The 141,082-nt window shown below is 43.0% G+C and overlaps 17 non-coding genes and 56 pseudogenes across 17 annotated transcripts; all 73 read right to left on the bottom strand.

Annotated features, from left to right (window-relative positions):
• Positions 1-44,639: 44,639 nt before the first annotated feature.
• LOC136733982 (U5 spliceosomal RNA) lies at positions 44,640-44,754 on the bottom strand. Its single transcript, XR_010810362.1, has one exon. It is a non-coding gene; the product is annotated as a U5 spliceosomal RNA (small nuclear RNA).
• Positions 44,755-50,953: 6,199 nt separating this feature from the next.
• LOC136734362 (uncharacterized) lies at positions 50,954-51,072 on the bottom strand (annotated as a pseudogene).
• Positions 51,073-51,293: 221 nt separating this feature from the next.
• Positions 51,294-51,412, bottom strand: LOC136734425 (uncharacterized; annotated as a pseudogene).
• A 209-nt stretch (positions 51,413-51,621) lies between these two features.
• On the bottom strand, positions 51,622-51,740 carry LOC136734276 (5S ribosomal RNA). Its single transcript, XR_010810482.1, has one exon. It is a non-coding gene; the product is annotated as a 5S ribosomal RNA (ribosomal RNA).
• Positions 51,741-51,958: 218 nt separating this feature from the next.
• Positions 51,959-52,077, bottom strand: LOC136733955 (uncharacterized; annotated as a pseudogene).
• Positions 52,078-52,298: 221 nt separating this feature from the next.
• On the bottom strand, positions 52,299-52,417 carry LOC136733903 (uncharacterized; annotated as a pseudogene).
• A 216-nt stretch (positions 52,418-52,633) lies between these two features.
• On the bottom strand, positions 52,634-52,752 carry LOC136734161 (5S ribosomal RNA). The gene has a single exon (XR_010810471.1). It is a non-coding gene; the product is annotated as a 5S ribosomal RNA (ribosomal RNA).
• Positions 52,753-52,973: 221 nt separating this feature from the next.
• On the bottom strand, positions 52,974-53,092 carry LOC136734236 (uncharacterized; annotated as a pseudogene).
• Positions 53,093-53,308: 216 nt separating this feature from the next.
• Positions 53,309-53,427, bottom strand: LOC136734241 (uncharacterized; annotated as a pseudogene).
• A 550-nt stretch (positions 53,428-53,977) lies between these two features.
• Positions 53,978-54,096, bottom strand: LOC136733936 (uncharacterized; annotated as a pseudogene).
• A 216-nt stretch (positions 54,097-54,312) lies between these two features.
• LOC136734041 (5S ribosomal RNA) lies at positions 54,313-54,431 on the bottom strand. Its single transcript, XR_010810420.1, has one exon. It is a non-coding gene; the product is annotated as a 5S ribosomal RNA (ribosomal RNA).
• A 216-nt stretch (positions 54,432-54,647) lies between these two features.
• On the bottom strand, positions 54,648-54,766 carry LOC136733910 (uncharacterized; annotated as a pseudogene).
• Positions 54,767-54,979: 213 nt separating this feature from the next.
• LOC136733858 (uncharacterized) lies at positions 54,980-55,099 on the bottom strand (annotated as a pseudogene).
• Positions 55,100-55,319: 220 nt separating this feature from the next.
• Positions 55,320-55,438, bottom strand: LOC136734026 (5S ribosomal RNA). The gene has a single exon (XR_010810405.1). It is a non-coding gene; the product is annotated as a 5S ribosomal RNA (ribosomal RNA).
• A 215-nt stretch (positions 55,439-55,653) lies between these two features.
• On the bottom strand, positions 55,654-55,772 carry LOC136734008 (5S ribosomal RNA). The gene has a single exon (XR_010810388.1). It is a non-coding gene; the product is annotated as a 5S ribosomal RNA (ribosomal RNA).
• Positions 55,773-55,982: 210 nt separating this feature from the next.
• LOC136733889 (uncharacterized) lies at positions 55,983-56,101 on the bottom strand (annotated as a pseudogene).
• A 210-nt stretch (positions 56,102-56,311) lies between these two features.
• LOC136734486 (uncharacterized) lies at positions 56,312-56,430 on the bottom strand (annotated as a pseudogene).
• A 216-nt stretch (positions 56,431-56,646) lies between these two features.
• LOC136734216 (uncharacterized) lies at positions 56,647-56,765 on the bottom strand (annotated as a pseudogene).
• Positions 56,766-57,322: 557 nt separating this feature from the next.
• LOC136734251 (uncharacterized) lies at positions 57,323-57,441 on the bottom strand (annotated as a pseudogene).
• Positions 57,442-57,996: 555 nt separating this feature from the next.
• Positions 57,997-58,115, bottom strand: LOC136734291 (uncharacterized; annotated as a pseudogene).
• Positions 58,116-58,330: 215 nt separating this feature from the next.
• LOC136734131 (uncharacterized) lies at positions 58,331-58,449 on the bottom strand (annotated as a pseudogene).
• A 209-nt stretch (positions 58,450-58,658) lies between these two features.
• On the bottom strand, positions 58,659-58,777 carry LOC136734092 (uncharacterized; annotated as a pseudogene).
• Positions 58,778-59,003: 226 nt separating this feature from the next.
• Positions 59,004-59,122, bottom strand: LOC136734294 (uncharacterized; annotated as a pseudogene).
• A 211-nt stretch (positions 59,123-59,333) lies between these two features.
• LOC136733962 (5S ribosomal RNA) lies at positions 59,334-59,452 on the bottom strand. Its single transcript, XR_010810343.1, has one exon. It is a non-coding gene; the product is annotated as a 5S ribosomal RNA (ribosomal RNA).
• A 210-nt stretch (positions 59,453-59,662) lies between these two features.
• On the bottom strand, positions 59,663-59,781 carry LOC136734411 (uncharacterized; annotated as a pseudogene).
• Positions 59,782-59,990: 209 nt separating this feature from the next.
• Positions 59,991-60,109, bottom strand: LOC136734068 (5S ribosomal RNA). Its single transcript, XR_010810447.1, has one exon. It is a non-coding gene; the product is annotated as a 5S ribosomal RNA (ribosomal RNA).
• Positions 60,110-60,328: 219 nt separating this feature from the next.
• Positions 60,329-60,447, bottom strand: LOC136733947 (uncharacterized; annotated as a pseudogene).
• Positions 60,448-60,660: 213 nt separating this feature from the next.
• On the bottom strand, positions 60,661-60,779 carry LOC136733880 (uncharacterized; annotated as a pseudogene).
• Positions 60,780-60,998: 219 nt separating this feature from the next.
• LOC136734395 (uncharacterized) lies at positions 60,999-61,117 on the bottom strand (annotated as a pseudogene).
• A 210-nt stretch (positions 61,118-61,327) lies between these two features.
• LOC136734325 (uncharacterized) lies at positions 61,328-61,446 on the bottom strand (annotated as a pseudogene).
• Positions 61,447-61,662: 216 nt separating this feature from the next.
• Positions 61,663-61,781, bottom strand: LOC136734005 (5S ribosomal RNA). Its single transcript, XR_010810385.1, has one exon. It is a non-coding gene; the product is annotated as a 5S ribosomal RNA (ribosomal RNA).
• A 215-nt stretch (positions 61,782-61,996) lies between these two features.
• Positions 61,997-62,115, bottom strand: LOC136734479 (uncharacterized; annotated as a pseudogene).
• Positions 62,116-62,334: 219 nt separating this feature from the next.
• LOC136733891 (uncharacterized) lies at positions 62,335-62,453 on the bottom strand (annotated as a pseudogene).
• A 216-nt stretch (positions 62,454-62,669) lies between these two features.
• On the bottom strand, positions 62,670-62,788 carry LOC136734044 (5S ribosomal RNA). Its single transcript, XR_010810423.1, has one exon. It is a non-coding gene; the product is annotated as a 5S ribosomal RNA (ribosomal RNA).
• A 215-nt stretch (positions 62,789-63,003) lies between these two features.
• Positions 63,004-63,122, bottom strand: LOC136734480 (uncharacterized; annotated as a pseudogene).
• A 219-nt stretch (positions 63,123-63,341) lies between these two features.
• Positions 63,342-63,460, bottom strand: LOC136734050 (5S ribosomal RNA). The gene has a single exon (XR_010810429.1). It is a non-coding gene; the product is annotated as a 5S ribosomal RNA (ribosomal RNA).
• A 220-nt stretch (positions 63,461-63,680) lies between these two features.
• LOC136734120 (uncharacterized) lies at positions 63,681-63,799 on the bottom strand (annotated as a pseudogene).
• A 217-nt stretch (positions 63,800-64,016) lies between these two features.
• Positions 64,017-64,135, bottom strand: LOC136734205 (uncharacterized; annotated as a pseudogene).
• Positions 64,136-64,352: 217 nt separating this feature from the next.
• LOC136734474 (uncharacterized) lies at positions 64,353-64,471 on the bottom strand (annotated as a pseudogene).
• Positions 64,472-64,694: 223 nt separating this feature from the next.
• On the bottom strand, positions 64,695-64,813 carry LOC136734397 (uncharacterized; annotated as a pseudogene).
• A 216-nt stretch (positions 64,814-65,029) lies between these two features.
• LOC136734351 (uncharacterized) lies at positions 65,030-65,148 on the bottom strand (annotated as a pseudogene).
• A 216-nt stretch (positions 65,149-65,364) lies between these two features.
• LOC136734409 (uncharacterized) lies at positions 65,365-65,483 on the bottom strand (annotated as a pseudogene).
• A 211-nt stretch (positions 65,484-65,694) lies between these two features.
• LOC136734169 (uncharacterized) lies at positions 65,695-65,813 on the bottom strand (annotated as a pseudogene).
• A 550-nt stretch (positions 65,814-66,363) lies between these two features.
• LOC136734143 (uncharacterized) lies at positions 66,364-66,482 on the bottom strand (annotated as a pseudogene).
• A 222-nt stretch (positions 66,483-66,704) lies between these two features.
• On the bottom strand, positions 66,705-66,823 carry LOC136733888 (uncharacterized; annotated as a pseudogene).
• Positions 66,824-67,038: 215 nt separating this feature from the next.
• On the bottom strand, positions 67,039-67,157 carry LOC136734389 (uncharacterized; annotated as a pseudogene).
• A 218-nt stretch (positions 67,158-67,375) lies between these two features.
• Positions 67,376-67,494, bottom strand: LOC136733931 (uncharacterized; annotated as a pseudogene).
• Positions 67,495-68,078: 584 nt separating this feature from the next.
• LOC136733925 (uncharacterized) lies at positions 68,079-68,197 on the bottom strand (annotated as a pseudogene).
• Positions 68,198-68,405: 208 nt separating this feature from the next.
• On the bottom strand, positions 68,406-68,524 carry LOC136734377 (uncharacterized; annotated as a pseudogene).
• A 539-nt stretch (positions 68,525-69,063) lies between these two features.
• LOC136734059 (5S ribosomal RNA) lies at positions 69,064-69,182 on the bottom strand. The gene has a single exon (XR_010810438.1). It is a non-coding gene; the product is annotated as a 5S ribosomal RNA (ribosomal RNA).
• A 215-nt stretch (positions 69,183-69,397) lies between these two features.
• On the bottom strand, positions 69,398-69,516 carry LOC136734265 (uncharacterized; annotated as a pseudogene).
• A 220-nt stretch (positions 69,517-69,736) lies between these two features.
• On the bottom strand, positions 69,737-69,855 carry LOC136734076 (5S ribosomal RNA). The gene has a single exon (XR_010810454.1). It is a non-coding gene; the product is annotated as a 5S ribosomal RNA (ribosomal RNA).
• A 224-nt stretch (positions 69,856-70,079) lies between these two features.
• On the bottom strand, positions 70,080-70,198 carry LOC136733963 (uncharacterized; annotated as a pseudogene).
• Positions 70,199-70,414: 216 nt separating this feature from the next.
• LOC136734145 (uncharacterized) lies at positions 70,415-70,532 on the bottom strand (annotated as a pseudogene).
• A 223-nt stretch (positions 70,533-70,755) lies between these two features.
• LOC136733873 (uncharacterized) lies at positions 70,756-70,874 on the bottom strand (annotated as a pseudogene).
• A 218-nt stretch (positions 70,875-71,092) lies between these two features.
• Positions 71,093-71,211, bottom strand: LOC136734250 (uncharacterized; annotated as a pseudogene).
• Positions 71,212-71,436: 225 nt separating this feature from the next.
• LOC136734316 (5S ribosomal RNA) lies at positions 71,437-71,555 on the bottom strand. The gene has a single exon (XR_010810486.1). It is a non-coding gene; the product is annotated as a 5S ribosomal RNA (ribosomal RNA).
• A 215-nt stretch (positions 71,556-71,770) lies between these two features.
• Positions 71,771-71,889, bottom strand: LOC136733954 (uncharacterized; annotated as a pseudogene).
• Positions 71,890-72,100: 211 nt separating this feature from the next.
• LOC136734417 (uncharacterized) lies at positions 72,101-72,219 on the bottom strand (annotated as a pseudogene).
• A 216-nt stretch (positions 72,220-72,435) lies between these two features.
• LOC136734033 (5S ribosomal RNA) lies at positions 72,436-72,554 on the bottom strand. Its single transcript, XR_010810412.1, has one exon. It is a non-coding gene; the product is annotated as a 5S ribosomal RNA (ribosomal RNA).
• Positions 72,555-72,772: 218 nt separating this feature from the next.
• On the bottom strand, positions 72,773-72,891 carry LOC136734258 (uncharacterized; annotated as a pseudogene).
• Positions 72,892-73,102: 211 nt separating this feature from the next.
• Positions 73,103-73,221, bottom strand: LOC136734130 (uncharacterized; annotated as a pseudogene).
• A 211-nt stretch (positions 73,222-73,432) lies between these two features.
• LOC136734277 (uncharacterized) lies at positions 73,433-73,551 on the bottom strand (annotated as a pseudogene).
• Positions 73,552-73,776: 225 nt separating this feature from the next.
• LOC136734132 (uncharacterized) lies at positions 73,777-73,895 on the bottom strand (annotated as a pseudogene).
• A 209-nt stretch (positions 73,896-74,104) lies between these two features.
• LOC136734043 (5S ribosomal RNA) lies at positions 74,105-74,223 on the bottom strand. The gene has a single exon (XR_010810422.1). It is a non-coding gene; the product is annotated as a 5S ribosomal RNA (ribosomal RNA).
• A 215-nt stretch (positions 74,224-74,438) lies between these two features.
• LOC136734344 (uncharacterized) lies at positions 74,439-74,557 on the bottom strand (annotated as a pseudogene).
• A 210-nt stretch (positions 74,558-74,767) lies between these two features.
• On the bottom strand, positions 74,768-74,886 carry LOC136734227 (uncharacterized; annotated as a pseudogene).
• A 207-nt stretch (positions 74,887-75,093) lies between these two features.
• LOC136734467 (uncharacterized) lies at positions 75,094-75,212 on the bottom strand (annotated as a pseudogene).
• Positions 75,213-75,422: 210 nt separating this feature from the next.
• On the bottom strand, positions 75,423-75,541 carry LOC136734105 (uncharacterized; annotated as a pseudogene).
• A 208-nt stretch (positions 75,542-75,749) lies between these two features.
• On the bottom strand, positions 75,750-75,868 carry LOC136734098 (uncharacterized; annotated as a pseudogene).
• Positions 75,869-76,077: 209 nt separating this feature from the next.
• LOC136734342 (uncharacterized) lies at positions 76,078-76,195 on the bottom strand (annotated as a pseudogene).
• A 217-nt stretch (positions 76,196-76,412) lies between these two features.
• LOC136734373 (uncharacterized) lies at positions 76,413-76,531 on the bottom strand (annotated as a pseudogene).
• A 61,877-nt stretch (positions 76,532-138,408) lies between these two features.
• LOC136733971 (U5 spliceosomal RNA) lies at positions 138,409-138,523 on the bottom strand. The gene has a single exon (XR_010810351.1). It is a non-coding gene; the product is annotated as a U5 spliceosomal RNA (small nuclear RNA).
• Between the last annotated feature and the right edge of the window lie 2,559 nt (positions 138,524-141,082).

Raw genomic sequence — 141,082 nt, forward strand, 5'->3', positions numbered from 1 at the left:
CATTTCTTTAAGTACTGTTGGAAATATCCCATCTGGCCCAGGTGATTTGTTTGATTTTAATTCTGCTAGTCCCTTTAGTACCTCCTCCTTATTTATCCTCATCTCTCTTAGGGTTTGACTGGACTGATTGTCAACCTGTGGCATGTCATCTGTTTTTTCTTTTGTAAAAACCTCTGTGAAATACTCATTTAGAATATTTGCCACATCTTGTTCGTTTTCCAAGATACCTCCATTTTTGCCCTTTATCTGTTTCACCTCCTCCTTAATTGACCGCTTGCTGTTGTAATTTTGAAAAAAGCTCATTGCATTGGTTGTAGCTCCAAGAGCTATGTTTCTTTCTATTTCCCTCTTTGCTTTCCTGATCCCTTTCTTAAGATCTCTTTGCAGCTCAACATATTCTATGTATTTTGTTTCATCACCATCCCTTTTGTATGTGCTATACAACATTTTCTTCCTCTTTATATTTTTTTGCATGCCTCTGGTTTGTATGTATGTATGTATGTATGTATGTATGTATGTATGTATGTGTGGAAGGTAAGTTAGAAATTCTTTTCTCACAACTGTTTTTCTTTCTTGTATACTTAAGAAAGATAAGGTCAAGCTAGAAGGTCAGGACAATGTCAAACAGAATGACCTATGTGCCTGTTCCCTAATACCATGTGTAGACCTATGAACTCTGTTCTATAATGATATATGTTCTGCTTAGTTAGCCTTTAAGATAACATAGTAATGACTTTCTAGCATGTATGTATGTATGTATATATATATATATATATATATATATATATATATGTATGAATGTATGTATGTCCAATTGCTTTGACAATACAAATGAATTGAGAGGGAGAGAGAGAGAGAGACAGACAGACAGACAGACTGACAAACAGAAAAACAGACACACACACAAACACACACACACACAGAGCCAGCCAGCCCGCCAGCCAGCCAGCCAGCCAGCTCAGCCATGACATCATGAGCCTCTCTCAGCTGACTGCTATGACATCACAGAGCACGTACATTCCGTTGCTTGCCGTCTGTCAACCACTCAGTCACTGCCAGCCAGACTGGCTGGCTGTCTGGATGGGGGGGCTGCTTGCTGCTGCTGCGTACCTTAGCTAGCTTATTTGCTTGACCGGCCTTCCTACTCCTCTGCCCACATGCCCACCTATGCCCGATCTGCTGTTCACCTGGATCACAGCTCCGCCCCAACAAGGCAGATCCTCCCAAAAATGGTACAAACTGATCCACGTTCCCCTCCACGGAAAACTTTAGCCCAAAATAAGGGACACATTCTGTAACAACATAATGGATGCCCACCCAACCTGTGACAAAACTGAGAAAAAAGAAAAACGCCAGTCCTCCTGGGGGAGGGACACACAGCCACCCTGGCTGCCCAATATGTCAGCGCCAACCACAGCCTGAGGGACACAGTGACACACGAGCACCGGCTGTAAATATAATGTAAATACTCGTTTGTAATGCATGTCGTTGTATTTCAAAAAAGGAATCTGGAAATAGTAAACCTATTTTCTTTATTTGTATGTATTAAAGATATTAAAGAATAAAGATTAAAGATCACATTTTATTACATTTTCTTTTTCTGTACTTGATTACATGATTCATAATTCTATTATTCATTTTCCGTGTATATGTATATATGTATGTATGTGTGTGTGTATATATATATATATATATATATATATATATATATATATATGTATATGTATGTATGTCCAATTGCTTTGACAATACAAATGAATTGAATTGAGAGGGAGAGAGAGAAATAGAGAGAGAGAGAGGAATATGAGCTCCTAAAAACATTTGTTTTTATACATAAGCAGATTTAATTTGTCATTTACAAATGAATATATAGCACTATAAACATACACAGAAGACATGGAATAGAAATTCAGAAGAAAAAGTATTCAAAAAATAATAATTTTAAGAAAAACACAAAAAGAAGAAAGCAGAGAGACAGTTCTGGAAGAAAAGTGAGAAAAGAAAAGCTGAAGACAAGAATTGGAGGTAAGACCTTTCACCTATAGAGACAAATTATTAAACAAAACAATATATATTAATAAAATAAATAAGCATGCTCAGTAGTTGACTCAGCCAATGAAAATGCAGAGCTCCGATTTGAATAGAGTGACAGTAGGAGAGAGCCCAACTGCCACTGAGACTGATACAAATCTATCGAACAGCAGTCTGACTGCAGAGCTGCCTTTTGAAATCCGATACCCTGAAGACATTCGCTCTGCACAGGCTAAGAAGGACTACAAACAAGCTGTGATGAGAGCATCTCCTGAGACCCTCATCCTAGACTACACCGGTAATGGAGAAAACAGGGTCAAGAACAATCTACTGTTCTACAGCGCCTTTCACAAAACCCTGTGCCAGACATACCCCAATAACAACAAGAGGGGCATTAGCAGAGGCAGGCAGATCTCAGTGCTGGTAGAGAAAGACACAGACAGTGTGATGCTCACTTTTAATGTATACCACAACGGGACCATCATGGTGCAGGGCAGCGAGAGTAGCCTGGACCAATTATCTCTCGGCTTCCACACCTCAAAGCAGCAGACTGAGGTAGAGAAACGTGCCAGAGCCAGCCACCCTGCAGTCTGCCCCCAGCCACACGGAGCCAGACAGTGCCCCATCTCCCACAGACTGCCCCCCTGTCTACCCAAACTCTCCAGCAACATTAAAACACTAAAGGAATGCCTATCAGTGCTGGAGCTGGAGTTTGCGGAGTTCAGGGAGCAGACCCTGAGCACCCTGGCCCAGACCTCCTTGTGCGATCAGCTCCGGGATGAGATGCACAGACTAAAGATGCAGCACAAGGCTGAGATCCATGAGCTGAGAGCAGCAGTGAGAGACCTGGAGGAGCAGAGACAAACCCTGAGGACGGAGCTGCGCAGAGCGAGGGAGGAGCTGACCAGGACACCCCAGCACAGCCAGCTAAGGAGCCTGCAGAGCCAGCTGGAGGAGCTAAGAGAGGAGCTACACATCACTGGAGCACAGAGACGGCACTGCACTGAACCCACAACACCTCCAACCCCTGACACCTCCAACACTGATGCTCCCACTGATCCACCCACACTCCCCACCACTCCTGACACCCCCACTATCACCAGACCTGCCACTAATACACAAACCCCTGAAACGCCACTCCCCCAAAACACACCCGCTGCCCCCACCACTCCCGACGCAAACCCGGAGTGGCAGGTCAACACAGAGGTGGTCATTCTGAGCGACTCCAATGGGAAGTTCCTGGATGAGAGGCGCCTCTTCGCTGGGCGAAAAGTGAAAAAGCTTTTGTGCCCGACAGCACAGAGAGCCCTGGAGCTGCTCTCCAAGAGGAGGCTGTGCCAGGTCAAACACATCCTCATCCACACCGGCACTAACGACCTGAGTGCCCGCAGGGGCGATGCGGCCTCAGCCCTGAGACAGGTGGCAACGAAAGCCACAGAGGAATTCCCAACTGCCAAAATCACCATCTCCACACTGCTGCCCCGCACAGACGTGCCCCTGCACATCATCCAGGCCATCAACGCAGAAGTGTCCCGAAGATGTGCCCTCCTCCCCAACGTCCACCTGGCACACCACTGAGACATCCAGCCACATCACCTGTATGACCACATCCACCTCAACAAGACGGGTGTGAGGATCTTCGCAAAGGTCCTCAAGGACACAACCCTGGGCCGAAACCCCACACACCCCCACCCCATATCTTGTTCATTTTCCAAAATACTTCAATTTTTGCCCTCTATCTGTTTCACTTCATCCTTTATTGACCTCTTGCTGTTGTAGTATTGAAAAAAGCTCTTTGCATTCGTTATAGAGCTATGTTTCTTTCTATTTCCCTCTTTGCTTTCCTGATCCCTTTCTTAAGATCTATTTGCAGTTCACCATATTCTTTGTATTTTGTTTAGTCTCTATCCCTTTTGTATGCGCTATACCACATTTTCTCTCTCTTCAAATTTTTTTGCATACTTCCATTAAACCATTTTGGCCAATGCTTTTTGGTCCTCAATTTGCTAAGTTTTGGTATAAATTTCTCCTGAGCCTCAAGTAGTATATTCTTAAATATACCCATCCATTTTCAACTGAATCTGATCCAGTGTGCTCCAGTCTACCTCTTCCAAGTGTCGCCTCATACCTTCAAGGTTTGCTTTTCTAAAATTGTAGACCATTGCTTTAGACTTGGGCCTTGTTTCTAGAAAGAATGCCTCAAAGATGACCATATTGTGATCACAGTTTGCTATTGATTCTATAACTAATGTCCCTCTGACTCTATCTAACATCTCGGTTATTTGAAGGGAAATCTGTCAAGGTCACTGTTAAGGTACAACGCTTCAGTTGAAGCAGCCCTTCGGATCCCAGTGAATCGGGCAGTCAGGCCAGTCAGCGTTTCAGCTACAGGGGAGACTTTTCAGCAGGAGACGAGCGCTCGGGAAGAAAAATGCACAGACACAGAAGTAGTCCGTTCGTTTATCTTCAGTTTATTTAAAGTTTCACACAGCCTTTATACAGTCTAACAAACATCTTCAGTGATAGTTACGGGGCAGTCCCGATATGTAGTTACACACCATAATAGTACTGATTTTGCAGTGTTCCCACAAGCAGGTACACATGTCATGCCTCGTGGGAATGTTATTGTCCGAGGATGTGTGTAACCCATAATATATTTGTGTTTCGGGAAGGGGAAAATGTAGCACATACTGTACGAACAACATGTTTTGTGTCTGCCACAGCTGCTTGGATTACAAGCAGTTCTGCAAGCTATTTCAGCAGTGTGCATAAGACATAGATAATAAGTAAAGTTATGAATAACTCACAGTTCCTAACTAGTAACTTACTGGAAAGTTTCCTATATTTTCTAACAGTTATACAGTGGGTATATACAATACATAGGAGGCAATTTTATCCCAACAGTCACCGTTGACAATTGGAAACAGCTCCTCAGTGGAATATGCCAGTAATGAGGACATAAGTGTACAAACATAAAGAAAGTCCTGCTATTACAAACTGCCAGCAAATGCATGTATTGCATTACTCATCTATTCAAAATACCTAGTTTACTGCATTACTATGATTATTATTATCCAATATAGAAATATATTAACACATTAGTCTCAGTAACGTGCATTTTTCACCTTTAATTGTGTGTAATTTCCAGGAAAATAGTGTTGATACATTTTGAATAGTCAGTGAAACATATCAATTTTCAAAGACTTCATGTCCCTCTTAACAGCCCTAGCAAACAATGCATTTACAGCATATTAATAAATAAAGAATACTTTAAGGGGGATGGTGTAAAACATCCATAGGAACAGCAGAGAAACTGTAAGTTAAACATGAACCTGAGATATTTCCACAATGTTTCTGGGTTAAAAAATAGGATCACCAAATAAATAAGCAAGTAAATCTTAAAGTACAGCTATAGATAATTCATTTTTGTAAGGATATTATACATTATTGACAATGTTTTCTGTATCAGTTGTTAAAACCCCTAAAAAGAGCACATTATAAATGGTCAATGTGATATATTTCCAGCACACAATCCCCAAAGAAATGACAGGAATTTAGGACTGTGTTGTGGAAATACCATTTTAACTTGTATAAAAGGAAAGCTTTAAAGTTAATCTCTACTTTCTTTGGGTCTCAAATATTTAATTCTTAATTCCCCTAACTGGTCTTGGTTTGTATCGTTGAAATGCAATTTGATCACAGAATTTATCTATTTAACATGTCAAACAGTAGGTGGCAGAGTTTACATTACATTATTTGTCATTTAGCAGACGCTCTTATCCAGGGCGACTTACATTTGTACCCATTTATTATTATTATTATTATTATTATTATTATTATTATTATTATTATTATTATTATTATTATTATTATTATTAATATTTTTATTTCTTGGCAGACGCCCTTATCCAGGGCGACTTACAACATAACTGCAAAAATACAGTGAAGTACAATCAATCAATCAATCCATTTTTATTTGTATAGCGCCCTTCGCAGGGTAGCCACAGAGTGCTTTACAGACTGGTAAACATACAACAAACGTACAGCAAAATAAAAAACATAAATACAATAAAATCAAATATAGACCTGTAAACATTTTACATGATCTAGAATAAAGTGAGTGAACATTTAAGTAAATAAAGCATTTAGGAACGGAGGAGAGAAAAACAAGAAAACTCCTAAGGATGGCATGTAGGAGAAAATGAATCTCTGGGGGTCCACGGCCTAGGGCCTAGGCCTAATGGTTGCCTCCCCTCCAGGCAGTATACTTATTACAGCAGCAAGGAGATGAGAAAGTTCTTTATCGGTGCTGCTGGCTGTGGTCTTCCCTGTGGAGGAGGCCTCTCGCTGGCCATCGGGGGTGGAGGGTTTGGACCATCAATAGGCTTTGGGTTGCGATGGCTCATCAAACCTTGGGTGTGGATGCCCCGTTGACCCTCCATTGTGAGGTGCTTCTGGGATGGGTTGTGCCTCATCAGACGGGTAGGGAGGTGCCAGTCCCTTTAGTGCTTTAAATGTTAATAAGAGCACTTTAAAGTCTATCCTGTAGTGCACGGGCAGCCAGTGAAGAGAAGCCAATACTGGAGTGATGTGTTCATGTTTTTATGTTTTTGTTAGGATTCTTGCAGCAGCATTTTGGACTGAAGTGCACAAATAGCTCTGTTTGTGCTGCCTGACAGAATGGCATTACAGTAGTCCAATCTAGATGTAACAAATGCGTGTATCAATTTCTCAGTGTCCTGTAACGAGAGGAATTGTCTTAGTCTAGCAATGTTTCTAAGCTGGAGGAAGGAAGATCTCGACACATTCTGAATGTGTGATTCAAAAGATAGATTATGATCACAGATGACACCCAGGTTTCATGCCATCCCCTTAGGGGAGAAATTAAAGTTATCATTACTCAGTTTTGTTAGTGAATGATGAACAGTTCGATTTTTGTCTCCTAAAATTATGACTTCTGTTTTGTCAGAATTAAGCATAAGAATTTTTTTTCTCATCCATGTTTTAATCTCAGACAGACAGCAGATTCGTTTTTCTAGGTCTATGGTGTTGTTAGGATTTACTGACAGATATAATTGTGTGTCGTCTGCGTAACTGTGAAAGTTAATATTATGTCGTCGAATGATATCACCTAAAGGGAGCATGTACAATGAAAAAAGTATAGGTCCGAGGACTGAGCCCTGTGGGACTCCGTACTTAACCTCAGTTAAATTTGAGTGGTTCTCGTTAATCTGTGCATATTGGAGTCTGTTTGACAGATATGATTTAAACCATGAAAGCACATTGCGAGATAGGCCAATACGGTTTTCTAAGCGGTGTATCAAGATTTTGTGGTCGATTGTGTCAAAAGCCGCACTTAAGTCTAATAAAATAATAACACTGGTGTGCCCTACATTGGAGGACTGAAACACGTCATTCAATACTTTTAACAGGGCCGTTTCTGTACTAAGGCCGGAACGGAAGCCTGATTGAAATTCTTCATAAAGATGATTATCGGTTAAAAAAGCTTGCAGTTGGTTTTCAACTACTTTCTCTAGAACCTTAGAAAGGAAGGGAAGGTTTGAGATAGGTCGATAGTGTTTAAGTTGGTTAGGGTCGACACTGGGTTTCTTAAGAAGTGGTTTAATTACAGCTATTTTAAATGATTCAGGAACAGATCCTGAGAATAAAGAGACATTGATAATATTGTGTATTCTGTGAATAATTCATGGCAGAGATTGTTTTAGCAGTTTAGTGCGTATAGGGTCTAGTGCGCAGGTTGTTGTTTTCATTTTAGTAATTAAGGAGACCAATTCCTGGTGATTTACTACGTTAAATGAGTCCAAGGTAGGCAGGGGCTGTGAAGGACTGCATGTGTCAGCTATAGTATCTGTGTATGTTTCCTGTTCTATCTGTTTTCTAATGCTGTTAACTTTGCTATTGAAATGATCCATGAAGTCACTACAGGTGAAATTGGGGGGGATGACCTCTGAAGGCTTTACCTTCTGGTTAGTAAGTGTCGCTATTGTATTAGAAAGAAAACGCGGGTTATTCTTATGCATCTCTATTAAATTGGAGTAGTAGGCAGACCTAGCAGAGGACAGGGCCTGCTTGTATCTTATTATACTGTCATTCCATGCCATGTGAAGACCTCTAGTTTTGATTCTCTCCATTTACGCTCACATCTACGGCATTCTGTTTTAAGTGAGCGAGTGTGTTCGTCAAACCACGGTGAGTGTTTTGTTGGTTTTTATTTGTCGTGTCCTTAATGGGGCTACTAAAGCAGTGCTTAGTGTATTGTTGAAATTATTTAATAATTCATCTGCAGATCCTTCTTTTGATAAAGCTAGCATTTGGCAACAGGGTAGTGAATTTATGAATAGCAGTGGGATTTAGGCAGCGAGTTTCTATGTTCCTTTCCGTGTGTCTAATTCTACTCCTCCTACAAGGCAATCAATCATTACAAATTAAATTTAGCTAAAACAGCAATTCAAAATAATACATTTTACAATTTTCAATTTACAATTTACACAAGTACAGTAAGTGACATCCTACATCCTTGACAGTGAAAGCTAAGTGCTGTCAAGATGTAGGGTCACAGTCAAGGGCTACGGGAAAGGGAGCAAGGAGGAAAACAATCAAGAACGCGAGAAGCATAATACAACTGTGAAGTGCTATCTAGCAGGGATAGAGGACTAATATTACAAGTGCTGTCGGAAGAGATGCGTCTTGAGTAAGTGCCGGAATGAGGTCAAGGACTCTGCTGTTTTGACTTCGGTGGGCAGGTCGTTCCACCATTTAGGTGCCAGGGATGAGAAGGAGCGGTTCTGGAGGAGGCAGAGTTGGTCTATACAACTGGGTATTTTACTGGAGCAATCTAAGTGAAGTACCTTGCTCAAGGGTACAACAGCACTGCCCCACCTGGGATTTGAACCCAAAACCCACAATATGAGTCCAGAGCCCTAAGCACTACTCCACAGTGTTGCATTAATCACAGACTGTACCAAGGCTCCATGTGATTCTTTATTGCACTTATACTGTTATTATTGTTTATTTGATTTAATTTTAATTATTCACTGATTGAGTCGTGTTCTCAAATTGTTTGTTTTCATTGATTGTATTCACTGATTGATTGACTTTAATTGATATTCACTATTATTGAACAGGCAGAAGCTTTGATCCCCGATGCGGCGCACCTGTATCACTGAGCAGCGGCCGCCTTCCCTCATGGCCACTACACCTGTGGACACTCAGCTGGAGATAAAGGCTGCCCTGCCAGAACAAAGGGGCACGGCGGAGCACCAGCAGGGACAGTGACTGCGGGACGGGTTACAGAGGAGAGGATATCGGCTGTGAGGGTGCCAGCCGGTAGGCACTAACTCCTCGCAGGGTCGGAGCGGGTCCCTGCAGATCGGGAGCTGCCTGGAGAAACATTAGCCGCTGGACGCAGTGACTCGACAGCGACAAGAGGATCTAAGGGACTATTACTGGCCAGAGACATTGACTTGGCTTCTACAAGACTGTATTCCTGGACTTGCCTTCTTGGCTCTGCGGTTTCCAGCTTCTCGGCGATAGACGGCACTTTGGGGCTCCGGACCAGCAGCCGGAGGGAGAAGCACATAGCGGACGGGTGAGAGGGACGCGCTCAATATCCCTGTGAGCTTGTGATCGCAGCACTTGCCAGTGAGCGAGCGTGTCCTCCTCCTGAGACTGCTCTTTGTCCTGGATTGGGGCTGCTTGTGCGGACGAGCTGCTCGTTTGTGAGGATCTCTAGCCTGGGACGGAACCGGAGGCCGAGCCGGGTTGGGACTGTGTAATTGAGACCATTCTCTCGCCATTCTCCATCGTTTCATACATACGTTTTTTGATTGTGAATATAGGGGGTATTGTCTGGGCTTAGTTTTATTTGGGAATTTAGTATAGTTTATTATATTTTCAGCTTTTGTATAGGTTTCTGTATTTTTATTTTTGCCCAGGTGATTAAAGGCAATTTTAATTGTAAAAAAAACATTGAGAGAACGGTCAGATTTCGTGCCCTGCTAGTTGCCCCTGTTGTATTGTACATGGTGAATTTTATTTAATGGACTAGAATAAGACCTTTCTTATTTACTGGTGACGTCTGTCCTGGGACCTTACCTGCAGGGGGAAATAAGTGAGTGGGAGCGAGTCCCCACCTCGCGTAACTCAGTTGGGATGGCGTCGCGAGACTTCATGCGACCCAGTCAGAGGTGATTCTAGGGTATGTGGGGGCCCCAGGCAAAATAAATCCTGATGGTGAAGCCAGGGAGAGCATGGTGGGGTTTCCCATTTGCGACACCCCTGGACCCACTGTTCACTGCCACTCGTGACAATTTTCAGGTTTTTCTGAATGCTTAAACACTAACAGTGATTCTTGAAGTACTATCTCTGAAATAATTAACAATTTTAGGCAATGTATTTAACAAGTGAGCAATGGGTTCAATCAAATATGAGCTGTTATACTGTTGCAGGTATAATTGGGATATTTTGAGATGGAAACCGGTAAGTGCTGTAGTCTTACTGGTACAGTAATATGTACTGTACTTTCATAATGAGAAGGATCTCTCACTACAGTTTCTCAGTCGTTTATACACTGTGACCGAAAGCATGCACAGAGTGATCCGAGGTTCAAGCTAACATCCCAGAACCACTTCTGCAGGACTATGCACACCTTCACCTTGCTTCAACTCAATTGGTGAGTCCAGTTCACTCATGTTGCAAAACATTACTCGCAACTCTCAATGTGTTGGCACAATTGTCATTGAGAAAACACCTGTACCTTTTGTGCAATACATGAGTCATCAGACAAAACTCAAAGTGCTAATGTACTACAACACACTTCACGTCTGCAAACCCATCCATCCATTTTCAAAACACACAATTCCTGTGAGGGTCGCAGGGCAGCCAGAGCCGATCCCGGCAGTGATAGGGCACAAGGCAGGAATACAACCAGGACAGGATGCCAGGCCATCGCTGGGCAACATATACACAGCAATTTAACATAACCTAAACTGCATGTCTTTGGACAGTGGGAGGAAACTGCAGAGCCTGGAGAAAACCCACACGGCACATGGCAAATAATGCGATTAGACTCAGAGAAATCCAAACGTGTATAATAGAGGATAATGGGATGTTTCAGAACATAGACCATGTTTCAATATCCACTATTGATCGTTTGCTGAGAAGGCACAGGATGAGCATGAAGCAAATATATCGTGTACCATTTGAGAGGAACTCTGATCGTGTGAAAGAGATGTGCTACTTTTACATGCAAGTGAGTATGAAACTGTTTCCAGTACTATTGTGCACTTAGAAGAGACAGAGGTCCAGGAAGTGCAGTAATGCACCATGTTCTAATCACTGTTCCTACATGGTCAGAGAATACTCAAGCTTGATGCCAGCGATGACCACATTGAGTTCATCTATGTGGACGAGGTAGGATTCAAGAGGCGGTGCTGGGGAAGGAACATCATTGGCCAGCGAGCAGGTCCCTGGCCAAAGGGGTGGAAACATAACCATGTGGGCTGCTATCAGTCATTGCATTTTGTTGCTTGTTATATATAAATACATTGATAATTTTTGGGTAGGCAGGATCATCCATGCATCCATCCATTTTCAAAACCACTTAGGGTCGCAGGGAAGCTGGAGCTGATCCTAGCACGCATAGGGTGCAAGGCAGGAACACACCCAGGGCAGGATGCCAGGCCAGCACTGGGCAACACACACACACACACATACAGGGCAATTTAGTATGGCCAATTAAGATGTCGTTGGACGGTGGGAGGAAACCCACATGTACCCGGGGAAAACATGCAAACTCCATACAGACAGGCAACCCAAGCTGGGTCTTGAACCTGGGACCCCTAGAGCTGTAAGGCAACACACCACTGTGCCACGACTGGCCAGGATCAAACATTGTATAATATAAAGTTCTTTACTGTCTGTGTTGATGGATTCTTTTTGTTTTCCTACATGAATCTTCCATTTTGAGGAGAGAGTTTTATTTTTCTAAACACAGTGTATTCTTAATGCTCAGTGTGAGAAACAGATATGATGTATGTGTGTGTGATTCTGACCCAATTCTTTGATTTTGAGGGCTGTGTATATAGTTTTTAGGCCAGAATTTTCCCCTGTGTGTGTTTAGCAGATGTGACTTTTTATTATGGGCATTGTGTTAACAGTTTAGGAGTATTGTGGTATAATAGTGTGTATGCAATTGGGAAAAACTATAAAACCATTCAAATGTTTTTAGAGAACTGCAAGAAAACCAGTATCTGGTCGACTGTTCACCCCAGAGCAGGAAACGCACATTGTAAATATAAAATAACTGCATCACACTCAGAGAACTGCAGGACCACATAATGGCAGATAACACACATTCCACAACATCAACAGAGTGAGTCTCTCGGCACTCTCTCGTCTACTGAAACTTAATAGAATTGGGATGAAGCAGCTATACAGAGTTCCTTTCGAACAAAACTCAGACCGTGTAAAACAACTGAGATATGAATATCTGCACGTAAGCTATACTATCCTATCATTGGTACTGGATCTGGAAGTGCACGGTGCTACATCATATTGACTGATCCCTGTCTTTTCATACTGTGCTACATTGTTTTGTCATGGAGCTAGAAGCAGATTCAGTGCATCGTGAGCTAATATATGTGGACGAGGCAGGTTTCAATCTTGCAAAAACAAGCGGCCACGGCAGAAATATCATCGGACACCGTGCAATCATCAACATCCCAGGACAACGTGGTGGCAACGTAACAATGTGTGCGGTCCTTCACCATCATGCAATCCTTGGCCCATACAACACTGCACACATCATCATGAAATGCGTTTTTCTGGATTTTTTTGTTGTTATTCTGTCTCTCACTGTTAAAATACACCTACCATTAAAATTATAGACTGATCATTTTTTTGTCAGTGGGCAAACGTACAAAATCAGCAGGGGATCAAATACTTTTTTCCCCTCACTGTATGTTCGGGAATACACATTATTAGTATTATTTTTATTTCTTGGCAGACGCTCTTATCCAGGGCGACTTACAAAATAGAAGCGCAATACAAAGTGCAAGAATACAATTCAGTACAAGGCATCAAACATTACAAATTCAAATTTACATTATACAAGGCAATTCAAAACATAATACATTTTACAACTTCCAATTTACACAAGTAAATACAATAAGTAAAGTCATACATCCTGGAAAGTGAAAGCTAAGTGCTGTCAAGATGTTAGGTCCCAGTCAAGGGCTACGGGAAAGGGAGCAAGGGGGAAATCAATAATACAAGTATTAGTAATACAAGGCAAGAAGCATGGTAAAATGTTGTGAAGTGCTACCTTACAGGAGAGTAAAGGGACTAATATTACAACTAATATATCCTTCCGGCGCTAACTCAAGACATCTTTTCAGACAGTACTTGTAATATTAGTCCCTTTAATCCCCGTTAGATAGCACTTCATAGCATTTTGTCATGCTTCTTGGATTATTGATTGATTTTCCTCCTTGCTCCCTTTCCTGTAACCCTTGACTGTACCTTACATCTTGACAGCACTTAGCTTTACTTTCCAGGATGTATGTCCGCACTTACTGCACTTAACTGTATAAATTGGAAGTTGTAAAATGTATTATATCTTGAATTGCTTTGTTTAATGTAAATTTGAATCTGTAATGTTTGATGCCTTGTATTTAACTGTATTCTTGCACTTTGTATTGCACTTATTTTATAAGTCGCCCTGGATAAGGGCGTCTGCCAAGAAATAAAAAAAATAATAATAATATTGTGTCGGTATCGGGAGCCAGTGGCGGGAGCGGAGCAGTGGAGTAGTGTGTGCGAGGGAAAGAGATTACCAGGCGAGCCGCAGAGTTCTGGATGAGCTGGAGCGGTGGGTAGTAGTTGCAGGCAGGCCGGCCAGGAAGGAGTTGCAGTAGTCCAGGCGGGAGAGGACCAGTGACTGGACGAGCAGCTGAGTCAAGAAGTTGGTGCGGAAGGGACGGATTCGGCGTATGTTGCTCAGGAAGAATCTGCAGGTGCCTGTCAGTGTGGTGATGTGCTGGGTGTAGGAGAGCGCAGGATCAAGAATGACTCCTAGATTTTTAGCGGAAGAAGCAGGAGAAAGTGTGGTGGATTCCAAGGGGATTGAGATGGGGAGATCCGCAGAAGGTGAGGAAGAGTGGGGGAAAAAGAGGAGATCCGATTTAGAGAGGTTGAGCTTGAGGTGGTGTGACTGCATCCAGGCGGAGATAGCAGACAAACAGGAAGAGATGCGAGAAGGGATGAGAGGGTCAGAAGAGGGAAAAGACAGGAAGATCTGGGCATCATCTGCATAGAAGTGGTAGGAGAAACCATGGGATGCGATGAGGGGGCCCAGGGAGCGAGTGTAGAGAGAGAACAGGAGCGGGCCCAGGATGGAGCCTTGGGGTACGTCTATGAGGAGAGGTTGGGGGGTGGATGAGGAACCTTGCCATGTCACTTGGTAGGTCCAGTCGTTGAGGTAGGAGGAGATCCAGGTGAGAGCAGTTCCAGAGATACCGGGGTCAGCGAGGTAGGAGAGGAGGATGGAGTGATCGACAGTGTCAAATGCTGCAGAGAGATCAAGGAGGATGAGGACTGAGGAGAGGGAGGCCGCCCGAGCACACCGGGGGGAGTCAGTGACTGCCAGGAGAGCCGTCTCGGTGGTGATTCTGAGTCTGAGATGTCCAGGGGTGTCACGAAGAGTTGCGAAGGGGAACAGCCTCTAGACAAGATGAGGTCTAACTGGCAGCCTGCTCTGTGAGTGGGTGGAGACGGAGAGAGAGAAGTTAAAGGAGTAAAAGAGAGGAAGAAATCCGGCAGAGTGGGAGGGTTTGGAGAGGATGGTAGGTGAGGACAGCGAGGGGAGGGAGGAGAGAAGAAAGTCGAGTTCATCCAGGAAGGTGGTGAGTGGACCAGGAGGACAGTAGAGAACTAGAAGAAAGAGGTGAGAGGGAATTCAAAGCTGTTGGAGGCGATAGAGGAGAGAGAGGGGGGTGGCACAGAGAATAGCAGAGAAGGGGAGAGCAGGAGCCCTATTCCCCCCCCACCCAGTAAGACAGGGGGAGTGGGACAGGACAAACACAGAGGATAAGGCAGCAGGGGTGGATGAGTTCTCCGGGGAGATCCATGTCTCAGTGAGAGCGAGGAAATCCAGAGAGTGGTGGGAGGCGAAGGCGGAGATGAAGTCGGCCTTGTTGGAAGCATACTTTACACATTTGGATGCCTGTGTGTATGTGTGTTTACTACATGTATGAATAAACTTTATTGCAAACTGCTATGCCCTGTACATGAAAAAGCAAAAGCCACAAGTGTTTTTCATTTATACTATCATTCATGCTTAGTTGGCGCTTTGTGTGCCTATTCAAATAATGGTTTGTGTGTACTGTATTGCATACGCAACCTATCGTTATCTTTCAAGTCGGAAGCACTGCCCAAGGGGGAGGGGTTGCTGTATAACAAAGCCGTCGCAGGGGCGGAGGCAGCGAGCTGATAAGGGAGCCTGCCACGAGGTGCACCGCAAGGGTGCCTAGGCAACACAACTCCAGACAGTTACCTCAGGGATCCCGTAGGGCCGCACCTGAGCCGTCCAGGAGCGAGGACCATAGTCACGCTCTACCGGGAGCTGTCTGCTATCAGCATATACAAAGCGGGGCTACAGAGGTTAACTCTTATGCCCTCCACTTACAAGAACAAGGCCGGCTGCTCTACTAGTGCAGCTAGGAGCGAGGCCGTAATCTACTTGCACAATGTCTGGTGTAGGCAATCAAGCACTTGTGCGGCCTCCGCGCAATATCATGGCAGTGGACCCCTGATCCAATAGGAGCGGGTCACAGACCCAATGAGAAAAATACAATATAATACATAGCTGGCTAATCAGAAAGAGTAGCCGAGCTGAACAATATACAATATAAACATATCGCATGACAGGAAGACAGGACAGGAAAACTTCGGAGGTTTCAGGAGAAGCATGCAATCTGCCTTAATGTTTCAAAATAGCCCTATTGTAAATATAAACCAAAGATATTAAATGTTGTAATTTCCAAAACAGGGCAGTTGCCATAATATCAGGTACTGTCAAATGTTCTCTAGCCGAAAACTGTTTTTTTCAGTTTGTTACGCCATGGCGTCCAACTCGTAACACCTTTTTTCACTATGTCACCATAGAGACATTTCAAGCCAGGCAGTTTATTAGGTTTACAAATAATAATAAATAATCTAACTGCTGTTTGACGTCTCCCATGTCAGCTTCTCCTTGTACTGCTTCGAGACAGGACAGAAGATTGCTTTAGTTTCTATGTCGCCACAGTTTCAATGAAGGCACTGTTCCTCGGAAGATGTCACAGAAAATATACAGTATCCTCTTGGACTGGGGCTGGTATTGCGAGACCATGACCGTGCAGGCCCCACACCCCCATCTCCACAGCCATACTTCGTCCCAGTCAGCCTCACTGCGGAGACAAAGGAGTCAAGGAAAAACATCCTTGGCAAGAATTCATGAGCTCGGCAGGATGACGCAAAGAAGGAAATACTACAGAGTAACGAAACAATCACCAATCTAGATGTACACGTAATGTCACTTAAGGAAATATTGAAAGTTTAAAGTTTTTAAATACTGATTATCCCCCAGTCCATTATACTGTGGGTGCAAATATTATATTTCCTCATAGTTTACATTTGCTTACAATAGTATGTTTTTCCAAGGTTTTGCATGTAAACAATACATTAGCTGGTCTTCTCTTATAATATTATTATTGTTATACTGTTTAAAGTTATTGGATCCTATAGGGTATAAAGTTAAAAGTCACACATAAAAGAAAACAACAACATGCCAAAAAATGCAACGAAGTATCCCATAACCACAATATGTAATCTTTACATGCAAAAGTTAATAGAAACAAGAATATCGAAGTTGCCATGGTAAGAATACATAATGTCTCCGTATAGAATAGTATTCAAAGTTATACAGTATATCTAACCTTTAATTAGTTATTTTAAATCAAACTTATGTGTAATGATTGTAGGCTATTCATATTGCAGATATTAAACAACTAAAAACATGATCCTAAGTCAAACTCACTAACAAGCCATTCAGCGGTGGTTCTAGCCCCTTTCATCTCGGGGGGCATGGCTGGGGCCAGTTGTAATCGTAGCGGGGCCATCATCGGGGGGGTGTATTGTCCATGATGTTAGTGGTGGGGGGGGTGCTGACAGTGTTTTGTCCACGGTGCCAGTTAGGGGGGCCACAGGGGGTATGTGCCAAATTTGAGGTATGTGCCTATCCTGCGTTTTCTTTTCTTTCTTATTTCTTTTTTTTTTTACATACCAAAGTAAAGCTGTGACCTTATTTGGCAAAGTAGGGTTCAGGATTTAAATTCACAGTGGCTACCTGAACTAACAGTAATGGGGCACACAACAAGTAAACAGAGAAAATAACTACACTATTCCTACCCTCCCAAATCTTACAGGACAGGTGAGATGCCCCTACTCCAAGATACTTATACAATAGAAAAACTATGGTAATAATAATATAGCCCAAGACAAAAAATATTAATCTTTCTAGACTGTATTAAAGTTCAGCACTTCGGAAAAATAGAATTATTTTGTATTTCAATAAAACAAAAATAATTACTGGTATCCACACACCCAACCAATGTAAATGTCACGGACGGTGTTAATTAGCTCCTTAATCACCATTACTTATTATATTTATATTTCACTTCACTTTATGCAATATGGCTTGTGTATTTTGTTTGGTTCTATATTGCCATTATTTTGTGTGGTGATTATCTTTCACTTTATTGTTTAATTTGTTATTCACTTAGTATTATTTTGATTGTTTGCACGTGTGCCTTATTATTTGTGTTTCTTTGAGCCAATCACCACCGCACAACTCACCTGGGTCCACCTGCACTCTTCACACGCGTCCCCACTTAATCACCCTGCCCTGGGAGAGGAGAGGAGGGAGCGTCTGATACGAGCCGCAGAGACCTCCCACATTGGAAAGTGGACTTCAGCAGACAGGAGGGGAGGTGGCAGACCTGGGAGCAGGACCCAGATCAACACGGCGCACAGGGAGAGAATAGTGATGTCGTTCGCGAATGTGCCGGGTCCCGTCTGAGAAAGGATGTCTGTTCTTATGTTTTTATTTCTTATAAATGAATACAAGACAGAATAAAAGTATGAATGTTGTGTTGATGTGCTGCGTATGATGACATTGTCCCGGTGCTCCCGTTTGGTGCAGCACACACACCTCAACACAACATTCAGTCAGTGCGAGTGGTGCGGCCGAGCAGTGTGGCGAAAAGTTCATCTTTAATTACGGGTCAGAAAACAAGATGAGTGACAGGCACAAACGAAGTAGCATTTGGATGCATTTTGATAATATAAACAACAAAGGCAGAATGTAAAAATTGTAAAGTATCATATCAAGCAGGGTCTACTAACAACATTCACAGACACATTAGAATTATAAATCCATCAATGCAGTTGGAAGAAAACAGGCAAGCTAGCATGCCTGCTACTGAAAATGAAAATACCTGTGCGATTACTGGAACCATTGCTGCTGCAGTGCTCACAGCCACCCCTCAGGCATCAGGTACTGCGACCTATTGCAACCCATAGTTCTATAAGCCAATTTATGCCAAAGGCCATGACCCCAGCAAGACCAAACACAATTGATGAGGTATTGGCTAAAATTATTGCAAGGGAATTCCAACCATTCTCAGTCGTGGAGGACAAGGGATTTAGAAGCTACACCCATGCTCTCAATCCAATGTATGTTCTTCCAAGCAGGAAAACACTCTCCCAAACAACTATTCCAAGACTGTATGACAGACAATGTGCTTCACTGCAAGAAAGGGTTAAAAAGGCTACAGCAGTTTGCCTGACAACTGACTGCTGGACATCCAGAGCCACCACTTCCTTCATGTCTGCTACATGTCACTTCATTGAAAATTATAAAAAATGGTGTCCAATCTTCTGGACTGTTTTGAGTTTAGTGGCAGACACACTTCAGATAACTTGGCAGAGGGACTGCTAAGAGTGCAAAAAAAGGGTGGCAAGTAGAAAACAAAGTGGATTGCTGTGTTACTGACAACGCAGCTAACATCACCAAAGCTTTTTAACATCTTGAAATGGACCCACCACCCATGTCTCGTGCACACAATCAACCTGGTTGTAAGAGATGCCCTGAAGGTGATGAAGCCCACTGTGAACAAAGTGAAGGCGATGCGGGAATTCTTCCATAAGAGCACACGAGCCACAGAGAAGCTGAAGTCTTCTCAACGCCAGATGGGTATGCCTGAGCTGAGGTCCAAACAAGAAGGTGGAATTCAACATTTCATATGCTGAAACGGGTTCTGGAGTCCAAGGATGCAATCATCTCTACCTTGGCCATTATCAATGCACCTGTTGATGCTCTGAGCCAAGAAGAGTGGGAGGAAGTGCGAGAGACATGCACTGTTCAGGAACCCTTTGAGCAGTCACTGTGGAGATCAGTGCAGACAGGTACAATGGACAACTGTTTTTACATTAGTATTACATAATTGCATATTTGAGGTGCATATTAGAGGGGAATGGCAGTAATAATAGACAAGAATAAACTGAACAAAGTCCATATACCACATAATAAAACAAAGCATAATTCTGAGTTTTCTCTTTTTTTTCAGCTACGTGACAGCCTCCAAAATGCTACTCCTGTGCAAGGGTCTGCAGAGAATAACAGCCCACCACCAGACAGGAGGAACAGTAACCAAAGGGAAAGAGAGAGAGTTGGTGACTGCTCTCTGTGCATCTATGGAAAGAAAGTTCCACAGAATGGAATACAATACTGTTCTCTCAGAAACCACCATAATGGACCCAAGGTTCAAACAGCTGTCCTTCAATGACAACAGAGCTGTTGATGAGGCACCTCAAAGAGTAACAGCAGCAGCAAGATGCAGCCCCAGCAGCCAGCAGGCTACACCACTAGGAGGCCAAGAGGGAGAAGAGGGAGCAGGGGCACTAGAAGTGGAGCCACAAACGTCTGCTGTTTGGAGGTTCTTTGATGAAAGAGCAACAGGAGACACTGCAAGAAGGAATCCCACAGCAGATGCTATACTGGAAGTAAGATCCTATCTTGAAGAGCCCCTTATCCAAAGAGCCACAGACCCGCTGAGCTGGTGGGAGACCGAGGCTTCAGTCTACCCACGACTGGTCAAGGTGATGGCAGGGAGACTCTGCATCGTAGCAACATCAGTCCCTTCAGAAAGAATCTTCTCCAAAACAGGGCAGATAATAACAGAAACCGGATCAGCCCCTGTAAGCTGAGGCACTTAGACTTTCTTAATGCCAGTCTGCACTAAAGACAAGGTCACTGGTAATATATACATCTAGAACTGTTGGATGCTGCCGTTATGCGCATTGTAATTCATTTTTTATTTGTTATATGGTTCCATTTTGAGTGTGGTTTGCTTGGAATGGTTTGTGTTTTGGATAGTTCAATATAAATAAAACGTTCAATACACGTGTAATAGTGTTTGATGTTTTCACATGATTTACGTTTTTTTTTTAATACAAAACATGTAAATTATGGTATTCTGGAAATTATAAGATTAAGTATAATTACATTGAATAAGTGATGTATGTGCACACATACCAATCATAGGTCCAAACATTGCTAAATTTGCCTGAATTATAAAAGCCAGAAGTGGTACTAAATGAAGAGCCATTTGGGAGCCGAAAGAGCCGGCTCTTATTGCTGAATTGAGCCAAATGGTCTGGCTCACTGAAACCAGCCGGAATTCCCATCACTAGGACAGAAGCAGAGAGAGATGGATTCCTCTGGAGGCTACAGTGAGTGCACCTTTGGTTTCGCTGATTTCCATGGAGTGTGGAAACGTAGAGAAGTTTAAGACGCCAAGCTGCGAGTGATTTCCTGCTGTGCCCACCCCTCTCCCCTCCTTGGATTATAAGCGATCGAGGAAAGACATTGAACATTACAGTGTCTGTTTACATACTGGACCTACTAACCTGGGCGCTGTGTTGCTTGGGTATTCCTCCATGCAGTGGGCAGGGCAGCTGGAAACCGGCAAACAGGGAAACCGGCAAACAGAGAAAGCGAGAAGAGGGTTAACATTAACGTTAACGAGGCTGACCCGGCAGTCCACTGTCCAGATTCCGCCCTGCAGTGAGATGGTGCTGTGGGCACAGGTGCCAGAGTTCCCCCACATAGCGGAATACTGTGTCCTGATCGAGGCTTGGGATGAGGAGCGAGAGCGGCAGGTGGCACGGACCATCACGTGGGTATGCCAGGGTAGGGTCCCGTTGCCAGTGTTAAATCTTTTCCCCTACCCTGTAGATGTGCCCCAGCGCTGCCCACTGGCTAGACTCTCCCGTATAGACCAGCAGGACATTATCACTGAGGATGAGGCGACATTCCAGTTCCGATATCCAGACATGGTAGAAGTGGGGGTCCGTCCGGTCCAGACACAGGGGGTGACAGGGACCGTGGACTGGACAGGGGGAGCCACCGACTTGTCCAGGGAGCAGTGAGGATGGTTAGGCCCTGTTGCAAAAGTGGTGTTGCGTCTAGTAATGTAACCATTCCTTATATCCCAGGACATTAGTTTATAGACACTGTTGCACCGTTTGTAGTAGAACACTTGCATTTACTCATAAGGCAGTTCCCTAATCTCAATCCCTTACACTGGTTTATTTATGGACTTCCTTCCTAATTGATAGGGTATTACTGTTTGTGAAAGAACTATTTCCATACAGTCAAAGTTTCATGACATTAGACTTTAAACTAACTCATATCTCATTCAATTATTTATTCATTTATTCTACATCAAGTTATATCTTCAGTAACGTCCGTATTTTCCCACGTTTCATTCAATCACCATCAGAAGCTCTCTGTGCTAAAAGTGGCAGCACATTTGTCTCACACACATCAAACTCGCCTTTTCCTGCTTCCCAAGCCTTATCAACTTACTCAGACCCTCGTCAACTTACTCAAACCCTCTTCAACTTTGGTCAACATTGCTCTGCATTCTAACAGCTATTCTTTCTCCTATTCTTAATTTCTTACAAGAAATGTATTCAGGTTTTTTTATCAATATGTTTTATTTATATTTATACAGATGTCACTCCATTATTCGTTTATTGAAGTCATATATGTACCTAACAAAATATTAGCCAATAGGCCATTGATCTCAATAATGATTCCCATAATCCTAGGACACCTTCTCTTTTACTCTTCCTTTCCATTCTTCCTTTTCTCCTGTAAAGCATTTTATATTACTTGAGCTTACTTATTCTATAGTTGTAATCTTATACTTCTGCGGTATCTTACCCTTTTCCTACATCACTCATCTTAAAACCATGGTCTACTTTGACTTTCATTTCAGGTATTATATGCTAGGCACCAATAACCAAACATTTTCTGAAAGACTGTAACATGTCACCAGACTGTTTACATTCTCCTGCTTTCACAGGCTGTCAGGGCTGCACCAGGCTCTCTTCTAGCCTTTCGTTTCCTTGAATTTGACTTTTGACAGAGCTTGTCCATAACATGATGTTTAACAAACAAATTCTGGTTCTTCTTGTGGAGACACCATGACTATTTATGTATTACTATTATTATCCATCTGTTTATTCAATGTATATTTTGGATTACTTTTCTTATAATAGTCTTTCTTTCTGATTTCTGATGCTTGAGGCACTCTGTATAGAGCCAAAGATCCTCATGAATATGATAAATCTGTTGTTACATTTTTAAATATAATTCTAAAATGATTGCCAAAACATAGACATTTACCTTATATCACCTTCAAACTATACATATTCATAAACACACAAAGCACATACACATTGATATCTAAAGATAATTCAGATATCCGATCTGTGGCATGTTTTATTGACCCTGCAGTGTCTCAAACAGCCCTTATAACTTATTATTTAAGCTTATGATTATTTAGAATAAAATGTCAAATAATCCCACTCGATTATTTCATTATTTCACTATCTCAGTTTTCTTGATCCATTGTGAAAAAGTTCTGTTATTTCCTCCTCATCTGTAGAGGCTACATTAGCCCACTCCCCGGTCTGATATTCTCGTAGTAACTGTATCCAAATGTTGGGCGGACATTTAGCCTTCACGATGATGTGTACATCGTGCGGGTGAAGGAGGTGAATAACCATCTTTTCATCTAGAATATCCCAAAAAGTTGTGTTACCCTGGTTTGGTTTTAATTTTGGGAGGGACGCCCATATCATTTCTTTTTCTCCTGGGGAGAAGGGGACATGGGTTTTAGTCGTATAGACTATTGATTGACCTTCCTCTTTACTCTGTCTAGTTTTGACTTGCATGGGTGCAGCTGGGACCGTTTTCAGAGCGGTCATATCTGGATACAATGTATTATTATAACCAAAATCAGTGATTGATTTATATTCCGGATTTAATGGGGGAGGAGCGCTAGCAAAACCTCCTTTTTCATATTCCCATGCTTTGCGATCTAAATCATCCCAATCGGGCCTGTCGTCCTCGGAGTGATCTGTGTCGCGACGCGCTCCTAACACGGCAGCACATCGCGCACCTACACCTTCACCTTTTCTGACCACTTTTCTTGCCCTTCTAATTTGCCTTGTAGTTCTATTAATTCTATCGTATTTTTCACAACTTCTGCTCTCAATTCACATTACTGTTTATGATGATCTTCCATTTCTGTTATTTTCTTTTCTTGATTCTCACCAACCTGACACAATATCACAATTCCTTTCTCTGTCTTATCTGGTTGTTGTTGCTTCCACCAGTCCCGGTGCTCCTTCGAAGACCAGTCTTTCTCCCAACTTCCTTCCAACATTTTCTTCTCTACATTCTGTTTTTTTATTTCTCAAAAAACCAATAATGCTGGTGTCACTCATTGTGACGATTTATCTGAAATATTACATTATTATATATTATATATATATATATATTATAATAAAAACAAACACTCTAGTAAGGTACGGACACCCGTACATGACACTGGCTAAGGTAAGGGAACCCATAAACAACCATAAGCACCCCCGGACCTAGGACAGCCTGTAACTTGCTAACTTGCTGTTTTGTTTGCTTCTCATCGTTTCCTGCTAGTTGCATGCCAAACGAGTTCGTTCTGTCCAAAATATAAGCTTTTTTTCTTCTAATAAACTCAATACAAATACAGTGCACTAGCAACTATTTCCCTTTCAAAAGTTGTAGTCCCGTTTCAGTTAAAACAAAATGTGTGCTTCAAAGAAAGAAAATACTATTGCTGCTGACTTGTGTTTCTTTTCCCTCTTTACCTGCTCTTATCACAAAGCTTCTCAACACAATCTCAGGTGCAGGTGCACTCTGCGCTATCCTTTGCCCGAGCTTTGTCCAGGAAAACTCACTGTAGCCATCTTAGTTCAACACGGGCTCTCCTTACCTGCGAGTCACACAGGTCCAGTTCACTTTGCAAGTGAACAGTCTCTTCTCAGAAACAATAAGGAAACTTGGAAAGAAACACAATCCCAGGTCGGTGTTAAAAAAAAGTTCTTTGTTTTCATATTAAAAGAAAACATTTGTATTTTCTCTGCACACTTCACAGCTCCAATTAGCACACTCAACTAATCCCTGCCCCCCTCAGAACCGTCACTAAAGAAAGGTACTCACAGTCATTTTAAATATGACATCCTGTAGTGTTTCATTTCAAAATATGATCTTATTATCACTTGAACCAAATAAATCCTTTGACCCACTAATACCAAATTACAGTTAGGGGGGCCACAGGTGTGATTTGAAAATACGATCTTCCATGTCTTTCTGTTGTGTTTTGACCTGGGGATCTGTAATTGTCCAAGTGGCTACTGCACATGTACTTATTTAATATTAAATGTGTTATTTAATTAGGCTTGGTTCTGGTGAGCATGTACAAGACGTCAGCTTTTTAAATAACTGTGTGTATTGGATCATACACATTTTAGAAATACTCTCTCAAACTTCCCGCATTGGTACCTCACCAGGGAGGTAGAAAACAGCAATAGCATTGAAAAAGTGTGATTGTAGTTCTGCTCTTCTGCAATATATTTCTACAAGATCAAGAACGGGCTCTGAAAACACTGAGGGTACAGGACGAGGACAGCGAAGCAATGAGCAACACTTGATACAGGATAAGAGCAACGGATACTTAGAATTTATAGGTGTAGGCCCCGTAGTAAAATATTCCCATCCGTTTTCATGGTACAATACTTTGATAATGACCCCCAATAGTCTTTCAAATGCCTGAATATCTGATAAACATTTTTTTTTCTGAATTGAAAACCCTAGCTGGCTATGCATTCGTTTGGCACCATATAACATTTCGGAATCTGTGCATTCTTTACCCTTCCACAGGCGGTACACACTGGCAGCAAAACATAAATTGTTACCTTGGTTTATGTCTATTATTTTACTAAATAATATACCTTTTAAGCGCCTCCGCGCACCACCACCACCTTGCATATTTCTAATCACAGTGACCGTTATTCGCAAACTCACATGTGATAGAATTTTGTTGTGACTTTGTAGTAAATTAGCTATGCTCTCTAAGAAATCTGCAGCGTCCAGCTCCCCCACATTTCGCCTCCTCGATTAGAAAGGATTATTTAATGACCCCGAGCTCGGTCTCAGCTGTACAAAATCATTAGGACCCACATTGTGTGATATTTCATTTAGCAATCCTTGCACAGCTCCATGCACAATACGGACAGCATTCATATAAGATTGTACCAGATCCAGGTTCACAAACCTGAATTCTTCATAAAACTCCATAGCCCGAAACCTATTAATTTCTCGGTCATAGCGATGAATAATCTCCAAAAACCCCCGAGGAGGGTCCCCGCCAACGCCACCCTCAGCCATTTGTTCATCATTTTCATTATTCATCTCTAACATTGCAGCATCACCACCCCCGAACTGATTATCATTGTTATTAGCTACCGATGCTAGTTCCTTAGATACATCCTGATCTATATATTCCTGAATTTCCAAGTTTACCGGATGGCCTCCCGTCTGGAGAGTGTGCAACAGTGTCTGTGACCGTGCTAATTGTGACACATTTGTTCTAAATTTAAGCCTACGCAGCATTCTTTTCGCAGCATTAATTTTATTTCGCATTACCCCCCTAATTACACAAGCAGACTGACAGTTTTTGTGCTTCTCCTTTTTCATTGTTTGTCAATTGTTGTTTTCAGAATTGGTTGTTTTTTGTAACAACCCTTCTCGATCTTGCAGAGACTGATTGATTCACAGTGTGAATTACAGATTCATCAAACTCTCATCAGAAACGGGTCAATTCCCTATTTGTTTTAACAAATTTGTCAAAACATGTATTTTGCACTGAGCGGTGTTTAACGCCTCCACAAGCTGACTGCATATCTTGCTAAACACCAGGGCCCTACAATCACCAGGGGTCTGTATGTCAACACAGGGTGATTGATCACATTTCATCTCAGTATCCCCACTAGTGGTGGCTTTAACCGTGCTTTTACCCCGTTTACCTCTTTTTACAGTAGCGGAGCTCGGTCGGTTCACTTTCACACATTGCACCCCCACATCGGTGGTGTCGTGTGCCACCCGGTTTGTCTTACTCAGGGCTTTTCTGGGCGCTGTGTTTCCCCTTTGTGTGACTGGTGGCTGTCTCCCCCGCTGTAGAACGGACCTCCCTTTATCAGCACGATCGGATCTCTTCAGCTGATTTCCACTTGACACGCCTCTCAAGCAGGGCAATGCAGGCTGTGCCGCATTTTTAGCTATAATAAAACAAACATGTCAATTACACTTTATACAGTGACTTTTCACTACATTTCGAACAAATACAAAATATAATATTATTATTATTATTATTATTAATAACATTGGTAAAAACGGTGAATGTTACACACCTCCATTCAAAGTTTGCTCTGTGACTTGGGGTGGGTGGGGGAGTGTGTAGTTATGTGGGTTAAACAACTGTCAAATCAAAAAACAAACATTGGTCACATAAATGTACACGATATTATGTTTTAGAAGATGTAATTAATTCATAATATGTAACAACTTGTTCTATGGCATACCATGAAATCTGAATAAAACTGGCCATTAAACACATTGCTTTGGCCCACCTTCAGAACACGTGTCTCCTGCGGTTTGGAAGGCGCTGTTCGGGACGTAGGCGTTGGGGGTTGTGAGTTCCACTCTCCGTGGTCCCCTGCGGGGTGCTCGGCCCGACAGTCTCGGCTCTGTTATTCTGTGCTGTAATATCTCGGTTCTCTCTCACCTTAAATTATACAAACCATGAACTATGCATGATATACTAACACTTTTAAACCCAACTCTATTACTATAAAAAACATTCTTACCATCAATACATGATAACGCATTTACTAGCTCTTCCTCATCAAATGGACCCCAGTCAGATGCCATTATGAAGAGTGTGTCCCTTCATATATTATATTGGATGTGTAAAATTAACTGCTTGGAGCGGCTTATTTATGGGGGGGCAAAATGGTATTTCATAATTTTTCTAAGAATCACACAAAATTGTATTCCACATAACATACCAGGAAACCGCCAAAAATGTTGTTCTTATTACAGAATTCAGTTGGGGCGGTATGTTGGGGTGTCTATTTCACTCCGATAAAGTTGATCTCCAACAGACATCTGTATCTATGCGTGCTATGGTCATGGTCTCACGTTCAAAACAACGTGTACACACTGGGTGAGGTGACCATTTGGAGAGATAAATTGTTATCACATATTTGTTATGGACACGAGCCTAATGGGTACAAATGACTGTACCCACGTGGCACCCATACACGCACCCAACTCCGCCCACACTCCTCCTCCTCTGTAGAGCCACTGCCCCCCATTTACCCACGTGTCCCCACACACGCCCCCAACCCCACCCACACCCCGCCTCCTCTGTAGAGCCGCCGGCCACCATTTACAGTATAAAGAGCATGCTGGTAAACACAGAAAACATGTCACCCGTTCGGGACAGAACAGGTCTGCGGTAACTGGTGGAAACCCCCATAGCGCACTATGGCTACACCAGCTAAGAAGACACCCCCTAGCGACCACGCTGCTGATGAAGATGCGGGGGCACCTAACACAAAATTAAGATGGTCGGAAGACAGGGACCCAAAAGAGGTAACACTTTATTTTACTTTAAAAACGTGTTTAGAATATTATTATTAATTTTAAACGTATGCCGGTGTTTACATGCTGTTAGGCCGTATGTGTGTATATATAAATTTCAATGCAAAGTGAATTTAAATGCATGTTTTCTTCTTTGTATGTTTATCAAAAGAATAGTGTCAGCGCTCCTCCTCCGAGCCCCAGGGATGCTCTCCCAATGTCTGATGAAGACGAAGGTGTCAACACTGGTGATGAGTCTGAAGATGATGACAAGGACCATGAACATGGCAGGGAGGATAAAACCTCAGACACTGATGATGGAGTTGGACCATCAATGGAAAGAGAGGTAAATATAGAGGTCCTACAACTGTGTATAGTTGTGTACTTCTTTACTGACCGACACACATTACAGTTTTAAGTGTTATTTTCTTTTCTCTTCATTAGAATAGTGGAGTACCAGACACCAGTGATATGGATTCCTCTGTCAACTCTTTAAGACCCCGAACAAGATTGAACATTGCATGCTTCTGTTCTTGCCTTGCTAGAACCCACAAGAGTTTTGATTCAGACAGGGAAGTTCCGAGATATAATTGTAAAAACTATGATGATCATGTAACACTAGTGATGACACACACCATAAAGGGCATTATTGCGCTAGTGTTACAACATTGTATTGGCCGTGAATTAGTTGATAAGTGTGAGGCCTGTCTGATAGGTGACTCCAGCCAAGCACAGCATCTCTGTCTAACTTTAGATCATGAGCAAGGGAGTGTCTGGAGTAGTGTCGCTCTTATATGTAACAAAATAAGTGTCACCCACTTTCTAAATGTTGTGTTATGTGTTGCACGTGCCCTATGTGGGCTATGCATCACCAGACAGACTGAGAAAGAAGTGAAATCTCTTTTGCATAGCTTAGAAACATGCACTACGGAATTAATGTTTAGTTCCCCCCCCCCGCTGTACCGAACCCATAACGAACCGAGACTTCAAAACCGAGGTACGTACCGAACTGTCAGTTTTGTGTACCGTAACGTTACACCCCTAACAAATGCTGTTAAACGGCATATTTGAAACAATACATTTTTGGGAAACAGTCGCGGCTATCTAAGTTTATTTATTCAACGTTGCAGAACCTGAAGGGGAGGGAGTCATATCTCAAAGGAGATCTGATAACACTTTATTTTAAGGGGCCAGAAGTATGCATTAGTTAAGCACAAACACACTCGTAATTAATTTTTAACTTTACATATTAGTCATTATTTATTAAACATTTGAAGGATCCACATTCATGCAATGAATAAACATAAACCTAGTAATTAATGATTAACCGAATGCACAGTAAATGCATTTTAGCCATTATTTACAACTTAGCAAACCATATATTATTGTAGTGTTATGTTGGGTGTATTTTGATAAGAGCATTTTAGCTCTGAGCTGAAGCACTGATCTAAAGAAGACCTCTCCCCCCACCAAAAGTTATCAGAGTTCCTTAACTCATCAGCTTGGAACTGGTTTACATCAAAGTGACAGTTTTGGGGAGGATGGCACCGAGAATAGGCCAAATAGTTTGGAATCCTGCTATGAGATAGGAGAAAGGGGCCTGTAGGTAATAAAAACTCTTTGAAGTGGACGAGAGCCGAAATCCCGACATAGAGCTACGAACCCGGGCCAACCGGCATTTCCAAAAGATGGCATGGATTGACATCAGTCATAAATCAAGCCCCCCTCCAATAGGACACTGGGGGCTGAAACCGAAATCCAATCTAAAAAAATCAAGAACCAATCACCTATTGATCTGACAGACTATAAAGAACAGCGCACGGTCTCTCTCTCTTACTCTCTCTCTCACCTGAACCAGAAACTCGCAACCTGTAGCTCTGTTGCCAGAACCGGAACCAGAAACCAACCAAGTCTTTGCCGGCAACAGAAGAATTAAACTGGGAGAAGGAGATTGAGCCGTACGAAGAATTCTTTTAAAGGACTTTATTAAATAAATAACTTTACAGACCCACCTGATCAGTGGAGTTTTACAGCTGGACAATTGACTAAGTCGACTGAATACGAAAGTGTCAGTCATTTAAATAGCTATTTGAGTCTTAAGAAACTTGACCCTTGGAACAAACAGGGCCCTGCTTTCCTCAAAGACTTTGTCTTCAAGTAACTACGGTGGAACCCTGCTTACAAAGAAGATTTTGTGCACAACCTTGGAGCCTTCAAACCAATGGAAAATCTGTTTGGAAAAGACTCTACATTCGCGAAACCCCAACTTCCAGGTGTATCGACTGAGTGGAAGTTCTTGGACAAAGCCGAACCGGACTGCCTTTGTTCCAAACCACACGGACCTCGTGCCGTGTGCTGTTATCTGAGCCCGAAGCCAGAGAGGCCTCTCTGCGACGAAGTTCAGATAAGTTTAACAGTTTGGAGTTTGTGATTCATGACATTTAAGAAATCAATTAGAAATGTTAATCTGTGATTCATAACTCTAGAATGTGTAATATCATTTAGTTTTCTTAAATATAAATGTGTGTTGCATTCAACTGTTTTGTTGATAATTTTAGAAATAAAATCTGTCAACGCCGAGAAATATCTTCTCATTCCTGTTTAACTGTTTAGTCTGAAATTGACACAAGTGAATAGACATTAGATTATTGGTGGCCCTGCCTATCCTTAATCATTGAATAATAATCAGTTAAGGGAAATTGTGGTAACAAGTAATGATAGGATCTTTCTCTGTACCTAAACGTTAATGAGACTGATATATATATATATATATATAACGAGAAGTTACCTGACATAAATACTAACCTGCGTAGTTATTTAATGTCTGACTAACAATACTAATGAGAGACTCACCTTCGTCTTACTAACCGGTATTGTAGTCAATGTGTTTATAACCTTTTTTGTTTAACGATTTGTTAAACGGAATGTACGTGCTCTGTGATGTCATAGCAGTAAGCTGAGAGAGGCTCGTCATGTCATCGCTGAGCTGGCTGGCTGGCTGGCTGGCTCTCTGTGTGTGTGTGTGTGTGTGTATGTGTGTCTCTCTGTCTGTCTGTCTGTCTCTCTCTCTCTCTCTCTCCCTCTCAATTCAATTCATTTGTATTGTCAAAGCAATTGGACATGCATACATACATACATTCATATATATGGAAAATAAACAATATGTGTACATCTCTTTCGGCATTAGTGGTGCCCTCACAGATGTGCAAGTTACATGACAGACAGACAGACAGACACACACACACTTTCACACACAGACAGACAGACAGACACAGACACACACAGACACACACACACATACTTTGACAGACAGACAGACAGACAGACAGACACACGCATATTATGGGTCTTTGTTGGGTAGTGAAATGGGTAGCATCAGTCGCAGTGTGGGTAATGTCAGGGAGCCAATCATAGTCCCCGTTATTTGCATATCGTGGCGCAAAGCATTCTGGGAAAAGCAACTAAACACGTTTAGTCATGTATTTGTCCATAGTTTACACATGAGTGAAAGAGACAGTATGACGTATTGAGCACCTGGGATTCCTCATGTGTATGTGAGGGGCAGAGGAACCGGATCCCAAGTGTGCGTCCCAGGTGCTATAGGTTTCAAAGCATGCAGGGGAATAGGCACCCCACCCTGACACCTATAGAAGACTGGATAGGGAGATATAAATAGCAATGGGGAGACTCTTGTACTTGGTGTGGCTCTATCCATATAGTGGGGCCAGCAGCCACTTAGCAGGTGCAGCAATAGAAGCTCAGCCTGGGGAGACTGGATTTAGCATTTCCTCTCCATTTTGATAACTATCCATAATCATTTCTGCAAAATACTTCTATGATACCTATGTATGTTTTTTACTTGTACTATATTATACTATCAAGTATCAGTGTACACATACAATGTGACCTGTTACATTAATACAGAGGCCACGGAAGGCCAGATCACTAATAGCCACTGTCCCCTGATATTACACTTTTTTACAATCACTTTGTCACTCATTTCAGAACCTTGATGTCATTTTTCAAAACTCTAGACACCCGATGATCAAAATGCACATTTTTCAAAACTCTAACACTTTTTTACAATTGCTTGGATACAATACACATCAACCTCAGATCATTTGTTCATTGAACTAAAATGACACAACTTAACATCAAAGTATTACCATTTCAAAATGCAATTCACACATTACATCTGAGATCACTGTCTATTCATTTCATTACAAAGATCTAACTATCAATTGATACAGCTGCTCAAAATGATAAGTGACTGTTGCATTACTCTTAATGCATAATTTTATGCAAACTGACAAACAATATTCCATGTTTCGATCATGAAAGTTTCAGGATAATGAGATCCATTGACATCAATAACCGAGGAGCATGGTTACTTAGGGTTACCATAGACTTGACTGTGTCTTCTTGTTTGTGAAGGAACAGGACTGTGTTTTCCTGTCTGGGTTCCGCAGGCTTAAGTGTGTTTGTAAACTGCAGCGTAGGTTTGACCTACTATTAGAAAAAAAAAAAAAAAGGAGCGCTAATTAATTGTTCAATATCTGATACGCCGGTGATAATATAAAATAACATGTTTATAGTTTATAGAAGTTTATAGTGTTTATGGTAAATGAAGAAAAGTCATTAAGTTATATACAAGTTCTATAAATGCAAACATTGAAAAGCATGTTTGTTGTTATTCCTATATAGGATTTAGTATTATTTGTGTTTTCTTGTTTTTTGCTATGTTTTCTCCCCTGTCGTTTATTGTTATTTTGCGGGCTTGCAACAGTTCTTCTGAACCTGTACTGGTGTAGATTGGACTTCAATAGGAGGAAGTGTCACAATAAAGACATGAGCCGCGCAGGAGGACAGTCTTAGTGCCCACGCAGGTTCTTAGTTGGGGAAATCATTGACTGGACACATTTTTTGAAAATGTGCTTTCCTGAAGTACCTGGACATCATTATTGAGATCAATGAAAAGGCTTATTTTCCAAAGATTAAATACATTCATTAACTACAATAATGTAGTGAAATGTATATAAATAGTAATAATACAAATCGATCAAATATAACTTGCATTTTCTTGTAAGAAATTAGGAATAGGAGAAAGAACAGCTGTTGGGATGCAGTGCGATGTTATCCAAAATTGAAAGCGGTTGAGAAAGGAGAGTTTGTTCTGTGTGAGACAAATGTACTGCCACGAGAGACTCTGATGGTGATTGACTGGAATATGAGGGAAAATAATGAAGTTACTACAGGTATAACTAAAGGTGTAACATAACTAATTTAATGAAACATAGTCATGGCAAGTTATAAAACTGTTTGGAAATAGTCCTTTCACAAACAGAAATACCCTATCAATTAGGAAGAGGGGGGCAGGGGGCAAGGGCCGTATGTGCTCCTCTGCTCCCCCTGTTCGCCTGAGCAGACAAGCAGCCTGAGATGAGAGAGAGAGAGAGAGAGAGAGAGAGAGAGAGAGAGAGAAGTCAGAGACAAGGCAGAGACTGTAAGTACGTGTAAGGGTTCATAACTTATTACAAACAGAGCAAGAGTGTAATGAATGGTAATTTACACTGCTTGTATTAATAATGATAATAATATTGATGTTGATACAGACGAATACATCACATACTAGATGACAACCGCATAAAACTAATAATAATGAAAATAGGAATAATAGGAGTATGGAAATAATTTCAAATTATGGTTTATTGGTAAAAAATGAATTGAGAAACAAAGATTAATAACTGCCATCATTTACCCAACTACTATTAACTATGGTGTTGAAGGAGCTGCTGTAATAGTTATTGTAATGTTCTCAGGTATTTAAGTTAGATAAAAGGACAAAGATAAGCACATTGTTTTGAAACTTTGACAACTCCACACAAAAAGAGTATCTACACTAGGAAGTAAAGCTGATTCAATAAACACAGGAGATATGATGCTGCTGACGACAGCTGAGTGCTGTACTGAAATAATTTGATAAATGAGATAAATTGGAATCAAGATTATTATTATTTTGAATTGTCCCTTTACTAGAAACCTTATAGATTGTGCGAATGTCAACTAATGTGATAGAGATGCCTTTTATAAGGACGATCTCTGATGTTGTGTGAACCACACATTGTGTCTTCAGACTGATTTATTCCACATGGCAGATATGCATATTATGAATCGTGTCCTGAAGGAACCGATGTCTGACCCATATGGAGAAGATGCTGGTGTTCTTGTTGAGACACAGTAGGCCGAGGGCGCGGCTTTAAAGACAGCCTCACAGCAACTTGAACAGACCAATGCTGAGGTCCACTACGCTGAAGTGATGCTTGACTCAGTGGAGAAATAAGTTAAAATACTATAATTAAAGGTTTTCCAGATTATAGGAATCTACAATATATTGTGAAACTGCTCAGATGACGTCCGCAGTAGCACATATTCTTCTATTGATAGTTTAATTTATAATGTACTATTAGTGGAGATGTCACATTATTCAAATGAATAGAATGACAGCCATGAAGTCAGAATCAGTCCATTGCCCTTCACTTAAGATTTGTACAATGTATAATGTTTATAAATCAAAACGCAACAAATATATGTACAATACAGTTTACAAACTGAATTTGTAAAAAAGAATGTTTTGCTGACTTTTGTATTCTCTTTGAAGCAACAAAATGTATGTGTTATGTATGTCGTAACTAGGGTTTGACTTTTATGACCTGGGGCTGGATGAAATTTAATTTGAGATGCACTGTAAAAGCTCCAGGAAATTGCAACTGGCCACTGCACCTTCCATAAGAGAGCTCAAACATTTGCTAATGCATTGGTTGCCTCACAGGCACTCTTTCCCTGGTTTGCCCATGTGGCGCATGGTGTTGGCCACACGGGCAAAGGGGGGATGTGTGCATCAGTCTTTTAAATTGGTTTGCCCCAGGTTTTATAGTAACAGCTTAGCAATATTGTAGAACTTGCCACATTTGTCAAGCTCATAATCCTGCAATATGCAAATAGATTGTGTTCAAAAGCTTAAATGTTGTGGATATGAATATATACTTGTAATAATATATAGGTGTTCTAAATGGGTTGAAGCCTATCCCGTAGGAAGGCTGAAGTAGTAAAAGTAGCAAAAATACAGTTAAGGGATGTTATATGTAGATTTCGCATTCCAGGGAAATTTCCAGTGATAGGAACACTCACTTCACTGGGACAATAGTGCAGGAACTATGCAAAGCCCTGCGAGGTAAACAACATTTTCACTGCCCCATCAGGCTCAGTCAGCTGGAGCAGTGGAGAAACAAAATGGGATATTAAAGAATAAGCTGTCTAATATATGCAAACAAACAGGACTCAAACGTCCAGATCCCCTTCCTATAGTCCTAATGACAATGAAATCGTCAGCAAATTGAGAAAAACAGGTCTTTCTCCGTGTGAGATTATTATGGGATGACTTATGAGACTCTCCATCACTCCTCCATTGTCTGTAAGGGAAATGGACATCCACTTGATGGATGATGCTATGTTGTCTTTTTGTATGGGACTAACACGTGCTTTCGAAGCTGTCCATTCACAGATGAAAGCCGCCCAGACTGAACCATCCCAGCAGGTTTACCACCCCTTCCAGCAAGATGACTGTGTATATCAAAGCACACAAGAGAAAGTCCTCCCAACAGCCCAGGTGGACAGGGCCCTACCAGGTGCTCCTGACCACCCACACAGCTGTGAAGTGCCTAGGAACGACGACATGGATCCACTCCTCACACTGCAAACTTGCCAATCGAGGCGATCAGCACAACCCTGGTGGAGAACAGAGGGATAAAGGAATTGTTCTTCCACATCAGATTTGACATTACTGTATGTATGCAGGCCCTTGTAATTGCTTTTCCAATACTGCCAACTGGTTATTGATGATTGATTTCACATTGTGGTACGAGTATCGAGTGAAATGCGTGCTATCCACCTCAACAACACAGCGATAACATGGAGCCGGCAGGTGATCCAGGTCACAATAGAGGTCAAGCAGTGGGAGGAGGAAGACGTGGTGGTCAAAGGTGTAGCGTAAGGTACACTTATAAAATTCAATTAAAGAAGTGAATTTATAGTATCACCTTATCACGAATCCTGGAATCTTGTAGAACTCAATTTCTGTAATAATTGGACGCAGACACCAATTCCAAAGATATAAATTGTCAAATTTATTCAAAAACAAAGACTAAATGTAGCACTACACTAATTATACAAAAGGGAAAATTAAAATTAAAATTCAACTCTAGATCAACAAATCAAAGACAAATCACTTCCGTGACCAAATCAAAGACCATGGGATCGCATATGATAACACACAAATCATTAAACAAAAAAGGTTATAAACACATTGACTACAATACCGGTTAGTAAGACGAAGGTGAGTCTCTCATTAGTATTGTTAGTCAGACATTCAATAACTACGCAGGTTAGTATTTATGTCAGGTAACTTCTCGTTATATATATATCAGTCTCATTAACGTTTAGGTGGAGAGAAAGATCCTATCATTACTTGTTACCACAATTTCCCTTAACTGATTATTATTCAATGATTAAGGATAGGCAGGGCCACCTATAATCTGGTGTCTATTAACTTGTGTCAATTTCAGACTAAACAGTTAAACAGGAATGAGAAGATATTTCTCGGCGTTGACAGATTTTATTTCTAAAATTATCAACAAAACAGTTGAATGCAACACACATTTATATTTAAGAAAACTAAATGATATTACACATTCTAGAGTTATGAATCACAGATTAACATTTCTAATTGATTTCTCAAATGTCATGAATCACGAACTCCAAACTGTTAAACTTATGTGAACTTCGTCACAGAGAGGCCTCTCTGGCTTCGGGCTCAGATAACAGCACACGGCACGAGGTCCGTGTGGTTTGGAACAAAGGCAGTCCGGTTCGGCTTTGTCCAAGAACTTCCACTCAGTCGATGCACCTGGAAGTTGGGGTTTCGCGAATGTAGAGTCGTTTCCAAACAGATTTTCCACTGGTTTGAAGGCTCCAAGGTTGTGCACAAAATCTTCTTTGTAAGCAGGGTTCCACCGTAGTTACTTGAAGACAAAGTCTTTGAGGAAAGCAAGGCCCTGTTCGTTCCAAGGGTCAAGTTTCTTAAGAATCAAATAGCTATTTAAATGACTTTCGTATTCAGTCGACTTAGTCAATTGTCCAGCTGGATGGCTGGGCACAGGCGGGCAGCGCAGTCTGTAAAGTTCTTTATTTAATAAAGTCCTTTAAAAGAATTCTTCGTACGGCTCAATCTCCTTCTCCCAGTTTAACCCTTCTGTTGCTGGTAAAGACTTAGTTGGTTTCTGGTTCCGGTTCTGGCAACAGAGATACAAGTTGAGCTGTGGCAGCGAGTTACTGGTTTAGGTGAGAGAGAGAGAGAGATGCCGTGCGTTACCCTTTATACGCCTGTCAGATCAATAGGTGATTGGTTCTTTAGTTTGTGAGATTGGATTTCGGCTTCAGCCCCCAGTGTCCTATTGGAGGGGGGCATGATTTATGACTGATGTCAATCCATGCCATCTTTTGGAAATGCCGGTTGGCACGGGTTCGTAGCTCTGTGTCGGGATTTCGGCTCTCGTCCATTTCAAAGAGTTTTTATTTCCTACAGGCCCCCTTACCCAGACATCTCACAGCAGGGATTCCAAGCTATTTGGCCCATTCTTGGTGCCATCCTCCCAAGACTGTCACTTTGATGTAAACCAGTTCACATGCTGATGAGTTAAGGAAATCTGATAAATTTGGGGGGGAGAGGTCTTCTTTAGATCAGTGCTTCAGCTCAGAGCTAAAATGCTCTTATCAGAATACACCCAACATAACGCTACACTGGTTAATTCTGTTCTGGGAAAACCACAATCCTGCAGGTTTAATAAGTCTCTCTACACATCAGTCCCTGAGTACCTTCAACCAATGGTCATTTTGACCAATTAAGCCCAAGAATTGAGTCAATTAAGTTGTCATGGACTACCCAGTGAAGACGTGAACTCACGACTAGGTCACACTGTGAGCTCACCAGAGCAGACATTACACTGAGCTCACTGTGAGCTCACTTAGCGCTTTTCCAGCGACATGGTGCCGGTGCTGGAGCCAGAGCTGCTGCTCGGCCTGGGATCCAGCTGATCTTTTTTGAACCGGCCCGCTTTTCCACCGGTTTTGACGTCACTGGATGTGGGCGTTCCCAAGCATGGAGTAGAAGTGGAGAAACACAGCAATAGTAATCAGCACCGAGGCGACTGCGTCTTTAAACCCCATTTAACATCACAATCAAACTCATTCCGCGTCTATGGCAAATCGTAACCCTAATGTTACAAATGTTCCCTAAACACCTATTTTGCAGGATCAATAAAAAATTATTAGGATTTTTTAAACTTTTACTGACACACATAGTTAATAGCAATGTGTTATAACTTTACCGAAAATAATAATCTGTAAATCTTTAATTGTTTAGACGTTATTAAGATATAATGCATCTTTCACATAGGGAACATTTGTAACATGTTAGGAAAAACAAACAAATGATTTGAAAATATTCATAATTACAGCATACAATTTGTCAGGCTTCATAACAATGGTATTTATAACATACTCTGTAAAAATCAAGCAAATAGCATTTGTGGTTCACGAGAAAATATATATATATAATCAAAGCTATCAGACTATAGCAGCCGGTGTATGAAGACACATACGATTATACAGCATTATTTGGCAGCTTCGCAAGACCTAATTTGAAACGTTGTTGGTAAGTTACATAATTAGTGGGGACCCGCTATTTGCAGTTCTTCCCCTCCATAATTGCTAAAATAAAGTTTTACTGACATTTTATTGACCCTACCACTGCATAGGGCACATCTGTAACATGAACGCTACTGAATGGCACATACATTGAAAACTACGGAGAACTGAGACAAATCCACTTTACACTTCATAAATAATCTTAAAACGTTTCCAACCAAGGCAACACCCACTTGAAATACGTTCATTCTCATTTTTGGTAAACAAAAAGAGAGATTGTTACATATGTTCCCTATGATGCATCTACAGAGAGAGAGAGACAGACAGACACTAACTCTCTCTCTCTCTCTCTCTCTCTCTCTCTCTCTCTCTCTCAGCTGGGAGTGTGTGGGAGGGGTCTGCAGTGAGCGGGAGTGCTGCTGAGAGCTCTGTCCTTTGGCTGCGTTTTTTTGTTGCTTTACTTTTTTCAGTTTGTTTATTTTGTCTTCTGTTTTCAGTGCTTTTCTTATTGTGGGGGAACAGGGGAGGGGAGGGGAGGGGGGAGTACCGGTAGTTCTTCCCGGGTCGGGGGGTCGGACCCCCTGAATGCGTCTTTTGAAAAACTGACCCGACGCCATGGAGTCAAGATCGCTCCGGTGCAGTTCTGCCCCCTAGAGCAGTGTGTGTTAGCGGTTGGGGAGGTAGCAGGGTGTGAAAATATCAAGTCTGCTGCCATTGTTATCTTCTTAAAAACCACTGATCTGCTCAATCAGCTAGTGGCTAATGGCACAGTGTTAGACGACACTTTCACCCCGGTGTTGCCGCTCGCTGCTCCTGCCCGGAAGGTAACGCTGTCTAACGTCCCTCCGTTCATCCGCACCGGCTCGGGCAGCTGATGTCCGGCATTAAGAGGGTCCCGCTGGGCTGCAAAGCCCCGCAACTGAAACACGTCGTGTCCTTCCGAAGGCAGCTGTATATGATCCTCAATAACATCAATGAGGATCTTAATGTCTCCGAAGTTGGATCTCTCTTGCTGCCACCACCACGAAGATTGCTCTTTAGTAATGTTGGAAAGTCAAAGACAGCAACCGTCAGGGTTCTTGCATATGACGTATTCGTGCTGCACCTCTCTGCAAGGATCCAGGACAGTTTGTCAATGTAAACTCCAGTGCCTGGGAACTTTTCCACCTAAAAGACAATGGTAAATAAAAAACAAGTTTATCCCCAAACTATTCTTATATTATGTTAAGTGGAATACATTATCAGTAAGGCTGTGATTTTGTTACAGAAATGTGTTATTAAAGACCACAGTATGTCTCAATTCTAAGTTTATTAATTTACAGACATAATAAAGTCAGTGAATCTGTGACACCCATAATTCAATTACATTCTTATTATCAACTATAACTATGAATATAACTGATAATGTAGCATCATTAGATTGTTTACAACCAATATTTGTTTTCAATATATATATTTTTACCTTGTCTTTGTAATATTGTAGACCAAGAGTGTTACACCTGTTTTGGTGATTCTTTGTCAGATTCAGAACAATTTGCTGTGGGGCTGTCAGAACCACTTGATGGTGACACACTTTTGTCTTCATTGCTGATAAATGTGGCTTTTGTTACAATTTTTTTCAGATTGTCCAAAAGGTCTGGAATCTCTGGAGAAAAAAACCTTAGTATTAAATGATAATCATTTCTAGTAATATATTTAATACAAAGTGAAAACAAAACCATCAATGCCTGCAATTATACTTGAGAGACTTGCTCTATGTTATTGGCAAACTGACCTTTTTGTGGGTCATTAACATTAGCTACGAAAAAAATAAAAGAGATAAAATACAAGAATTACCAGGTCTAATGTAATGCATATAGTCATTAATGTAGGATTATTAAGTTATGTTGAAAAACTTTATTTAATAATCAGTATTATTAAACTATTAGACAGTGCACATTAAGAGTCTGTATTGTGGTTCTAGATTACTTCAGTATGATCAACTATAATACATTACTCTGGAATCTAAATTACTGAAGAATAACATTTATCAAGGTAAGGAATTATTTGCTATAAATAAAAAAACTTACCATCAATCATACGGTTTCGAAGACATTGGTTTTCATTTTTAAGTCTTGTGTTTTCCTTTTCGAGCTGCTTAACGTTTTGCTGTAGCTCAACTTCACTGGACTCTTTAAATGTCTGTAGAATATGACGGGATCTAATTCTTGAAGCTCCATCGGTTTTCTTTCTTATTTTGTGCTGTATTCAGAGAGGAAAAGAGTTTAAAATGAAAATATATATATATATATGAATATGATTAAAAAAAAACAATCCTGCAATACATTTATTTAATATTTGCAGTAATTATCTCACCGGTAACTGTGGTTCATCAAGGTCACTATCATCTGAAATTTGAAGTTTTTTGTTTGGTTTAGGTACTCTCTTCATTTTAGGACAGGGCATTTTTGTTAGGTCATTAAGTTTTCTTCTTAGTTCGCCTTCTTTTCCTAAAATAAAAATAAAATAAATAAAACCCTGCATTATGTCCACAGATATTTGGGGATTATATTTATTTGTCATAAAAATACTGTGCTTTGACCACACAAATTAAGATGAACAGCCAACACTGAATCAAAACTGAAGTTAAATTATATCTGGTTTAATTTATTTTGTGATTTGGGGGATTTTATTGTAAAGCACAACACACAATAAATCGTTCTTACAAATGCCAGTCAAGTATGACGAGTTTTTAGCGCCCTCACCACCACCTACCATGTTATAAGAGTATGTTAGACGTACAACACATTAATAACTTAAACATTCATTTCAAATATACTGTGATTGTATATATCAAATAGCATGTAAAGACTTTAATGTTTTTTTTTTTTAAATAAACATTGTTACCAGTCATAATGATCTGCGCTTCATGGACAGGCCATCCACCTTTTGGAGGTTTGTTCGTGTCTCTCCACTCTGCTCTGAAGTTTCGAGTCGTCTCTTCGTCATCATCAGCAATGCTGAATAAATCAAAATTGCGAAAGCAAGCAGTGGGAATCACGCTGTAAGAGTCTTTGTCGACCCCGCTTTCCCACTTCACCAACACGTGCATCACCGCCATACTACCTTCACCTTCTCGTCCGTTTTTTCTGCGCCTTTTTCCCCCGACAAGTCACGGCACAAAAAACAGTCCCGCTCTGCATTCTGGTACTTGGCGTTCTTAATAACACCAACAGGGTGTAATCGCATAGACCACTCGAGTATAAAGTACTACATATCCCATCTGTTACAGTTTTTTTTCTTCTTCTGAAACTGCAAGCGCACTACATAAAGTTTGGCAAATGAAGAAATTTGGATGATGAGTTTACAATCTTATAAACAGTATTTAAGTAAACCTAGATATGCAATTCCAAAAAGAACAGCATCAAGATGGAGAAACAGGATACAAAAATAATAATACAATGTTTATACTTTTTGTATTTTAATTACAGTATGTAATTATTGCCTTTTGATTTACATTTACAGAAAAAGAACGGCGGCAAATGTGGACTACCCAACAAGAAGCAACAAAGTTACTAAAATATCAGATTCTCAGGTAAGCTTCATGCAGCCATACATGTATAATTATAAAATCAATCCAAAAAATAGACCTTGTTTACCCTACAACTGATTTGAGTGTTAATTCTATTTAAGATATAAAAAAATATTTTGTTTTCTGAACTAATAATCTGTGAACATTCTATTATCTCTATAATTTTAATTAATACATTTATTTTATTATTGGTGGAACATTATATTTTTCAGCTCAGATGATTTCACGTACCATCAATTTTTCTGTTAATAAATGTGCAAAAACAAATCAGATGGATAGGCCCCTACATATGAACATTAAGTTAAAGGCCTAGAGTGAGTGTTCTTCACTTCCAGTCATGGCAGGCCACAATCCAGCTCTTTGTAACTCATCAACAACCAAAGACCTGGGAAAAGGGTTAAATGGCTTCAGTTAAGCCAATTAGGTAATTAAGAGCTCAACTGGAAAAAAAACAGCAGGCATAGGGGTACTTTAGGACCACAGTCACTGATATAACCTACAATGTTATTGTAATGAAAATCAGCAGACAGTGGGCCTCCTCCAGGACTAAGGTTGAGAAGCACTGGTCTTGAAGACCACAATAACAATCGACCTCAAGGGCTAGGGATATTCGAGGTGATGCTAAACCAGTCCTGAATGTTTAAATATAATGTTATTTTCTTGTAGTGTGCCGTTGCTGTTAATGCAACCAGTTATATTGAGCCATCAAATACAGAAGCTGACGAAAGACATCAACATGTAAATTTAGTTGTAAATTTAAAGTGTGTGTGAAAAGTATTTTGTATATGGAGATTAACCCATAGTTTCACAGATAAATTGTGGACCAGTGATATTCAGGATCTTCAAAACAAGTCCTGAATGCTCAAACTTAACACTTCTTTTTTTAGAGTGTCGTTGCTGTCAATCCAGCCAGTGATGTGGAGCCATCAGATACAGAAGCTGATGAAAAACAACATGTAAATTTCCTAAATTAATATGGTGCATCAAAATACTTATTTAGCACTTTCAACTGTTTCTTTGTGATTCCTAAAATTACTTTACAGGCTGGGGCTGGGGGAAGACACTGCGCCCGCCTGGAGAAGCCTGTACAAGCCCCCCTCAATAAGAGAGCTGGCAATCTGCAGTGGAGGGTGTTACACACCATTATTGCTGTTAATTCTTTTATTACTGTTCTTAACCCTGCTGTGTCCGACGCCTGCCCATTCTGTGCTCAGAGAGAGACCGTGTTTCACTGTTTCAGCACTTGCTCTCGGTTGTCACCCGTTTTTAGTCTTTTAACTCATCTTTTTACTGATCTTAACCTGATTTTTAACACAAAGGTTTTTATTTTAGGGGCGCGATACACCAGAAAGACCAAACATGTGGACCAGCTGGTAAACTTCTTGCTGGGCCAGGCTAAAATGGCCGTCTATAAGACTAGGAAGAACAGAGTGTGTGGGGAGGGCAGTGAGGATGCAGTGAGAGTGTTTGCCATGCTGGTCAAGTGCAGAGTCAGACTAGAGTTTAACTATTACAGGCTGATGAATGATTTGGAGAGTTTTGAACAGGTCTGGTGTATTAATGATGCCCTTTGTGAATTGTATGACGGGGAGTTGGTTTTTATTATGTAATTCATTTATAGGGTTTAGTATTTGATGGTTGTTTTGTTGTGTGTATTGGGTTGCTTTCTTTAAAAGTGTACAGATCAGTGGCGGAGTTAATGCTTGTTGGGGGGAGACAAACAAAGGGGAACACTATTTTTTATTTATTTATTTATTTTCTTTTGTATGAATTATTGCGTGTTGCAAACAGGCAATGAAGTCTGATAAAAGTCAAAAAGTCTCTCTCTCTCTCACACACACACACACAGCCAGCAAGACACACAGAGCCAGCCAGCTCAGCGATGACATCACAAACATCTCTCTCAGGTGACTCCTATGACATCACAGAGCACGTACATTCCGTTGCTTGCCGTCTGTCAACCACTCAGTCACTGCCAGCCAGACTGGCTGGCTGACTGGATGGTGGGGCTGCTTGCTGCTGCTGCGTACCTTAGCAAGCTTATTTGCTTGACCGGCCTTCCTCCTCCGCCCACATGCCCACCTATGTCCGATCTGCTGTTCACCTGGATCACAGCTCCGCCCCAACAAGGCAGAGCCTCCCAAGAATGGTACAAACTCACCCACGATCCCCTCCACGGAAAGCTATAGCAAAAGGCAAAAGCATTATACGTAATGAAGAGGAACCCGAGTCCAAGACGCATCCGACCAGCCATACATATTTGTGTGTATTAAAGATCACATTTTATTACATTTAGATTTTCTGTACTTTATTACATCTTTTTGTGATTTTTAAATGTATTGTTTCTTTTCCTTATATATGTATGTATGTATGTATGTATGTGTGTGTGTGTCTGTGTGAAAGTGTATGTGTTTGTGTGTCTCTGTGTGAAAGTGAGTGTGTGTGTGTCTGTCTCTGTGTTTGTGTGTCTGTCTCTGTGTGAAAGTGAGTGTGTGTGCGTGTGTCTGTCTGTGAAAGTGTGTGTGTGTGTGTGGGTGTGACAGTGTGTATGAGTGTCTGTCTGTCATGTAACTCGCACATCTGTGAGGGCACCATTTTTGCAGAAAGAGATGTACACATTTTGGAGCAACATATGCTGCCATCCAGACATCGTCTTTTCCAGGGACATCCCTGCATTTTTCAGCAGGATAACGCCAAACCACATTCTGCCCAGATTACAAGCGCATGGTTGCGTAGGCAGAGAGTGCGGGTGCTAGCATGGCCTGCCTGCAGTCCTGACCTGTCTCCGAATTGAGAATGTGTGGCGCACTATGAAGTGCAAATTAAGACAACGAAGGCCCTGTGCAGTTGCGCAGCTGAGGAAATGCATAATGGATGAATGGGGGGAAATCCCACTTGCTAAACTTAACCAAGTGGTGTCTTCAGTGCCCAAGTGCTTAATAAGTGTTATTAAAAGAAAAGGTGATGTTACATAGTGGTAAACAGTCGACTGTCCCAACTTTCTTGGTTTCTTTTCACTGCTAATGAGATGCTGTAGAGTGAGTTAGTTATATTGCTTTCAGGAGCTCTAATCGTATTGATGAGTTCATGCAGCATTTGTAATTGAATTTCAAAAAGAAATCCTTGCTGTCTGGCCTGTGTGTATGAGATGTACTCTGTCAATCTTTGGCTAACAACTGAAACATTGGTAGAACAAAAATGGCAACATAAAAAAGAAAAGTACATTTTAAAAGAGCACATTAAATAGGATGAATATACAGTTTTTTACAATCACTTTGTCACTAATTTCAGAACCTTGATGTCATTTTTCAAAACTCTAGACACAAAACTCAAAACGGTCATCACTTGTAACACAGGCTGTCCAATGTTCAAAACATTGCATTGTGCATTCATATCTTTAAAGAAACCTTGCACTTGCAGACTTGTTGGTTCAAATAATTCATTTATCATGAAATACCATAGTAACATTTATTTAGATCACCCACACAGAAGATACCGGTAGTTTCACTGTGTAGTTGTTCGTACAATCATTAAATATTGTAGTACAAAATATGTGATACATGTTTCATTATGGTACTACACATAAATACATCACTGTAAAAGGACTAGTAGAGAGAATACTACAGACACAGTGGAATCATTGAACAAAATCTGAAATGTATTGATGCAATACAATCAAATCACACCATAGGTTTCTTTGAAGCCATGCAACAATAATTAGCTACAAAAAAGAACAAAACTACAGTAAAATGTCAACTGCAGTGTTCCTCACCTGGCTTAGTGTAAAACAAAGGATTGATTACTGTACTTCTGAATTTCCATCAGCCCTGTGTTCAGGTTCAGGTTCTCACAACCATTTTTCACAAGAGGCATCTTGAAACTGAACATACCTGAACATACTCAGTCATCAGCTGCTTCACTCTGTCTGCATTTCTTTCAAAAGGCACACTATACTCTGTGCTACACATTGGTATGCAGTATACAGTCATTTGACAATTGAGAGTAGCCTAATGTTTAGTGCATGCTGAAGACTTGCCGCTTCTCAGTACGGACATTTCTGATGATTGAGGCCACAGTTGATCCTGAGTTGATTCTGAGGTTTGATTGAATCATTGTAGCTGCCTCAGTCATGGTCATGCCATGATTTACAACATGCTCTACAACTATTTCTCGGATTTCACTGGACACTATTTGCTGTTGCTGCCGCTGTCTGGTCCGTGGCCTTGTCCTCTACCACGTTCCCCCAACACCTCTCAAATGAGGCCCATGGCTGCCTCTCTGGTGAGGCCTAAGCCCTCCTCTATGACGAGGCCCACGACCACCTCTCAGAAGGGGTGCATGTCCCCTTCCATTCCTTTGACCACCACGTCTTCCTCCTCCCACTGCTTGACCTCTATTGTGACCTGGATGACTTGCCGGCTCCATGTTATCACTGTGTTGCTGGGGTGGATAGCACTCATTTCACTCGATACTCGTACCACAATGTGAAATCAATCATCAATAACCAGTTGGCAGTATTGGAAAAGCAATTACAAGGGCCTGCATACATACAGTAATGTCAAATCTGATGTGGAAGAACAATCATCTTCAACCAGGTTGGAGCGTTAGTTGCAATGCCTTTAATACACGCAGCGTGGAGAGGAACAGTGACTCAAGTAGATCCCAAAGTCGCTCTGCCTTCATTTTAACAGTCAGAGCTTTTATACACAAAAATCAAAGAGCTGGTTATAATCAGAAAGTCATTACTATGTTATCTTAAAAGTTAGCTAAGCAGAATTTATATCATTATAGGACAGAGTTCATAGATCAACACATGGATTAGGGAGCAGGCACTTCAATCATACTGTTTGACATTGTCTCCAAGATTCTCATCGTAAATAACAAACAGAAATCAAACTACCTTCTGGCCTGACCTTCTAGCTTGACCTTATCTTTCTTAAGTATACAAGAGAGAAAAACAGGTATTAGAGAAAAAAATTCTAACTTTCCTTCCACACTGCAAACATGGTGTGGAAAAGTGCTACATGATGATGAATGATGATGAAATATTACATCCATAGATAATGTAGTCCAACTGGTTCATGCTCCTCGTTTATTGATGTCAATGGATCTCATTATCCTGAAACTTTCATGATCGAAACATGGAATATTGTTTGTCAGTTTCCATAAAATTATGCATTAAGAGTAATGCAACAGTCACTTATCATTTTGAGCAGCTGTATCAATTGATAGTTAGATCTTTGTAATGAAATGAATAGACAGTGATCTCAGATGTAATGTGTGAATTGCATTTTGAAATGGTAATACTTTGATGTTAAGTTGTGTCATTTTAGTTCAATGAACAAATGATCTGAGGTTGATGTGTATTGTATCCAAGCAATTGTAAAAAAGTGTTAGAGTTTTGAAAAATGTGCATTTTGATCATCGGGTGTCTAGAGTTTTGAAAAATGACATCAAGGTTCTGAAATGAGTGCCAAAGTGATTGTAAAAAAGTGTAATATCAGGGGACAGTGGCTATTAGTGATCTGGCCTTCCGTGGCCTCTGTATTAATGTAACAGGTCACATTGTATGTGTACACTGATACTTGATAGTATAATATAGTACAAGTAAAAAACATACATAGGTATCATAGAAGTATTTTGCAGAAATGATTATGGATAGTTATCAAAATGGAGAGGAAATGCTAAATCCAGTCTCCCCAGGCTGAGCTTCTATTGCTGCACCTGCTAAGTGGCTGCTGGCCCCACTATATGGATAGAGCCACACCAAGTACAAGAGTCTCCCCATTGCTATTTATATCTCCCTATCCAGTCTTCTATACGTGTCAGGTATACAAGTGTGTGTGTGTGTGTGTGTGTGTGTCTGTCTGTCTGTCTGTCTGTGAAAGTGTGTGTGTGTGTGTGTGTGTGTGTGTGAAAGTGTGTGTGAGTGTCTGTCTGTCTGTCTGTCATGTAACTTGCACATCTGTGAGGGCACCACTAATGCAGAAAGAGATGTACACATATTGTTTATTTTCCATATATATGTATGTATGTATGTATGCATGTCCAATTGCTTTGACAATACAAATGAATTGAATTGAGAGGGAGAGAGAGAGAGTAAGAGAGAGAGAGAGAGAGAGACAGACAGACAGACAGACAGAGAGACACACACACACACACACACACACACACAGAGAGCCAGCCAGCCAGCTCAGCGATGACATGACGAGCCTCTCTCAGCTTACTGCTATGACATCACAGAGCACGTACATTCCGTTTAACAAATCGTTAAACAAAAAAGGTTATAAACACATTGACTACAATACCGGTTAGTAAGACGAAGGTGAGTCTCTCGTTAGTATTATTAGTCAGACATTAAATAACTACGCAGGTTAGTATTTATGTCAGGTAACTTCTCGTTATATATATATCAGTCTCATTAACGTTTAGGTGGAGAGAAAGATCCTATCATTACTTGTTACCACAATTTCCCTTAACTGATTATTATTCAATGATTAAGGATAGGCAGGGCCACCAATAATCTAATGTCTATTAACTTGTGTCAATTTCAGACTAAACAGTTAAACAGGAATGAGAAGATATTTCTCGGCGTTGACAGATTTTATTTCTAAAATTATCAACAAAACAGTTTAATGCAACTCACATTTATATTTAAGAAAACTAAATGATATTACACATTCTAGAGTTATGAATCACAGATTAACATTTCTAATTGATTTCTCAAATGTCATGAATCACAAACTCCAAACTGTTAAACTTATGTGAACTTCGTCGCAGAGAGGCCTCTCTGGCTTCGGGCTCAGATAACAGCACACGGCACGAGGTCCGTGTGGTTTGGAACAAAGGCAGTCCGGTTCGGCTTTGTCCAAGAACTTCCACTCAGTCGATGCACCTGGAAGTTGGGGTTTCGGGAATGTAGAGTCTTTTCCAAACAGATTTTCCACTGGTTTGAATGCTCCAAGGTTGTGCACAAAATCTTCTTTGTAAGCAGGGTTCCACCGTAGTTACTTGAAGACAAAGTCTTTGAGGAAAGCAGGGCCCTGTTTGTTCCAAGGGTCAAGTTTCTTAAGACTCAAATAGCTATTTAAGTGACTGACACTTTCGTATTCAGTCGACTTAGTCAATTGTCCAGCTGTAAAACTCCACTGATCAGGTGGGTCTGTGAAGTTATTTATTTAATAAAGTCCTTTAAAATAATTCTTCGCTCAATCTCCTTCTCCCAGTTTAACTCTTCTGTTGCCGGCAAAGACTTGGTTGGTTTCTGATTCCGGTTCTGGAAACAGAGCTACAGGTTGAGCTGTGGCAGCGAGTTTCTGGTTCAGGTGAGAGAGAGAGAGAGAGAAAGACTGTCCGCTGTTCCTTATAGTCTGTCAGATCAGTAGGTGATTGGTCCCTGAGTTCTTGAGATTGGATTTCGGTTTCAGCCCCCAGTGTCCTATTGGAGGGAGGCTTTATTTATGACTGATGTCAATCCATGCCATCTTTTGGAAATGCCGGTTGGCCTGGGTTCGTAGCTCTATGTCGGGATTTCGGCTCTCATCCACTTCAAAGAGTTTTTATCACCTACAGGCCCCTTTCTCCAGACATCTCATAGCAGAATTCCAAACTATTTGGCCTCTTCTCGGTGCCATCCTCCCCAAAACTGTCACTTTGATGCAAACCAGTTCCAAGCTGATGAGCTAAGGAAATCTGATAACTTTGGGGGGGGAGAGGTCTTCTTTAGATCAGTGCTTCAGCTCAGAGCCCAAATGCTCTTATCCAAATACACCCAACATAACGCTACATATGTATGTATGTATGTATATATGTGTAGAAGGAAAATTAGAAATTATTTTCTTACACCTGTTTTTCTCTCTTGTATACTTAAGAAAGATACGGTCAAGCTAGAAGGTCAGCCCAGAAGATAGTTTGATTTCTGTTTGTTATTTACGATGAGAACCTTGGAGACAATGTCAAACGGTATGACCTACGTGCCTGTTCCCTAAAACCATGTGTTGACCTATGAACTCTGTTCTATAATGATATATGTTCTGCTTAGTTAGCCTTTAAGATAACATAGTAATGACTTTCTAGCATGTATGGATGTATGTATGTATGTATATATATATATATATATATGTATGTATGTCCAATTGCTTTGACAATACAAATGAATTGAATTGAGAGGAAGAGAGAGAGAGAGAGAAAGAGAGAGAGAGAGAGAGACAGACAGACAGACAGACAGCTCAGCGATGACATCACGAGCCTCTCTCAGCTGACTGTTATGACATCACAGAGCACGTACATTCCGTTGCTTGTCGTCTGTCAACCACTCAGTCACTGCTAGCCAGACTGTCCCTAAGACAAAGTGTACAATACTTCAATTATATCTCCTCCAGACAGATAAAGAGTATTAAGAGCTACGATGAAGTTACCCAGGAGACGTAAAAAGCTTGCATCACGTGGTATTTCCTGGAGGTCACCCATCCAAGTACTAACCAGGCCCTGGCCCGTTTAGTTTCCAAGGTCTGACGAGATCGGGCACGTTCAGGACGGTGTGGCCGCAAGCCGAGATGCCTGGCTGCATGATGTCTCTTAAAGGCTGGCGGGTATTGACGGAATTTCCAGCAAAAAATAAAAAATAAAAAAATTAAAAAATGGAGGGAAAAATAGCAGTGCAGGAAAGGGTGTTGAAAGTAGCCGGGAACGTGTACAATTCTTCAATTATATCTCCTCCAGACAGAAAGAGAGTATTAAGAGCTACGATGAAGTTACCCAGGAGACGTAAGAAGCTTGCAGCACCTGGTATTTCTAGGAGATCTCCCATCCAAGTACTGACCAGGCCATGCCCCGTTTAGCTTCCGAGATCTGACGAGACGGGGTGCGTCCAGGACGGTGTAGCCGCAAGCCGAGAGCCCTGGCTGCATGATGTCTCTTAAAGGCTGACGGGTGTTGACGGAACTTCCAGCAAATAAAAAAAGAAAAATGGAGGGAAAAATATCAGTTCAGCAAAGGGTGTTGAAAGTAGCCGGGTACGTGTACATTTCTTCAATTATATCTCCTCCAGACAGAAAGAGAGTATTAAGATCTACGATGATGTTACCCAGGAGACGTATAAAGCTTGCAGCACCTGGTATTTCCAGGAGGTCACCCATCCAAGTACTGACCAGGCCCTGCCCTGTTTAGCTTCCGAGATCTGACGAGATCGGTCGCATTCAGGACGGTGTGGCCACAAGCCGAGACGCCTGGCTGCATGATGTCTCTTAAAGGTTGGCGGGTATTGACGGAACTTCCAGCAGAAAAAAAAAAAAGAAAAAGAAAAATGGAGGCAAAAATATCAGTGCAGCAAAGGGTGTTAAAAGTAGCTGGGCAAATGTACAATACTTCAATTATATCTCCTCCAGACTGAAAGAGAGTATTAAGAGCTACGATAAAGTTACCCAGCAGACGTAAAAAGCTGGCAGCACCAGTTATTTCCAGGAGGTCTCAAATTCAAGTACTGACCAGGTCCTGCCACGTTTAGCTTCCGAGATCTGACGAGATCTGGCGCGTTCAGGACGGTGTGGCCGCAAGCCGAGATTCCTGGCTGCATGATGTCTCTTAAAGGCTGGCGGGTATTGACGGAATTTCCAGCAAAAAAAAAAATATATATATATAGAAAAATGCAGGGAAAAATATCAGTGCAGGAAAGGGTGTTGAAAGTAGCCGGGTACGTGTACATTTCTTCAATTATATCTCCTCCAGACAGAAAGAGAGTATTAAGAGCTACGATGAAGTTACCCAGGAGACGTAAAAAGCTTGCAGCACCTGGTATTTCTAGGAGTTCTCACATTCAAGTACTGACCAGGCCCTGCCCCGTTTAGCTTCCGAGATCTGATGAGTTCGGGCGCGTTCAGGACAATGTGTCCTCATGCCAAGAGGCCTGGCTGCATGATGTCTCATAAAGGCTGGAGGGTATTGACGGATCTTCCAGCAAAATGAAGAAGAAAAAAGAGAACTGGAGGGAAAAATATCAGTGCAGCAAAGGGTGTTAAAAGTAGCCGGGTACGTGTACAATACTTCAATTATATCTCCTCCAGACAGAAAGAGAGTATTAAGAGCTACGATGAAATTACCCAAGTGATGTAAAAAGCTTGCAGCACCTGGTATTTCCAGGAGGTCTCCCATCTAAGTACTGACCAGGCCCTGCCCCGTTTAGCTTCCGAGATCTGACGAGATCGGGCGCATTCAGGACGGTGTGGCCACAAGCCGAGACGCCTGGCTGCATGCTGTCTCTTAAAGGCTGGCGGGTATTGACGGAATTTCCAGAAAAAAAAAAAAAAAAAAAAAATAGAAAAATGGAGGGAAAAATATCAGTGCAGGAAAGGGTGTTGAAAGTAGCCGGGTACGTGTACAATTCTTCAATTATATCTCCTCCAGACAGAAAGAGAGTATAAAGAGCTATGATGAAGTTACCCAAGTGACGAAAAAAGCTTGCAGCACCTGTTATTTCCAGGAGGTCACACATCCAAGTACTGACCAGGCCCTGCCCCGTTCAGCTTCCGAGATCTGACGAGATCGGGCGCGTTCAGGATGGTGTGGCCGCAAGCCGAGATGCCTGGCTGCATGATGTCTCTTAAAGGCTGGAGGGTATTGACGGAACTTACAGCAAAAAATAAAAGAAAAAAGAAAAATGGAGGGAAATATATCAGTGCAGCAAAGGGTGTTGAAAGTAGCCGGGTACGTGTACAATTCTTCAATTATATCTCCTCCGGACTGTAAGAGAGTATTAAGAGCTACGATGAAGTTACACAGGATACGTAAAAAGCTTGCATCACCTGGTATTTCCAGGAGGTCACCCATCCAAGTACTAACCAGGCCCTGGCCCGTTTAGTTTCCAAGGTCTGACGAGATCGGGCACGTTCAGGACAGTGTGGCCGCAAGCCAAGAGGCCTGGCTCCATGATGTCTCTAAATGGCTGGAGGGTATTGACGGACCTTCCAGCAAAAAAAAATGAAAAAAGAAAAATGGAGGGAAAAATATCAGTGCAGCAAAGGGTGTTGAAAGTAGCCGGGTACGTTTACAATACTTCAATTATATCTCCTTCAGACAGAAAGAGAGTATTAAGAGCTACGATGAAGTTACCCAAGTGACGATAAAAGCTTGCAGCACCTGGTATTTCCAGGAGGTCACCCATCCAAGTACTGACCAGGACCCTGCCCCGTTCAGCTTCCGAGATCTGACGCGTTCAGGACGGTGTGGCCGCAAGCCGAGAGACATGGCTGCATGATGTCTTTTAAAGGCTGGCGGGTATTGACGGAACTTCCAGCAAATAAAAAAAAAAAAAAAAGAAATAAGAAAAATGGAGGGAAAAATATCACTGCCGCAAAGGGTGTTGAAAGTAGCCAGGTACGTGTACAATTCTTCAATTAAATCTCCTCCAGACAGAAAGAGAGTATTAAAAGCTACGACGAAGTTCCCCAGGTGACGAAAAAAGCTTGCAGCGCCTGGAATTTCCAGAAGGTCTCACATTCAAGTAATGACCAGGCCCTGCCCAGTTTAGCTTCCGAGAGCTGACGAGATGGGGCGCGTTCAGGACGGTGTGGCCGCAAGCCAAGAGGCCTTGCTGCATGATGTCTCTTAAAGGCTGGCGGATATTGACGGAACTTCCAGAAAAAAGAAAAAAGAAAAAGAAAAATGGAGGGAAAAATATCAGTGCAGCAAAGGGTGTTAAAAGTAGCCGGGTACGTGTACAATACTTCAATTATATCTCCTCCAGACAGAAAGAGTGTATTAAGAGCTAAGATAAAGTTACCCAGCAGACGAAAAAAGCTTGCAGCACCTGGTATTTCCAGGAGGTCTCCCATCCAAGTACTGACCAGGCCCTGCCCCATTTAGCTTCCAAGATCTGACGAGATCAGGTGCGTTCAGGACGGTGTGGCCGCAAGCCAAGAGGCCTGGCTGCATGATGTCTCTTAAAGGCTGGAGGGTATTGATGGAACTTCCTGCAAAAATCAATAGAAAAAAGAAAAATGGAGGGAAAAATATCAGTGCAGCAAAGGGTGTTGAAAGTAGCCGGGTACGTGTACAATTCTTCAATTATATCTCCTCCAGACTGAAAGAGAGTATTAAGAGCTACGATGAAGTTACACAGGATACGTAAAAAGCTTGCATTACATGGTATTTCCAGGAGGTCACCCATCCAAGTACCATCCAGGCCCTGGCTCGTTTAGTTTCCAAGGTCTGACGAGATCGGGCGCGTTCAGGACGGTGTGGCCGCAAGCCAAGAGGCCTGGCTGCATAATGTCTCTAAAAGGCTGGAGGGTATTGACGGAACTTCCAGCAAAAAAAAAAGAAATAACAAAAATGGAGGGAAAAATTTCAGTGCAGCAAAGGGTGTTGAAAGTAGCCGGGTACGTGTACAATACTTCAATTATATCTCCTCCAGACATAAAGAGTATTAAGAGCTACGATGAAGTTACACAGGATACGTAAAAAGCTTGCATTACATGGTATTTCCAGGAGGTCACCCATCCAAGTACTGATCAGGACCTGCCCCGTTTAGCTTCCGAGACCTGACGAGATCGGGCGCATTCAGGATGGTGTGGCACACAAGCCAAGACGCCTGGCTGGATGATGTCTCTAAAAGGCTGGCGGGTATTGACGGAACATCCAAGAAAAAAAAAAAAAAAAAAAATAGAAAAATGGAGGGAAAAATATCAGTGCAGGAAAGGGTGTTGAATGTAGCCGGGTACGTGTACAATACTTCAATTATATCTCCTCCAGACAGAAAGCGAGTATTAAGAGCTACGATGAAGTTACCCAAGTGACGAAAAAAGCTTGCAGCACCTGGTATTTCCAGGAGGTCACCCATCCAAGTACTGACCAGGCCCTGCCCCGTTCAGCTTCCGAGATCTGACGAGATCGGGCACGTTCAGGACGGTGTGGCCGCAAGCCAAGAGGCCTGGATTTATGAAGTCTCTTAAAGGCTGGCGGGTATTGACGGAAGTTCCAGCAAAAAAAAAAGAAATAAGAAAAATGGAGGGGAAAATATCAGTGCAGCAAACGGTGTTAAATGTAGCTGGGTACGTGTACAATACTTCAATTATATCTCCTCCAGACAGAAAGCGAGTATTAAGAGCTACGATGAAGTTACCCAAGTGATGTAAAAAGCTTGCAGCACCTGGTATCTCCAGGAGGTCTCCCATCTAAGTACTGACCAGGCCCTGCCCCGTTTAGCTTCCGAGATCTGACGAGATCGGGCGCGTTCAGGATGGTGTGGCCGCAAGCCGAGATGCCTGGCTGCATGATGTCTCTTAAAGGCTGGCGGGTATTGACGGAACTGCCACCAAAAAAAAAAAAGAAAAATAGAGGGAAATATACCAGTGCAGCAAAGGGTGTTGAAAGTAGCCGGGTACGTGTACAATTCTTCAATTATATCTCCTCCAGACAGATAGAGAGTATTAAGAGCTACGATAAAGTTACCCAGGAGACGTAAAAAGCTTGCAGCACCTGGTATTTCTAGGAAGTCTCCCATCCATGTACTGACCAGGTCCTGCCCCGTTTAGCTTCCGAGATCTGACGATATCATGCGCGTTCAGGACGGTGTGGCCGCAAGCCAAGATGCCTGGCTGCATGATGTCTCTTAAAGGCTGGCGGGTATTGACGGAACAGCCAGCAAAAAAAAAAAAGAGAAATGGAGGGAAAAATATCAGTGCAGCAAAGGCTGTTGAAAGTAGCCGGGTACGTGTACAACTCTTCAATTATATCTCCTCCAGACAGAAAGAGAGAATTAAGAGCTACGATGAAGTTACCCAGGAGACGTAAAAAGTTTGCAGCACCTCGTATTTCCAGAAGGTCACCTATAAAAGTACTGACCAGGCCCTGCCCCGTTTAAATTCCGAGATCTAAAGAGATCGGGCGCGTTCAGGACGGTGTGGCCGCAAGCCAAGAGGCCTTGCTGCATGATGTCTCTTAAAGGCTGGCGGATATTGACGGAACTTCCAGAAAAATTAATAAAGAAAAAGAAAAATGGAGGGAAAAATATCAGTGCAGCAATGGGTGTTGAAAGTAGCCGGGTACGTGTACAATACTTCAATTATATCTCCTCCAGACAGTAGGAGAGTATTAAGAGCTACGATAAACTTACCCAGCAGACGTAAAAAGCTTGCAGCACCTGGTATTTCCAGGAGGTCTCCCATCCAAGTACTGACCAGGCCCTGCCCCATTCAGTTTCCGAGATCTGACGAGATCGGGCGCGTTCAGGATGGTGTGGCCGCAAGCCGAGATGCCTGGCTGCATGATGTCTCTTAAAGGCTGGCGGGTATTGACGGAACTGCCAGCAAAAAAAAAAAAAGAAAAATAGAGGGAAAAATACCAGTGCAGCAAAGGGTGTTGAAAGTAGCCGGGTACGTGTACAATTCTTCAATTATATATTCTCCAGACAGAAAGAGAGTATTAAGAGCTACAATGAAGTTCCCCAGGAGACGTAAAAAGCTGGCAGCACCTGGTATTTCCAGAAGATCTCCCATCCAAGTACTGACCAGGTCCTGCCCCATTTAGTTTCCGAGATCTTCCGAGATCGGGCGCGTTCAGGACTGTGTGTTCGCAAGCCAAGAGGCCTGGCTGCATGATGTCTCTTAATGGCTGGCGGGTATTAACGGAACTTCCAGCAAAAAAAAAGAAAAAAAGAAAAAGAAAAAGAAAAATGGAGGGAAAAATATCAGTGCAGCAAAGGGTGTTGAAAGTAGACGGGTACGTGTACAATACTTCAATTATATCTCCTCCAGACAGTAGGAGAGTATTAAGAGCTACGATAAACTTACCCAGCAGACGTAAAAAGCTTGCAGCACCTGGTATTTCCAGGAGGTCTCCCATCCAATTACTGACCAGGCCCTGCCCCATTCAGTTTCCGAGATCTGACGAGATCGGGCGCGTTCAGGATGGTGTGGCCGCAAGCCGAGATGCCTGGCTGCATGATGTCTCTTAAAGGCTGGCGGGTATTGACGGAACTGCCAGGAAAAAAAAAAAAGAAAATTAGAGGGAAAAATACCAGTGCAGCAAAGGGTGTTGAAAGTAGCCGGGTACGTGTACAATTCTTCAATTATATATTCTCCAGACAGAAAGAGAGTATTAAGAGCTACGATGAAGTTCCCCAGGAGACGTAAAAAGCTGGCAGCACCTGGTATTTCCAGAAGATCTCCCATCCAAGTACTGACCAGGTCCTGTTCCGTTTAGTTTCCGAGATCTTCCGAGATCGGGCGCGTTCAGGACTGTGTGTCCGCAAGCCGAGAGGCCTGGTTGCATGATGTCTCTTAAAGGCTGGCGGATATTGACGGAACTTCCAGCAAAAAAAAAGAAAAAATGAAAAAGAAAAAGAAAAATGGAGGGAAAAATATCAGTGCAGCAAAGGGTGTTGAAAGTAGACGGGTACGTGTACAATACTTCAATTATATCTCCTCCAGACAGATAGAGAGTATAAAGAGCAACGATAAAGTTACCCAGGAGATGTAAAAGCTTGCAGCACTAGGTATTTCCAGGAGGTCTCACAATCAAGTACTGACCAGGTCCTGCCCTGTTTAGCTTCCGAGATCTGACGAGATCGGGCGCGTTCAGGATGGTGTGGCCGCAAGCCGAGATGCCTGGCTGCATGATGTCTCTTAAAGGCTGGCGGATATTGACGGAACTTCCAGCAATAATAATAAAGAAAAAGAAAAATGGAGGGAAAAATATCAGTGCAGCAATGGGTGTTGACAGTAGCTGGGTACGTGTACAATACTTCAATTATATCTCTTCCAGACAGATAGAGAGTATTAAGAGCTACGATAAAGTTACCCAGGAGACGTAAAAGCTTGCAGCACCAGGTATTTCCAGGAGGTCTCACATTCAAGTACTGACCAGGTCCTGCCCCGTTTAGCTTCCGAGATCTGACGAGATCGGGCGCGTTCAGGATGGTGTGGCCGCAAGCCGAGACGCCTGGCTGCATGATGTCTCTTAAAGGCTGGCGGGTATTGACGGAACTGCCAGCAAAAAAAAAAAGAAAAATAGAGGGAAAAATACCAGTGCAGCAAAGGCTGTTGAAAGTAGCCGGGTACATGTACAATTCCTCAATTATAACACCTCCAGACAGATAGAGAGTATTAAGAGCTACGATGAAGTTTCCCAGGAGACGTTAAAAGCTTGCAGCACCAGGTATTTCCTGGAGGTCTCCCATCCAAGTACTGATCAGGCCCTGCCCCGTTTAGCTTCCGAGATCTGACGAGATCGGGCGCGTTCAGGACAATGTGGCCGCAAGCCAAGATGCCTGGCTGCATGATGTCTCTTAAAGGCTGACGGGTAATGACGGAACTTCCAGCAAATAAAAAAAAAATAAATAAAGAAAAAGAAAAATGGAGGGAAAAATATCAGTGCAGTAATGGGTTTTGAAAGTAGCCGGGTACGTGTACAATTCTTCAATTATATCTCCTCCAGACAGAAAGAGAGTATTAAGAGCTACGATGAAGTTACCCAGGAGACGTAAAAATCTTGCAGCACCTGGCATTTCCAGGAGGTCACCCATCCAAGTACTGACCAGGCCCTGCCCCGTTTAAATTCCAAGATCTGATGAGATCGGGGGCGTTCAGGACGGTGTTGCTGCAAGCCGAGAGGCCTGGCTGCATGATGTCTCTTAATGGTTGGCGGGTTGTGACGGAACATCCAGCAAATAAAAAAAAAGAGAAATGGTGGTAAAAATATCAGTGCAGCAAAGGGTGTTGAAAGTAGCCAGGTACGTGTACAATTCTTCAATTATATCTCCTCCAGACTGAAAGAGAGTATTAAGAGCTACGATGAAGTTACCCAGGAGACGTAAAAAGCTTGCAGCACCTGGTATTTCCAGGAGGACACCCATCCAAGTACTGACCAGGCCCTGCCCCGTTTGGCTTCCGAGATCTGACGAGATCGGGCGCGTTCAGGACGGTGTGGCCGCAAGCCAAGATGCCTGGCTGCATGATGTCTCTTAAAGGCTGGCGGGTATTGACGGAACAGCCAGCAAAAAAAAAAAAGAGAAATGGAGGGAAAAATATCAGTGCAGCAAAGGCTGTTGAAAGTAGCCGGGTACGTGTACAACTCTTCAATTATATCTCCTCCAGACAGAAAGAGAGAATTAAGAGCTACGATGAAGTTACCCAGGAGACGTAAAAAGTTTGCAGCACCTCGTATTTCCAGAAGGTCACCTATAAAAGTACTGACCAGGCCCTGCCCCGTTTAAATTCCGAGATCTGACGAGATCGGGCGCGTTCAGGACGGTGTGGCCGCAAGCCGAGAGGCCTGGCTGCATGATGTCTCTTAAAGGCTGGCGGGTATTGACGGAACTGCCAGCAAAAAAAAAAAGAAAAATAGAGGGAAAAATACCAGTGCAGCAAAGGCTGTTGAAAGTAGCCGGGTACGTGTACAATTCTTCAATTATATCTCCTCCAGACTGAAAGAGAGTATTAAGAGCTACGATGAAGTTACCCAGGAGACATAAAAAGCTTGCAGCACCTGGTATTTCTAGGAGGTCTCCCATCCAAGTACTGACCAGGTCCTGCCCCGTTTAGCCTCCGAGATCTGACGAGATCGGGCGCGTTCAGGATGGTGTGGCCGCAAGCCGAGACGCCTGGCTGCATGATGTCTCTTAAAGGCTGGCGGGTATTGATGGAACTTCCAGCAAAAAAAAAAGAAAAAAGAAAAATGGAGGGAAAAATATCAGTGCAGCAAAGGGTGTTGAAAGTAGCCGGGTACGTGTACAATTCTTCAATTATATCTCTTCCAGACAGAAAGAGAGTATTAAGAGCTACGATGAAGTTACTCAGGAGACAGACGTAAGATGCTTGCAGCACCTTTTATTTCCAGCAGGTCTCCCATGCAAGTACTGAACAGGCACTGCCCCGTTCAGCTTCCGAGGTCTGACGAGATTGGGGGTGTTCAGGGCGGTGTGGCCGCAAGCCGAGAGGCCTGGCTGCATGATGTGTCTTAATGGTTGGCGGGTATTGACGGAGCTTCCAGCAAAAAAAAAAAAAAAAGAAAAATGGAGGGAAAAATATCAGTGCAGCAATGGGTGTTGAAAGTAGCCGGGTACGTGTACAATACTTCAATTATATCTCCTCCAGACAGAAAGAGAGTATTAAGAGCTACGATAAACTTACCCAGCAGACGTAAACGCTTGCAGCACTAAGTATTTCCAGGAGGTCTCACATTCATGTACTAACCAGGTCCTGCCCCGTTTAGCTTCCGAGATCTGACGAGATCGGGCGCGTTCAGTATGGTGTGGCCGCAAGCCGAGATGCCTGGCTGCATGATGTCTCTTAAAGGATGGCGGGTATTGACGGAATTTCCAGCAAAAAAAAAAAAAAAAAAAAAAAAAAAATGGATGGAAAAATATCAGTGCAGCAAAGGGTGTTGACAGTAGCTGGGTACGTGTACAATACTTCAATTATATCTCCTCCAGACAGATAGAGAGTATTAAGAGCTACGATAAAGTTACCCAGGAGACGTAAAAGCTTGCAGCACGAGGTATTTCCAGGAGGTCTCACATTCATGTACTGACCAGGTCCTGCCCCGTTTAGCTTCCGAGATCTGACGAGATCGGGCGCGTTCAGGATGGTGTGGCCGCAAGCCGAGATGCCTGGCTGCATGATGTCTCTTAAAGGCTGGCGGGTATTGACGGAACTGCCAGCAAAACAAAAAAAGAAAAATAGAGGGAAATATACCAGTGCAGTAAAGGGTGTTGAAAGTAGCCGGGTACGTGTACAATTCTTCAATTATATCTCCTGGAGATAGAAAGAGAGTATTAAGAGCTACGATGAAGTTACCCAGGAGACGTAAAAAGCTTGCAGCACCTGGTATTTCCAGGAGGTCACACATCCAAGTACTGACCAGGCCCTGCCCCGTTTAGCTTCCGAAATCTGATATGATCGGGAGCGTTCAGGACGGTGTGACTACAAGCCAAGAGGCCTGGCTGCATGATGTCTCTTAAAGGCTGGCGGATATTGACGGAACTTCCAGCAAAAAAATAAAATAAAAAGAAAAATGGAGGGAAAAATATCAGTGCAGCAAAGGGTGTTGAAAGTAGCCTAGTAAGTGGACAATTCTTCAATTATATCTCCTGGAGACAGAAAGAGAGTATTAAGAGCTACGATGAAGTTACCCAGGAGACGTAAAAGGCTTGCAGCACCTGGTATTTCTAGGAGGTCTCCCATCCATGTACTGACCAGGCCCTGCCCCGTTTAGCTTCCGAGATCTGACGAGATCGGGCGCATTCAGGATGGTGTGGCCGCAAGCCGAGAGGCCTGGCTGCATGATGTCTCTTAAAGGTTGGCGGGTATTGACGGAACTTCCAGCAAAAAAAAAAAAAAAAAAGAAAAATGGATGGAAAAATATCAGTGCAGCAAAGGGTGTTGACAGTAGCTGGGTACGTGTACAATACTTCAATTATATCTCCTCCAGACAGATAGAGAGTATTAAGAGCTACGATAAAGTTACCCAGGAGACGTAAAAGCTTGCAGCACCAGGTATTTCCAGGAGGTCTCACATTCATGTACCGACCAGGTCCTGCCCCGTTTAGCTTCCAAGATCTGACGAGATCGGGCGAGTTCAGGATGGTGTGGCCGCAAGCCGAGATGCCTGGCTGCATGATGTCTCTTAAAGGCTGGCGGGTATTGACGGAATTTCCAGCAAAAAAAAAAAAAAAAAAATAGAAAAATGGAGGGAAAAATATCAGTGCAGGAAAGGGTGTTGAAAGTAGCCGGGTACGTGTACAATTCTTCAATTATATCTCCTGGAGACAGAAAGAGAGTATTAAGAGCTACGATGAAGTTACCCAGGAGACGTAAAAAGCTTGCAGCACCTGGTATTTCCAGGAGGTCACACATCCATGTACTGACCAGGCCCTGCCCCGTTTAGCTTCCAAAATCTGATATGATCGGGCGCGTTCAGGACAGTGTGACTACAAGCCAAGAGGCCTGGCTGCATGATGTCTCTTAAAGGCTGGCGGATATTGACGGAACTTCCAGCAAAAAAATAAAATAAAAAGAAAAATAGAGGGAAAAATATCAGTGCAGCAAAGGGTGTTGAAAGTAGCCTAGTACGTGTACAATTCTTCAATTATATCTCCTGGAGACAGAAAGAGAGTATTAAGAGCTACGATGAAGTTACCCAGGAGACGTAAAAGGCTTGCAGCACCTGGTATTTCTAGGAGGTCTCCCATCCAAGTACTGACCAGGCCCTGCCCCGTTTAGCTTCCGAGATCTGACGAGATCGGGCGCATTCAGGACGGTGTGGCCGCAAGCCGAGAAGCCTGGCTGCATGATGTCTCTTAAAGGTTGGCGGGTATTGACGGAACTTCCAGCAAAAAAAAAAAAAAAAAAGAAAAATGGATGGAAAAATATCAGTGCAGCAAAGGGTGTTGACAGTAGCTGGGTACGTGTACAATACTTCAATTATATCTCCTCCAGACAGATAGAGAGTATTAAGAGCTACGATAAAGTTACCCAGGAGACGTAAAAGCTTGCAGCACCAGGTATTTCCAGGAGGTCTCACATTCATGTACCGACCAGGTCCTGCCCCGTTTAGCTTCCAAGATCTGACGAGATCGGGCGAGTTCAGGATGGTGTGGCCGCAAGCCGAGATGCCTGGCTGCATGATGTCTCTTAAAGGCTGGCGGGTATTTACGGAATTTCCAGCAAAAAAAAAAAAAAAAAAAATAGAAAAATGGAGGGAAAAATATCAGTGCACGAAAGGGTGTTGAAAGTAGCCGTGTACGTGTACAATTCTTCAATTATATCTCCTGGAGACAGAAAGAGAGTATTAAGAGCTACGATGAAGTTACCAGGAGACGTAAAAAGCTTGCAGCACCTGGTATTTCTAGGAGGTCTCCCATCCAAGTACTGACCAGGCCCTGCCCCGTTTAGTTTCCGAGATCTGACGAGATCGGGCGCGTTCAGGACGGTGTGGCTGCAAGCCAAGAGGTCTGGCTGCATGATGTCTCTTAAAGGCTGGAGGGTATTGACGGAACTTCCAGCAAAAAAAAATTAATAAATAATTAGAAAAATGGAGGGAAAAAGATCAGTGCAGCAAAGGGTGTTGAAAGTAGCCGGGTACGTGTACAATACTTCAAATATATCTCCTCCAGACAGAAAGAGAGTACTAAGAGCTACGATGAAGTTACCCAGGAGACGAAAAAGCTTGCAGCACCTGGTATTTCCAGTAGGTCACCCATCCAAGTAGTGACCAGGCCCTGCCCCGTTTAGCTTCCAAGATCTGACGAGATCGGGCGCGTTCAGGACGGTGTGGCCGCAAGCCAAGATGCCTGGCTGCATGATGTCTATTAAAGGCTGGCGGGTATTGACAGAACTTCCAGCAAAGAAAAACATAAAAAAAGAAAAATGGAGGTAAAAATATCAGTGCAGCAAAGGCTGTTGAATGTAGCTGGGTACGTGTGCAATTCCTCAATTATAACACCTCCAGACAGATAGAGAGTATTAAGAGCTACGATGAAGTTACCCAGGAGACGTAAAAAGCTTGCAGCACCAGGTATTTCCAGGAGGTCACCCATTAAAGTACTGACCAAGCCCTGGCCCGTTTAGCTTCCGAGATCTGACGAGATTGGGCGCGTTCAGGACGGTGTGGCCGCAAGCCGAGAGTCCTGGCTGCATGATGTCTCTTAAAGACTGGAGGGTATTGACGGAACTTCCAGCAAAGAACAAAAGAAAAAAGAAAAATGGAGGGAAAAATATCAGAACAAGCAAAGGGTGTTGAAAGTAGCCGGGTACGTGTACAATTCTTCAATAATATCTCCTCCAGACTGAAAGAGAGTATTAAGAGCTACGATGAAGTTACCCAGGAGACGTAAAAAGCTAGCAGCACCTGGCATTTCCAGGAGGTCACTCATTCAAGCACTAACCAGGTCCTGTCCCGTTTAGCTTCCGAGATCTGACGAGATCAGGCGCGTTCAGGATGGTGTGGCCGAAAGCCAAGCGGTCTGGATGCATGATGTCCCCTAAAGGCTGGCGGGTATTGACGGAATTTCCAGCTAAAAAAAGAAAAAAAGAAAAAATATAAAAATGGAGGGAAAAATATCAGTGCAGCAAAGGGTGTTTAAAGTAGCCGGGTACGTGTACAACAATTCAATTATATCTCCTCCAGTCAGAAAGAGAGTATTAAGAGCTACGATAAAGTTACCCAGGAGACGTTAAAAGCTTGCAGCACCAGGTATTTCCAGGAGGTCTCACATTCAAGTAATGACCAGGCCCTGCCCCGATTAGCTTCCGAGATCTGACGAGATCGGGCGCGTTCAGGACGTTGTGGCCGCAAGCCATGAGGCCTGGCTGCATGATGTCTCTTAATGGCTGGCGGGTATTGACGGAACTTTCAACAAAAAAAAAAAGAAAAAAGAAAAATGGAGGGAAAAATATCAGTGTAGCAATGGGTGTTGAAAGTAGCCTGGTTTGTGTACAATTCTTTAATTATATCTCCTCCAGACAGAAAGAGAGTATTAAGAGTTACGATGAAGTTACCCAGGAGACGTAAAAAGCTTGCAGCACCAGGTATTTCCAGGAGGTCACCCATCCAAGTACTGACCAGGCCCTGCCCCATTTAGCTTCCGAGATCTGACCAGATTGGGCGCATTCAGGACGTTGTGGCCGCAAGCCATGAGGCCTGGCTGCATGATGTCTCTTAATGGCTGGCGGGTATTGACGGAACTTCCAACAAAAAAAAAAAGAAAAAAGAAAAATGTAGGGAAAAATATCAGTTCAGCAAAGAGTGTTGAAAGTAGCCGGGTATGTGTACAATACTTCAATTATATCTCCTCCAGACAGAAAGAGAGTATTAAGAGCTACGATAAAGTTACCCATTAGACGTAAAAAGCTTGCAGCACCTGGTATTTCCAGGATGTCACCTATCCAAGTACTGACCAGGCCCTGCCCCGTTTAGCTTCCGAGATCTGACGAGACGGGGTGCGTCCAGGACGGTGTGGCCGAAAGCCAAGCGTCCTGGCTGCATGATGTCCCCTAAAGGCTGGCGGGTATTGACGGAACTTCCAGCAGAAAAAAAAAAAGAAAAATGGAGGGAAAAATATCAGTGCAGCAAAGGGTGTTGATAGTTGCCGGATACGTGTACAATATTTCAATTATATCTCCTCCAGACAGAAAGAGAATATTAAGAGCGGCGATGAAGTTACCCAGGAGAAGTAAAAAGCTTGCAGCATCTGGTATTTCCAGGAGGTCTCCCATCCAAGTACTGACCAGGCCCTGCCCCGTTTAGCTTCCGAGATCTGACGAGATCGGGCGCATTCAGGACGTTGTGGCCGCAAGCCATGAGGCCTGGCTGCATGATGTCTCTTAATGGCTGGCGGGTATTGACGGAACTTCCAACAAAAAAAAAAAGTAAAAAGAAAAATAGAGGGAAAAATACCAGTGCAGCAAAGGGTGTTGAAAGTAGCCGGGTACGTGTACAATTCTTCAATAATATCTCCTCCAGACTGAAAGAGAGTATTAAGAGCTACGATGAAGTTACCCAGGAGACGTAAAAGCTGGCAGCACAAGGTATTTCCAGGAGGTCTCACATTCAAGTACTGACCAGGTCCTGCCCCGTTTAGATTCCGAGATCTGATGAGATCGGGCGCGTTCAGTACAATGTGTTCGCATGCCAAGAAGCCTGGCTGCATGATGTCTTTTAAGGGCTGAACGGTATTGACAGAACTTCCAGCAAAAAAAAAAAAAAAAAAGAAAAATGGAGGGAAAAATATCAGTGCAGCAAAGGCTGTTGAAAGTAGCAGGGTACGTGTACAATTCCTCAATTATAACACCTCCAGACAGATAGAGAGTATTAAGAGCTACGATGAAGTTACCCAGGAGACGTAAAAAGCTTGCAGCACCAGGTATTTCCAGGAGGTCTCCCATCCAAGTACTGACCAGGCCCTGCCCCGTTTAGTTTCCGAGATCTGACGAGATCGGGCGCATTCAGTACGGTGTGGCCACAAGCCGAGAGTCCTGGCTGCATGATGTCTCTTAAAGACTGGCGGGTATTGACGGAACTTCCAGCAAAAAAAAAAGAAATAAAGATATAGAAAAATGGAGGGAAAAATATCAGTGCAGCAAAGGCTGTTGAAAGTAGCAGGGTACGTGTACAATTCTTCAATTATATCTCCTGCAGACAGAAAGAGAGTATTAAGAGCTACGATGAAGTTACCCAGGAGACGTAAAAAGCTTGCAGCACCTGGTATTTCTAGGAGGTCTCCCATCCTAGTACTGACCAGGTCCTGCCCCGTTTATCGTCTGAGATCTGACGAGATTGGGCGTCTTCAGGACGGTGTGGCCTCAAGCCGAGAGGCCTGGCTGCATGATGTCTCTTAAAGGCTGGCGGGTTATGACGGAACTTCCAGCAAAAAACAAAAGAAAAAATAAAAATGGAGGGAAAAATATCAGTGCAGCAAAGCGTGTTGAAGGTAGCCGGGTACGTGTACAATTCTTCAATTATATCTCCTCCAGACAGATAGAGAGTATTAAGAGCTACGATAAAGTTACCCAGGAGACATAAAAGCTTGCAGCACCAGGTATTTCCAGGAGGTCTCACATTCAAGAAATGACCAGGTCCTGCCCCGTTTAGCTTCCGAGATCTGACGAGATCGGGCGCGTTCAGGACGGTGTGGCCGCAAGCCGAGATGTCTGGCTGCATGATGTCTCTTAAAGGCTGGCGGGTATTGACGGAATTTCCAGCAAAAAAAAAAAAAAAAAAATAGAAAAATGGAGGGAAAAATATCAGTGCAGGAAAGGGTGTTGAAAGTAGCCGGGTACGTGTACAATTCTTCAATTATATCTCCTGGAGACAGAAGGAGAGTATTAAGAGCTACGATGAAGTTACCCAGGAGACGTAAAAGCTTGCAGCACCAGGTTTTTCCAGGAGGTCTTACATTCATGTACTGACCAGGTCCTGCCCCGTTTAGCTTCCACGATCTGACGAGATCGGGCGAGTTCAGGATGGTGTGGCCGCAAGCCGAGATGCCTGGCTGCATGATGTCTCTTAAAGGTTGGCGGATATTGACGGAACTTCCAGCAAAAAAAATAAATAAAAAAAGAAAAAAGAAAAATGGATGGAAAAATATCAGTGCAGCAAAGGGTGTTGACAGTAGCTGGATACGTGTACAATACTTCAATTATATCTCCTCCAGACAGACAGAGAGTATTAAGAGCTACGATAAAGTTACCCAGGAGACGTAAAAGCTTGCAGCACTAGGTATTTCCAGGAGGTCTCACATTCATGTACTGACCAGGTCCTGCCCCGTTTAGCTTCCGAGATCTGACAAGATCGGGCAAGATCGGGCAAGATCGGGCGCGATCAGGACGGTGTGGCCGCAAGCCAAGAGGCCGGGCTGCATGATGTCTCTTAAAGGCTGGCGGGTATTGACGGAACTTCCAGCAAAAAATAAAAAATAAATAAATAGAAAAATGGAGGGAAAAATATCAGTGCAGGACAGGGTGTTGAAAGTAGCCGGGTACATGTACAATTCTTCAATTATATCTCCTCCAGACTGAATGAGAGTATTAAGAGCTACGCTGATGTTACCCAGGAGATGTAAAAAGCTTTCAGCACCTGGTATTTCCAGGAGGTCACCCATCCAATTACTGACCAGGCCCTGCCCAGTTTTTCTTCCGAGATCTGACGAGATCTTGCGTCTTCAGGACGGTGTGGCCTCAAGCCAAGAGGCCTGGCTGCATGATGTCTCTTAAAGGCTGGCGGGTATTGACGGAACTTCCAGCAAAAAAAAAAAAAAAAATGGATGGAAAAATATCAGTGCAGCAAAGGGTGTTGACAGTAGCTGGGTACGTGTACAATACTTCAATTAAATCTCCTCCAGACAGATAGAGAGTATTAAGAGCTACGATAAAGTTACCCAGGAGACGTAAAAGCTTGCAGCACAAGGTATTTCCAGGAGGTCTCACATTCATGTACTGACCAGGTCCTGCCCCGTTTAGCTTCCGAGATCTGACGAGATCGGGCGCGTTCAGGATGGTGTGGCCGCAAGCCGAGATGCCTGGCTGCATGATGTCTCTTAAAGGCTGGCGGGTATTGACGGAACTGCCAGCAAAACAAAAAAAGAAAAATAGAGGGAAAAATACCAGTGCAGCAAAGGGTGTTGAAAGTAGACGGGTACGTGTACAATTCTTCAATTATATCTTCTCCAGACAGAAAGAGAGTATTAAGAGCTACGATAAAGTTACCCAGGAGACGTAAAAGCTTTCAGCACTAGGTAATTCCAGGAGGTCTCACTTTCATGTACTGACCAGGTCCTGCCCCGTTTAGCTTCCGAGATCTGATGAGATCGGCCGCGTTCAGGATGGTGTGGCCGCAAGCCGAGATGCCTGGCTGCATGATGTCTCTTAAAGGCTGGCGGGTATTGACGGAACTGCCAGCAAAAAAAAAAAAAGAAAAATAGAGGGAAATATACCAGTGCAGCAAAGGGTGTTGAAAGTAGCCGGGTACGTGTACAATACTTCAATTATATCTCCTCCAGACAGAGAGAGAGTATTAAGAGCTACGATGAAGTTACCCAGGAGACGTAAAAAGCTTACAGCACCTGGTATTTCTAGGAGGTCTCCCATCCAAGTACTGACCAGGTCCTGCCCCGTTTAGCTTCCGAGATCTGACGAGATCGGGCGCATTCAGGACGGTGTGGCCGCAAGCCGAGAGGCCTGGCTGCATGATGTCTCTTAAAGGTTGGCGGGTATTGACGGAAGTTCCAGCAAAAAAAAAAAAAAAAAAGAAAAATGGATGGAAAAATATCAGTGCAGCAAATGGTGTTGACAGTAGCTGGGTACGTGTACAATTCTTCAATTATATCTCCTCCAGACAGATAGAGAGTATTAAGAGCTACGATAAAGTTACCCAGAAGACGTAAAAGCTTGCAGCACCAGGTATTTCCAGGAGGTCTCACATTCATGTACTGACCAGGTCCTGCCCCGTTTAGCTTCCGAGATCTGACGAGATCGGGCGCGTTCAGGATGGTGTGGCCGCAAGCCGACATGCATGGCTGCATGATGTCTCTTAAAGGCTGGCGGGTATTGACGGAATTTCCAGCAAAAAAAAAAAAAAAAAAAATAGAAAAATGGAGGGAAAAATATCAGTGCAGGAAAGGGTGTTGAAAGTAGCCGGGTACGTGTACAATTCTTCAATTATATCTCCTGGAGACAGAAAGAGAGTATTAAGAGCTACGATGAAGTTACCCAGGAGACGTAAAAAGCTTGCAGCACCTGGTATTTCTAGGAGGTCTCCCATCCAAGTACTGACCAGTCCCTGCCCCGTTTAGCTTCCGAGATCTGACGAGATCGGGCGCATTCAGGACGGTGTGGCCGCAAGCCAAGAGGCCTGGCTGCATGATGTCTCTTAAAGGTTAGCGGGTATTGACGGAACTTCCAGCAAAAAAAAAAAAGAAAAAAAGAATAAAGAAAAATGGATGGAAAAATATCAGTGCAGCAAAGGGTGTTGACAGTAGCTGGATACGTGTACAATACTTCAATTATATCTCCTCCAGACAGAGAGAGAGTATTAAGAGCTACGATGAAGTTACCCAGGAGACGTAAAAGCTTGCAGCACCTGGTATTTCTAGGAGGTCTCACATTCAAGTACTGACCAGGTCCTGCCCCGTTTAGCTTCCGAGATCTGACGATATCATGCGCGTTCAGGACGGTGTGGCCGAAAGCCGAGAGGCCCGGCTGCATGATATCTCTTTAAGGCTGGCGGGTATTGACGGAACTTCCAGCAAAAAAAAAAAGAAAAAAGAAAAATGGAGGGAAAAATATCAGTGCAGCAAAGGGTTTTGAAAGTAGCCGGGTACGTGTACAATTCTTCAATAATATCTCCTACAGACTGAAAGAGAGTATTAAGAGCTATGATGAAGTTACCCAGGAGACGTAAAAAGCTTGCAGCACCTGGTATTTCCAGGAGGTCACCCATCCAAGTACTGACCAGGCCCTGCCCCGTTAGCTTCCGAGATCTGACGAGATCGGTCGCGTTCAGGACGGTGTGGCCGCAAGCCAAGAGGCCTGGCTGCATGACGTCTCTTAAAGGTTGGCGGGTATTGACGGAACTTCCAGCAAAAAAAAAAAATAAAAAAGAAAAAAGAAAAATGGATGGAAAAATATCAGTGCAGCAAAGGGTGTTGACAGTAGCTGGATACGTGTACAATACTTCAATTATATCTCCTCCAGACAGAGAGAGAGTATTAAGAGCTACGATAAAGTTACCCAGGAGACGTAAAAGCTTGCAGCACTAGGTATTTCCAGGAGGTCTCACTTTCATGTACTGACCAGGTCCTGCCGCGTTTAGCTTCCGAGATCTGATGAGATCGGGCGCGTTCAGGATGGTGTGGCCGCAAGCCGAGATGCCTGGCTGCATGATGTCTCTTAAAGACTGGCGGGTATTGACGGAATTTCCAGCAAAAAAAAAAAAAAAAAATAGAAAAATGGAGGGAAAAATATCAGTGCAGGAAAGGGTGTTGAAAGTAGCCAGGTACGTGTACAATTCTTCAATTATATCTCCTGGAGACAGAAAGAGAGTATTAAGAGCTACGATGAAGTTACCCAGGAGACGTAAAAAGCTTGCAGCACCTGGTATTTCTAGGAAGTCTCCCATCCAAGTACTGACCAGGCCGTGCCCCGTTTAGCTTCCGAGATCTGACGAGATCGGGCGCATTCAGGACGGTGTGGCCACAAGCCGAAAGGCCTGGCTGCATGATGTCTCTTAAAGGTTGGCGGGTATTGACGGAACTTCCAGCAAAAAAAAAAAAGAAAAAAAGAAAAAAGAAAAATGGATGGAAAAATATCAGTGCAGCAAAGGGTGTTGACAGTAGCTGGATACGTGTACAATACTTCAATTATATCTCCTGGAGACAGAAAGAGAGTATTAAGAGCTACGATGAAGTTACCCAGGAGACGTAAAAGGCTTGCAGCACCTGGTATTTCTAGGAGGTCTCCCATCCAAGTACTGACCAGGCCCTGCCCTGTTTAGCTTCCGAGATCTGACGAGATCGGGCGCATTCAGGACGGTGTGGCCGCAAGCCGAGAGGCCTGGCTGCATGATGTCTCTTAAAGGTTGGCGGGTATTGACGGAACTTCCAGCAAAAAAAAAAAAAAAAAAGAAAAATGGATGGAAAAATATCAGTGCAGCAACAGGTGTTGACAGTAGCTGGGTACGTGTACAATACTTCAATTATATCTCCTCCAGACAGATAGAGAGTATTAAGAGCTACGATAAATTTACCCAGGAGACGTAAAAGCTTGCAGCACCAGGTATTTCCAGGAGGTCTCACATTCATGTACCGACCAGGTCCTGCCCCGTTTAGCTTCCAAGATATGACGAGATCGGGCGAGTTCAGGATGGTGTGGCCGCAAGCCGAGATGCCTGGCTGCATGATGTCTCTTTAAAGGCTGGCGGGTATTGACGGAACTGCCAGCAAAAAAAAAAAAGAAAAATAGAGGGAAATATACCAGTGCAGCAAAGGGTGTTGAAAGTAGCCGGGTACGTGTACAATTCTTCAATTATATCTCCTGGAGACAGAAAGAGAGTATTAAGAGCTACGATGAAGTTACCCAGGAGACGTAAAAAGCTTGCAGCACCTGGTATTTCCAGGAGGTCACACATCCAAGTACTGACCAGGCCCTGCCCCGTTAAGCTTCCGAAATCTGATATGATCGGGCGCGTTCAGGACGGTGTGACTACAAGCCAAGAGGCCTGGCTGCATGATGTCTCTTAAAGGCTGGCGGATATTGACGGAACTTCCAGCAAAAAAATAAAATAAAAAGAAAAATGGAGGGAAAAATATCAGTGCAGCAAAGGGTGTTGAAAGTAGCCTAGTACGTGTACAATTCTTCAATTATATCTCCTCCAGACAGAAAGAGAGTATTAAGAGCTACGATGAAGTTACCCAGGAGACGTAAAAGGCTTGCAGCACCTGGTATTACTAGGAGGTCTCCCATCCAACTACTGACCAGGCCCTGCCCCGTTTAGCTTCCGAGATCTGACGAGATCGGGCGCATTCAGGACGGTGTGGCCGCAAGCCAAGAGGCCTGGCTGCATGATGTCTCTTAAAGGTTGGCGGGTATTGACGGAATTTCCAGCAAAAAAAAAAAAAAATATATAGAAAAATGGAGGAAAAAATATCAGTGCAGGAAAGGGTGTTGAAAGTAGCCGGGTACGTGTACAATACTTCAATTATACCTCCTCCAGACAGATAGAGAGTATTAAGAGCTACGATAAAGTTACCCAGGAGACGTAAAAGCTTTCAGCACCAGGTATTTCCAGGAGGTCACCCATCCAAGTACTGACCAGGCCCTGCCCCGTTTAAATTCCAAGATCTGATGAGATCGGGGGCGTTCAGGACGGTGTGGCTGCAAGCCAAGATGCCTGGCTGCATGATGTCTCTTAAAGGCTGGCGGGTATTGACGGAACAGCCTGCAAAAAAAAAAAAAGAGAAATGGAGGGAGAAATACCAGTGCAGCAAAGGGTGTTGATAGTAGCCAGGTACGTGTACAATTCTTCAATTATATCTCCTGCAGACAGAAAGAGAGTATTAAGAGCTACGATGAAGTTACCCAGGAGACGTAAAAAGCTTGCAGCACCTGTTATTTCTAGGAGGTCAGCCATCCAAGTACTGACCAGGCCCTGCCCCGTTTAGCTTCCGAGATCTTACGAGATCGGGCGCATTCAGGATGGTGTGGCCGCAAGCCAAGATGCCTGGCTGCATGATGTCTCTTAAAGGCTGGCGGGTATTGACGGAACAGCCAGCAAAAAAAAAAAAAGAGAAATGGAGGGAGAAATACCAGTGCAGCAAAGGGTGTTGAAAGTAGCCAGGTACGTGTACAATTCTTCAATTATATCTCCTGCAGACAGAAAGAGAGTATTAAGAGCTACGATGAAGTTACCCAGGAGACGTAAAAAGCTTGCAGCACCTGTTATTTCTAGGAGGTCAGCCATCCAAGTACTGACCAGGTCCTGCCCCGTTTAGCTTCCGAGATCTTACGAGATCGGGCGCATTCAGGACGGTGTGGCCACAAGCCGAGTGGCCTGGCTGCATGATGTCTCTTAAAGGTTGGCGGGTATTGACGGAACTTCCTGCAAAAAAAAAAAAAAAAAAAAAAAAAAAAGAAAAATGGATGGAAAAATATCAGTGCAGCAAAGGGTGTTGACAGTAGCTGGGTACGTGTAAAATACTTCAATTATGTCTCCTCCAGACAGATAGAGAGTATTAAGAGCTACGATAAAGTTACCCAGGAGACGTAAAAGCTTGCAGCACCAGGTATTTCCAGGAGGTCTCACATTCAAGTACTGACCAGGTCCTGCCCCGTTTAGCTTCCGAGATCTGACGAGATCGGGCGCGTTCAGGATGGTGTGGCCGCAAGCCGAGACGCCTGGCTGCATGATGTCTCTTAAAGGCTGGCGGGTATTGACGGAACTGCCAGCAAAAAAAAAAAAGAAAAATAGAGGGAAAAATACCAGTGCAGCAAAGGCTGTTGAAAGTAGCCGGTTACGTGTACAATTCCTCAATTATAACACCTCCAGACAGAAAGAGAGTATTAAGAGCTATGATGAAGTTACCCAGGAGACGAAAAAGCTTGCAGCACCAGGTATTTCCAGGAGGTCTCCCATCCAAGTACTGACCAGGCCCTGCCCCGTTTAGCTTCCGAGATCTGACAAAATCGGGCGCGTTCAGGACGGTGTGGCCGCAAGCCGAGAGGCCTGGCTGCATGATGTCTCTTAAAGGCTGGCGGATATTGACGGAACTTCCAGCAAAAAAAAAAGAAAAAAGAAAAATGGGGGGAAAAATATCAGTGCAGCAAAGGGTGTTGAAAGTAGCCGGGTACGTGTACAATTCTTCAATTATATCTCTTCCAGACAGAAAGAGAGTATTAAGAGCTACGGTGAAGTTACTCAGGAGACGTAAGATGCTTGCAGCACCTTTTATTTCCAGCAGGTCTCCCATGCAAGTACTGAACAGGCCCTGCCCCGTTCAGCTTCCGAGATCTGACGAGATCGGGCGCGTTCAGGATGGTGTGGCCGCAAGCCGAGACGCCTGGCTGCATGATGTCTCTTAAAGGCTGGCGGGTATTGACGGAACTGCCAGCAAAAAAAAAAAAAAAAAATAGAGGGAAAAATATCAGTGCAGCAAAGGCTGATGAAAGTAGCCGGGTACGTGTACAATTCCTCAATTATAACACCTCCAGACAGATAGAGAGTATTAAGAGCTACGATGAAGTTTCCCAGGAGACGTAAAAAGCTTGCAGCACCAGGTATTTCCTGGAGGTCTCCCATCCAAGTACTGATCAGGCCCTGCCCCGTTTAGCTTCCGAGATCTAACGAGATCAGGCGCGTTCAGGACAATGTGGCCGCAAGCCAAGAGGCCTGGCTGCATGATGTCTCTTAAAGGCTGGCGGGTATTGACGGAACTTCCAGCAAAAAAAAAAAAAAAAGGAGGGAAAAATATCAGTGCAGCAAAGGCTGTTGAAAGTAGCCGGGTACGTGTACAATTCTTCAATTATATCTCCTCCAGACAGAAAGAGAGAATTAAGAGCTACGATGAAGTTACCCAGGAGACGTAAAAAGTTTGCAGCACCTCGTATTTCCAGAAGGTCACCCATAAAAGTACTGACCAGGCCCTGCCCCGTTTAAATTCCGAGATCTGACGAGATCGGGCGCGTTCAGGACGGTGTGGCCTCAAGCCGAGAGGCCTGGCTGCATGATGTCTCTTAATGGCTGGCGGGTATTGACGGAACTTCCAGCAAAAAAAAAAAAGAGAAATGGAGGGAGAAATACCAGTGCAGCAAAGGGTGTTGAAAGTAGCCGGGTACGTGTACAATTCTTCAATTATATCTCCTGCAGACAGAAAGAGAGTATTAAGAGCTACGATGAAGTTACCCAGGAGACGTAAAAAGCTTGCAGCACCTGGCATTTCCAGGAGGTCACCCATCCAAGTACTGACCAGGCCCTGCCCCGTTTAAATTCCAAGATCTGATGAGATCGGGGGCGTTCAGGACGGTGTGGCTGCAAGCCAAGAGGCCGGGCTGCATGATGTCTCTTAATGGTTGGCGGGTTTTGACGGAACATCCACAAAAAAAAAAAAGAGAAATGGAGGGAGAAATACCAGTGCAGAAAGGGTGTTGAAAGTAGCCGGGTACGTGTACAATTCTTCAATTATATCTCCTGCAGACAGAAAGAGAGTATTAAGAGCTACGATGAAGTTACCCAGGAGACGTAAAAAGCTTGCAGCACCTGGTATTTCTAGGAGGTCAGCCATCCAAGTACTGACCAGGCCCTGCCCCGTTTAGCTTCCGAGATCTTACGAGATCGGGCGCATTCAGGACGGTGTGGCCACAAGCCGAGAAGCCTGGCTGCATGATGTCTCTTAAAGGTTGGCGGGTATTGACGGAACTTCCAGCAAAAAAAAAAAGAAAAATGGAGGGAAAAATATCAGTGCAGCAAAGGCTGTTGAAAGTAGCCGTGTACGTGTACAATACTTCAATTATATCTCCTCCAGACAGAAAGAGAGTATTAAGAGCTACGATGAAGTTTCACAGGAGACGTAAAAAGCTTGCAGCACCAGGTATTTCCAGGAGGTCACCCATCCAAGTACTGACCAGGCCCTGCCCGTTTAGCTTCAGAGATCTGACGAGATCGGGCGCGTTCAGGACGGTGTGGCCGAAAGCCAAGAGGGCCGGCTGCATGATGTCTCTTTAGGCTGGTGGGTATTGACGGAACTTCCAGCAAAGATAAAAAAAAAAAAAAGAAAAATTGAAGGAAAAATATCAGTGCAGCAAAGGCTGTTGAAAGTAGCCGGGTACGTGTACAATTCTTCAATTATATCTTCTCCAGACAGAAAGAGAGTATTAAGAGCTACGGTGAAGTTCCCCAGGAGACATAAAAAGCTGGCAGCACCTGGTATTTCCAGGAGGTCTCACATTTAAGTACTGACCAGGTCCTGCCCCGTTTAGCTTCCGAGATCTGACAAGATCGGGCGCGTTCAGGACGGTGTGGCCGCAAGCCGAAAGGCCTGGCTGCATGATGTCTCTTAAAGGTTGATGGGTATTGACGGAACTTCCAGCAAAAAAAAAAAAGAAAAAAAGAAAAAAGAAAAATGGATGGAAAAATATCAGTGCAGCAAAGGGTGTTGACAGTAGCTGGATACGTGTACAATACTTCAATTATATCTCCACGCCAAATTCTGACTCTACCATCTGAATGTCTCACCTCTTTTTCCTATTTGTAGTGGAGATGAGTGGTACCCAGTGGGGTCTTCTGCTGTTGTAGCCCATCCGCCTCAAGGTTGTACGTGTTGTGGCATCACAAATGCTTTGCTGCATACCTCGGTTGTAGCGAGTGGTTATTTCAGTCAAAGTTGCTCTTCTATCAGCTTGAATCGAGTCGGCCCATTCTCCTCTGAGCTCTAGCATCAACAAGGCATTTTCGCCCACAGGACTGCCGCATACTGGATGTTTTTCCCTTTTCACACCATTCTTTGTAAACCCTAGAAATGGTTGTGCGTGAAAATCCCAGTAACTGAGCAGATTGTGAAATACTCAGACCGGCCCGTCTGGCACCAACAACCATGCCACGCTCAAAATTGCTTAAATCACCTTTCATTCCCATTCAGACATTCAGTTTGGAGTTCAGGAGATTGTCTTGACCAGGACCACACCCCTAAATGCATTGAAGCAACTGCCATGTGATTGGTTGATTAGATAATTGCATTAATGAGAAATTGAACAGGTGTTCCTAATAATCCTTTAGGTGAGTGTATATGTATGTATGTGTATGTATGTCCAATTGCTTTGACAATACAAATGAAATTAATTGAGAGAGAGAGAGAGAGAGAGAGAGAGAGAGAGAGGGAGGAATATGAGCTCCTAAAAAACATTTGTTTTTATACATAAGCGGATTTAATTTGTCATTTACAAATGAATATATAGCACTATAAACATACACAGAAGACATGGAATAGAAATTCAGAAGAAAAAGTATTCAAAAAATAATAATTTTAAGAGAAACACAAAAAGAAGAAAGCAGAGAGACAGTTCAGGAAGAAAAGTCAGAAAAGAAAAGCTGAAGACAAGAATTGGAGGTAAGAGACAAATAATTAAACAAAAAAATATGTATTAATAAAATAAATAAGCATTCTCAGTAGTTGACTCAGCCAATGAAAATGCAGAGCTCCGATTTGAATAGAGTGACAGTAGGAGAGAGCCCAACTGCCACTGAGACTGATAGAAATCTATCGAACAGCAGTCTGACTGCAGAGCTGCCTTTTGAAATCCGATACCCTGAAGACATTCGCTCTGCACAGGCTAAGAAGGACTACAAACAAGCTGTGATGAGAGCATCTCCTGAGACCCTCATCCTAGACTACACCGGTAAAGGAGAAAACAGGGTCAAGAACAATCTACTGTTCTACACCGCCTTTCACAAAACCCTGTGCCAGACATACCCCAATAACAACAAGAGGGGCATTAGCAGAGGCAGGCAGATCTCAGTGCTGGTAGAGAAAGACACAGACAGTGTGATGCTCACTTTTAATGTATACCACAACGGGACCATCATGGTGCAGGGCAGCGAGAGCAGCCTGGACCAATTAGCTCTCGGCTTCCACACCTCAAAGCAGCAGACTGAGGTAGAGAAACAAGAGCCAGAGCCGGCCACCCTGCAGTCTGCCCCCAGCCACACGGAGCCAGACAGTGCCCCATCTCCCACAGACTGCCCCCCTGTCTCCCCAAAACTCTCCAGCAACATTAAAACACTAAAGGAATGCCTATCAGTGCTGGAGCTGGAGTTTGCGGAGTTCAGGGAGCAGACCTTGAGCACCCTGGCCCAGACCTCCTTGTGCGATCAGCTCCGGGATGAGATGCACAGACTAAAGATGCAGCACAAGGCTGAGATACATGAGCTGAGAGCAGCAGTGAGAGACCTGGAGGAGCAGAGCCAAACCCTGAGGACGGAGCTGCGCAGAGCGAGGGAGGAGCTGACCAGGACACCCCAGCACAGCCAGCTAAGGAGCCTGCAGAGCCAGCTGGAGGAGCTAAGAGAGGAGCTACACATCACTGGAGCACAGAGACTGCACTGCACTGACCCCACAACACCTCCAACCCCTGACGCACCCACTGATCCACCCACACTCCCCACCACTCCTGACACACCCACTATCACCAGACCTGCCACTAATACACAACCCCCTGAAACGCCACTCCCCCAAAACACACCCGCTGCCCCCACCACTCCCGACGCAAACCCGGAGTAGCAGGTCAACGCAGAGGTGGTCATTCTGAGCGAATCCAATGGGAAGTTCCTGGTTGAGAGGCGACTCTTCCCTGGCCGAAAAGTGAAAAAGCTTTGGTGCTCCACAGCACAGAGAGCCCTGGAGCTGCTCTCCAAGAGGAGGCTTTGCCAAGTCAAACACATCCTCATCCACACCGGCACTAACGACCTGAGTGCCCGCAGGGGCGATGTGGCCTCAGCCCTGAGACAGGTAGCAACGAAAGCCACAGAGGAATTCCCAACTGCCAAAATTTCCATCTCCACACTGCTGCCCCGCACAGACGTGCCCCTGCACATCATCCAGGCCATCAACGCAGAAGTGTCCCGAAGATGTGCCCTCCTCCCCAACGTCCACCTGGCACACCACTGAGACATCCAGCCACATCACCTGTATGACCACGTCCACCTCAACAAGACGGGTGTGAGGATCATCTCAAAGGTCCTCAAGGACACAACCCTGGGCCGAAACCCCACACACCCCCACCTCGAGACCAGGAGCAAACCCCCCAGCCCCCGGCCACATCCCCAGCCACCGGCTCCACCCCAGCCCCAGCCCCTGAGACCCCGCGGCCCCATTCCCCACCCCCCCATCCCCAGAGGGCCCGTCCAGCACAGCAGAGCGGACAGCCGGGGACCAGCACAGCCACACAGCCACGCAGCAGCGGCTTCCAGAGCCTGGAGGCCCGATGCTGCCCAGCTGGCCCAGATAAGGCAACTCCTCAGTGTCATCTGTACCACACTGCTGAGTTAACTGAGCCTCAACACACATATATATGGTTGTGGAGATGGAGAGTAAGAAAAAATGTGATTTAATTATTCTGATATTTTGATGCAAAGATAAAATCTTTGAGTGATTATTATGTATATCCATATATAATTATTAATAGTAATATAATATCAGTTGTAGACCACAAATTAAACTTTCTTATGTAGAAGAGACAAGTATAATAAAATATATTAACATGTCCTTTAAAATAAGCAGTTGGAATATGCAGGGTTTACACTCCTCAACTTTTGGAATGAAGAGCACAGGCCCTGAACTGATCAACACTGTAAATAGTTCAGATGTTTTCATTCTTGTAGAGACTTGGTGCTGTGCAGATATGTCTATACACTGGATGGATACAATGGATACAGGGAGCTGATTGTGCCCTCCTATAAAAAACCCAAAGTCAGGTGTGGCAGGGCCTCGTGGGGGATTATCGTGTGGTACAGGGAGGAGCTCCGAGCAGCCCTATGCCCAGTACAGAGAGGAGACACACACCTGTGGATGAAAATCAGAAAAGACACCCTACAAAATAACACAGATATATACCTATGTGCAATTTATATGCCACCCGCAGACTCCCCCTACTATAATGAGGAAGGCTTTCATGAGCTTCAAAACGAAATCTGCCACTTCCAGACCCTGGGCTCTGTACTGCTGTGTGGCGATCTCAATGCCAGGACTGGCAGAGAGATGGACTACATCAATACAGAGGGGAACACACACCTGTTCGGAGACTCCCCGCTGTGCCACACACACACCTCCACACTGACACAGCCACGACAGCGTGGTAAACAAGAGCAGGAAGCAGGTAGTGCGCCTATGTAAAAGCCTGGGTCTATATATCATCAATGGCAGGACCAGGGGGTACTCTCTGGGGAGATTCACATACTGCTCGGCTCTGGGCAGCAGTGTGGTGGACTACGCCATAACTGACCTGGACCCACAAGCCAACAATGCGTTTATAGTCAGACAACAATCTCCACTATCAGACCACAGCCAAATAACACTTTACCTAAAAAGATCAGCGCAGCCACAAGTCAGAGCCAAACTTCCCACAAAACTGGTCTCCCTGCCACCCAGTTAGAGATGGTCAGAGCCCAGCACAGAGAACTACACAAGAGCCCTGAATAGTGATGAGATTGAAAACATGTTAGACAGATATCAATCCTCACACTATCAAATAAACCAAAACGGAATAAACTCAGCCACCAAAACACTGAATGAAATATTTGAGAGACTGGCTTTAAAATCAAACATTAAAACAATTAAAAACCAAAATATGAAATCGTCTAAAAGAAAAAAAGAACAGTGGTGTGACCAGGAGTGTGAAACTTCTAGGAAACACCTGAGACATCTCTCCAACACTAAACACAGAGAGCCCGACAACCAGGAGGCTCGCCTCAGCTACTGCCAGGCCCTGCGGCACTACAAGCAACTCCTCAGTAAGAAAAAAGACCACTATATGGGCAGAATAAATACCCCAAAAACAAAAAATGAAATACCAATTCAAAATGGAGAAATCTGGAAAACACACTTTGAAAAATTTTACCAAAATGTTGAAAACAATCCAAAGCCAGAACAGGTTAAAATATTAAAAAACCTAAATAAATTGGAAGAAATCATTAAGAATAACCAAAATCCCTTAGATAACCCATTTACAATACAGGAACTAAAACATCAACTCAAAATCCTCAAACCCAGGAAAGCCAGCGGCCCCGACAGCATCAGCCCTGAGATGCTGAAGCACAGCAGCCCGCAGCTGCAGGAGGCTCTGCTCAAACTCTTTAACCTGGTGCTGAGAGCCGGGTGTTTCCCTGAGGTCGGGAATCAAGGATTGATCACCCCGATTTTTAAAAGTGGAGACAAATTAGACCCCAATAACTACTGGGGCAGCTGTGTGAGCAGTAACCTGGGGAAGGTGTTCTGCAGTATCATCAACGCCCAGATACTGGCCTTCCTTACCAAGCACAGTGTCCTGAATAAGAGTCAGATTGGCTTCCTACCAAAACACCGCACAACCGATCATATTTACACTCTACACACCCTCATAAATAAATATACCCAAAACAATAAAGGAAAAATATTTGCCTGTTTTGTAGACTTTAGAAAGGTATTTGACTCAATCTGGCACAAGGGATTATTTTATAAACTTCTACAGAGTGGTGTAGGGGGTAAAGTTTATGACATCATTAAATCAATGTATTCTGAAAACAAATGCGGAGTTCAAATTGGCAACTCAAGAACAGAGTTCTTCACTCAGGGGCGGGGAGTGAGACAGGGCTGCAGTCTGAGTCCAACACTGTTCAACATCTACATCATCGAGTTGGCCACAGTGTTGGAGCAGTCTGACGCCCGCAGCCTAACTCTCCATGACACAGAGATCAAGTTCCTGCTCTATGCAGACGACCTGGTGCTGCTGTCGCCCACAGAGCAGGGGCTTCAGCAGAACCTGGCGCTGCTAGAGCAGTACTGTCAGAAATGGGCCCTGGCAGTCAATCTGGACAAGACCAGAGTTATGGTTTTCCAGAAAAAAGCCCCATCTCAGGGAAACAGGTACCGCTTCACTCTGGGCAGCACTGGATTAGAGCACTGCACCAGATACAACTACCTTGGCCTGACCATCAGTGCGTCAGGGAGCTTCAGCCTGGCTATAAACGCATTAAAAGACAAGGCACGCCGGGCATTTTATGCCATAAAGACACAATTTGGGAAAACAACAATACCAATAAGTATTTGGATTAAAATATTAAACTCCATCATCCAACCAATCCTGCTATATGGGAGCGAAGTGTGGGGTCCCCTCATGAACCTCAATAACAACAATTGGGACAAAAGCCCCATGGAAATATTCCACCTAGAATTTAATAAAAACATCTTACACGTACACAGAAACGCCCCCACGGCTCTGAGGCTCACAGAGCCCGAACACACAATGACCAAAACAACAACAATTGGGAAAATTGACATGTACCTGAAAAGCAAATACACAAAAGATTAGAGACACGAATTAGAATTACAAAACAAATTGGAATGCTACCAGGCCCTGAATAGAAACATTACATTGGCTGAATACTTAAAAATCCAAAATATAAAAGAGAGACAAAATCTAACTAAATACAGGCTCAGTGACCACAGCCTCGCCATTGAAAAAGGCCGCTACAGAAAATTCTGGGTTGCCAGAGAAGAGCGGCTGTGCAGCCAGTGTGACCTAGGGGAGGTCGAAACACAGGCGCATTTCCTGCTGTCCTGCCCTAAATACACAAAAATCAGGGAGACATACTTTAAAATATTAAAAATGCATATCCCTGAGTTCAGCATGATCCCCGATTGCTGCAAACTCCCCGTCCTGCTGGGAGAGGAGGAGCGCACTGCCTTCTTAGCAGCGCAATATGTATCCACCTGCCACAGCCTGCGAGACAGTGTGTAGACACCAGCCTGTGGCACTCCATTTGCAAAACAAAATAAAAACAGTGATTTTTCTGATGTCATGACACAAATTTTGATACAAACAACAAATATGGTTTATATCCTACTTAATTTTATTTCAATGTGTACTATATTTGTTCCACTGAATCTTGTATTGCAATGTTTTGTCTTGATTGATAGAACATTTGTATCTGCTTTGGCAATATTGTGATAGATCATGCCAATAAAGCACCTTTGAATTGAATTGAAATGAATTGACAGACAGACAGACACACGCACACACACACACACACACACACACACACACACACACACACACAGAGCCAGCCAGCCAGACAGCCAGCCAGCTCAGCCATGACATCACGAGCCTCTCTCAGCTGACTGCTATGACATCACAGAGCACGTACATTCCGTTGCTTGCCGTCTGTCAACCACTCAGTCACTGCCAGCCAGACTGGCTGGCTGGCTGGATGGGGGGGCTGCTTGCTGCTGCTGCGTACCTTAGCAAGCTTATTTGCTTGACCGGCCTTCCTACTCCTCTGCCCACATGCCCACCTATGCCCGATCTGCTGTTCACCTGGATCACAGCTCCGCCCCAACAAGGCAGAGCCCCCCAAGAATGGTACAAACTCACCCACGTTCCCCTCCACAGAAAGCTTTAGCCCAAAATAAGGGACACATTCTGCCCAATATGTCAGCGCCAACCACAGCCTGAGGGACACAGTGACACACGAGCACCGGCTGTAAATATAATGTAAATACTCGTTTGTAATGCATGTCATTGTATTTCAAAAAAGGAATCTGGAAATGGTATACCTATTTTCTTTATTTGTATGTATTAAAGATCACATTTTATTACATTTTCTTTTTCTGTACTTCATTACATCTTATTGTGATTCATAATTCTATTATTTATTTTCCGTGTATATGTATGTATGTATGTATTGTGACAAACCAAGGGGCAGGGTCATACATGGCAGATATGTCAGGCCAGGTCTGCTGCAAGGTGTGTACTCTAGGGTAGAATACCGACCCTAGGCAACTACACTCCCCAGAAACCCTCAGGCAGCCATTCTAGCACCTAATGTGGTCACTTGGTGTTACTTCCTCAATTATTCACCAGGTATATAAGGCGGGCCTGAGAGAGAGAGAAGTGAGAGACAATAGGGTGAGTTATCTGGAAAACAGAGGTAGCTCATAAGGAGAAAGCCAAGACTTATTTATTCCAGACTTTGTTTAAAATAGAATGATTATGTAAGATTAGTTACAACTCCAGTGTGAGTTAGGTTTTGTTTTCAGATTTGTTTTGTTTGAAGTAAACATACAGGCACAGCCCTGTATTTGCAACCTCCTCCCTGGGTCATGACTGGTTTTTACTCCTAAGAAGATCACAGAGAAGACCCGCACATGTGTACAGCCAAGGCGTTTTGTCACATTTGGTGTAGAATGCGGGCAGCACCTCATGAAACCCAGACTGGCTGAGTGAATTTTTTTATCCAAAAAAAAAAAAAACTACAGGCTGTAATAGCCCAACAGGAAGCGACCAGGGTGCAGCAGGTGGCTCACCAGGATGCTATGCGGATGCATCAGGAAGCACTGCAGGTCCAGCATGATACAAATAAAATGTTTAGAGAAGAGCAGGAAAAGGTGACTAAAGAGCTGAAAGAGAGTGTTGAAGCACTTGCAACCAGGATTGGGCCACAGGGGGCTGCAACCCATTCCACTCCCCGCACCAATCACTTTCTGCAGAAAATGACAAAACAGGACGATGTTGAGGCCTTCCTTATGACCTTTGAGAGGACAGCAGAGAGAGGGATGGCCAAAAGATTCCTGGGCAGGGCTTGTGGCACCTTATCTGGCAGGGGATGCACAGAAAGCGTACTTTGATCTGGAGCTGAAGGACGCCCAGGTCTATGATAAATTGAAAGCGGAGATAATGACCCGATTGGGCGTGACCACCGCAGTGAGGGCACATCGGTTTCAGCAGTGGGCCTACCAACCAGGACAACCAATCCGAACGCAGATGTTTGATCTGATCCATCTGGCCAGGAAATGGCTACAGCCAGAGGTCCATTCATCAGCCGAGGTGGTGGAGGCCATAGTCCTTGACAACTACCAACGCTGTTTGCCCAAGGACGTTCGACGCTGGGTTGGCCAGAATGAGGTGCTGTCCGCTGACACCTTGGTGGCCATTGTAGAGCGGTTCTATACAGCCGGAGCAGCAGAGCATGTACCGGAGGTTAAAAACTCGTTCCCCAGGCCATGACGAACCAGCGGACCGGGTAAGATGGTTCCAAAGTACTCTGGGAAACATGACGCGCTGGGTTGGAAGAAAAGAGCAAGACTGGGGGGGGCAAAGGTGGGGCCTAAAGCCGAGACTAAGGGTTATAGGGGGTCACCATCACAACCAATTGTCTGCTACAATTGTGACAAAGTAGGACATATTGCGGCCCACTGCCCAGGTAGAGAGGAACCAATGCAATGTAATGTGTGTGATATGGGGAAAGAGAAACCGGTATTTTATGCCTGCCCTGTTGGGACGGATGTTTTCATAGGCGGAGTACCTAATCCAAAACACATGTGTACAGTGATAGTCGATGAGAAAGAAGTGGCTGCTCTACTCGACTCTGGCAGTATGGTTACACTGGTCACAGAAAAATTAGTAGCGACCAACAAGCTGGATAGACATCAGGAGCTCAGTATCACATGCACACATGGTGACACACGCCCCTATCCCACAGCCCTTGTAAACATACAGACAGAGGCCGGGAAACTAGATTACGAAGTCGGTGTGGTACCCAACATGCCATATGATGTGATACTGGGACGATATTTTCCTAATTTTGGAAAACTAGATAGAAAACATAGTAAATTGGAAATGCACACTGAAAACTGTAAGCCAGAAGTTGCCTCGATCCCACAACTAGAGCTAAAAGTAGACCTGGTTCCAGTTGAGTCGACAGTGAAGGTTTTGGTTGGGGAAAATTAAACTGAAAACATAGGGGTGGAATGTAGTGACGTAGATGACCCTATGGAGGGTGAGGAACCCAGCACTAGCAGGGTGGGTGAGAATCCATTCATAGAGACCCCTGAAGCTGACAATGTAGAAGTGTCAGTGTTAGAGGGACTCCCCACTGATTTTGGCAGCGCACAGGTGCGAGATCTCACTCTACACTATGCTAAAGAAAATGTGAAGGTAGTAAATGGGACCCCTATGACTACTGCAGACCCGCCAACAGCTTATCCTTATTTTATGGCAAAAAATGACCTATTGTACCGTGTAAATAAGATAGGGGTGGACATTGTGGAGCAATTGCTAGTTCCCACCCGATTCAGACGAACAGTTCTCAATCTGGCACATGGGCATATCCTGGGGGGACATCTGGGGATGGACAAAACCAAGGATAGACTCCTGAGGAGGTTTTACTGGCCAGGCGTACATGCAGACGTGACAGAACATTGTAGCTCATGTCCTGAATGTCAACTACATGCTCCTAAACCAGCCTTCAGAAGCCCACTGGTCCCTTTGCCCATCATAGAGACCCCCTTTGCTAGGATAGCTATGGATGTGGTGGGACCTCTCCCGAAATCAGCCAGAGGGCATCAGTATATACTGGTTATTTTGGATTATGCCACCAGGTACCCAGAAGCCATTCCACTGCGGACCATGGCTTCAAAAGGTATTGCAAAAGAGCTAATGTTGATGTGTAGTAGGGTGGGGATACCGAGGGAGATATTAACAGATCAGGGCACACCCTTTATGTCTAAGGTTATGACTGATCTGTGTAAATTGTTGCAGGTTAAGCAGTTGAGAACATCAGTCTACCACCCACAAACAGATGGGTTGGTTGAGAGATTTAATAGGACCCTGAAGTCCATGCTAAGAAAGGTAATCGATAAGGATGGGAAAAATTGGGAATTCATGCTGCCCTACTTGATGTCTGCCATTAGGGAAGTCCCACAGGCTTCCCTGGGCTTTTCGCCTTTTGAACTGTTATATGGGAGGCACCCCAGGGGGATATTAGACATAGCCCGTGAAACGTGGGAACACGAGTCCACTCCTTTCCGGAGTGTAGTCGAGCACATCAATGCTATGCAAGAGAGAATAGCCACAGTCACTCCCATTGTGAGAGAGCACCTAAGGCAGGCACAGGAACACCAACAATTCGCCTATAATCGTCAGGCTACACTGAGGGTGTTCCAGCCTGGTGATAGGGTGTTGGTGTTGGTTCCCACTGTAGAATGTAAATTTCTGGCTACGTGGATTGGACCTTATGAGATTATAGAGCGAATACGGGAAGTGAACTATAAGGTTCAGCAACCCGGCCGCCGACCCCCAGAACAAATATATCATGTCAACTTAATAAAAGCCTGGAAGGACAGGGAAGTGTTGATGTTGACTTACCCCCCTCAGCCACTAGGGACACCGAAGGTGAATATTGCAGCTGCCTTGTCACCTGACCAGTTGAAGGAGGTGAACGACTTGATAATACATAATAGGGAAGTTTTCTCAGGCATACCGGGGCGTACCCATTTAGTCTCTCACAACATTGTGTCTCTCCCAGGAAAAAAGGTAAATATGAGGCCTTACAGGGTACCAGAAGCTCGCAGGAACACTATTAGAAATGAGGTTAAGGAAATGCTGGAGGCAGGGGTTATTGAAGAATCCCACAGTGAGTGGTCCAGCCCTATAGTCATGGTTTCCAAACCTGATGGCTCCTGGAGATTCTGTAATGATTTTAGAAAGGTTAATGAAATTTCAAAGTTTGATGCATACCCAATGCCCCGAGTAGATGAATTGTTAGAGAATATTGGGAATGCTCGCTATATTTCAACTATTGACTTAGCCAAGGGCTACTGGCAGATTCCCTTGACCCCGGGTGCCAAAGAAAAAACAGCCTTTGCAACCCCAGATGGTCTGTTTCACTACACAGTGATGCCCTTTGGCCTGCATGGTGCTCCTGCCACCTTTCAAAGGTTGATGGACCACATACTTAGACCACACAGGACGTATGCGGCAGCATATTTAGATGATGTGGTCATTCACAGTCCAGATTGGGAATCACATTTGTCTCAGCTCCAAGCGGTATTGGATTCAATACATGCAGCAGGCCTGATAGCTAATCCAACCAAATGCAATTTGGGGTTGGAAGAGGCCAAATACTTGGGCTATACAGTAGGGAGGGGTATGGTGAAACCCCAAATATCCAAGGTTGAAGCCATAAACTCTTGGCCTAGGCCTGTCAATAAAAAGCAGGTTAGGGCATTTTTAGGGTTAACTGGGTATTACCGGAGGTTTATTCCCAACTATGCTACCTTAGCGGCCCCTCTGACTGATATGACTAAGGCTACAGAACCCAATATGGTTAGATGGGGTGATACAGCAAACCGGGCTTTCCGGAGCCTACAGGAGGCGCTCTGCCGCAACCCCGTTTTAATGGTACCTGACTTTCAGAAAGAATTTATAGTCCGGACGGACGCCTCTGAGGTGGGGATCGGAGTGGTTTTGTCCCAAAGAATGGGTGATCACGAACACCCGGTGTTGTTCCTTAGCAGAAAGTTGGAATCCAATGAAATAAATTATTTGGTAGTTGAAGAAGAATGTTTGGCAGTGAAGTGGGCTTTGGACAGTCTTCAATACTATTTGTTGGGCAGGCACTTCACCCTGATCACTGACCATGCCCCCCTCACTTGGATGCATCGTTCGAAAGACAGGAATGCCCGTGTGATGAGGTGGTTTTTGAGTCTCCAACATTTTCATTTCACCCTGCAGCACAGGCCAGGGAAGGCCATGGGGAATGTTGATGGGCTGTCCCGGGTGCATGCTTTATTGCGGCTGTCGCTCGACCTATGGGGTCGCAGCTGGGGGGGAGGATGTGGGACCAACCAAGGGGCAGGGTCATACATGGCAGACATGTCAGGCCAGGTCTGCTGCAAGGTCTGCACTCTAGGGAAGAAAACCGACCCTAGACAACTACACTCCCCAGAAACCCTCAGGCAGCCTAATGTGGTCACTTGGTGCTACTTCCTCAATTATTCACCAAGTATATAAGGCGGAAAGATAGAGTCAAGCTAGAAGGTCAGGCCAGAAGCTAGTTTGATTTCTGTTTGTTATTTACGATGAGAACCTTGGAAACAATGTCAAACGGTATGACCTACGTGCCTGTTCCCTAAAACCATGTGTAGACCTATGGACTCTGTTCTATAATGATATATGTTCTGCTTAGTTAGCCTTTAAGATAACATAGTAATGACTTTCTAGCATGTATGCATGTATGTATGTCCAATTGCTTTGACAATACAAATGAATTGAATTGAGAGGGAGAGAGAGAGAGAGAGAGAGAGAGAGAGAGAGAGACAGAGAGAGAGAGAGACAGACAGACTGAAAAACAGACAAACAGACACACACACACACACACAGACATACACACACACACACAGAGCCAGCCAGCCAGCCAGCTCAGCGATGACATCACGAGCCTCTCTCAGCTGACTGCTATGACATCACAGAGCACGTACATTCCGTTGCTTGCCGTTGCAGACTGGCTGGCTGGCTGGATGTGGGGGATGCTTGCTGCTGCTGCGTACCTTAGCAAGCTTATTTGCTTGACCGGCCTTCCAACTCCTCTGCCCACATGCCCACCTATGCCCGATCTGCTGTTCACCTGGTCACAGCTCCGCCCCAACAAGGCAGATTCTCCCAAAAATGGTACAAACTGATCCACGTTCCCCTCCACGGAAAGCTTTAGCCCAAAATAAGGGACAAATTCTGTAACAACATAATGGATGCCCACCCAACCTGTGACAAAACTGAGAAAAAAGAAAAACGCCAGTCCTCCTGGGGGAGGGACACACAGCCACCCTGGCTGCCCAATATGTCAGCGCCTACCACAGCCTGAGGGACACAGTGACACACGAGCACCGGCTGTAAATATAATGTAAATACTTGTTTGTTATGCATGTCATTGTATTTCAAAAAAGGAATCTGGAAATAGTAAACCTATTTTCTTTATTTGTATGTATTAAAGATCACATTTTTTTACATTTTCATTTTCTGTACTTCATTACATCTTATTGTGATTCATAATTCTATTATTTATTTTCCGTGTAGATGTATGTATGTATGTATGTATGTATGTATGTATGTATATGTATGTATGTCCAATTGCTTTGACAATACAAATGAATTGAATTGAGAGGGAGAGAGAGAAAGAGAGAGAGGAATATGAGCTCCTAAAAAACATTTGTTTTTATACATAAGCGGATTTAATTTGTCATTTACAAATGAATATATAGCACTATAAACATACACAGAAGACATGGAATAGAAATTCAGAAGAAAAAGTATTCAAAAAATAATAATTTTAAGAGAAACACAAAAAGAAGAAAGCAGAGAGACAGTTCAGGAAGAAAAGTCAGAAAAGAAAAGCTGAAGACAAGAATTGGAGGTAAGACCTTTCAGCTATAGAGACAAATAATTAAACAAAAAAATATGTATTAATAAAATAAATAAGCATTCTCAGTAGTTGACTCAGCCAATGAAAATGCAGAGCTCCAATTTGAATAGAGTGACAGTAGGAGAGAGCCCAACTGCCACTGAGACTGATACAAATCTATCGAACAGCAGTCTGACTGCAGAGCTGCCTTTTGAAATCCGATACCCTGAAGACATTCGCTCTGCACAGGCTATAAGGACTACAAACAAGCTGTGATGAGAGCATCTCCTGAGACCCTCATCCTAGACTACACCGGTAAAGGAGAAAACAGGGTCAAGAACAATCTACTGTTCTACACTCAGTACCCCACCGCCTTTCACAAAACCCTGTGCCAGACATACCCCAATAACAACAAGAGGGGCATTAGCAGAGGCAGGCAGATCTCAGTGCTGGTAGAGAAAGACACAGACAGTGTGATGCTCACTTTTAATGTATACCACAACGGGACCATCATGGTGCAGGACAGCGAGAGCAGCCTGGACCAATTATCTCTCGGCTTACACACCTCAAAGCAGCAGACTGAGGTAGAGAAACACGAGCCAGAGCCGGCCACCCTGCAGTCTGCCCCCAGCCACACGGAGCCAGACAGTGCCCCATCTCCCACAGACTGCCCCCCTGTCTCCCCAAAACTCTCCAGCAACATTAAAACACTAAAGGAATGCCTATCAGTGCTGGAGCTGAAGTTTGCGGAGTTCAGGGACTAAAGATGCACCACAAGGCTGAGATCCATAAGCTGAGAGCAGCAGTGAGAGACCAGGAGGAGCAGAGCCAAACCCTGAGGACGGAGCTGCACAGAGCGAGGGAGGAGCTGACCAGGACACCCCAGCACAGCCAGCTGAGGAGCCTGCAGAGCCAGCTGGAGAAGCTAAGAGAGGAGCACAGAGACTGCACTGCACTGACCCCACAACACCTACAACCCCTGACGCACCCACTGACGCACCCACTGATCCACCCACACTCCCCACAACTCCTGACACCCCCACTATCACCAGACCTGCCACTAATACACAAACCCCTGAAACGCCACTCCCCTAAAACACACCCGCTGCCCCCACCACTCCCGACGCAAAACCCGGAGTGGCAGGTCAACACAGAGGTGGTCATTCTGAGCGACTCCAATGGGAAGTTCCTGGATGAGAGGCACCTCTTCCCTGGGCGAAAAGTGAAAAAGCTTTGGTGCCCGACAGCACAGAGAGCCCTGGAGCTGCTCTCCAAGAGGAGGCTGTGCCAGGTCAAACACATCCTCATCCACACCGGCACTAACGACCTGAGTGCCCGCAGGGGCGATGTGGCCTCAGCCCTGAGACAGGTGGCAAAGAAAGCCACAGAGGAATTCCCAACTGCCAAAATCACCATCTCCACACTGCTGCCCCGCACAGACGTGCCCCTGCACATCATCCAGGCCATCAACGCAGAAGTATCCCGAAGATGTGCCCTCCTCCCCAACGTCCACCTGGCACACCACTGAGACATCCAGCCACATCACCTGTATGACCACGTCCACCTCAACAAGACGGGTGTGAGGAAGGTCCGTTTTTAGTGTTTCTCTGAACACATCCAAGCTTACCTAGGCGCTACATATTATTTTCAATTACCCGTAATTCTGATCTGTATTTTGGCTTGTTAATAGAAGTTATTGAAGTTGGACTCCTAATTCAAAATAACCAATATGTATCTCAACGTAATTTACTGACAGACATCACTCTTTATCACTTTCACTTTTGAAGGAACTGCTTTGTATTCTGTGTATTGTTTTATTGTAGTGCTGCTTCCTTTCTTGGCCAGGTTTTACTTGCAAAAGTGATTTTATTCTCAATGTAAGCTCAAAGTCAAATAGTTTAAATAAGAAAACAATGTATTGAAATGAGAACATCATGAACCTGTGTAATTGTGCTGAAGGACAAGCACTGAAAGCAGAGAGAATTTTGTGTTTGGCATTGAATAGCCTTAAAGAAAACTATGCCGTTTTTGGAAACTTTCATATTTAAGTTGAATGTAGGCAAAAACATTCCAGTCACTCTGAAGAGAGAATACAGTTTACTGTTCGAATAAGTAGCCCCTGAATTGAAGATAAAAATCAAAAGTGCTGTTCGTAATTAGTTTACACTTTTACATCAGATGTCTTGTTTTTGCGTTCCAAATTGAGGAGTTGTGGCATATAATGTAAATGAAGTTACTTCACTAGTAGTGCGATTTCTACGTTGTGTATGTGTGTTTGTATATATGAACTCATACATTTTTTAAAGATTGTATTTGGAAAACAAATTCAGGTATAGCACGTGTCCCCCTTTTGAATGGGTTCTATATATAACATTTTAAAACGAATGGTTCTGTGTAGAACGCTATGTTTGGGGGTTCTTCATGTAACCCCTTTGAAGGGGTTCTACATAGAACCATAAAGGGATCCACCAGAGCGATTACTCGAGGAACCCTTTATGGTTCTGTGCAGAACAATTTCTTCTAAGAGTGTGGAGTGTCGCCACACAATTTCTCTCAGAGGGCTTTTGACCAATGGCAATCCAATCCTGAATGACGTCACCACTATCCTGTTGTACTTTATGGGAGAGATGTATTAAGTAGTTTATAATGAGAAGAATAACAATAATCACCTGTTTTTCATAGGTTTTGTATCCATGGTCTCCTTCATATTAGGAAAGGAAGTTGATCCATAGCCTACTCAGAGACAACTGAGAGTTGGTCTCTGAGCAGCAGCACAAAGGGGTCGAGTCTCTCAATGTCCGTGTGTTGGAGATATTCCACCATATTGGTCCCAGCCTTTAAAACAATGTTAAAGAAGATGTTAAAGATATTGTAGAAATATATTGCAGAAGAGCAGAACTACAATCACACTTTTTCAATGCTATTGCTGTTTTCTACCTCCCTGGTGAGGTACCAATGCGGGAAGTTTGAGAGAGTATTTCTAAAATGTGTATGATCCAATACACACAGTTATTTAAAAAGCTGACGTCTTGTACATGCTCACCAGAACCAAGCCTAATTAAATAACACATTTAATATTAAATAAGTACATGTGCAGTAGCCACTTGGACAATTACAGATCCCCAGGTCAAAACACAACAGAAAGACATGGAAGATCGTATTTTCAAATCACATCTGTGGCCCCCATAACTGTAATTTGGTATTAGTGGGTCAAAGGATTTATTTGGTTCAAGTGATAATAAGATCATATTTTGAAAACAAACACTACAGGATGTCATTTTTAAAATGACTGTGAGTACCTTTCTTTAGTGACGGTTCTGAAAGGGGCAGGGATTAGTTGAGTGTGCTAATTGGAGCTGTGAAGTGTGCAGAGAAAATACAAATGTTTTCTTTTAATATGAAAACAAAGAACTTTTTTTTAACACCGACCTGGGATTGTGTTTCTTTCCAAGTTTCCTTATTGTTTCTGAGAAGAGACTGTTCACTTGCAAAGTGAACTGGACCCGTGTGACTCGCAGGCAAGGAGAGCCCGTGTTGAACTAAGATGGCTAAAGTGAGTTTTCCTGGACAAAGCTCGGGCAAAGGATAGCGCAGAGTGCACCTGCACCTGAGATTGTGTTGAGAAGCTTTGTGATAAGAGCAGGTAAAGAGGGAAAAGAAACACAAGTATTTTCTTTGTTTGAAGAACACATTTTGTTTTAACTGAAACGGGACTACAACTTTTGAAAGGAAATAGTTGCTAGTGCACTGTATTTTTATTGAGTTTATTAGAAGAAAAAAGCTTATATTTTGGACAGAACGAACTCGTTTGGCATGCAACTAGCAGCAAACGATGTGAAGCAAACAAAACAGTTAGCAAGTTAGCAAGTTACAGTCTGTCCTAGGTCCGGGGGTGCTTATGGTTGTTTATGGGTTCCCTTACCTTAGCCAGTGTCATGTACGGGTGTCCGTACCTTACTAGAGTGTTTGTTTTTATTATAATATATATATATATATATATATATATATATATATATATAATATATAATAATGTAATATTTCAGATAAATCGTCACAATGAGTGACACCAGCATTATTGGTTTTTTGAGAAATAAAAAAACAGAATGTAGAGAAGAAAATGTTGGAAGGAAGTTGGGAGAAAGACTGGTCTCCGAAGGAGCACCGGGACTGGTGGAAGCAACAACAACCAGATAAGACAGAGAAAGGAATTGTGATATTGTGTCAGGTTGGTGAGAATCAAGAAAAGAAAATAACAGAAATGGAAGATCATCATAAACAGTAATGTGAATTGAGAGCAGAAGTTGTGAAAAATACGATAGAATTAATAGAACTACAAGGCAAATTAGAAGGGCAAGAAAAGTGGTCAGAAAAGGTGAAGGTGTAGGTGCGCGATGTGCTGCCGTGTTAGGAGCGCGTCGCGACACAGATCACTCCGAGGACGACAGGCCCGATTGGGATGATTTAGATCGCAAAGCATGGGAATATGAAAAAGGAGGTTTTGCTAGCGCTCCTCCCCCATATAATCCGGAATATAAATCAATCACTGATTTTGGTTATAATAATACATTGTATCCAGATCTGACCGCTCTGAAAACGGTCCCAGCTGCACCCATGCAAGTCAAAACTAGACAGAGTAAAGAGGAAGGTCAATCAATAGTCTATACGACTAAAACCCATGTCCCCTTCTCCCCAGGAGAAAAAGAAATGATATGGGCGTCCCTCCCAAAATTAAAACCAAACCAGGGTAACACAACTTTTTGGGATATTCTAGATGAAAAGATGGTTATTCACCTCCTTCACCCGCACGATGTACACATCATCGTGAAGGCTAAATGTCCGCCCAACATTTGGATACAGTTACTACGAGAATATCAGACCGGGGAGTGGGCTAATGTAGCCTCTACAGATGAGGAGGAAATAACAGAACTTTTTCACAATGGATCAAGAAAACTGAGATAGTGAAATAATGAAATAATCGAGTGGGATTATTTGACATTTTATTCTAAATAATCATAAGCTTAAATAATAAGTTATAAGGGCTGTTTGAGACACTGCAGGGTCAATAAAACATGCCACAGATCGGATATCTGAATTATCTTTAGATATCAATGTGTATGTGCTTTGTGTGTTTATGAATATGTATAGTTTGAAGGTGATATAAGGTAAATGTCTATGTTTTGGCAATCATTTTAGAATTATATTTAAAAATGTAACAACAGATTTATCATATTCATGAGGATCTTTGGCTCTATACAGAGTGCCTCAAGCATCAGAAATCAGAAAGAAAGACTATTATAAGAAAAGTAATCCAAAATATACATTGAATAAACAGATGGATAATAATAGTAATACATGAATAGTCATGGTGTCTCCACAAGAAGAACCAGAATTTGTTTGTTAAACATCATGTTATGGACAAGCTCTGTCAAAAGTCAAATTCAAGGAAACGAAAGGCTAGAAGAGAGCCTGGTGCAGCCCTGACAGCCTGTGAAAGCAGGAGAATGTAAACAGTCTGGTGACATGTTACAGTCTTTCAGAAAATGTTTGGTTATTGGTGCCTAGCATATAATACCTGAAATGAAAGTCAAAGTAGACCATGGTTTTAAGATGAGTGATGTAGGAAAAGGGTAAGATACCGCAGAAGTATAAGATTACAACTATAGAATAAGTAAGCTCAAGTAATATAAAATGCTTTACAGGAGAAAAGTAAGAATGGAAAGGAAGAGTAAAAGAGAAGGTGTCCTAGGATTATGGGAATCATTATTGAGATCAATGGCCTATTGGCTAATATTTTGTTAGGTACATATATGACTTCAATAAACGAATAATGGAGTGACATCTGTATAAATATAAATAAAACATATTGATAAAAAAACCTGAATACATTTCTTGTAAGAAATTAAGAATAGGAGAAAGAATAGCTGTTAGAATGCAGAGCAATGTTGACCAAAGTTGAAGAGGGTTTGAGTAAGTTGACGAGGGTCTGAGTAAGTTGATAAGGCTTGGGAAGCAGGAAAAGGCGAGTTTGATGTGTGTGAGACAAATGTGCTGCCACTTTTAGCACAGAGAGCTTCTGATGGTGATTGAATGAAACGTGGGAAAATACGGACGTTACTGAAGATATAACTTGATGTAGAATAAATGAATAAATAATTGAATGAGATATGAGTTAGTTTAAAGTCTAATGTCATGAAACTTTGACTGTATGGAAATAGTTCTTTCACAAACAGTAATACCCTATCAATTAGGAAGGAAGTCCATAAATAAACCAGTGTAAGGGATTGAGATTAGGGAACTGCCTTATGAGTAAATGCAAGTGTTCTACTACAAACGGTGCAACAGTGTCTGTAAACTAATGTCCTGGGATATAAGGAATGGTTACATTACTAGACGCAACACCACTTTTGCAACAGGGCCTAACCATCCTCACTGCTCCCTGGACAAGTCGGTGGCTCCCCCTGTCCAGTCCACGGGCCCTGTCACCCCCTGTGTCTGGACCGGACGGACCCCCACTTCTACCATGTCTGGATATCGGAACTGGAATGTCGCCTCATCCTCAGTGATAATGTCCTGCTGGTCTATACGGGAGAGTCTAGCCAGTGGGCAGCGCTGGGGCACATCTACAGGGTAGGGGAAAAGATTTAACACTGGCAACGGGACCCTACCCTGGCATACCCACGTGATGGTCCGTGCCACCTGCCGCTCTCGCTCCTCATCCCAAGCCTCGATCAGGACACAGTATTCCGCTATGTGGGGGAACTCTGGCACCTGTGCCCACAGCACCATCTCACTGCAGGGCGGAATGTGGACAGTGGACTGCCGGGTCAGCCTCGTTAACGTTAATGTTAACCCTCTTCTCGCTTTCTCTGTTTGCCGGTTTCCCTGTTTGCCGGTTTCCAGCTGCCCTGCCCACTGCATGGAGGAATACCCAAGCAACACAGCGCCCAGGTTAGTAGGTCCAGTATGTAAACAGACACTGTAATGTTCAATGTCTTTCCTCGATCGCTTATAATCCAAGGAGGGGAGAGGGGTGGGCACAGCAGGAAATCACTCGCAGCTTGGCGTCTTAAACTTCTCTACGTTTCCACACTCCATGGAAATCAGCGAAACCAAAGGTGCACTCACTGTAGCCTCCAGAGGAATCCATCTCTCTCTGCTTCTGTCCTAGTGATGGGAATTCCGGCTGGTTTCAGTGAGCCAGACCATTTGGCTCAATTCAGCAATAAGAGCCGGCTCTTTCGGCTCCCAAATGGCTCTTCATTTAGTACCACTTCTGGCTTTTATAATTCAGGCAAATTTAGCAATGTTTGGACCTATGATTGGTATGTGTGCACATACATCACTTATTCAATGTAATTATACTTAATCTTATAATTTCCAGAATACCATAATTTACATGTTTTGTATTAAAAAAAAAACGTAAATCATGTGAAAACATCAAACACTATTACACGTGTATTGAACGTTTTATTTATATTGAACTATCCAAAACACAAACCATTCCAAGCAAACCACACTCAAAATAGAACCATATAACAAATAAAAAATGAATTACAATGCGCATAACGGCAGCATCCAACAGTTCTAGATGTATATATTACCAGTGACCTTGTCTTTAGTGCAGACTGGCATTAAGAAAGTCTAAGTGCCTCAGCTTACAGGGGCTGATCCGGTTTCTGTTATTATCTGCCCTGTTTTGGAGAAGATTCTTTCTGAAGGGACTGATGTTGCTACGATGCAGAGTCTCCCTGCCATCACCTTGACCAGTCGTGGGTAGACTGAAGCCTCGGTCTCCCACCAGCTCAGCGGGTCTGTGGCTCTTTGGATAAGGGGCTCTTCAAGATAGGATCTTACTTCCAGTATAGCATCTGCTGTGGGATTCCTTCTTGCAGTGTCTCCTGTTGCTCTTTCATCAAAGAACCTCCAAACAGCAGACGTTTGTGGCTCCACTTCTAGTGCCCCTGCTCCCTCTTCTCCCTCTTGGCCTCCTAGTGGTGTAGCCTGCTGGCTGCTGGGGCTGCATCTTGCTGCTGCTGTTACTCTTTGAGGTGCCTCATCAACAGCTCTGTTGTCATTGAAGGACAGCTGTTTGAACCTTGGGTCCATTATGGTGGTTTCTGAGAGAACAGTATTGTATTCCATTCTGTGGAACTTTCTTTCCATAGATGCACAGAGAGCAGTCACCAACTCTCTCTCTTTCCCTTTGGTTACTGTTCCTCCTGTCTGGTGGTGGGCTGTTATTCTCTGCAGACCCTTGCACAGGAGTAGCATTTTGGAGGCTGTCACGTAGCTGAAAAAAAAAGAGAAAACTCAGAATTATGCTTTGTTTTATTATGTGGTATATGGACTTTGTTCAGTTTATTCTTGTCTATTATTACTGCCATTCCCCTCTAATATGCACCTCAAATATGCAATTATGTAATACTAATGTAAAAACAGTTGTCCATTGTACCTGTCTGCACTGATCTCCACAGTGACTGCTCAAAGGGTTCCTGAACAGTGCATGTCTCTCGCACTTCCTCCCACTCTTCTTGGCTCAGAGCATCAACAGGTGCATTGATAATGGCCAAGGTAGAGATGATTGCATCCTTGGACTCCAGAACCCGTTTCAGCATATGAAATGTTGAATTCCACCTTCTTGTTTGGACCTCAGCTCAGGCATACCCATCTGGCGTTGAGAAGACTTCAGCTTCTCTGTGGCTCGTGTGCTCTTATGGAAGAATTCCCGCATCGCCTTCACTTTGTTCACAGTGGGCTTCATCACCTTCAGGGCATCTCTTACAACCAGGTTGATTGTGTGCACGAGACATGGGTGGTGGGTCCATTTCAAGATGTTAAAAAGCTTTGGTGATGTTAGCTGCGTTGTCAGTAACACAGCAATCCACTTTGTTTTCTACTTGCCACCCTTTTTTTGCACTCTTAGCAGTCCCTCTGCCAAGTTATCTGAAGTGTGTCTGCCACTAAACTCAAAACAGTCCAGAAGATTGGACACCATTTTTTATAATTTTCAATGAAGTGACATGTAGCAGACATGAAGGAAGTGGTGGCTCTGGATGTCCAGCAGTCAGTTGTCAGGCAAACTGCTGTAGCCTTTTTAACCCTTTCTTGCAGTGAAGCACATTGTCTGTCATACAGTCTTGGAATAGTTGTTTGGGAGAGTGTTTTCCTGCTTGGAAGAACATACATTGGATTGAGAGCATGGGTGTAGCTTCTAAATCCCTTGTCCTCCACGACTGAGAATGGTTGGAATTCCCTTGCAATAATTTTAGCCAATACCTCATCAATTGTGTTTGGTCTTGCTGGGGTCATGGCCTTTGGCATAAATTGGCTTATAGAACTATGGGTTGCAATAGGTCGCAGTACCTGATGCCTGAGGGGTGGCTGTGAGCACTGCAGCAGCAATGGTTCCAGTAATCGCACAGGTATTTTCATTTTCAGTAGCAGGCATGCTAGCTTGCCTGTTTTCTTCCAACTGCATTGATGGATTTATAATTCTAATGTGTCTGTGAAGGTTGTTAGTAGACCCTGCTTGATATGATACTTTACAATTTTTACATTCTGCCTTTGTTGTTTATATTATCAAAATGCATCCAAATGCTACTTCGTTTGTGCCTGTCACTCATCTTGTTTTCTGACCCGTAATTAAAGATGAACTTTTCGCCACACTGCTCGGCCGCACCACTCGCACTGACTGAATGTTGTGTTGAGGTGTGTGTGCTGCACCAAACGGGAGCACCGGGACAATGTCATCATACGCAGCACATCAACACAACATTCATACTTTTATTCTGTCTTGTATTCATTTATAAGAAATAAAAACATAAGAACAGACATCCTTTCTCAGACGGGACCCGGCACATTCGCGAACGACATCACTATTCTGTCCCTGTGCGCCGTGTTGATCTGGGTCCTGCTCCCAGGTCTGCCACCTCCCCTCCTGTCTGCTGAAGTCCACTTTCCAATGTGGGAGGTCTCTGCGGCTCGTATCAGACGCTCCCTCCTCTCCTCTCCCAGGGCAGGGTGATTAAGTGGGGACGCGTGTGAAGAGTGCAGGTGGACCCAGGTGAGTTGTGCGGTGGTGATTGGCTCAAAGAAACACAAATAATAAGGCACACGTGCAAACAATCAAAATAATACTAAGTGAATAACAAATTAAACAATAAAGTGAAAGATAATCACCACACAAAATAATGGCAATATAGAACCAAACAAAATACACAAGCCATATTGCATAAAGTGAAGTGAAATATAAATATAATAAGTAATGGTGATTAAGGAGCTAATTAACACCGTCCGTGACATTTACATTGGTTGGGTGTGTGGATACCAGTAATTATTTTTGTTTTATTGAAATACAAAATAATTCTATTTTTCCGAAGTGCTGAACTTTAATACAGTCTAGAAAGATTAATATTTTTTGTCTTGGGCTATATTATTATTACCATAGTTTTTCTATTGTATAAGTATCTTGGAGTAGGGGCATCTCACCTGTCCTGTAAGATTTGGGAGGGTAGGAATAGTGTAGTTATTTTCTCTGTTTACTTGTTGTGTGCCCCATTACTGTTAGTTCAGGTAGCCACTGTGAATTTAAATCCTGAACCCTACTTTGCCAAATAAGGTCACAGCTTTACTTTGGTATGTAAAAAAAAAAAGAAATAAGAAAGAAAAGAAAACGCAGGATAGGCACATACCTCAAATTTGGCACATACCCCCTGTGGCCCCCCTAACTGGCACCGTGGACAAAACACTGTCAGCACCCCCCCCACCACTAACATCATGGACAATACACCCCCCCGATGATGGCCCCGCTACGATTACAACTGGCCCCAGCCATGCCCCCCGAGATGAAAGGGGCTAGAACCACCGCTGAATGGCTTGTTAGTGAGTTTGACTTAGGATCATGTTTTTAGTTGTTTAATATCTGCAATATGAATAGCCTACAATCATTACACATAAGTTTGATTTAAAATAACTAATTAAAGGTTAGATATACTGTATAACTTTGAATACTATTCTATACGGAGACATTATGTATTCTTACCATGGCAACTTCGATATTCTTGTTTCTATTAACTTTTGCATGTAAAGATTACATATTGTGGTTATGGGATACTTCGTTGCATTTTTTGGCATGTTGTTGTTTTCTTTTATGTGTGACTTTTAACTTTATACCCTATAGGATCCAATAACTTTAAACAGTATAACAATAATAATATTATAAGAGAAGACCAGCTAATGTATTGTTTACATGCAAAACCTTGGAAAAACATACTATTGTAAGCAAATGTAAACTATGAGGAAATATAATATTTGCACCCACAGTATAATGGACTGGGGGATAATCAGTATTTAAAAACTTTAAACTTTCAATATTTCCTTAAGTGACATTACGTGTACATCTAGATTGGTGATTGTTTCGTTACTCTGTAGTATTTCCTTCTTTGCGTCATCCTGCCGAGCTCATGAATTCTTGCCAAGGATGTTTTTCCTTGACTCCTTTGTCTCCGCAGTGAGGCTGACTGGGACGAAGTATGGCTGTGGAGATGGGGGTGTGGGGCCTGCACGGTCATGGTCTCGCAATACCAGCCCCAGTCCAAGAGGATACTGTATATTTTCTGTGACATCTTCCGAGGAACAGTGCCTTCATTGAAACTGTGGCGACATAGAAACTAAAGCAATCTTCTGTCCTGTCTCGAAGCAGTACAAGGAGAAGCTGACATGGGAGACGTCAAACAGCAGTTAGATTATTTATTATTATTTGTAAACCTAATAAACTGCCTGGCTTGAAATGTCTCTATGGTGACATAGTGAAAAAAGGTGTTACGAGTTGGACGCCATGGCGTAACAAACTGAAAAAAACAGTTTTCGGCTAGAGAACATTTGACAGTACCTGATATTATGGCAACTGCCCTGTTTTGGAAATTACAACATTTAATATCTTTGGTTTATATTTACAATAGGGCTATTTTGAAACATTAAGGCAGATTGCATGCTTCTCCTGAAACCTCCGAAGTTTTCCTGTCCTGTCTTCCTGTCATGCGATATGTTTTTATTGTATATTGTTCAGCTCGGCTACTCTTTCTGATTAGCCAGCTATGTATTATATTGTATTTTTCTCATTGGGTCTGTGACCCGCTCCTATTGGATCAGGGGTCCACTGCCATGATATTGCGCGGAGGCCGCACAAGTGCTTGATTGCCTACACCAGACATTGTGCAAGTAGATTACGGCCTCGCTCCTAGCTGCACTAGTAGAGCAGCCGGCCTTGTTCTTGTAAGTGGAGGGCATAAGAGTTAACCTCTGTAGCCCCGCTTTGTATATGCTGATAGCAGACAGCTCCCGGTAGAGCGTGACTATGGTCCTCGCTCCTGGACGGCTCAGGTGCGGCCCTACGGGATCCCTGAGGTAACTGTCTGGAGTTGTGTTGCCTAGGCACCCTTGCGGTGCACCTCGTGGCAGGCTCCCTTATCAGCTCGCTGCCTCCGCCCCTGCGACGGCTTTGTTATACAGCAACCCCTCCCCCTTGGGCAGTGCTTCCGACTTGAAAGATAACGATAGGTTGCGTATGCAATACAGTACACACAAACCATTATTTGAATAGGCACACAAAGCGCCAACTAAGCATGAATGATAGTATAAATGAAAAACACTTGTGGCTTTTGCTTTTTCATGTACAGGGCATAGCAGTTTGCAATAAAGTTTATTCATACATGTAGTAAACACACATACACACAGGCATCCAAATGTGTAAAGTATGCTTCCAACAAGGCCGACTTCATCTCCGCCTTCGCCTCCCACCACTCTCTGGATTTCCTCGCTCTCACTGAGACATGGATCTCCCCGGAGAACTCATCCACCCCTGCTGCCTTATCCTCTGTGTTTGTCCTGTCCCACTCCCCCTGTCTTACTGGGTGGGGGGGGAATAGGGCTCCTGCTCTCCCCTTCTCTGCTATTCTCTGTGCCACCCCCCTCTCTCTCCTCTATCGCCTCCAACAGCTTTGAATTCCCTCTCACCTCTTTCTTCTAGTTCTCTACTGTCCTCCTGGTCCACTCACCACCTTCCTGGATGAACTCGACTTTCTTCTCTCCTCCCTCCCCTCGCTGTCCTCACCTACCATCCTCTCCAAACCCTCCCACTCTGCCGGATTTCTTCCTCTCTTTTACTCCTTTAACTTCTCTCTCTCCGTCTCCACCCACTCACAGAGCAGGCTGCCAGTTAGACCTCATCTTGTCTAGAGGCTGTTCCCCTTCGCAACTCTTCGTGACACCCCTGGACATCTCAGACTCAGAATCACCACCGAGACGGCTCTCCTGGCAGTCACTGACTCCCCCCGGTGTGCTCGGGCGGCCTCCCTCTCCTCAGTCCTCATCCTCCTTGATCTCTCTGCAGCATTTGACACTGTCGATCACTCCATCCTCCTCTCCTACCTCGCTGACCTCGGTATCTCTGGAACTGCTCTCACCTGGATCTCCTCCTACCTCAACGACTGGACCTACCAAGTGACATGGCAAGGTTCCTCATCCACCCCCCAACCTCTCCTCATAGACGTACCCCAAGGCTCCATCCTGGGCCCGCTCCTGTTCTCTCTCTACACTCGCTCCCTGGGCCCCCTCATCGCATCCCATGGTTTCTCCTACCACTTCTATGCAGATGATGCCCAGATCTTCCTGTCTTTTCCCTCTTCTGACCCTCTCATCCCTTCTCGCATCTCTTCCTGTTTGTCTGCTATCTCCGCCTGGATGCAGTCACACCACCTCAAGCTCAACCTCTCTAAATCGGATCTCCTCTTTTTCCCCCACTCTTCCTCACCTTCTGCGGATCTCCCCATCTCAATCCCCTTGGAATCCACCACACTTTCTCCTGCTTCTTCCGCTAAAAATCTAGGAGTCATTCTTGATCCTGCGCTCTCCTACACCCAGCACATCACCACACTGACAGGCACCTGCAGATTCTTCCTGAGCAACATACGCCGAATCCGTCCCTTCCGCACCAACTTCTTGACTCAGCTGCTCGTCCAGTCACTGGTCCTCTCCCGCCTGGACTACTGCAACTCCTTCCTGGCCGGCCTGCCTGCAACTACTACCCACCGCTCCAGCTCATCCAGAACTCTGCGGCTCGCCTGGTAATCTCTTTCCCTCGCACACACTACTCCACTGCTCCGCTCCCGCCACTGGCTCCCGATACCGACACAATATTATTATTATTTTTTTTATTTCTTGGCAGACGCCCTTATCCAGGGTGACTTATAAAATAAGTGCAATACAAAGTGCAAGAATACAGTTAAATACAAGGCATCAAACATTACAGATTCAAATTTACATTAAACAAAGCAATTCAAGATATAATACATTTTACAACTTCCAATTTATACAGTTAAGTGCAGTAAGTGCGGACATACATCCTGGAAAGTAAAGCTAAGTGCTGTCAAGATGTAAGGTACAGTCAAGGGTTACAGGAAAGGGAGCAAGGAGGAAAATCAATCAATAATCCAAGAAGCATGACAAAATGCTATGAAGTGCTATCTAACGGGGATTAAAGGGACTAATATTACAAGTACTGTCTGAAAAGATGTCTTGAGTTAGCGCCGGAAGGATATATTAGTTGTAATATTAGTCCCTTTACTCTCCTGTAAGGTAGCACTTCACAACATTTTACCATGCTTCTTGCCTTGTATTACTAATACTTGTATTATTGATTTCCCCCTTGCTCCCTTTCCCGTAGCCCTTGACTGGGACCTAACATCTTGACAGCACTTAGCTTTCACTTTCCAGGATGTATGACTTTACTTATTGTATTTACTTGTGTAAATTGGAAGTTGTAAAATGTATTATGTTTTGAATTGCCTTGTATAATGTAAATTTGAATTTGTAATGTTTGATGCCTTGTACTGAATTGTATTCTTGCACTTTGTATTGCGCTTCTATTTTGTAAGTCGCCCTGGATAAGAGCGTCTGCCAAGAAATAAAAATAATACTAATAATGTGTATTCCCGAACATACAGTGAGGGGAAAAAAGTATTTGATCCCCTGCTGATTTTGTACGTTTGCCCACTGACAAAAAAATGATCAGTCTATAATTTTAATGGTAGGTGTATTTTAACAGTGAGAGACAGAATAACAACAAAAAAATCCAGAAAAACGCATTTCAAAAAAGTTATAAATTGATTTGCATGTTAATGAGGGAAATAAGTATTTGATCCCCTATCAATCAGCAAGATTTCTGGCTCCCAGGTGTCTTTAATACAGGTAATGAGCTGAGGTTAGGAGCACTCTCTTAAAGGGAGCACTCTCTTAAACGTACAAAATCAGCAGGGAATCAAATACTTTTTTCCCTCACTGTAACCCATTATCAATACAAATAAGGGGAATGTTTTTTTTTCTTTCTCTCAATGTTCTAACACTCCTCAAACAACAAAAATGCAGTAGAAGAAAAGACATTTGTGCTAGGAAAAAGAACAGAAAAAATTAGCCTACATCTCACCTTCTTTGTGGGTCTGGCCATAAGACTTCATCCACATCACATGCGATGTTGTCTTGAGCCAGGCAGCATGGAAAGTATCGCTTGGAGTGCCATATCCAGGCCTGGCATGACCCCTGATCGATGTCTCCACAAGCCTCCTCCATTGCCTGTAGAAGGGGTATGCGTTGGTGGGGCTGGCGATCATACACCTTCCAACGTCATACAGAGAAGAATTCCTCAATAGGATTCAAGAACGCAGATTATGGGGGCGATTGAGTTTGATGAAAAGTGGGTGACCTGTGAACCAATTGCGGACCACAGCAGCCCGGTGGAAGCTAACATTGTCCCAGATGATAACGTACCTGGGCTTTTCTGGCACCCAGTCATTAGGGATTAGTCTGTTTGTGGAGGGTGTCCAGAAATGTGATGATGTGTGCAGTGTTGTATGGGCCAAGGATTGCATGATGGTGAAGGACCGCACACATTGTTACGTTGCCACCACGTTGTCCTGGGATGTTGATGATTGCACGGTGTCCGATGATATTTCTGCCGTGGCCGCTTGTTTTTGCAAGATTGAAACCTGCCTCGTCCACATATATTAGCTCACGATGCACTGAATCTGCTTCTAGCTCCATGACAAAACAATGTAGCACAGTATGAAAAGACAGGGATCAGTCAATATGATGTAGCACCGTGCACTTCCAGATCCAGTACCAATGATAGGATAGTATAGCTTACGTGCAGATATTCATATCTCAGTTGTTTTACACGGTCTGAGTTTTGTTCGAAAGGAACTCTGTATAGCTGCTTCATCCCAATTCTATTAAGTTTCAGTAGACGAGAGAGTGCCGAGAGACTCACTCTGTTGATGTTGTGGAATGTGTGTTATCTGCCATTATGTGGTCCTGCAGTTCTCTGAGTGTGATGCAGTTATTTTATATTTACAATGTGCGTTTCCTGCTCTGGGGTGAACAGTCGACCAGATACTGGTTTTCTTGCAGTTCTCTAAAAACATTTGAATGGTTTTATAGTTTTTCCCAATTGCATACACACTATTATACCACAATACTCCTAAACTGTTAACACAATGCCCATAATAAAAAGTCACATCTGCTAAACACACACAGGGGAAAATTCTGGCCTAAAAACTATATACACAGCCCTCAAAATCAAAGAATTGGGTCAGAATCACACACACATACATCATATCTGTTTCTCACACTGAGCATTAAGAATACACTGTGTTTAGAAAAATAAAACTCTCTCCTCAAAATGGAAGATTCATGTAGGAAAACAAAAAGAATCCATCAACACAGACAGTAAAGAACTTTATATTATACAATGTTTGATCCTGGCCAGTCGTGGCACAGTGGTGTGTTGCCTTACAGCTCTAGGGGTCCCAGGTTCAAGACCCAGCTTGGGTTGCCTGTCTGTATGGAGTTTGCATGTTTTCCCCGGGTACATGTGGGTTTCCTCCCACCGTCCAACGACATGTGGGTTAGCTTAATTGGCCATACTAAATTGCCCTGTATGTGTGTGTGTGTGATGCCCAGTGCTGGCCTGGCATCCTGCCCTGGGTGTGTTCCTGCCTTGCACCCTATGCGTGCTAGGATCAGCTCCAGCTTCCCTGCGACCCTAAGTGGTTTTGAAAATGGATGGATGCATGGATGATCCTGCCTACCCAAAAATTATCAATGTATTTATATATAACAAGCAACAAAATGCAATGACTGATAGCAGCCCACATGGTTATGTTTCCACCCCTTTGGCCAGGGACCTGCTCGCTGGCCAATGATGTTCCTTCCCCAGCACCGCCTCTTGAATCCTACCTCGTCCACATAGATGAACTCAATGTGGTCATCGCTGGCATCAAGCTTGAGTATTCTCTGACCATGTAGGAACAGTGATTAGAACATGGTGCCTTACTGCACTTCGTGGACCTCTGTCTCTTCTAAGTGCACAATAGTACTGGAAACAGTTTCATACTCACTTGCATGTAAAAGTAGCACATCTCTTTCACACGATCAGAGTTCCTCTCAAATGGTACACGATATATTTGCTTCATGCTCATCCTGTGCCTTCTCAGCAAACGATCAATAGTGGATATTGAAACATGGTCTATGTTCTGAAACATCCCATTATCCTCTATTATACACGTTTGGATTTCTCTGAGTCTAATCGCATTATTTGCCATGTGCCGTGTGGGTTTTCTCCAGGCTCTGCAGTTTCCTCCCACTGTCCAAAGACATGCAGTTTAGGTTATGTTAAATTGCTGTGTATATGTTGCCCAGCGATGGCCTGGCATCCTGTCCTGGTTGTATTCCTGCCTTGTGCCCTATCACTGCCGGGATCGGCTCTGGCTGCCCCGCGACCCTCACAGGAATTGTGTGTTTTGAAAATGGATGGATGGGTTTGCAGACGTGAAGTGTGTTGTAGTACATTAGCACTTTGAGTTTTGTCTGATGACTCATGTATTGCACAAAAGGTACAGGTGTTTTCTCAATGACAATTGTGCCAACACATTGAGAGTTGCGAGTAATGTTTTGCAACATGAGTGAACTGGACTCACCAATTGAGTTGAAGCAAGGTGAAGGTGTGCATAGTCCTGCAGAAGTGGTTCTGGGATGTTAGCTTGAACCTTGGATCACTCTGTGCATGCTTTCGGTCACAGTGTATAAACGACTGAGAAACTGTAGTGAGAGATCCTTCTCATTATGAAAGTACAGTACATATTACTGTACCAGTAAGACTACAGCACTTACCGGTTTCCATCTCAAAATATCCCAATTATACCTGCAACAGTATAACAGCTCATATTTGATTGAACCCATTGCTCACTTGTTAAATACATTGCCTAAAAGTGTTAATTATTTCAGAGATAGTACTTCAAGAATCACTGTTAGTGTTTAAGCATTCAGAAAAACCTGAAAATTGTCACGAGTGGCAGTGAACAGTGGGTCCAGGGGTGTCGCAAATGGGAAACCCCACCATGCTCTCCCTGGCTTCACCATCAGGATTTATTTTGCCTGGGGCCCCCACATACCCTAGAATCACCTCTGACTGGGTCGCATGAAGTCTCGCTACGCCATCCCAACTGAGTTACGCGAGGTGGGGACTCGCTCCCACTCACTTATTTCCCCCTGCAGGTAAGGTCCCAGGACAGACGTCACCAGTAAATAAGAAAGGTCTTATTCTAGTCCATTAAATAAAATTCACCATGTACAATACAACAGGGGCAACTAGCAGGGCACGAAATCTGACCGTTCTCTCAATGTTTTTTTTACAATTAAAATTGCCTTTAATCACCTGGGCAAAAATAAAAATACAGAAACCTATACAAAAGCTGAAAATATAATAAACTATACTAAATTCCCAAATAAAACTAAGCCCAGACAATACCCCCTATATTCACAATCAAAAAACGTATGTATGAAACGATGGAGAATGGCGAGAGAATGGTCTCAATTACACAGTCCCAACCCGGCTCGGCCTCCGGTTCCGTCCCAGGCTAGAGATCCTCACAAACGAGCAGCTCGTCCGCACAAGCAGCCCCAATCCAGGACAAAGAGCAGTCTCAGGAGGAGGACACGCTCGCTCACTGGCAAGTGCTGCGATCACAAGCTCACAGGGATATTGAGCGCGTCCCTCTCACCCGTCCGCTATGTGCTTCTCCCTCCGGCTGCTGGTCCGGAGCCCCAAAGTGCCGTCTATCGCCGAGAAGCTGGAAACCGCAGAGCCAAGAAGGCAAGTCCAGGAATACAGTCTTGTAGAAGCCAAGTCAATGTCTCTGGCCAGTAATAGTCCCTTAGATCCTCTTGTCGCTGTCGAGTCACTGCGTCCAGCGGCTAATGTTTCTCCAGGCAGCTCCCGATCTGCAGGGACCCGCTCCGACCCTGCGAGGAGTTAGTGCCTACCGGCTGGCACCCTCACAGCCGATATCCTCTCCTCTGTAACCCGTCCCGCAGTCACTGTCCCTGCTGGTGCTCCGCCGTGCCCCTTTGTTCTGGCAGGGCAGCCTTTATCTCCAGCTGAGTGTCCACAGGTGTAGTGGCCATGAGGGAAGGCGGCCGCTGCTCAGTGATACAGGTGCGCCGCATCGGGGATCAAAGCTTCTGCCTGTTCAATAATAGTGAATATCAATTAAAGTCAATCAATCAGTGAATACAATCAATGAAAACAAACAATTTGAGAACACGACTCAATCAGTGAATAATTAAAATTAAATCAAATAAACAATAATAACAGTATAAGTGCAATAAAGAATCACATGGAGCCTTGGTACAGTCTGTGATTAATGCAACACTGTGGAGTAGTGCTTAGGGCTCTGGACTCATATTGTGGGTTTTGGGTTCAAATCCCAGGTGGGGCAGTGCTGTTGTACCCTTGAGCAAGGTACTTCACTTAGATTGCTCCAGTAAAATACCCAGTTGTATAGACCAACTCTGCCTCCTCCAGAACCGCTCCTTCTCATCCCTGGCACCTAAATGGTGGAACGACCTGCCCACCGAAGTCAAAACAGCAGAGTCCTTGACCTCATTCCGGCACTTACTCAAGACGCATCTCTTCCGACAGCACTTGTAATATTAGTCCTCTATCCCTGCTAGATAGCACTTCACAGTTGTATTATGCTTCTCGCGTTCTTGATTGTTTTCCTCCTTGCTCCCTTTCCCGTAGCCCTTGACTGTGACCCTACATCTTGACAGCACTTAGCTTTCACTGTCAAGGATGTAGGATGTCACTTACTGTACTTGTGTAAATTGTAAATTGAAAATTGTAAAATGTATTATTTTGAATTGCTGTTTTAGCTAAATTTAATTTGTAATGATTGATTGCCTTGTAGGAGGAGTAGAATTAGACACATGGAAAGGAACATAGAAACTCGCTGCCTAAATCCCACTGCTATTCATAAATTCACTACCCTGTTGCCAAATGCTAGCTTTATCAAAAGAAGGATCTGCAGATGAATTATTAAATAATTTCAACAATACACTAAGCACTGCTTTAGTAGCCCCATTAAGGACACGACAAATAAAAACCAACAAAACACTCACCGTGGTTTGACGAACACACTCGCTCACTTAAAACAGAATGCCGTAGATGTGAGCGTAAATGGAGAGAATCAAAACTAGAGGTCTTCACATGGCATGGAATGACAGTATAATAAGATACAAGCAGGCCCTGTCCTCTGCTAGGTCTGCCTACTACTCCAATTTAATAGAGATGCATAAGAATAACCCGCGTTTTCTTTCTAATACAATAGCGACACTTACTAACCAGAAGGTAAAGCCTTCAGAGGTCATCCCCCCCAATTTCACCTGTAGTGACTTCATGGATCATTTCAATAGCAAAGTTAACAGCATTAGAAAACAGATAGAACAGGAAACATACACAGATACTATAGCTGACACATGCAGTCCTTCACAGCCCCTGCCTACCTTGGACTCATTTAACGTAGTAAATCACCAGGAATTGGTCTCCTTAATTACTAAAATGAAAACAACAACCTGCGCACTAGACCCTATACGCACTAAACTGCTAAAACAATCTCTGCCATGAATTATTCACAGAATACACAATATTATCAATGTCTCTTTATTCTCAGGATCTGTTCCTGAATCATTTAAAATAGCTGTAATTAAACCACTTCTTAAGAAACCCAGTGTCGACCCTAACCAACTTAAACACTATCGACCTATCTCAAACCTTCCCTTCCTTTCTAAGGTTCTAGAGAAAGTAGTTGAAAACCAACTGCAAGCTTTTTTAACCGATAATCATCTTTATGAAGAATTTCAATCAGGCTTCCGTTCCGGCCTTAGTACAGAAACGGCCCTGTTAAAAGTATTGAATGACGTGTTTCAGTCCTCCAATGTAGGGCACACCAGTGTTATTATTTTATTAGACTTAAGTGCGGCTTTTGACACAATCGACCACAAAATCTTGATACACCGCTTAGAAAACCGTATTGGCCTATCTCGCAATGTGCTTTCATGGTTTAAATCATATCTGTCAAACAGACTCCAATATGCACAGATTAACGAGAACCACTCAAATTTAACTGAGGTTAAGTACGGAGTCCCACAGGGCTCAGTCCTCGGACCTATACTTTTTTCATTGTACATGCTCCCTTTAGGTGATATCATTCGACGACATAATATTAACTTTCACAGTTACGCAGACGACACACAATTATATCTGTCAGTAAATCCTAACAACACCATAGACCTAGAAAAACGAATCTGCTGTCTGTCTGAGATTAAAACATGGATGAGAAAAAAAATTCTTATGCTTAATTCTGACAAAACAGAAGTCATAATTTTAGGAGACAAAAATCGAACTGTTCATCATTCACTAACAAAACTGAGTAATGATAACTTTAATTTCTCCCCTAAGGGGATGGCATGAAACCTGGGTGTCATCTGTGATCATAATCTATCTTTTGAATCACACATTCAGAATGTGTCGAGATCTTCCTTCCTCCAGCTTAGAAACATTGCTAGACTAAGACAATTCCTCTCGTTACAGGACACTGAGAAATTGATACACGCATTTGTTACATCTAGATTGGACTACTGTAATGCCATTCTGTCAGGCAGCACAAACAGAGCTATTTGTGCACTTCAGTCCAAAATGCTGCTGCAAGAATCCTAACAAAAACATAAAAACATGAACACATCACTCCAGTATTGGCTTCTCTTCACTGGCTGCCCGTGCACTACAGGATAGACTTTAAAGTGCTCTTATTAACATTTAAAGCACTAAAGGGACTGGCACCTCCCTACCCGTCTGATGAGGCACAACCCATCCCAGAAGCACCTCACAATGGAGGGTCAACGGGGCATCCACACCCAAGGTTTGATGAGCCATCGCAACCCAAAGCCTATTGATGGTCCAAACCCTCCACCCCCGATGGCCAGCGAGAGGCCTCCTCCACAGGGAAGACCACAGCCAGCAGCACCGATAAAGAACTTTCTGATCTCCTTGCTGCTGTAATAAGTATACTGCCTGGAGGGGAGGCAACCATTAGGCCTAGGCCCTAGGCCGTGGACCCCCAGAGATTCATTTTCTCCTACATGCCATCCTTAGGAGTTTTCTTGTTTTTCTCTCCTCCGTTCCTAAATGCTTTATTTACTTAAATGTTCACTCACTTTATTCTAGATCATGTAAAATGTTTACAGGTCTATATTTGATTTTATTGTATTTATGTTTTTTATTTTGCTGTACGTTTGTTGTATGTTTACCAGTCTGTAAAGCACTCTGTGGCTACCCTGCGAAGGGCGCTATACAAATAAAAATGGATTGATTGATTGATTGTACTTCACTGTATTTTTGCAGTTATGTTGTAAGTCGCCCTGGATAAGGGCGTCTGCCAAGAAATAAAAATATTAATAATAATAATAATAATAATAATAATAATAATAATAATAATAATAATAATAATAATAAATGGGTACAAATGTAAGTCGCCCTGGATAAGAGCGTCTGCTAAATGACAAATAATGTAATGTAAACTCTGCCACCTACTGTTTGACATGTTAAATAGATAAATTCTGTGATCAAATTGCATTTCAACGATACAAACCAAGACCAGTTAGGGGAATTAAGAATTAAATATTTGAGACCCAAAGAAAGTAGAGATTAACTTTAAAGCTTTCCTTTTATACAAGTTAAAATGGTATTTCCACAACACAGTCCTAAATTCCTGTCATTTCTTTGGGGATTGTGTGCTGGAAATATATCACATTGACCATTTATAATGTGCTCTTTTTAGGGGTTTTAACAACTGGTACAGAAAACATTGTCAATAATGTATAATATCCTTACAAAAATGAATTATCTATAGCTGTACTTTAAGATTTACTTGCTTATTTATTTGGTGATCCTATTTTTTAACCCAGAAACATTGTGGAAATATCTCAGGTTCATGTTTAACTTACAGTTTCTCTGCTGTTCCTATGGATGTTTTACACCATCCCCCTTAAAGTATTCTTTATTTATTAATATGCTGTAAATGCATTGTTTGCTAGGGCTGTTAAGAGGGACATGAAGTCTTTGAAAATTGATATGTTTCACTGACTATTCAAAATGTATCAACACTATTTTCCTGGAAATTACACACAATTAAAGGTGAAAAATGCACGTTACTGAGACTAATGTGTTAATATATTTCTATATTGGATAATAATAATCATAGTAATGCAGTAAACTAGGTATTTTGAATAGATGAGTAATGCATTACATGCATTTGCTGGCAGTTTGTAATAGCAGGACTTTCTTTATGTTTGTACACTTATGTCCTCATTACTGGCCTATTTCCACTGAGGAGCTGTTTCCAATTGTCAACGGTGACTGTTGGGGTAAAATTGCCTCCTATGTATTGTATATACCCACTGTATAACTGTTAGAAAATATAGGAAACTTTCCAGTAAGTTACTAGTTAGGAACTGTGAGTTATTCATAACTTTACTTATTATCTATGTCTTATGCACACTGCTGAAATAGCTTGCAGAACTGCTTGTAATCCAAGCAGCTGTGGCAGACACAAAACATGTTGTTCGTACAGTATGTGCTACATTTTCCCCTTCCCGAAACACAAATATATTATGGGTTACACACATCCTCGGACAATAACATTCCCACGAGGCATGACATGTGTACCTGCTTGTGGGAACACTGCAAAATCAGTACTATTATGGTGTGTAACTACATATCGGAACTGCCCCGTAACTATCACTGAAGATGTTTGTTAGACTGTATAAAGGCTGTGTGAAACTTTAAATAAACTGAAGATAAACGAACGGACTACTTCTGTGTCTGTGCATTTTTCTTCCCGAGCGCTCGTCTCCTGCTGAAAAGTCTCCCCTGTAGCTGAAACGCTGACTGGCCTGACTGCCCGATTCACTGGGATCCGAAGGGCTGCTTCAACTGAAGCGTTGTACCTTAACAGTGACCTTGACAGATTTCCCTTCAAATAACCGAGATGTTAGATAGAGTCAGAGGGACATTAGTTATAGAATCAATAGCAAACTGTGATCACAATATGGTCATCTTTGAGGCATTCTTTCTAGAAACAAGGCCCAAGTCTAAAGCAATGGTCTACAATTTTAGAAAAGCAAACCTTGAAGGTATGAGGCGACACTTGGAAGAGGTAGACTGGAGCACACTGGATCAGATTCAGTTGAAAATGGATGGGTATATTTAAGAATATACTACTTGAGGCTCAGGAGAAATTTATACCAAAACTTAGCAAATTGAGGACCAAAAAGCATTGGCCAAAATGGTTTAATGGAAGTATGCAAAAAAATTTGAAGAGAGAGAAAATGTGGTATAGCGCATACAAAAGGGATAGAGACTAAACAAAATACAAAGAATATGGTGAACTGCAAATAGATCTTAAGAAAGGGATCAGGAAAGCAAAGAGGGAAATAGAAAGAAACATAGCTCTATAACGAATGCAAAGAGCTTTTTTCAATACTACAACAGCAAGAGGTCAATAAAGGATGAAGTGAAACAGATAGAGGGCAAAAATTGAAGTATTTTGGAAAATGAACAAGATATGGGGTGGGGGTGTGTGGGGTTTCGGCCCAGGGTTGTGTCCTTGAGGACCTTTGCGAAGATCCTCACACCCGTCTTGTTGAGGTGGATGTGGTCATACAGGTGATGTGGCTGGATGTCTCAGTGGTGTGCCAGGTGGACGTTGGGGAGGAGGGCACATCTTCGGGACACTTCTGCGTTGATGGCCTGGATGATGTGCAGGGGCACGTCTGTGCGGGGCAGCAGTGTGGAGATGGTGATTTTGGCAGTTGGGAATTCCTCTGTGGCTTTCGTTGCCACCTGTCTCAGGGCTGAGGCCGCATCGCCCCTGCGGGCACTCAGGTCGTTAGTGCCGGTGTGGATGAGGATGTGTTTGACCTGGCACAGCCTCCTCTTGGAGAGCAGCTCCAGGGCTCTCTGTGCTGTCGGGCACCAAAGCTTTTTCACTTTTCGCCCAGGGAAGAGGCGCCTCTCATCCAGGAACTTCCCATTGGAGTCGCTCAGAATGACCACCTCTGTGTTGACCTGCCACTCCGGGTTTGCGTCGGGAGTGGTGGGGGCAGCGGGTGTGTTTTGGGGGAGTGGCGTTTCAGGGGTTTGTGTATTAGTGGCAGGTCTGGTGATAGTGGGGGTGTCAGGAGTGGTGGGGAGTGTGGGTGGATCAGTGGGAGCATCAGTGTTGGAGGTGTCAGGGGTTGGAGGTGTTGTGGGTTCAGTGCAGTGCCGTCTCTGTGCTCCAGTGATGTGTAGCTCCTCTCTTAGCTCCTCCAGCTGGCTCTGCAGGCTCCTTAGCTGGCTGTGCTGGGGTGTCCTGGTCAGCTCCTCCCTCGCTCTGCGCAGCTCCGTCCTCAGGGTTTGTCTCTGCTCCTCCAGGTCTCTCATTGCTGCTCTCAGCTCATGGATCTCAGCCTTGTGCTGCATCTTTAGTCTGTGCATCTCATCCCGGAGCTGATCGCACAAGGAGGTCTGGGCCAGGGTGCTCAGGGTCTGCTCCCTGAACTCCGCAAACTCCAGCTCCAGCACTGATAGGCATTCCTTTAGTGTTTTAATGTTGCTGGAGAGTTTGGGTAGACAGGGGGGCAGTCTGTGGGAGATGGGGCACTGTCTGGCTCCGTGTGGCTGGGGGCAGACTGCAGGGTGGCTGGCTCTGGCACGTTTCTCTACCTCAGTCTGCTGCTTTGAGGTGTGGAAGCCGAGAGATAATTGGTCCAGGCTACTCTCGCTGCCCTGCACCATGATGGTCCCGTTGTGGTATACATTAAAAGTGAGCATCACACTGTCTGTGTCTTTCTCTACCAGCACTGAGATCTGCCTGCCTCTGCTAATGCCCCTCTTGTTGTTATTGGGGTATGTCTGGCACAGGGTTTTGTGAAAGGCGCTGTAGAACAGTAGATTGTTCTTGACCCTGTTTTCTCCATTACCGGTGTAGTCTAGGATGAGGGTCTCAGGAGATGCTCTCATCACAGCTTGTTTGTAGTCCTTCTTAGCCTGTGCAGAGCGAATGTCTTCAGGGTATCGGATTTCAAAAGGCAGCTCTGCAGTCAGACTGCTGTTCGATAGATTTGTATCAGTCTCAGTGGCAGTTGGGCTCTCTCCTACTGTCACTCTATTCAAATCGGAGCTCTGCATTTTCATTGGCTGAGTCAACTACTGAGCATGCTTATTTATTTTATTAATATATATTGTTTTGTTTAATAATTTGTCTCTATAGGTGAAAGGTCTTACCTCCAATTCTTGTCTTCAGCTTTTCTTTTCTCACTTTTCTTCCAGAACTGTCTCTCTGCTTTCTTCTTTTTGTGTTTTTCTTAAAATTATTATTTTTTGAATACTTTTTCTTCTGAATTTCTATTCCATGTCTTCTGTGTATGTTTATAGTGCTATATATTCATTTGTAAATGACAAATTAAATCTGCTTATGTATAAAAACAAATGTTTTTAAGGAGCTCATATTCCTCTCTCTCTCTCTATTTCTCTCTCTCCCTCTCAATTCAATTCATTTGTATTGTCAAAGCAATTGGACATACATACATATATATATATATATATATATATATACACACACACATACATACATATATACATATACACGGAAAATGAATAATAGAATTATGAATCATGTAATCAAGTACAGAAAAAGAAAATGTAATAAAATGTGATCTTTAATCTTTATTCTTTAATATCTTTAATACATACAAATAAAGAAAATAGGTTTACTATTTCCAGATTCCTTTTTTGAAATACAACGACATGCATTACAAACGAGTATTTACATTATATTTACAGCCGGTGCTCGTGTGTCACTGTGTCCCTCAGGCTGTGGTTGGCGCTGACATATTGGGCAGCCAGGGTGGCTGTGTGTCCCTCCCCCAGGAGGACTGGCGTTTTTCATTTTTCTCAGTTTTGTCACAGGTTGGGTGGGCATCCATTATGTTGTTACAGAATGTGTCCCTTATTTTGGGCTAAAGTTTTCCGTGGAGGGGAACGTGGATCAGTTTGTACCATTTTTGGGAGGATCTGCCTTGTTGGGGCGGAGCTGTGATCCAGGTGAACAGCAGATCGGGCATAGGTGGGCATGTGGGCAGAGGAGTAGGAAGGCCGGTCAAGCAAATAAGCTAGCTAAGGTACGCAGCAGCAGCAAGCAGCCCCCCCATCCAGACAGCCAGCCAGTCTGGCTGGCAGTGACTGAGTGGTTGACAGACGGCAAGCAACGGAATGTACGTGCTCTGTGATGTCATAGCAGTCAGCTGTGAGAGGCTCATGATGTCATGGCTGAGCTGGCTGGCTGGCTGGCTGGCGGGCTGGCTGGCTCTGTGTGTGTGTGTGTTTGTGTGTGTGTCTGTTTTTCTGTTTGTCAGTCTGTCTGTCTGTATGTCTCTCTCTCTCTCTCTCCCTCTCAATTCATTTGTATTGTCAAAGCAATTGGACATACATACATTCATACATATATATATATATATATATATATACATACATACATACATGCTAGAAAGTCATTACTATGTTATCTTAAAGGCTAACTAAGCAGAACATATATCATTATAGAACAGAGTTCATAGGTCTACACATGGTATTAGGGAACAGGCACATAGGTCATTCTGTTTGACATTGTCCTGACCTTCTAGCTTGACCTTATCTTTCTTAAGTATACAAGAAAGAAAAACAGTTGTGAGAAAAGAATTTCTAACTTACCTTCCACACATACATACATACATACATACATACATACATACATACATACAAACCAGAGGCATGCAAAAAAATATAAAGAGGAAGAAAATGTTGTATAGCACATACAAAAGGGATGGTGATGAAACAAAATACATAGAATATGTTGAGCTGCAAAGAGATCTTAAGAAAGGGATCAGGAAAGCAAAGAGGGAAATAGAAAGAAACATAGCTCTTGGAGCTACAACCAATGCAATGAGCTTTTTTCAAAATTACAACAGCAAGCGGTCAATTAAGGAGGAGGTGAAACAGATAAAGGGCAAAAATGGAGGTATCTTGGAAAACGAACAAGATGTGGCAAATATTCTAAATGAGTATTTCACAGAGGTTTTTACAAAAGAAAAAACAGATGACATGCCACAGGTTGACAATCAGTCCAGTCAAACCCTAAGAGAGATGAGGATAAATAAGGAGGAGGTACTAAAGGGACTAGCAGAATTAAAATCAAACAAATCACCTGGGCCAGATGGGATATTTCCAACAGTACTTAAAGAAATGAGGGAAATTATGTATAGGCCGCTAACTCGATTATTCCAAATGACACTTAGAACAGGGGATGTTCCCACTGACTGGAAGACAGCAAATTTCATACCAATCCACAAGAAAGTGGAGAAAATAGAGGAGCATCTCAATGAAAACCATATTCTTGGAGATAGTCAACATGGGTTTAGACGAGGCAGATCATGTCTTACTAACTTAATAAATTTTTTTGAACATGCAACTGCAGCTGTAGATCACGTGAAAGCATATGATATGATATACTTAGATTTCCAAAAAGCTTTTGATAAGGTTCCACACCAAAGACTGATCCTCATATTGGAAGCTGTAGGCATTCAGGGTCATGTAAGTAGATGGATTATGAACTGGTTGATGTATAGGAAACAGATTAGAGGAGTCACTTCTAACTGGAGTGAGGTTGTTAGTGGAGTTCCACAGGGATCAGTACTAGGGCCTTTGCTTTTTCTAATCTATATTAATGATCTGGACTCTGGGATACTTAGCAACCTTGTCAAATTTGCAGATGATACTAAAATAGGTGGCTTAGCAGATACAATCTTGGCAGCACATGCTATTCAGAGGAACTTAGATAAATTCAGTTGTGGGCTGACACCTGGCAAATGAAATTCAATGTGGACAAGTGCAAGGTAATACATGCAGGAAACAAAAATGTCCACTATAATTACACTATGGGAGGTACAGATCTAGATGAAGTAATGCATGAGAAAGACCTAGGAATCTATGTGGATTCACTTTCTCCATCCAAACAATGTGGGGAAGCAATACAAAAGGCATACAGAATGCTAGGGTATATCGTCAAAAGTGTAGAATTTAAAACAAGGGAAGTAATGTTAAGACTGTACAATGCGCTAGACCTCATCTGGAATACTGTGTACAGTTCTGGGCACCACACTTCAAGAAGGATATTGCTGCTTTAGAGGCAGTTCAGAGGAGAGCAACCAGACTTATTCCAGGTCTGAAGGGAAAGTCCTACTCGGAGAGACTGAGGGAACTGAAACTTTTCACCCTGGAACAGAGGAGATTACGTGGGGACTTGATCCAAGTCTTCAAAATCATGAAAGGTTCCTCAAACCAGAGGAGCTTTTCCAGATCAGCAGGGACACACAAACCAGGGGACACAAATGGAAATTGGGCTTCAAGGCATTCAAGATGGAAAGTGGTAGAAGCTGAAAGTTTGGGAACATTTAAAAATAGACTGGATAGGATCCATGGATCACTTAGATATTAATGGACACCAAACGAGCATGATGGGTCGAATGGCCTCCTCTCGTTTGTAAACTTTCTTATGTTCTTATGTTCTTATGTTCTTATGAATGTTCCCTAAGCATGTTTCAAATGTTCCCTAATTTATGTTACAAATGTGCCTTAGCACCTCTCTCTCTCTCTCTCTCTCTCTCTCTCTCTCTCTCTGTAGATGCATCATAGGGAACATATGTAACAGTCTCTCTTTTTGTTTACCAAAAATGAGAGTGAACGTATTTCAAGTGGGTGTTGCCTTGGTTGGAAACGTTTTAAGATTATTTACGAAGTGTAAAGTGGATTTGTCTCAGTTCTCCGTAGTTTTCAATGTATGTGCCATTCAGTAGCGTTCATGTTACAGATGTGCCCTATGCAGTGGTAGGGTCAATAAAATGTCAGTAAAACTTTATTTTAGCAATTATGGAGGGGAAGAACTGCAAATAGAGGGTCCCCACTAATTATCTAACTTACCAACAACGTTTCAAATTAGGTCTTGCGAAGCTGCCAAATAATGCTGTATAATCGTGTGTGTCTTCATACACCGGCTGCTATAGTCTGATAGCTTTGATTATATATATATATTTTCTCGTGAACCACAAATGCTATTTGCTTGATTTTTACAGAGTATGTTATAAATACCATTCTTATGAAGCCTGACAAATTGTATGATTATGAATATTTTCAAATCATTTGTTTGTTTTTCCTAACATGTTACAAATGTTCCCTATGTGAAAGATGCATTATATCTTAATAACGTCTAAACAATTAAAGATATACAGATTATTATTTTCGGTAAAGTTATAACACATTGCTATTAACTATGTGTGTCAGTAAAAGTTTAAAAAATCCTAACAATTTTTTATTGATCCTGCAAAATAAGTGTTTAGGGAACATTTGTAACATAGTTAGGGTTAGCCACTGGGTAAGGGTTACATCTTCAGCAGTAAGTTTATTCATGTTAATTATTCTCATCAATGTTAAAGAACAATAAGTTCTATCATGTGTGTTGATAAAATGCTGATATTCCATAACGTTTGCTTGTGTATTCTGCAAAACACATATTTAGGGAACATTTGTAACATTAGGGTTACGATTTGCCATAGACGCGGAATGAGTTTGATTGTGATGTTAAATGGGGTTTAAAGACGCAGTCGCCTCAGTGCTGATTACTATTGCTGTGTTTCTCCACTTCTACTCCATGCTTGGGAACGCCCACATCCAGTGACGTCAAAACCGGTGGAAAAGCGGGCCGGTTCAAAAAAGATCAGCTGGATCCCAGGCCGAGCAGCAGCTCCGGCTCCAGCACCGGCACCATGTCGCTGGAAAAGCGCTAAGTGAGCTCACAGTGAGCTCAGTGTAATGTCTGCTCTGGTGAGCTCACAGTGTGACCTAGTCGTGAGTTCACGTCTTCACTGGGTAGTCCTTGACAACTTAATTGACTCAATTCTTGGGCTTAATTGGTCAAAATGACCATTGCAAATCGATTCTGAAAAGCAGAAGTCAGGCCAGCAACACACAGACACAGCCCGGTAAGCTGTACAACCTTAATTAAACATACAGATGGGCTCCAACCAGCACAGAGGAATTGAACAAAGCAATCAGTTCTACAGAAATAACCAACATCATCAACTCTTTCCTCAGCTCACAGTATCAGCCTGACATCTCAGGACTAAATCTGGCCATAAATGATATCAATCAAATATTTCAAATTGCAGCCACAATGGCAAATCTTAAAAAGACAAAGAAAAAGATAAACCAGAATCACACACACACACAGACATGGTTTGATGATGAGTGTAAATCAATACGAACAAATTTAAGGCACCTATCCAATCAAAAACATCCAGTTCTGGGAAATGTGGAACAATTTAAATTCAACAAAACAACAAGAATTGGCAATACAAAATGGAACCATTTGGAAAAAATACTTTGAAAAGCTTTATAAAGATATCCAACAAAATGATCTGACACACAAACAAATTGAACCCAGGGAAAAACTGAAATTACTCGAACAATCAATTAAAAATAATCAAAACCCAACTGATGCTCCAATCACCCTACAGGAAATATCTAAAAAGCTCCAGGCACTTCCACCCAGAAAAGCCTGCATCCCGGACAGCATCAGCACTGAGATGCTCAAACACAGCAGCGCACAACTGCAGGAGGCTGAGCTTAAATTGTTCAACATGGTCCTCAGCACCCCTGACTTTAACCTGGCAGTGAAGGCACTCAAAGACAAAACAAGAAGAGCTTTCTACACAATCAGAAGAAGAACACACCAAACCACGCATGCAGGGCAGAATAAGGCCGCTACCCAACTCTCATTAATATAAAGAAAAGAGCACTGCAATTCTGGTGCACCTGAAGAAAAGTGAGTCAGACTCACTGCAGTACAAGGTCCTCCAAACCCAAGAGTTCAGCCCTGAAAAGAGTCCCCTGAGTCAGCTGGCCCTGAAGCTCACGGCACTGACCCCCGCTAATACTGCGAACAGAGACCAGCTTCAGGTCAGCACTGCTTACCTGCCCCCAATTAGAGTCAACCAAATCATAAAGATAATCAAAACCTCCTATCTGGAACATTGGAACAATGAAACCAAATTCCCAAAGTAAACTGGATTGCTATCGGGCCCTAAACAGAGAAAACACCCTGACAGAGTATCTCTTCACTGTCAGAGATACGAAGCAGAGACGCATCCTGACCAAGTACAGGCTCAGTGACCACAGCCTGGCCATAGAGACAGGCCGACACAGGCAGAGCTGGCTGCCCAGAGAGGAGCGGCGCTGTGGTCACTGCGAGACAGGAGAGGTCCAGACAGAGATGCACTTCCTCCTCCACTGCAATAAATATGCCAAAATAAGGGACACATTCTTTAATAAATTCATAAATATTGTAAAATCATTTTCTGAATTGATACATGAAAAACAAATAGCTATCCTCCTGGGGGAGGGACACACTGCCCCCCTGGCCGCCCAATATGTAGCCGCCTGCCACAGCCTGAGGGGCTCACTGTGAAAACATACAGGAGCACCAGCTGTAAACTTGTTAAGTATAAATAAAGTAAATGTACATGTCTATTAAGATTTTATTTATACATTATTTTTCTTACCTTTTATTATTTTTCAATTTATGTATATAATATTAACTGCTTTGGCAACACTACGAAACTGTTTGTCATGCTAATAAAGCACCCTTGAATTGAATTGAATTGAATTGAGAGAGAGAGAGAGAGATTGTGTGAACAGAGCACTGCTGTAATACAGCATGAAATGAGCCGGTGCAGTGAAGCGATGATTACAATAATGATTATTAAAAGAGTTCTATATGATATTAATGATTTAATTGGGGTTATAATGGACAAGTCAAAAGGTTAAAATGTTTGGCTCTATGTAGGTTTCTAGCCGCGCTGTTTGGGGGCCCAGTGCTGCTCTGACGCCGCCGCTCTGATGCTCTGGGCGTTTAACCCGCAGCGCCACCGGAGCAGCACCGTAAAACAACTAGAAGACAGATCTTATAAAGTGTTATTTAGTTGTACATATACTGCACAGCACAAGAAACATTGGGAAAACAAGACAGCTATATGAGTGACATGTAATGTTATATGTACCTTGGATATTTTAGACGTTTTATTAAAGCACTGTCCTGTGCTACTGAAATATCATCAACTATTACAATTTGAAAGCTCCCCAAATCCTTTCAGATGCCTCTCCTAATGAAATGTGTGGAATTCAGATCGGGAATATTTGCCCGTTTGTGATCCATTCGCTTGTTCTACGTGCACATGCTATACAAATGAAAAGAATAGAAACCTATTGTGAATCCAAGGTTGTCTATTAGTGAGTAAGATGTTCATTAGATTCACATTTGAGTTGTATTTCATGTCAGGATGTGAGCGCAGTTGTGAAGGATTCAGAAATCAGTTCTTGGAATCGTATCCTAAACTGAGTGAGGGGCTGGATTTGAACTCATGAAGATTTCAGGATCTTGGATGTTATTCCTTGCCCTGATGAGGGGTACTCATGAAATATTGAAGGGACCCAGAAATCCACATTGGCTCTGCCATGATCTATGTAAGGCCACTACAAAGAGATCTTAATATGGATAAGGTACGAGCTCATTGTTTTTTGTTTTCATGTGTTTCCTAGTGCCAGTACATGATTATTCTCCAGTCTTCTGTGCTGGGTTTTGAGGGTTTCACATGAAGCTGTATTGTAACATTTTTTTTGCTGTGAATCATGTGACTGCTGCAGTGCATGTTTTAGGTTCCTGTACTGTCCTTATCAACTGGGCCCCTGATGACGTGCCTCTTTTGTGACGGAGAGAGAATCACAGTGATGGCTGTAGCAGCGGGTATACAGTACTACATGATCTATTTTTAAAGTCTTACTTGTAGCAAAATGTATAAATGTGTTTAGTTGGTTACAGGAAATATGCATTCTAATTTAGTCTTACCAAAATAAATGTAATGCTCTCATTAAATGATTTCAAAATGAAGAAAAGCTGATTGGCTGCGATTTGATTTAATATCGTTTAAACTGTGATTATATGGTGTAGAACCGTGTGGGAAATAAGTGGAGAAATCATGGAGATAAAGCAAATAGAACTTTAATCGAGCCGCTCGGAAGCCCCACGTCAGGAATAATTCCTTCAGTGAGAACTTAATGTTTACCAACATGAGTGCAGCTTTATAGGAAAATGACGTAACATCTTATGGCCGTTCATCCAATCAGAAGATACAGGTCCGGGTCCGTTTTATGATCTGTCCTCCCGTGAAGAGGTGATGGATCCAAAGCAGATGTCCGTCTTTGATGTGCACTAGGAAGATGCGATCCCACGGTCGTCATTTACCTAGTGTCAATCGCTCGTTAACAGAAACAATTCCTGCCTATCTGGAGAAACGATTAAGTCATAAACAAATTCTCAGCAGACATCTGTAGGCTATTTCGGCACTGTGTGATCTTTCATTACTGACAGGAGTTTCTAACAAACTAACCTTGTTGACCCTTTACTTGTGCTGCTAAATCTAATCTGCTCAGTCTGTATACAAACTACTTCTAATGCTAGTATTAATATAAAACATTATATAGTTATCACAAAACACTTTCTTCAACTTCCTATACAGAGTCTTCATTCTCTGCTGTTTGGCAATAGAGCAAAGCAGAAAGAAGCCAAAAAGTTATGTTTGTCAGTTACAAGCAAATCCCCTTAGGGGTTAGGAAGATTTGACGCTGCGTTTTCAGCTCCTTCATCCCAACCCTTCCCCGTGGGGTGTATATGTGTGTACGGCGAGTGTAAGGGTGTCCCTGCTGTCTGGGAGAGCGATAAGTGTGTGTCCCTAAATGTGAATGTACAGAATGTCCTGAAGGTGTCTCATGGAGCAGAGTGACCTTTGTAATAGTATCTTTCCAATGCATCCTTTGGTTTTCCTTGAGTCATGAGGTTTATTGCCTTTGATACTAAATCCATTTGTCCTCAGTCACATGGAGCCTCCAGAACCAAGGGGATAGAATAAGATTTGTGTCAATGGGTGTGTGAGTTTTGCTCCTCCCGAGTGAGGGATGGTGTCGTTTAGTAGAAATTTAGAGAACGTCTGCCAACGAGGGTGTTTTAATTGCAGCTGTAACCATAGTAGATACATTATGAGGTTTACAAAGTTGTTGAGATGCTCTTTGAACAGTGTATTTAAGACATAAAAAAGAAACATACAGACATAGCAGAATAGTAACTACCGATATCAATCCATGTAACACAATCATACCCAGATTACCAAAGGTATCAGCAAGCCATCCCCAGAGGGTTTTTTCTCCGGAGGACTGGTGTATCTTTGTAGTTGCTTTGATTATTCTGATCCATCTTCGGTCTAAAGTACCATTCTCCTGTGATGCCTAAGGCATAATCATATGCATACCGTACATTAGAGGCAACTCTAAGTTGTGAATAATCAGAAAATCCTGGAATTGGAATGGGGATCATTGGAACCCCTTTCTTAGTGTCATGTGGAATGTGGGAACAAACCCAACATTTTGTTTTATTAAGGGCATTTGCATAGGTGCGTGTCATTTGGACACATTTGTTATCTGTCCATGATTCAACTAAGGACATACTCATAATTTTTGATTACTTCTCCTGCTGTTGTTATAAACCCTCTACGTTCCCAGGTTGCCATATAGTCGTGTACTACTCCAAATGCATAGTGACTGTCAGTGAAAATGTTAACTTTAATGTCTTTCGCTATTTTTAATGACTCAGTCAGCGCCACGAGTTCTGCCACTTGGGCTGAACAGTGTCCTGGCAGGGATCCTGTTTTTACGACGGTGCTATCATCCAATACCACCGCCCACCCAGTGTGGGGAATTCCATCTTTTATTTTCCTGGATCCATCAACATATAGTTCCAAGTCAGGGTCTGTGAGGGGGTTTTCTAGGAAGCGACTGTGGTCCTCCTGGAGAACCAGCTCAGAGCATGTATGCTCTTCTCCCTCCCCTAACATCCCATCTGCTGGGTTTACTCGTGTGTCTTTTATTATTTGTATGGATTTATCTCTGGGGAGCAAAACAGCTTCCCATCTAGCTCGTCTACTATCGGAGACTGAACGCAATTTGCCGGTGTGTAATAATTCAACTAACGTGTGTCCTGTGTGCAGAATCAACTGTGTGTTCATTACAATCGAATCGCATGCCTGCACTGCCCAAGAGGCGCAGTCTACTGCTGCCATACAGCGATGCATGCCTGCTGCTACCGTAGGTTGCTTTGTGGAGTAATAGGCGACGGGACGTGTCGGAACTGCTGTATAATAGATCCCATCTTGGGAACAGTAGAGGTGAAATGGTTTAGTATGATCTGGTAACCCGAGGGCGGGGGCATTGCTGAGAGCCTGTTTTATTACACGATAGGCTATTTCCTGTTCATGTCCCCAGTCTATGGGGTCCAAGGGAGCCGGGCTCCCTTTGATTAACGCCTGTATCGGACCTGTGGCTTGTGTGAAATTAGGGATGAAAGTGCGGCAATCATTAAGGAGCCCCATAACTTTACGCACAGCCCTAACATTATGTGGTTTTGGCATATTTAGAATGGCTTCTTGCCTATTATGCGTCATAGATTTTTGTCCTTGTGAAATGTTGTGTCCGAGATATTGAACCTTAGTTAAGCCTATTTGTGCTTTCTTAGGGCTTGCTTTAAATCCTGCCTTTTGTAAGACACCGAGGACTCATCAGGAGACGCAATCAAAAGATCATCCACGTACTGGATGATTAAACTATTCCAGGGTGTCAGATCCATTCCTTCTAAGGTCTTGGCCATTGCCTGGTGAAAGAGTGTCGGACTGTTGTGAAATCCCTGTGGCACTCTAGTCCATGTGTACTGTTTGTCACATACAGTAAACGCAAATTTATCTTGGGAATCAGAGTGGAGTGGCAGGCTCCAAAATCCATTGCTAATATCCAGGATGGTAAAAATAGAGTGTTCAGGTTTCAAATCATTTAATATAGTGTTGGGATTGGCTACAATCGGGTGTAACCGGGGTGTAACTTTATTCAATTGTGTGTAATCAATTGTGAGTCACCATGAGCCGTCTGGTTTTGCCACTGGCCAGATTGGAGAATTAGTGGTTGAATGCGTTTCGCGTATTATTCCTTCATTTTGCAATGTTTGAATAATTGTCTGAACTGCTGTAAAAGCTTCTGGTTTAATAGGATACTGTTTATGTGCTTTGTGTACTGGACCTGGGATTACTATAGGTTCAATTTGTGCCAGACCACAATCTAGTTTATGTGTTGCCCAAACATCAGGAAATTCCTGACATACGTGTCCAAGTGGTGTGTCTGGCCATATATGAGGTGTTGACGGTGTGAGTGAGATACTAGCACAATTTGTTGCGTATCTTTGTGTATTCTTTTTATTCCCGTGTGTATTGGTCCATATTATGCAATTATTATTAGCATCCACTAGTGCGCCGGCTTCTCTAAGGATATCTATACCTAATATTGTCCCCTTTTATACAGGTAACGAGCTGAGATTAGGAGCACTCCCTTTAAGAGAGTGCTCCTAATCTCAGCTCATTACCTGTATAAAAGACACCTGTCCACAGAAGCAATCAATCAATCAGATTCCAAACTCTCCACCATGGCCAAAGAGCTGTCCAAGGATGTCAGGGACAAGATTGTAGACCTACACAAGGCTGGAATGGGCTACAAGACCATCACCAAGCAGCTTGGTGAGAAGGTGACAACAGTTGGTGCGATTATTCGCAAATGGAAGAAACACAAAATAACTGTCAGTCTCCCTCGGTCTGGAGCTCCATGCAAGATCTCACCTCGTGGAGTTTCAGTGATCATGAGAACGGTGAGGAATCAGCCCAGAACTACACAGGAGGATCTTGTTAATGATCTCAAGGCAGCTGGGACCATAGTCACCAAGAAAACAATTAGTAACACTATGCAGTGAAGGACTGAAATCCTGCAGCGCCTGCAAGGTCCCCCTGCTCAAGAAAGCACATGTAGAGGCCCGTCTGAAGTTTGCCAATGAACATCTGAATGATTCAGAGGAGAACTGGGTGAAAGTGTTGTGGTCAGATGAGATCAAAATCGAGCTCTTTGGCATCAACTCAACTCGCCGTGTTTGGAGGAGGAGGAATGCTGCCTATGACCCCAAGAACACCATCCCCACCGTCAAACATGGAGGTGGAAACATTATGCTTTGGGGGTGTTTTTCTGCTAAGGGGACAGGACAACTGCACCACATCAAAGGGACGATTGACGGGGCCATGTAGCGTCAAATCTTGGGTGAGAACCTCCTTCCCTCAGCCAGGGCATTGAAAATGGGTCATGGATGGGTATTCCAGCATGACAATGACCCAAAACACACAACCAAGGCAACAAAGGAGTGGCTCAAGAAGAAGCACATTAAGGTCCTGGAGTGGTCTAGCCAGTCTCCAGACCTTAATCCCATAGAAAATCTGTGGAGGGAGCTGAAGGTTCGAGTTGCCAAACGTCAGCCTCGAAACCTTAATGACTTGGAGAGGATGTGCAAAGAGGAGTGGGACAAAATCCCTCCTGAGATGTGTGCAAACCTGGTGGCCAACTACAAGAAACGTCTGACCTCTGTGATTGCCAACAAGGGTTTTGCCACCAAGTACTAAGTCGAAGGGGTCAAATACTTATTTCCCTCATTAACATGCAAATCAATGTATAACTTTTTTGAAATGCGTTTTTCTTGATTTTTTTGTTGTTATTCTGTCTCTCACTGTTAAAATACACCTACCATTACAATTATAGACTGATCATTTCTTTGTGAGTGGGCAAACATACTAAATCAGCAGGGGATCAAATACTTTTTTCCCTCACTGTATATATATATATGTGATTTGATGTGTATTCTTATTTGATTTCCTCCCTCCTCAGGAATCACTGATAAAACATTGTTATTTGAAGGAGAACCTGACCACTTAATTCCCTCCATATCGGAAGTCCTGCAATGATCCATGTGCTGCTTGGAGGTGCACCAGAAACGGCCAGTCTTGATATTTATGATTGTCCAGATATTGATGTCCGTGAAACAATCAAATTAGTAAGTATTTCAATGGTTGAAACTTGTGTTTGCTCTGTATTCTAAGTTTCTGTGCCTTAGGGAACCTTTGTGACATACTAAAAGGACATACTGGTAAGATGTTGGGCACTTTTCAAACAACAAAAATGGCATTTGGTTAGTTATAAGGGACATTTATACCAGTCTGTGCAAATATCTATGCATATTCCAATGTTTGCTGCAGGACTTACAGATTGAGTGAGGGGGTCAATATGTTTGATTCAGAACTAACCACTGCTTCTTCAATTTTGTTTTAAACATAATTTAAAAGAAAAGTGGGCTATACATTGGTCTTGATAAAAGGAGCAGTGGTCCCTGAAGCAATTATTTTAGTTTTTTGGTCACAATTCCTAAAACCCATTTTCTGTAAAATATGTTATCAACTTGCATTAATATATTATCCAAAGTACAATCATACTAATCATGAAGATGTTCGTATTATTATATTCTAAGGGTTCTAGTCTATTGTGTATTGTGTTTATTATTAGGCCCTTCTCTTATGTTTTACAGTTGTTATTATTATTCCATACAATACAGGGATTAAATTAAGTATTTTAACCACAAACTTGAAGACAAAGTCTTTGAGGAAAGCAGGGCCCTGTTCGTTCCAAGGGTCAAGTTTCTTAAGACTCAAATAGCTATTTAAATGACTTTCGTATTCAGTCGACTTAGTCAATTGTCCAGCTGGATGGCTGGGCACAGGCGGGCAGCGCAGTCTGTAAAGTTCTTTATTTAATAAAGTCCTTTAAAAGAATTCTTCCTACGGCTCAATCTCCTTCTCCCAGTTTAACCCTTCTGTTGCTGGCAAAGACTTAGTTGGTTTCTGGTTCCGGTTCTGGCAACAGAGATACAAGTTGAGCTGTGGCAGCGAGTTACTGGTTTAGGTGAGAGAGAGAGAGAGATGCCGTGCATTACCCTTTATACGCCTGTCAGATCAATAGGTGATTGGTTCTTTAGTTTGTGAGATTGGATTTCGGTTTCAGCCCCCAGTGTCCTATTGGAGGGGGGCTTGATTTATGACTGAAGTCAATCCATGCCATCTTTTGGAAATGCCGGTTGGCACGGGTTCGTAGCTCTGTGTCGGGATTTCGGCTCTCGTCCATTTCAAAGAGTTTTTATTTCCTACAGGCCCCCTTCCCCAGACATCTCACAGCAGGGATTCCAAGCTATTTGGCCCATTCTCGGTGCCATCCTCCCAAGACTGTCACTTTGATGTAAACCAGTTCACATGCTGATGAGTTAAGGAAATCTGATAAATTTGGGGGGGAGAGGTCTTCTTTAGATCAGTGCTTCAGCTCAGAGCTAAAATGCTCTTATCAGAATACACCCAACATAACGCTACACTGGTTAATTCTGTTCTGGGAAAACCACAATCCTGCAGGTTTAATAAGTCTCTCTACACATCAGTCCCTGAGTACCTTCAACCAATGGTCATTTTGACCAATTAAGCCCAAGAATTGAGTCAATTAAGTTGTCATGGACTACCCAGTGAAGACGTGAACTCACGACTAGGTCACACTGTGAGCTCACCAGAGCAGACATTACACTGAGCTCACTGTGAGCTCACTTAGCGCTTTTCCAGCGACATGGTGCCGGTGCTGGAGCCGGAGCTGCTGCTCGGCCTGGGATCCAGCTGATCTTTTTTGAACCGGCCCGCTTTTCCACCGGTTTTGACGTCACTGGATGTGGGCGTTCCCAAGCATGGAGTAGAAGTGGAGAAACACAGCAATAGTAATCAGCACCGAGGCGACTGCGTCTTTAAACCCCATTTAACATCACAATCAAACTCATTCCGCGTCTATGGCAAATCGTAACCCTAATGTTACAAATGTTCCCTAAATATGTGTTTTGCAGAATACACAAGCAAACGTTATGGAATATCAGCATTTTATCGACACACATGATAGAACTTATTGTTCTTTAACATTGATGAGAATAATTAACATGAATAAACTTACTGCTGAAGATGTAACCCTTACCCAGTGGCTAACCCTAACTATGTTACAAATGTTCCCTAAACACTTATTTTGCAGGATCAATAAAAAATTGTTAGGATTTTTTAAACTTTTACTGACACACATAGTTAATAGCAATGTGTTATAACTTTACCGAAAATAATAATCTGTATATCTTTAATTGTTTAGACGTTATTAAGATATAATGCATCTTTCACATAGGGAACATTTGTAACATGTTAGGAAAAACAAACAAATGATTAGAAAATATTCATAATTACAGCATACAATTTGTCAGGCTTCATAAGAATGGTATTTATAACATACTCTGTAAAAATCAAGCAAATAGCATTTGTGGTTCACGAGAAAATATATATATATAATCAAAGCTATCAGACTATAGCAGCCGGTGTATGAAGACACATACGATTATACAGCATTATTTGGCAGCTTCGCAAGACCTAATTTTAAACGTTGTTGGTAAGTTAGATAATTAGTGGGGACCCGCTATTTGCAGTTCTTCCCCTCCATAATTGCTAAAATAAAGTTTTACTGACATTTTATTGACCCTACCACTGCATAGGGCACATCTGTAACATGAACGCTACTGAATGGCACATACATTGAAAACTACGGAGAACTGAGACAAATCCACTTTACACTTCATAAATAATCTTAAAACGTTTCCAACCAAGGCAACACCCACTTGAAATACGTTCATTCTCATTTTTGGTAAACAAAAAGAGAGATTGTTACATATGTTCCCTATGATGCATCTACAGAGAGAGAGAGACAGACAGACACTAACTCTCTCTCTCTCTCAGCTGGGAGTGTGTGGGAGGGGTCTGCAGTGAGCGGGAGTGCTGCTGAGAGCTCTGTCCTTTGGCTGCGTTTTTTTGTTGCTTTACTTTTTTCAGTTTGTTTATTTTGTCTTCTGTTTTCAGTGCTTTTCTTATTGTGGGGGAACAGGGGAGGGGAGGGGGGAGTACCGGTAGTTCTTCCCGGGTCGGGGGGTCGGACCCCCTGAATGCGTCTTTTGAAAAACTGACCCGACGCCATGGAGTCAAGATCGCTCCGGTGCAGTTCTGCCCCCTAGAGCAGTGTGTGTTAGCGGTTGGGGAGGTAGCAGGGTGTGAAAATATCAAGTCTGCTGCCATTGTTATCTTCTTAAAAACCACTGATCTGCTCAATCAGCTAGTGGCTAATGGCACAGTGTTAGACGACACTTTCACCCCGGTGTTGCCGCTCGCTGCTCCTGCCCGGAAGGTAACGCTGTCTAACGTCCCTCCGTTCATCCGCACCGGCTCGGGCAGCTGATGTCCGGCATTAAGAGGGTCCCGCTGGGCTGCAAAGCCCCGCAACTGAAACACGTCGTGTCCTTCCGAAGGCAGCTGTATATGATCCTCAATAACATCAATGAGGATCTTAATGTCATTTTTAAATTTAAGATCGACAATACCGACTACGTCGTGTTCGCTACTTCGGAGTCCATGAAGTGTTTCAGGTGTGGGAGCGAGGGGCATGTCGTGAGGAACTGTCCCGAGCAGGACAGGGAGCGGGAGGAGGAGCGGGGCGACGCGGGGAGGAATAGAGACACCGGCCCGCAGCCACAGATGCAGCGGGCAGACAGAGATCGAGCCCCGGCGGAGGAGACAGTCGCCGGTCGGACCGATGGTACCACTGATGCCGTGACGGGGGAAGAGCTGCCCGGAGGCGATGACGCACAGCTGGGGGACGGGGTCGAGGCAGCGGGGGATAGTGACGACCGAGACGCCGGGGGGAGATGGTGTTGAGGCGGTGCACGGGGCGCTGGTTAGTGACGAGGAACAACCTCGGCAGCCAGCAGACGGGCGGACAGACACACAGGGTGTAGCCGAGGAGGAGGCAGGGCCAGGCTCGGCGGTACAAGCCGAGGCGCCGGGTGGAAAAAACGCACTAAGAAGGTGCTGGGAGGGAGCACGGACGGTGTTGGTAAATAGTGGCAGTAAAAGAAGTGGTGGCACAGTAGTGAAGCTGGGGTAGCGAGCGGCTTGGTGGGGAAAGGTCCGGCTACACGCTGGAGCATCGCGGCTCGGAGTGACAGTGAGGGCGGCTTCACGGATTCCTCTCTCGCCTCCTCGTCCTCGGTGAGTCAGAGCTGCAGTGAAGGATATCAGGAGGTTTTTAGAGAAAACGAAGGGAAAGAGGTCTGTTGTAGTGGAGCAGTTTTTCCCAGATCGTGCACGCCTGCTGGCCTCTATTAAGTTTTTACAGAAACCCTGACCTATCAATTTGTACAACACTCACTGAAAACCATGGTTGGGGTCAATTCCTGTTTTTCAATTCCAATTCCTCCTACAAATCAATTCAAAATTGCAATTACTTTTTGCATTCACAGAATATTCTTTATTGGAATTGAATTGAAAAGGGAATTAAAAATTGAATTGGAATTGACCCCAACCCTGTTGAAAACAAAACAAAAAATACAGATCTGGTTCTTCAAATCTTCACTCTGGTTTCATTCTGTGTCGTAGTTCATTTATCTTGCTGTTAATTGCACCACCAATAACACTCTTTGGGGTACTGGGCAATTTTTTCAAGGTAGCCCCTAAAAAACATGTATCACAGATTTAATGACTTGCACATAGATATATAAAAATCTTTTAATAAACATACCACATATCTTTGAGAAGGGTTCATTAGTTACATATTGCCACAGTAAATCAACATTTTTGTGTGTGGGTGTATTTAAATGTTTTGGTGTATGCTCTTAAACTTGTCTTACACTAGTTCATAGTAAAATCTGTACTTGGCGAAGCAGCTATGCAAAGGCAGTCTTTTCTCCATTAATACCTTGCTTAAGCATTACATTGATGTGGCACAACTGGACTGAAATGTGAAGTATTTGCTCAAAAGTCAAATTTAAATGAGACATGAAAGTTTATATTGTCAAGGATCCCATGGCACTATTCATTATTATTATGTATTAATATGTCTGAAGCATTAATCCAAGGTGATTTACAAGGTGTTGTTGAAAGAGTGACGTGGCTGAATTCTAAGTCAGGCTTCCCTCAATCAGGTCCAACAAATTTGTTATGACTCCACCTTTACTGCTGTGTAGTAATCTGCTGGTACAAAATGGCTGCACCCCAGAGGGTGGTGGGTGAAGTGAGTCTGTAGAGCACTTTGGGATCTTTCCAGCTGCTACATGTAAGGTATTATTATTTATTAATAAATTAACTCTAGTCTCTGAAACTAAAACAAAGGCCAAAGGAACATTTCAAATGCTAACCCTTTGTGTTCTATACAGTTAAAAAGGAGAGTTAGAAATTTTGTACAACAGCATTTACATACCATATATGGCTTCCACCTTTAAGCGATCCAGAGGTGTCTTTTTCTCCGAAGTTGGATCTCTCTTGCTGCCACCACCACGAAGATTGCTCTTTAATAATGTTGGAAAGTCAAAGACAGCAACCGTCAGGGTTCTTGCATATGACGTATTCGTGCTGCACCTCTCTGCAAGGATCCAGGACAGTTTGTCAATGTAAACTCCAGTGCCTGGGAATATTTCCACCTAAAAGACAATGGTAAATAAAAAACAAGTTTATCCCCAAACTATTCTTATATTATGTTAAGTGGAATACATTATCAGTAAGGCTGTGATTTTGTTACAGAAATGTGTTATTAAAGACCACAGTATGTCTCAATTCTAAGTTTATTAATTTACAGACATAATAAAGTCAGTGAATCTGTGACACCCATAATTCAATTACATTCTTATTATCAACTATAACTATGAATATAACTGATAATGTAGCATCATTAGATTGTTTACAACCAATATTTGTTTTCAATATATATATTTTTACCTTGTCTTTGTAATATTGTAGACCAAGAGTGTTATACCTGTTTTGGTGATTCTTTGTCAGATTCAGAACAATTTGCTGTGGGGCTGTCAGAACCACTTGATGGTGACACACTTTTGTCTTCATTGCTGATAAATGTGGCTTTTGTTACAATTTTTTTCAGATTGTCCAAAAGGTCTGGAATCTCTGGAGAAAAAAACCTTAGTATTAAATGATAATCATTTCTAGTAATATATTTAATACAAAGTGAAAACAAAACCATCAATGCCTGCAATTATACTTGAGAGACTTGCTCTATGTTATTGGCAAACTGACCTTTTTGTGGGTCATTAACATTAGCTACGAAAAAAATAAAAAAGATAAAATACAAGAATTACCAGGTCTAATGTAATGCATATAGTCATTAATGTAGGATTATGAAGTTATGTTGAAAAGCTTTATTTAATAATCAGTATTATTAAACTATTAGACAGTGCACATTAAGAGTCTGTATTGTGGTTCTAGATTACTTCAGTATGATCAACTATAATACATTACTCTGGAATCTAAATTACTGAAGAATAACATTTATCAAGGTAAGGAATTATTTGCTATAAATAAAAAAACTTACCATCAACCATACGGTTTCGAAGACATTGGTTTTCATTTTTAAGTCTTGTGTTTTCCTTTTCGAGCTGCTTAACTTTTTGCTGTAGCTCAACTTCACTGGACTCTTTAAATGTCTGTAGAATATGACGGGATCTAATTCTTGAAGCTCCATCGGTTTTCTTTCTTATTTTGTGCTGTATTCAGAGAGGAAAAGAGTTTAAAATGAAAATATATATATATATGAATATGATTAAAAAAAAACAATCCTGCAATACATTTATTTAATATTTGCAGTAATTATCTCACCGGTAACTGTGGTTCATCAAGGTCACTATCATCTGAAATTTGAAGTTTTTTGTTTGGTTTAGGTACTCTCTTCATTTTAGGACAGGGCATTTTTGTTAGGTCATTAAGTTTTCTTCTTAGTTCGCCTTCTTTTCCTAAAATAAAAATAAAATAAATAAAACCCTGCATTATGTCCACAGATATTTGGGGATTATATTTATTTGTCATAAAAATACTGTGCTTTGACCATACAAATTAAGATGAACAGCCAACACTGAATCAAAACTGAAGTTAAATTATATCTGGTTTAATTTATTTTGTGATTTGGGGGATTTTATTGTAAAGCACAACACACAATAAATCGTTCTTACAAATGCCAGTCAAGTATGACGAGTTTTAGCGCCCTCACCACCACCTACCATGTTATAAGAGTATGTTAGAAGTACAACACATTAATAACTTAAACATTCATTTCAAATATACTGTGATTGTATATATCAAATAGCATGTAAAGACTTTAATGTTTTTTTTTTAAATAAACATTGTTACCAGTCATAATGATCTGCGCTTCATGGACAGGCCATCCACCTTTTGGAGGTTTGTTCGTGTCTCTCCACTCTGCTCTGAAGTTTCGAGTCGTCTCTTCGTCATCATCAGCAATGCTGAATAAATCAAAATTGCGAAAGCAAGCAGTGGGAATCACGCTGTAAGAGTCTTTGTCGACCCCGCTTTCCCACTTCACCAACGCGTGCATCACCGCCATACTACCTTCACCTTCTTGTCCGTTTTTTCTGCGCCTTTTTCCCCCGACAAGTCACGGCACAAAAAACAGTCCCGCTCTGCATTCTGGTACTTGGCGTTCTTAATAACACCAACAGGGTGTAATCGCATAGACCACTCGAGTATAAAGTACTACATATCCCATCAGTTACAGTTTTTTTTCATCTTCTGAAACTGCAATTTAGCACTTTCAACTGTTTCTTAGTGATTCCTAGAATTACTAACCGGTATTGTAGTCAATGTGTTTATAACCTTTTTTGTTTAACGATTTGTGTGTTATCCTATGTGATCCCATGGTCTTTGATTTGGTCACGGAAGTGATTTTTCTTTGATTTGTTGATCTAGAGTTGAATTTTAATTAGTTTTTCCCTTTTGTATAATTAGTGTAGTGCTACATTTAGTCTTTGTTTTTAAATAAATTTGACAATTTATATCTTTGGAATTGGTGTCTGCGTCCAATTATTACAGAAATTGAGTTCTACAAGACTCCAGGATTCGTGATAAGGTGATACTATGAATTCACTTCTTTAATTGAAATGTATAAGTGTACCTTACGCTACATATATGTATGTATGTATGTATGTCCAATTGCTTTGACAATACAAATTAATTGAATTGAGAGGGAGAGAGAGAGAGAGAGAGAGAGAGAGAGAGAGACAGACAGACAGACTGACAAACAGAAAAACAGACAGACACAGACACACACACACACAGAGCCAGCCAGCCAGCCAGCTCAGCGATGACATCACGAGCCTCTCTCAGCTGACTGCTATGACATCACAGAGCACGTACATTCCGTTGCTTGCCGTCTGTCAACCACTCAGTCACTGCCAGCCAGACTGGCTGGCTGGCTGGATGGGGGGGCTGCTTGCTGCTGCTGCGTACCTTAGCAAGCTTATTTGCTTGACCGGCCTTCCTACTCCTCTGCCCACATGCCCACCTATGCCCGATCTGCTGTTCACCTGGATCACAGCTCCGCCCCAACAAGGCAGAGCCCCCCAAGAATGGTACAAACTCACCCACGATCCCCTCCACGGAAAGCTTTAGCAAAAGGCAAAAGCGTTATACGTAATGAAGAGGAACCCGAGTCCAAGACGCATCCGACCAGCCATACATATTTGTGTGTATTAAAGATCACATTTTCTTACATTTAGTTTTTCTGTACTTTATTACATCTTATTGTGATTTATAAAAGTATTGTTTCTTTTCCATATGTATGTATGTATGTGTGTGTGTGTGTGTGTGTGTGTGTGTGTGTGTGTCTGTCTCTGTGTGAAAGTTAGTGTGTGTGGGTGTGACAGTGTGTGTGAGTGTCTGTCTGTCTGTCTGTCATGTAACTCGCACATCTGTGAGGGCACCATTTTTGCAGAAGAGATGTACACATTTTGGAGCAACATATGCTGCCATCCAGACATCATCTTTTCCAGTGACGTCCCTGCATTTTCAAACAGATCACATTTTATTACACTTTGTTTATCTGTACTTTATTACATCTTATTGTGATTTATACTTGTAATGTTTCTTTTCCATATATATGTATGTACAGTGGGGGAAAAAAGTAATTGATCCCCTGCTGATTTTGTACGTTTGCCCACTGACAAAGAAATGATCAGTCTATAATTTTAATGGTAGGTGTATTTTAGCAGTGAGAGACAGAATAACAACAAGAAAATCCAGAAAAATGCATTTCAAAAAAGTTATAAATTGATTTGCATGTTAATGAGGGAAATAAGTATTTGACCCATTTTCAATGCCCTGGCTTAGGGAAGGAGGTTCTCACCCATGATTTGATGGTACATGGCCCCGTCCATCGTCCCTTTGATGCGGTGCAGTTGTCCTGTCCCCTTAGCAGAAAAACAGCCCCAAAGCATAGTTTCCACCTCCATGTTTGATGGTGGGAATGGTGTTCTTGAGGTCATTCCTCCTCCTCCAAACACGGCGAGTTGAGTTGATGGCAAAGAGCTTGATTTTGGTCTCATCTGAGACCACTTTCACCCAGTTCTCCTCTGAATCATTCAGATGTTCATTGGCAAACTTCAGACGGGTCTGTACATGTGCTTTCTTGAGCAGGGGGACCTTGCGGGCGCTGCAGGATTTCAGTCCTTCACGGCATAGTGTGTTACCAATTGTTTTCTTGGTGACTATGGTCCCAGCTACCTTGAGATCATTAACAAGATCCTCCCATGTAGTTCTGGGCTGATTCCTCACCGTTCTCATGATCATTGAAACTCCACGAGGTGAGATCTTGCATGGAGCCCCAGACTGAGGGAGACTGACAGTTATTTTGTGTTTCTTCCATTTGCGAATAATCGCACCAACTGTTGTCACCTTCTCACCAAGCTGCTTGGTGATGGTCTTGTAGCCCATTCCAGCCTTGTGTAGGTCTACAATCTTGTCCCTGACATCCTTGGACAGCTCTTTGGCCATGGTGGAGAGTTTGGAATCTGATTGATTGATTGCTTCTGTGGACAAGTGTCTTTTATACAGGTAACGAGCTGAGATTAGGAGCACTCCCTTTAAGAGAGTGCTCCTAATCTCAGCTCGTTACCTGTATGAAAGACACCTGGGAGCCAGAAATCTTGCTGATTGATAGGGGATCAAATACTTATTTCCCTCATTAACATGCAAATCAATTTATAACTTTTTTGAAATGCGTTTTTCTGGATTTTCTTGTTGTTATTCTGTCTCTCACTGCTAAAATACACCTACCATTGAAATTATAGACTGATCATTTCTTTGTCAGTGGGCAAACGTACAAAATCAGCAGGGGATCAAATACTTTTTTCCCTCACTGTATGTATGTATGTATGTATGTATGTAAGTTTGTGTGTGTGTGTCTGTCTGTGAAAGTGATTGTGTGTGAAAGTGTGTGTGTCTGTCTGTCTGTCTGTGAAAGTGTGTGTGTGTGTGTGTGTGTGTGCGTGTGTCTGTCTGTGAAAGTGTGTGTTTGTGTGTGTATGGGTGTGACAGTGTGTATGAGTGTCTGTCATGTAACTCGCACATCTGTGAGGGCACCATTTTTGCAGAAAGAGATGTACACATTTTGGAGCAACATATGCTGCCATCGAGACATCATCTTTTCCAGGGACGTCCCTGCATTTTTCAGCAGGATAACGCCAAACCACATTCTGCCCAGATTACAAGCGCATGGTTGCGTAGGCAGAGAGTGCGGGTGCTAGCATGGCCTGCCTGCAGTCCTGACCTGTCTCCGAATTGAGAATGTGTGGCGCACTATGAAGTGCAAATTAAGACAACGAAGGCCCTGTGCAGTTGCGCAGCTGAGGAAATGCATAATGGATGAATGGGGGGAAATCCCACTTGCTAAACTTAACCAAGTGGTGTCTTCAGTGCCCAAGTGCTTAATAAGTGTTATTAAAAGAAAAGGTGATGTTACATAGTGGTAAACAGTCGACTGTCCCAACTTTCTTGGTTTCTTTTCACTGCTAATGAGATGCTGTAGAGTGAGTTAGTTATATTGCTTTCAGGAGCTCTAATCGTATTGATGAGTTCATGCAGCATTTGTAATTGAATTTCAAAAAGAAATCTTTGCTGTCTGGCCTGTGTGTATGAGATGTACTCTGTCAATCTTTGGCTAACAACTGAAACATTGGTAGAACAGAAATGGCAACATAAAAAAGAAAAGTACATTT

Source organism: Amia ocellicauda, unplaced genomic scaffold (genome assembly GCF_036373705.1).
Source record: "Amia ocellicauda isolate fAmiCal2 unplaced genomic scaffold, fAmiCal2.hap1 HAP1_SCAFFOLD_38, whole genome shotgun sequence".
In the NCBI taxonomy this organism is placed as follows: domain Eukaryota; kingdom Metazoa; phylum Chordata; class Actinopteri; order Amiiformes; family Amiidae; genus Amia; species Amia ocellicauda.